Below are 130,536 nucleotides of genomic sequence, written 5' to 3'. Positions count from 1 at the left end.
CTGCTGCATGAAAACGTAAATGTATATATAACAAACTTCTGTCAATATGTAGCTAGTCCAGCCTCCCATGCTTTAGCAGGTCTCCTCTGTGTATAGTGTAGGTAGGGACCAGATTCTCAGCTGGTGTAAATAGGTGTAACTTCCTTGATGTCCATAGAACTACAGGGATTTATACCTGCTGAGGATCTGGCCCTAAATGTACAGGCTAGACTTACTACAATTTTATTCTTTTTAAAGTAGACACCCCCCCCATTTGTATGTAACATGGACATTTAAGATTGTAATATTGTTTGTGCTATTTAATAACTTCCTATTTTGAGGATTACTGAATAATGTATATAATTTTATTCCTTTTTTTAAAGAAACATCTTCTAGATATAACTTTGCCAAATGTAAAGATAAGTTCTCTGTCAAGAACTCCATAAGTACTTTTTTTTTTCTGTTTTTATTTTGTGTAGTTTGTAAAGTTTGCTGAAATCCTGATTTAACAATGTGTTCTTTGAATCCTCAGTACTGTACATAAATGTGTTTCATTCAGAAAACCCTCTTTTTAAAAAGTGTAGGTATGTGTATAGTTCCTAGCATGATGAAACTGTCATTACAGTGAATATTCGTTATATCCTGTGAAAGAAAGAACAAAATGTAGTTTAACACAGTGCTATTTAATTAGAATTATTATTTGCCTAACAAAATAAAGTGTGTTGAAACCACTTCAGAATTTGTTTTGCTTTTCCCTCTGTAGGTATTTGCTAACAACCAAAAACTTTCTTACTCATCAGAAGAACAGCTGTCCCATACATCTTTGCAACAAAACCATGCAAAACATGCTGGTTTAAAGATTTGTAATGAGTCTTTTTTTGCCCTCCCTTGCTCACACTTAGTTTAGTATTATTGGTTTCTTAGAAAAGTCTGGAACTTATCTAAGGGCAAGATTGAAGCTCTAGGAATGAGCATCATGAAGGATCTCTGTACCCCATCATGACATGAAGGAAGATCAGGCTGAAATTTTTCATAGACTGTAATTTGGCAGCAAATTGGTTTTTGACAGAAAATATAATTTAGCAGGAAATTTCTGTTTTGAAATTTTCAAAATTTCCAATTTTTTTAACTAAAAGGATTTAGAATGGGGGTGAAATTGGGGAGATAGTTTTTCCCCCCTCCATTTTTGTTTCATTGAAAAAAACTGAAAAAATTCAGTGGAAAATTTCAAATGAAACATTCTTGTTTGGAATTTTTGCACCAATGATATAACATTTTTCAAGCAGCTCTAAACGAGGGACACAAGGCCAGAACGACAACTCGGAGTCACAATTCCTTCGTATCTCCTGCCTTGTTGCTGGGTGAAGTAAATTGCCCCTCCCCATACCACACAACTTTCTCCTCCATGGCACCACGTGCTATCTCAGCTGTGATGGCCAGACACCTCTGCCAAGCCTTTGCTGCTTTGATGTGGGAGCAGTAGAGGACCTACAGAGCCTACTTTCCCGCTTGGGAGCTGCCAAGGAAGCAAGGGAAGGGGTTTTACTCCACATTACTTGGCTGCAAAGAGCTGGGACACCATCTAAGAGACTATTTATGTCAGGGAGGTACTACTGAACTTGAGCGACAGTGGCAGAATGAGAGCACAATCACCAACCTATGTTGGTTGAAAGGCACAATAAATGGTGAGTAAACTTCAACCAAGTTTTGAGGGAAGGTGAGTTCAGGTTTGAGGGAATGTGAACCTCGGTGTGATGCTTTCTCAGGGTGCCCAGGACGGTGAGTCTCCTTGCTACCCCCTTGCCTCCAACTAGAAGGAGCACGGCTGGTGCTTACCTGGGTGTCAGCTCCCTGATACCACAGTCTGTCAGCCACCCAGTCTCCTCAGGGCAATGCCAGCTCTCACTATGCTCTGCAGGTTAACAGTAGGTGCCCCCCAGACTCTGAGCCTCTGTCACTGGCTACTCACAGAAACACCAGGTTTGCTGTCCCCAAGAGGACAGTGTACACACCACACTGAGGATCAGCTCCGATACGTATCACAGCACCGACATATATTTATAGTGAAAACAACCATTAGTTTATTACCAAAGATGAAGATTTAACAGCTAGTGAGTAAGGATAATGATGGAGACAGAAAGGTTACCTATAAAACAAAATCTATAGATGCCTTAGAATCATAGAATCTCAGGGTTGGAAGGGACCTCAGGAGGTCATCTAGTCCAACCCCCTGCTCAAAGCAGGACCAATCCCCAACTAAATTAGCCTTCTCGAGACTAAACTTAACTTTAACAGACTAACCATCTGTTTAAAAGCCGGCTTATCTCACATAAATGGCCTTCACAGTGCTTCCAAACAGGGCGGGTTGGATGCCATTTTCATGAATGTAATTGCATTGCACTTCCTCGGGTAAAGGATAAAGAGGTGTCTTTTTGCCATAGCCTTATATCCCCCCAAATCCACTTTGCCCACATAGTCAGGATGATACCCTTGGAGCACAGGACTTATTCCCTTACATTGTGTTGGTTTACAATTCTTAATTTCCATGTGAACCAAGGCAGGCAGGTGAGCACACAACCTTTGTTTGCCAGAAACCTGTTTGTCAACCCTGCCTTGATTTAGATTTTTTAGGATCATATTTGTAGTATACACATAACTTTTGGACATGGTATTCGTACATCCATTTCACAACAACATTAATGACCAGTATGACCCCGCCTGTCAGTGAAGACCTCACATCACATTCTTTTTGGAGAAGTACTATGGAAGCAGTGTGCTAGTTAGGGCCACGCCTGTCAGTTGTTACTGTACAGAACAGTGTCCCCATTTGCCAGTTAGCATTGAGGGGTTCTTAGGGTCACACCCTCGTATAAGGGAAAGCAACTTCAGGTTAGCGCAAAGAGGAGCCTTGGCCAGTTTATGATCTTGTATAGACAGTGTGTGAAATGCATGGATCCATGAGATTTTATGGCAAAAACTAGTAGAAAGCCAACATTTCCACTGGTTTCAGAGTAGCAGCCGTGTTAGTCTGTATTCACAAAAAGAAAAGGAGTACTTGTGGCACCTTAGAGACTAACCAATTTATCTGAGCATAAGCTTTCCACTGAGATTCCCTATTCACAGCTACACACCCTCTCCTGGTTTCTTTGAGTGCACCCCACAACTATCCCCCAGGACTCATGTCTTGAGGTATCATACCCTTTGGGATAGAATCATGTGATTCTCCCACTCTCAGACCAGGCTTTGGGCTGCAGTACCCTGGTAGTGATCATGAAAGATTATCTTAGCAGGTCTGACTTAGGTTCAGCTTCTGCAGTGCACTTCCCTCTGATAGCTATGCCCAGTGGTACCCAGTGACTAGCCTTGTTAAAGCAAAGTACTATTTCATTTAGAACCAAAGCATATCAGAGAGAAAAATTCACTCTCGCTTCTTCAGGGAATGTGTCTTTAAATCCTGCTCAGTCTTTTGAGCTCTTCACCCCAACACCTTCACAGGGCTTAAGTCGCTTTTTAGCTGTTTATTGCCCTTTGATTTGTTAGTGCCTAGACTTGCCAATGCATTGGAGGGGATCCTCGAAGTGAATAGCTTTCCCCATTGTCTCTCTTCTTACCTGAGAGCTATTGGCTTCTTGCTGGCGAAAGCCCCCATTGAATTAAAGCCATATCAACATAAAATAAAGATTCCACAAGCCCAGCGCGACTGTACAGTCTCTCTCAATGCTGAGGTCACACAGTATTCATAAAGTTATTACATCACAGCTCTACATGCCATACTCTGCATTGGGCATGCAACTGCATTGCCCTTGAGGGAGACCCCTAGAGTTGCCTGGTGCACAAGCCAACCACACAAACCACCATACCCTTTTAAGGGGTGCACCATAATCCTTTCCAGTGTGGCCAGCAAGCTGAACTCAGAGGCTACAATTCTGCCCAGTTTTTACAGGGCCAAATAAGGACCTTCCTCCATCCCCAGCCCCTCCCAGAGTGCACGCCTAGCCCTTTACTTAAACCCCAACATGAAAGTGACTCTTCGGTGTGCTATGAATCCAACTGAATAGTAGCCAACTAAAACCTTTGCACACACCCTTACCAGGCACTTTTCACAGGGGTGGAATGACAAACCATTTTCCCCTTTCAGATTTCACGGCCTAATTCATACAGGGTCTGATCCAACTTCTTATCATGTCACTGGGACTCCTTCTACTGTTTCAAAGGGAGCAGAATCAGGCCTCCAAGTCACAAACCTTCAACAGCTCTGTGGGCAGAATGCCCATTAACTTCAATGGAAGCACTGCATTTCAAACAGCCAAGTAATTGGGCTGCTAACACCCATTTCCTCCAGTCAGCTGTGTTTCTAGTTTGCCTTTTTCTATACCATGTAGAAGTTGGTGAATTTCTCAAGATGAGGAACGCTCTTCTATTATTAGCCCTTCCAGTGCAATGCAAGATATCAAAACTGTGCTATAATTTAATATGTCTTATCTAAAGACTGAGATTTAAGAATGCTTTGGAGCTGTGAATATTCCAAGAAGCAAATTCAACCCAGCTGGTTCAGAAGTCACTAAGTAATTGCATTACAGTGATAAGACTGTTCTGTAGCCCAGGATTCACCACTGGATTCAATATATAGCTCTGCAGAGCAAGCAAGATTTCACGTACTTTGAGGACACCATCATCTTCATTAGATTTTATTTGCATGCCAGGCTCAGACATGATCAAGAATGTTTGCTGAGTTTTGCATTCAAGGGTATTTTAAAACACGCTACATCTTAAAGTACCCTAGAATGTTTCAAAAAGAATTAAAAGACATTTACATTCAACAAATGTCCACAAGAAATGACTTACCAGAGTCAACAACAAAAAAGACTGTTTTCTGACTAAACAACTGATATAACAACTTGTAGATGGGGAGAGAGTAAATAATATGTTTATTTAATCTCAGGTTCACAATTCTCTTGGCCAGATGGGCCTCCTGAGGTTCGACTACTCAGCTATTTTGCAGTGCTTTTCTTCCTAGTATCTGTTCTTTTTCTCTCTCCCGTTCAAAGGTCCCACAGAGACACAGGGTCTCTATTTGCTTCCAAGGTCATGTTTCTGTTCTTCTCCTTCCAGGACATCATTTCGCCCTCTATATCTAATCCAGCCTTAATAGAAATAACATTACAGCAATCTAGAGTATCTGCCTAAAAGGTTACTATTTATGTGGTGTTTGGAGCAGTAATATTGCAGTACTATTTAAGGGTTTAATCAAAGTGGCAGACAGACAGGAATAGGACGATGGAAGGAGACAGAGCGAGCAGTATAATAGAATATTCCATAGCAAGAGCTCAAACACTATATAAACTGGCATTTATTACTGAATACTGTATTTGTTTTATATGGGAAGGAGTGTTGGTCTTTGAAGATTCTCTTTCTCCTCACCCTCCTCTTTGGGCCCCATTCCAAATCTCAGTGAAATAAATCAGTCTTTTCACTGCCTACAATGGAAGTTGGATCAAGCCCTTTCCCTTTCTCTGTTTCAGAAGTCCCCCTCTGTTTTTGTTGTAAATTCTTCCAGCCATCTCTTCCCCAGGCTTTTCTTCTTGTAGCCTCTTTAATCCCTTCCCCTTCTTCAGCCAGTCTCTCCAAGTCCCTGCTGTTCTAATTTGCTTTGATTATAAAAACCAGTTATAATAAAGATAATACCCAGCAAGAGTAGATCTCAAAACAGTTTACGAAGGAGGTCGGTATATATCTAACCTCTTACAGATTGGGAAACCAAAGAACAGAACAGGGTCTCAGTCCAAAGTTCTATCTATTATGCCACGCCACTCTCAGATGTACTGTCTGTTCTGATCTTGAGCAGATGCTACACTTCTGGGACAGCATTTTGTGCTTGCTGAGCTTGCTGCTTTAATGTTTGGTTAAAAAAAACAAAACAAAATAACTAAAGGAACCACTTTTAAGGATCATGGAACCATTCAATACATGCAGGTCTGTGATTAAATTTCAAGCCCTTGTTATTTACTTGACTTCATTCTCAAACCTCCCTGATTAAAAAAAAACATATTGCTCCATATTTCAGTTTTGTTTTCCTCAGAACAACAATATTGCCTGAATGTATTGTCTCATCTGACAATGGCAGCATATGTCCTATTCCATACCTCATATAAGTTTTCTGAAGAAAGCTCAAAACACAGTAATATGGATTTTGATCTTCAGGCTCTTTGATAGCACAAGATGAGGTAGTGAGCAGTGTAACTAGATGAGATTTGATTCGTTTATTTTAAAAATAAATGACATAACTCAGAATGCATCTATTAACTAGAGCAATCGCTCGATCGGTTTGGGGTTCTTCTCAGAAAAATATCAAAAAATTCAGATCTTTATATATCGGTAGCCTGATTAACTGAAACTATGGAGCCCATGCAAACTGCTGCCCCGAATACCTAGACCATGTCTGTCACCAAATGACCCAGGCAGGGGCTCTCTCTTACCTCACTTCTATACCTAGCCTATGTCAAACTACAGTTTCTGCCAGTGTAATTTATGTTGCTCAGGGATGTGAATAAACCACCCCCCCGAGCAGCGTAAGTTACACCGAAATAAGTGCTAATGTGCACCGCGCTATGTCAGCAGGAGAGCTTCTCCCGCCAGCACAGCTTCTGCCATTTGTGGAGGTGGGTTTTTTATGCCGACGGGAAAGCTCTCTCCCATTGGCATAGAGCGTCTTCACCACACGCTCTGTAGCTCCGCCACAGCAGTGCTGTGTGTATAGACAGTCACATGGCCCTAGCAATAAGGAACAGCAGCTTCCTCCACATCCTGAGTTTTCCAGGGGCAGCAAAGAAGCCTTTTTCAGGGAATCCAGACACATGAGATTTACCCATACCTGACCCATCAAGCCCTGCCTTTGGCAGCATCTGGTGCTTTAGTTCAGAATGCATCTGGCCGATTATGCAATAGTATAGATAGAGGCAATATGCCTTGACACCATTTGGTGACCTGCTGACATCATGAAGCACGATACTTGGTTCCTGCCATCAGTGCCGTTATGGTGCAGTACATATTACGGTCCAGGGGCCCTAACTGAAATGAGAGACAGTTCATTTCCCGGTGTTGCTGGAGTGCAGTGAGAGATTAACAAAGAAAAATTTGCCCAGCTAGTTTATTCTTTTCCTGTCAAGAAGGCAAGCCGTTATTTTGGAAGGAGCTTACAACATGAAGGCAAAAGCCTTATAAGCTGAACAGAAATTCCCCCCTGCATCCCTCCAGCCAATTTTGAAGTCAGCCAGCAGTAATCTTGGAAATTGTACAAGTCATTTTGCACAGAGAACATTCAGGTTTGGATGCCAAGAATAAATGTCATTCTGAGGGAACCCTCTGCAGTAACTGCTGTTGACTGAATGATTATGGCCTGGGGAAGGCACAACTGATCATGGCAGAGGGGGCCATACCAGGTCAGGTGCTGAATTCACCCACTCAGAACAGTTTCCATCTTCCTTGTTGTGGGCAAAGAGATGTTGTTACTCTGAAGCCTCAGAAATTCACTACTTGAAGGAAGGGTGAAAGTGCTGCTCCTTTCAGACAGCTACACTCAGGCTGGAGAACTTGGCCTCTTTCATGGTACACTCCAGCCATAAACAGTTTAACTGGATGGTTAAGTCAGTTTCACAGCTGCTTTTCATCAGGAGAGTGGGGCAAAGCAATCACAGTGCACCACTAAATCTGGCCTGTTATTTTAAGTTCCTTTACCAAACCAAACCACCATTTCTGCAGGGGGACAATCTCAGATCACAAGCAGCAATCTAAATCAGGATACACCTGATACTCACCGTGACAACTGGGACAGCCATGACTAACAAACAATTTTTTATTGTGACCTTCTTAGCTCTAAGATGTTTTGATGCTGCACACACATATCCTTTGCTGATGAAAGCAAATGTCCATAACAAAGGCTGCGACTTCCATCCAAAATTGAGTAACTGGAAAAAGCTGGGGGTGAGGGAAACACGAAAGGTACAGAGCTCCAGTTGAAGAGAGTTTCACTTAGAATAGCCCAGTTCTTGTGCAGATGTCATAAACTCCCTTGGGTGATGTGCGCAGTTCCAGTCTCTGCCTCTCAGGAAAGAATCAACTCTTATTTTTCTGCAGACAAATTGGAATGCAATATTGTCCAATACAGTATAACCTCAGAGTTACAGACACCTCAGGAATGGAGGTTGTCCATAACTCTGAAATGTCCATGACTTTGTACAAGACATTACGGACTTCAGCCCCGAGCCCCGGCACCCCCCACCATGGGGCTAAAGCTGGGACCAAAACCAAGAGGCTGAAACTCCGAGCCCCAGTGCTCCAGAAGGCTAGAAGCCCTAACCCCAACCCCTGCCCGGAGCCCTGACCCCACCCCCCCCACACACACACTCTGCAGCTTCAGCCCTAACCCCCACCCCTCAGCTGAAGCCCTAAGCCCCAAGGCTAAAGCCGTGCAGGAGTAAGGTTGTGTGTGTGTGTGTCCCTTTGAGGTTCTACCGTATATTCCATTTCTTAGCTCCTTGGGCACATTCTGCAGGTCTTAGTCAAGAGTCCCGCTGAAGTAAATAGATGGTGCACATAAACACTGAGCCAGGGCTGTGGGGGTTTGCCTTTTGAAAAGTGTGCGCAGTCTCAGTCTCTCTGGCTATGTCTACACTGCAGCGGGGAGTGTGCCACCCAGCTCAGGTAGACAGACATCCACTAGCTCTGCTCGAGGTAGCACACTAAAAATAGGGGTCTGGATGTTGCAGCATGAGCTAGCCACCCGAGTACAGACCTAAGGGGTCAGGTAGCTGTACTTGGGTGGCCAGCCACCCATGCTGTAACATCCACACTGTGAATGTTAGCTTGAGCAAAGCTGTCTATCCAGGCTGGGAGGCATGCTCCCAGCTGCAGTGTCAACATGCCTTCTATGTCTAGGGTCTTCTAGCTCTGAAATCCTGCAGCTCCTCCCCGCACCTGGAACTTGATGCATTTAGTGAATAGAGCACTGGGCTGGGACTCAGGTGATCTTGGGCAAGTTACTTCCCCACTATATGCCTCAGCTGCCCCCTCTGTAAAATAGAGATGATTGTACTGACCTCCTCTGTAAAGCCCTTTGAGATCTACTGATGAAATGTGGTATATAAGACCTGGGTACTGTTATTTTTGTGCCCACTCTATGCAAATTCATGTGATTGCAAATGGCTACTGAACAGCTCTCTTTAAAGAGCCTTTTTTTCAGTTTCTGCTACGTTTTTAAGATCTCAAAATAAAGAAGTAAAATTCAAATTGTTTTAGGTGACACTAATCATATGTCACAAACAAAACAACTAGAGCATGTTGCAAAATGTTACATTTTTGCACACTGAATTATCGAGTGAGGTTCAGAGGGCACAATTAGAACCAACTCTGCTAACTCCATGACATAATTACACAATTATACAACAGAATAGTAATTAAAATACATGTAATTCTGTCTTCCTCTGGCATGTTTTACTGGAGTGGTAGCCATTAGAAAGGGCTCAATCTTCTGTTCTTCACGTTCCAAAAATGCTTGAATTTCAAAATAAATGGTTTCTAGCACCCATCCTTCCCCTTATACATTAGCAAAAGTTCTGTCTTATAAAGACAGTTTTGCTAGTTTGGTGAAGAGTTCGTGTCCAGATTTTTCTCTTATGGAGCATTTTGCTCTCATTTGCTCATGAGAGTTACCCAAGAAGTTAGCTAGATAGTGCTACAGCACACTTATGTGTTGGTATGTTAATGTAACTGTGTGGCTCACACTCTCCTTAGTATTGGTCAGAGAGCAGCATTCTCAAACTTCGTTGTAACTGTACAACCCCACACTGTGCAAAAAGGCACACCGGGGCCCCAGTCAGCCCTGCCTGCTGCACGTGCTGTAGGTGTCAAGCTTGGAAGGAGGAGATAGAAGAGATGAATTCAGACAGGAGAGCAGCTCCTCTGGCTCTCATGCAGGGACAGATGCCTGAGCTGAGCTGGCTTTCTGGCAGACAGAGACTCCCTAAGGGAAGCCAGGTTTGAAGTGGAACTAGAGTATAATTTAATTTGCAGCACCTTGCCTGTTGGTCTGCAGGGAGATGGCTGCCTATCAGAGCCTCCTGGAGAAAAAGGTGGCCGAAACAGGGAGTTTGAAGCAGTTGTGAAGAGTAGCTGGGGGGAGTGAGTTCTCCACTCTGTCAGACAGACCTTCAGGGTCAGGGAGTGACCTGCAAGGGGAACTGAGCCAACTCACCTGTGGCAGAACCAGCTGGATGGCAGAAAGGTCTAGGAAGCTCTCTGCAGTGGACAGAGAGAGATGCAGATTCACAGTAAGCCTGGAAAGAGGCTGTGGGAAATGCCTAAAGATCGGCTGGGGTAGGAAGTAGTCCCAGGAGGAAGCAAGCAGTCTAAGTAGATGGACTTTGACTGCTTATGGCATGGTCCCTGGGCTGAAACCCAAAATATACAGAAGGCCTCGGTTCCCCTACAGGCCCACCAAGAAGCATGGCATAGAAACCCCTCTGTTACAAGGGATACGGATGACTGAGTTGGGCTGAAGGCTCAGTGAGAAGCTGGTGGACTATTGTTTGTTGGCCTCTTTGTCCACCACGGAAGGGGTGGGACAACATATGGCCTGGCCTGACCACAGTGGGCCCAAATGGTCCTTGGGCAGAGGCAATGGAAGGTAAGGCCCTGTGATGTTACACCTGGCCACAAGGAGGTACTCTGGCAGTGAGTCACTCTCCTACAGGACTCTGCATCATTTCTTAAGGTAGAAAAGTTAAATTGGTGAAGCACATCTGCATCCCATTTCCACACCTTCCCTGATGCTACTAATAACGCTTGGCTGCATTAAAAAGACACTGTTACGGATCAAGATGAGAAAAACCTCACTGCACTGGAATGGGTATGGCTGAGTGGCTATATATCTCGATTTTGAATCTGTGCTATTTATTTCCTCTGCTTCAGTGTAGGCCATTGCATCATTTCTTATTTGCATTAATAAGATTTGCCTTAATAATATTTGCATCATTACCTCAATCTTTACATTTCTCTGTTGTCAGCAGTCCTTGCCATTCTAATCTCTCTAGATTATTTTGCAGTTTGGTTCTCTGGTCCTCTTTGTTACCCACTTTGATTAGTAAGTCCTCCACACAATTTGACCATGACTGAGTTTACACCAAAGAAACAAGTGCAAAGAATGACATCAAGGAGCTGCAGAGTCTATTGAGAGGGGTTTGGGTTTATTGTGTAGCTGGTCAGATGATTAGGTGCAATTCAAAATAAACCAGGGTGTATATTGTCCCACATTTCACACTTTCTTACTCTGACAACTACATAGGACACCAGAGTTGTAAGAACTGAAATGAAAAAACAAGTCTCAGGGGATCTATAACCTCCAATATATCCAGCTTCTCCCCCCACCCTAAAAAGTATGCCTACTTATAATTTCACAAATGTAGAAAGACATTTGGAACAGCATGAGAAAGAGATACAATCATATAATTGTTGGGTCTGCATATATAGATGGGTCTTCATCTGAGTGCCTTTGTAGAAACACTTGTTGATACTCTATTTTGAGATTAAACCTGGTGAGCATCTTCATGGACCTTCTGCAACAAAACACACTGCCAGCAGCATGCCAACCTCCACACAATCCTTGTCAAGCAGCAGAAACGGAATCCTGGATGCAGCTCACCAAAATAACAATAGCAATCATTCTAACAGTAAAATAACAAAACAAAAATACCAGGTGTGGAATTCTAAGCAACCAAAATCATGTTCTTCCCAGATGTCAGCCCGGCAATGCTCAAGAAAAGAAGGGAACTGATGCAGATCAAACAATTTCTGTGAAGGTAAATATTGATGCAGCTGTTTATAGCCATCTAAGAAAAACAATATGTCTTTGGGGACACACACGGTTATTGCAACAAGGAAACTGTCGTGTGAAATTTAGAAATCACTACCTTATTTTTAAGACCTGCTTCTGCCACCCTTCCTGAGCAAAGGTGATGGTGAACAAGTATCCTAATCCACAGGTATGCAGTGCTTTTGGAGTAAGGGCTTGATTGAGACTCAGGTCTAATTCTGTTCCAGGGGCAGAGTATAATTCTGCTGCCTCAGGAACAACACAGTGAAGGTCAAAATTCCTTCCTTGGGTTCCCTCCCACTTCTCAGGTTTACATGAGATGTAATTTACTGGAGCCTTTTGCAGGACCTTACCTCCTTTGAGCCTTTTATTAATTATTGTTATTATTAACCAGGATCAGAACCCCTCTGATCCAGGCACTGTACAAATGCTAACAAGAGACAGTCCCAACTCCCAAGAGTTTATATTCTAAATCAACATGTCTAAGGTCACACACAGCAGCTCAGTGGCAGAGCTGGGACTAAAATCCAAATCACCTGTTTCATTGTCTAGTACCTTACCCACTGAGCCATGCTGCCTCTTTTGGCCACTAAGACAAGCTGTGATAGAGCCACCCTCCTTTACTCCTTCATCTCACTGCAACTCTCACCATCGGTCTCTCTGTCCACATCTACTCTGTACATGCAGGAAATGAGCAACCGTAGCATCATCTCTCTCACCTCACTGATTCATTTTGCCAAGACTTCTTGTTTAACCCTGGCATCCCAATTGATCCACATAGCTTTTAAGACTGTTTAATTCACTCACAGAAAACCTCCCTTGGCCTCAAGCCTCCATGTAGCAGCTTTCAGAGAGATTGTCTCATCTCCACTCATTACAGCCATATCTGGATCACACACTTCAATATGGAAATTGTTGCAGCCCCAGGGGATTGCATTAAATAATTCAGAAGGAGACCAGGTAATGTCTTTTTCTGTAACTGAATCTGCAATTCCAATCAAATAGCTGACTGTATCTGCTTGGGCAGGCAGCATTTCAGCACACCGAGCCCCATCATGAACTAGACAGCACAAAAGCAGGCTCCTTTCTCTGTGATAGAATCTCCTGGTCTAGGGCATGTTTTCATTAGTTGAAAGAATCGCACGAGCCATTCCGTTAAATCAAAACACCCAAGAAGGACAGATTTATCGTCTGCTTGGGAAAGCATGGTAAGCAAACCGAGCTGCAGTTCCAAGCCAAAGTTCACAGTCAGGCCATGTTTCACCTTTAAGACCTGAGTTTGCTAATCCTGCAGGCCAGTTCTGTTCTGACATTTTGAAAGAAATTTGCATTGCTAAGTGCTAATGCAACTGCAAATACAACTTTCTATTTTTTCCCCCTCCTTTCTACTGGCTAAAGCCCTGTGCAGCTGGTGTTTGCTTTCTCGATATTGCAGTTCTTAGGGTGAAGCGTTTGACCTGCACATGCAGAATGTGTTCATTTCTCAGGAATCAAATGACCACACCAGAGCTAAACAATATGTGAAGTGTTCAATTTGTTTTGGACTAATATCCCTCCAGATGCTGAAAGCTGGTACATTTATTAACCGCTGGCTAAACAGCAGTTCACACTGATTGCCAATAGAAAAACACACATGCAGAAGAGCAAAAAATTGCCATCTGTAGTATTATTTGGACTTTCAATGGATGCCAACAAATGACCAAGTTCACATGTGTAAGTTCCCAGCATTTACCTTCCAAACAGATAGATACAGCAGAACAGGGAACAGCCTGAAGGCCAGATCCTCTGCTGGTTTAAAGGGCCAGAGCCAAGACCTACTGAAGTCAATGGAAAGACTCCCACTGATTTTAGTGGGAGTTGGATCGGGGGCTAAAACATGCAGGAAAACTTGTCAGCCGTATGCACTGCAATAGCTCATGCACAGCTATGGGGGCAATCCAGAACTATTTACTGGCACAACAGTTCCACTGATTTAGCTGTTAGTCACACTTCTCGGTTAGTGTTTCAGGGTCTGCAAACATAGGGAGACATCACTACTCCAGTTATGCTCAGGTCAAGGCTATGAGCATCTGGAACAGCCAGAGATTTACAGCTGCTGTTAAAAATGAAAGAATGAAAGTTTAGATTCTGGGGAACAATAATGCTGCATGAAAGAGGTGCAGGTCTGCCATCCCCTGCATACTGGCTCAATCTGAGCCCTGGCTGTGACCAATGGGAGTTGGTTTCAAGGGAGCATTGCCTGGGAAAGGAGTCAAGAGTTATGTCCTTGAACATTAGTTATAATCAATGGTAGCTTTTGCCATGAGAGCTGCCTTCACTACCCATCATTCTGTTTAAATCTCTGTAAGGCCCAGTCCTGCAATGTCCTGAAGTCTCTGGGGCCTGAGGATACTCAGCCCATCACACAAAGCACGCAGAGCCCCCATAACATTGGGTCCTCACTGTGTTTTTGTTGTTCGTCTATGTACACTGGATGCTCCTGGGGCAATGAGGGTGTGGTTTGTGCTGAACTGAGCACACTGGCTGCATGTAACATTCAAAAAAAAAAATCCTCTCCATTGCACCAGTTCTTTTCAGGGGCCACCTTATTGCCAAGTTCTTTGTAGATAGACAATGTTTTTTTTCAGAGATATTGGTCTCCAATGAAAACTAGGACTGCCAAGGAAAAAATTTCAGACAGAGCCCTAAGTCAAAGGTTTCCTATTCAAAATGTTTGAAGAGAAACCAAAGACTACACAGAACATTGAAAGGGCAATACAAACCTATCCTGAATGCAATATCACACAAATTGACAATCTACTTTTAGAAAAAAAACAGGAGTTTATGCCCCATTTGTAAACCAACTTAGAATGCGACCATAAGCCAGGACTTGCTACCAAATGCATCCATGATGCATATAGATAAAAAAGAGATAGAGTATTTATATTTCTGGCCAGAATGTTGTTCCTCCTCCTATCAGACATAAGCCTGTCCAAGGAGATGCTTGCACCATGACATTCAGGCATGATTATTGTAAACAAAAACAAACAACGAATCTCCAACTGGTATAAAACTCAGCAGCCCATCTGCTTACTGACAAAGGTGGCTGTGAACATATCATGCTGGTGCCTCACTCTCTGCACACTGAATGCAGAGTCCAGATAAAATATCTGTCATATTCCTAAAAAGAAAAGGAGTACTAGTGGCACCTTAAGAGACTAATCACTAGTACTCCTTTTCTTTTTGCGAATACAGACTAACACGGCTGCTACTCTGAAACCTCTCATATTCCTCACTGTCCCTGAAAGATTGCCTCTCCTGACCATGACTTCCTCTGATTTCTATCCTCCACTAGAAAAATGAATCAATCAACCATTAAGGGGAGGCTCATGTATGTGGCAGGAAGAACATTCTCATAAACTGTGGAACTCCATCTGGCAAGAGGTAAGTAAGAAAGCCCCTAGGCCACATCTCCTTCAGACCTAAATGCAAAATTCATCTAATTGACTTTTGTACACCCACTCACCCTCACCCAAACATAACTATAAACTAATCAAGCTTTGGGAACAGAGCTGGTCAAAAAATAAAAATCTGTTTTTGCCAGACATTTGGAAGTTTAGAAATTGTTTTCAGTTCTGAAGCATTGTTTGGGTTTTTTCCCATCATTTTTGCTGTTTTGCCCCAATTGTTTCAAAATGAGTATCAGAAACCATATTGAAATGGTTTCCAAAATGGTTATCAATTTGTTTTATTTACCAAAAGCCCAGTTTGATTAAAAATTTAAACAACTATTTTGATAGTATTTTATAATATTTTCAGTCCAAAAACAATATATATAAGAAAAAAAATTGACTTTAACAATTTTTTTACAAAAAAATCAGTTTTGCGGAAAAAATTGAAAAAAACCCTACATTTTTCTTGGAAAAAAATCAAACAGTTCTGGCTGGGAAGGAAAAGAGAGAGGATTTCATAGTGACAGTTATTTTTAAATAAGTGGGAAGGACTCATAAAAGGACTCATAGACTACAAAAAAAGAGGCAGGCTGGCTGGATAGACACATAGATAGTGAGTAGAGTAACCAGCTTATGATTCTTGAATTTTTGCACCAGCCTGTGCCAGGGATAACATGAGAGCGGTCTGTATTCAAATATTTTCTCATGTATTCAGAAGCCAAAATGTAATTTTATAAAACGCAGGTGCTTAAAAATAAATACCTTTTTATTTCTTATCAAATATATATGCTAACAGGGATACACAAGTGAATTATGCAGTTATTGCAACATAACATTCATTTGTGGGGTGATGCTGCAATATTGTTTTATGTGTTAGGTTTAATGCAAAAATCAGGGTCTTAATATTCCCGACTTCAGTGGTTCTCAACCAGGCGTACATGTACTACTGGGGGTACACAGAGGTCTTCCAGGAGGTACATCAACTCATCTAGATAGTTCCCTAGTTTTGCAACAGGATACATGAAAAGCACTAGCAAAGTCAGTAAAAACTAAAATTTCATACAGGCAATGACTTGTTTATACTGCTCTATATACGATATCAGTGTTTCTCAGCCTGGGGGTTGCAATTTATTTCAGAATTATGTGGTAAAATGAGAAAGAAAGCAATTTTTCAGTAATAGTATGTGGTGACAGTTTTGAATCTTTTATGTATTTTTTGTAAGCAAGTAGTTTTTAAGTGAGGTGAATCTTGGGGTGCACAAGACAAATCACCCTTCTGAAAGGGGTACAGTAGTCTCGAAAGGTTGAGAACCACTGCAACTTGTCCATCCTAATTAAAGGGTAGAACAAGCATTTGTAAAACCCACAATAGTCAGGTTTCAGAGTGGTAGCCCTGTTCCTCTGTATCAGCAAAAAGAAAGAGGACCACAGTAGTCAGTTTGAGATATAGCATTGCCATCTAGTGGTCATTGAGGACATTACACACTAAGACAGCCACCTTATATTCAATGTAAGCTATTCAGTAATAAAATATCTACAAATATAAACAGGGTCATCAGAGTTCTTCAGAGCCTGGTTATTTCTGAAGAGACGTAAGAGAAGAAGAAGGCCCATGTAGGGAGATGACTGTGAAAATCTTGAGAATCTCAAGACTTATTTCCCAAGCACCAAGTACTAGCTCTGGCGAGGGACCTGGTGTTAACATCAGGGAGTCCTGCCTTATCCCAGCCTCGTAACTGGACACAGAGGAAGCTGTCCAGGAACAGAGTAATCTCTGAGTGAAAAGATGCAACAGGATTCCCTTTTTCCTGCTCACAAATTTCTTGCAAACAAATTGCAAATTGGATGTAAGCTTTGCAAAAGATGTATTTTCTTACTCAAAATTGTACACACGTTGCTTTAGTGACTGAGTCTGCAGATCTTTTAGAAATGTGAATAGTGGCAATCTGCACTGCATTGGCTACTTGTACAATCACGTGGTATTTATGTTTCTCCCCTTCAGCGGTGCCAGCTGGTCCTTGCTGAAGTAAAACTGAATGTATCTTTGAATAGCAGATGTGTGCACCTACTTTGTTTAGGACCTTGAAATCCTGCAGGTCTCACTCGAGTACAATTCCCATTATATTCAATGAGAATTTTCTCTAACAATGCTGGACTGGATCCTTTGGAAGCCCAAAGAAATAAGCCTATAAAAGAGTGTGGAGGGAAGCACTGAAACCCCTAGGCAATTGCTAACACGTTAATTCAGTTGCAATTCTATTCTGACTAGATAACTTCTAACTAATCAATGTACCACAAGTTACAAATGGTACATTTTACAGCTGAATATGTCATTTAAAGTTTCAGTCAATAATTGTGCCTTTCAGCTTACAAATTTTCTGGGTCTAGTAAAGCTTGAGCACTTGAATTGTCTACAAAAGTGAGTACCAAAGGCTTGGATATACAGCTGAATACAAATCTGCTTTTGAATTCAAATGAATCGCTAGCTGCATATAATTTTTGTGCCCTTAACGCAGCTCTACACAGTAAGGACTTTAGTCTTTGGCTGTTAAGAATAACAGCAATAAGAAGCGCATAAGTGAAAACCGACAGGAGTCTGATACTCCTTTTAGCCCAGTTTTACTCTGGTGAAACTTCATAGACTTCAATACTTTTACTCCTGATTTATACTGGTGAAAGTGGCAAGACCCTTAAGCCAACAGTGCTTTTGTGGAGGAGTTCAGCTAGTATGTGAAGGGAAAGGCACCTGGTAGTTCATTAGGGATCAGTAGAGATAGGGAAGGAGCTAAAGGTCATCCGATAAGTATATAAGTCCTAGTGGTGACTAACTATCCTATAAAGAAAGGATTTCAGTTCTAGTGCCAGTGCAATGATTGGTAACAAGTTTCAGGGTAGATTAAACAGACAAAGGTAGATCTCCAACTCTGTTTAAAGCAAAGAGCATATTGCTGGCTTCACATAAAACAGTATCCAAACAGCAGACACAATCACCTTGGCTTTATACATTCCATTTGTTGTTCTTTCTACAGACCCATGGGGAAGTAGTAGAGGAGGAACACCCAACATTCTTAGGTCTTCTGTTTAAAAGGGTTACTGAGCAAACCCTAGGAAAGAACAGGTTAATACGCAATGGGGTAGATTCACAATGGGTATTTAGGCATCTAACTGTTCCACTAAGAGCCTAATTCCAACACATAGGTACCACCCCCTAGCCTGTAGGCACCTCAAGCCAGTAGGGGCCAGGTTCTCAAAGCAACTCACATGTTTTGATGGCAGGATACTCAAACTAGGTGTCTCCCCAACAGGGCCCGAGCCAGTAGGTGTGCTCAGAGCATGATCGTCCCACACACCAAAAAAAAGGGGAGTGGGTGTCCCCTCATAGCCAAACACCTAAAATACTCCTTCAGGATGTTGGAGACCCAAGTTTAAATCCCTGCTCTACCTCATTCAGACCAGGGAGATGAACTCAGGTCTCCTATCACTCAGATGAGTGCCCGGCCACTGGGCTATAGGGTCAGTCTGACTTTTGGCTTTGATCCACTGACTATTTAAGCATTTCATACAAAGTGGAACCATTTCAACATTGAAACTACCCTCCTCTAGCCCACTGGTTAAGGCAATCAGCTGGGAGCCCTGAGTTCATATCCCTGCTTTGAACCACCCCCATCCTGGTGGTTGTAATTGCAACAGCACTGCAATATTGGTGCCAAAGGCCTGATCTAGCTTAGATGCTTAACTGCAGGTGAGTATCCATGGCTGTGAATCCCAAGTGAAGCTAGGCACCTAACTGTGGATCCCAATCAGAGATAAATAGTTTAGGCCACTTCCCTCTCTAGGGATTTCCTATTGGCTAGCTTAGGCGGCTCCCTGAACAGCATGCTGGCTTCTGGGAATCCCTTTTTAGGCTCCTAACTCTCCCTCTGCATTGTATAGGGAGTGTAAGTGCCTATCTCAGGGGATTTCACTGGGTGGCAGTATGCCGAACGTTAGGCATGTAATGTTTAGCCTAAGTCATTTGTGGATCTAGCCTGCGTGTGTATCCTGAGTTATTTTCAGCTGGCCAGCTTCAGTCTTATACTGTATGCCGTGTTGCTGTAGCTGTTTCGGACCCAGGATATCAGAGAGAAAAAGTGGGTGAGGTAATATCTTTTATGGGACCAACTTCTGTTTCCCAGCCCTGAAGAAGAGTTCTGGATATCAAAAGCTTGCCACTCTCACCAACAGAATTTGGTCCCATAAAGGATATTACCTCACCCACCTTTCCTCGTTAAAGTTTCAGTCTTAAATATTTGTGGACAAATGTGTGTCCACTGGGTGGCGCATAGTTCAAAGCTTTCCACTCCTTTCTCAATTGAGTAGTGATCAAGATGGCTACAATCTTATAGCAGCTTGATGACTTTTTCTTTGTAGGTCTAGGGGAAAACTACACCCCAGTTATATCCAGGGCTACTGAGAATTCTCTGCAGAAGTAGCAGAGAAATCTGGTGCTCATTTAGATTACATGAGAGAAGAGAGGGGAGAACAAACATTATACGTAATCAGAAATATGGCTTGAATTAGGTTAAATGGGTAAGTTGTTTACGTGTCTCTTGGTTACTCCATCAAAGCAATACAAAAATACATGGACTATTATTTATTGTTTATTAAATGCTGACAGTATTCTCAGCCATGTATAAAGTACAGGTCCTCTCCCCACTACAGTCTAAATGGCCAGATAAAATTATTCAAATCACCCTGGGTGTCTAAGAGCTTGCAGTTGGTTTTTAGTGGGGTGTAACAGCACATCTAATTTAGGTGAACTGACATTGGTAAGGCTGTTGGGAAAAGCTTTAAGGAAATATTTGAAAGAATAAATGCAGTTTGAAATCATGAGCTAGACTGTGACTCTGATGACACACCTGTGCTGGGAATAAGAATCTCTGGGTCACCCAGACCAGGAGTAATTAAGGAGTTAGAGCAGGTGAGCAAGAAACAGAGTGGAATGGGTGAATCTAAGGCTCCGCTCTCCAACATAGCCACTCTATGCAGTTGAGCCAGAAGAGGGATGTTGTAATTTGTTACTGGTATAGGCTAGCTACAAATTATTACTCCTCCCAATCCAGAGGGAAGCAAGAAGGGGTGTCTTTGAGGCACAATGGCTCCTGAGGCTGCTTCTGAGGGGATGCATCTTACACTCCTCCCTTGCTCGGGAGTGTACTTAAAGGCACAATCTAGCCCTTATAATCATGTATATAATAGAAACTGAATGGAACCAGTATTATGATATGGTAAGTACTGTAGACATGTGAGAGTGAAATGCACTTCTAAAACACTGTGACGTGTACAGACTAGGTAATTCCATCCATCTTGAAATGAGCCTCAACCTTATCTCCTTTCTGTATTAATTTATAACCCCAGGCATGAATTTCAGAAAGAGGGTGTTCATTACATGGTGAGCTTAATTTTCCACTTGTAAGGGTTGGAAACACTGGTCATAAATGCATATTCAGTATGTGGCTTAACAAGGAGAAATGGAGAACTTATCGGTAACTCAAGTACAAACATATATAATTAACTTATGAACATTGTTTTCAGTACATTAATTTAGAATCTCTGTAAACAGTGCCCTGACCAAAATAACTGCTAATCATACTCCAAGTGCAGGCTAGATGGTGAATATCGCCTAACAGCTCAATCTTGCATTGAGACCAATGGGATTAAAGCAATTTATGTCTATGTATGACTGGGCCCTAAGATTTTAAAACCATGGGATGGCATTCTGGACCACAGCTGCAACAGACACTAAGCTTGGAAAATTTGACTTGCTGGCAATAGACATCAAGCCAACATTTTAGAGTGAAATCCTTACCCTATTGAAGTCAACAGGAGTTTTGCCAATGACTTCAAAGGGGTTGGAATTTCACCCTTAGACTATGGCACAAAAAGACTAGTTGTTGTATGGGACTTGGGGTCAGAGCATGAGCTATGGTAGAGCTGAGCTTGGTTCAGCTCAAGAGAAGGGGTAAAAGTATCTTACTGGCTTCCAGCAACTTTTATGACCCCATGATCCTGTCCTGGTGCTTGGCCAGTCTCTACTGTAAATTAGAGCAGTTTAGGACTGTTGTAAGTTACATCCAACTGTCCAAAGGGCCAGTCTGTCACAATGAATAACCCAAAGAAATTAGTGTAGCATTCAAAGAGCGGGGAAAGGAAGTATGATAATGGAGTCCCTGGACCTCAGCAATCCTTTGCTGCCGGAACAGCTCCTTAGGGTTGTTAGCAACTAGTGCAAGTTAACTTTGTGCCTAGGTCCCGACCAATACACAGACTGCTCCAGGATCAGGAGATATGAAAGTAGTTTAAAGGCACCTTTTTCCCTGCTTCCTGATCCTGAGCTTCTGGAAACATTCCCTGGCCATAGCTCAAGATCTGGCAGGGCAGCCTCTTTCCGATAATTTTGCAGACTTAAATGAGTACACAAGGTACAAAGCAGTGGAGAACAGACTCAGCTTAAACAGTTTATGGGAGACACATGGGTTGCAATTTGCTTACAAAACCTATTGAGGAAGAACTTACACAAAGCAATATGTTAGCAGAAATCAAGATCAGGATGCAAATGTTTATCAAAGAGGTACAGAGCCAAATTGTTCAAAGAATCATTGGGACACAGCCTCCTTTGCTGTAAAGCAATTTGCCTCTCTTGACTTCAATGGACATACATCAGTTTACACCATCTGAGGATCTGGCCCACCATTAGAAGTTAATAATTCTACCAGCTCTAATTTCTTGTGGTTATGTTTATTGTAGTTACCAATGCACACTGTGTGCTTTTCTCAGTATTTCATTAGTGGGCTTGCTTTTACCTAGCCACATGGCTCTGACTCCAGGATACTGACAAAAGAAAAATCTCCAAGTGTTTGATATATTATATATCAATATTAACATACGCTAACCTCAAAGGAAAGAATAGTATTGTATGTATACAGCTCCTACTGCACTTTGGGCAAATGCTGAAGTAAAGTTAGAATTGACAGCTTATTGCACATCTGTTAAAAAGGGTCATGGTACAAAGGGTCAGATTGTACCATTCAATGTACCTGGTCAGTTCTTGCTGATTTCAGGGAGCTAAATGTTTTAATCCAAGCACAATATTCTGTAAACATACAATAGCATTTCAATCAATTTCTTTCCCTTCCCACCACCAGCTGTGAGCAATGTTTCAGCATGCCAGACCCGGGTGTTAAACATTTTAGGCTCTATTTCTGTGAATATGACCTCAGTATTTATTTTTCCTTTGCAAGTCACCTTCGAGGACAAATCAAGCAAGTCCTGAGAAGTGCAGAGCACTCACGCAGCTCTCAATGAATCCAGTGAGGGAATGAGAGTTGCAAGTGCTCAGTGCCTCTCAGGAGTTGACCTGTTGACATCACAGTGAGTTGTAGGGAGCTCAGCAGACACCTGATCCACATCCAGTGAAGTCAATCCAACAGCCTGCCTTGACTTCAGTGGCTACAGGATGAGCACCCAGGTTGAATTTTCCTGTTAAACAGCTGTTTGTGCATGTACAGCTGTAACACGTAGCCTGAAAGGGAATGGGCTTGTGGACACCTCCTTCCTTTGTGTTCTTCTACATCTGCAGAGTGGGACTGCCTGATACTCTACCAAAGCCATGGGTCATGGTGATGTTAGCGGGTCTGCCGGTCTTCTCTAGAATCTGCTCCTGCCTGTGGAGGAGATGAAGCAGCCCTGGAATCTGCTGCTTGTTTGGGGGAAATTTGAGAAGAAGCAAGAGTCCCTTTGTCCCCTAAGTGTTAAGTAGTGGCGGAGGACACTTGACAAAAGGGACTGAGAGAAGTAGAATTTATTTTGCAGGGGGAAATGCTATCGGTAGGGCCCTACCAAATTTTGGTCAATTTCCCGACCATAGGGTTTTAAACATAATAAATGTCATGATTTCAGATATTTAAATCTGAAATTTCACCATGTTGAAACGGTAGGGGTCCTGAAACAAAACGGAGGCCCAGGGGGGTCGCAAGATTATTGTAGGAGGGTCGTGGTATCGCCACCCTTACTTCTGCGCTGCGGCTGGCGGCGGCACAGCCTTCAGAGTTGAGTGCCCAGCTAGCAGCCGCCGCTCTCTGGTCACCCAGCTCTGAAGGCAGCGCAGAAGTAAGGGTGGCAATACCGGAAACTCCCTACAATGACCTTGCGACCCCCTCCCCACCCCCAACCCCCTTTTGGCTTGGGACCTCCAGTTTGAGAAACGCTGGTCTCCCCCGTGAAATCTGGTCTTTTGTGTATTTTTACCCTATACTATACAGATTTCACGGGGGAGACCAGATTTCACGGTCCGTGATGCATTTTTCACCGCCGTGAATTTGGTAGGGTCCTAGGTATTGGCCAAGGAAGTGGCAGAAAGAAAAGCAGCAGTTCCAATGAAAAGAGTGGAGGCGAGCACAGCAGACCAAGGACAGGGATGGGGCTGCTGCACAAATGTTTTGAAAGGAAGCCGTCTGTCGGTATGGATCAGCCACTGTTAGCATTCATGCATGTATTTTGTTGATGTCTGTACATGCATAGTTTAAAATAAAGCTTTTCAGAAACCCTTTATTGACATTCAGATACTATGGTTAACCACGTTACATAATAAACTTTATAGTCATTAAAATTCATATCTCTGAAGAGAGGAGAGCAGTTCTACTGCAGCAACTTCCACTGCTTGAAGGAATGGGAAAAAGAATAACTTCTAGGGCACTGCATGAGCTTGATGAGGTCACCATCCCACATACTTAGAACCAGAACATCAGCAACTGGCTTTTACTCCTATTCTCACAGTCTCAAGAGAAGCGAACTAGCAAGTTGTATAAATGGCAGAAAGTGGATTGGATTCCAAACTGGATTTCAGTTTTCACCTGCTAATATGCTATTTGTAATAGAGGTTTGTACCATGATAAGTGGTTTCAGAATATGATATTGTTGTGGCCTCTTCAATGAAGTTGTAAAAATGGGCTTTTTGAAACATCAGGTGTTGCTGGTTGAGAAGCTGGATTCTGTACATTCTTCACAGAAAGGAAAGACACGTTCATTCCATAGTGTGTTTATGCGTATAAATGATAACATAAGACCAGATTGTTTTGCCACTGAATTTTACAAACTCCTTGTGTGAAATTTGAAGTAATTATCACCTACAAGTAAACTTCTTTGTTACCTGTAATGGAAAAAGTCAAAAGTTAATGAATCATGTGGCCTACAAAATGGCTATCCCATTTGACCTGAGAGAAAGGTATATTGTGGGAACTGAAAACCTCCTGTTTTATATTATGGGATCCACTGTTCTATACTATGATATGATATTTGTACTCTGATATTATTGATAGACGTTGATGTTATACACTCCCTCGTTTCCTTCAAATCACCCAAAAAATCCCCATCTAAACTCTTATATCAAATCCACTGCCATTATTTGGATTACTCCGCTGTACCTCTTTGTGCATTATAGGACCATGTCCAGCCCTATTCTCCATGGCTACATAGGGCCAAGACCCAGAGAAACTGGTGTGGTTCTGATGTAGAATGGTGATCAGGGAGAATTGGGAACCCTATGGAAGAGATCCATGGATCCTGATCACTCTGCTTAGAGTGGGGGCCTGCACTGCAGTGCACTGGAGGTTTAGGGATTCCAGCAGGGACTTGTTGCTAGGAGATCATGTGGATCTGCAACTGTGTGGCTTCACCTGACATTCTACCAGATAGATGGACAGTGGAGCAGCCAGGGAGGCCATTCTGATCTGTGGAATAGCTCTGGACAACACATACGGTTTTTTTCAGGTCACAGAAGCCCCACTGACTCATTGAAAACAAGACATCACTCTTGGAGTCACCCAATTCCCAAAGTCTTATCTTGCATGAATTTCAATCTGTCAATAGCACCTTGGTTGAATAGGGCTAGGAGCAGAATTTGTAAATGTCAACTGAAAAATGCTGGACCTTTACAAAAGGAAAGACCAGAAGTGAAACTAAAAGGATAAGTGTTGAGGTTGATTGGAATTTAGAATAATTCTTGGGGCTGTAACCGTAGGGTTGCCAATCATCTAGGGTTGTCCTGGAGTCTCCAGGCAGGGCTTAAAGATGAACCTTTCATTAAAGATTATGCCATGTGATGAAACCTCCATCCAACCCTCAGCTGAAGTCATTACTCTAGTGAAGCTCCCATGGAGGGCTGCACAAGTTGCACCAGAAATCTACTTACTTAATTTATTCGATCGGCATATGAAATATGAGACTGTGAACGCTAGGAACATCACACAACCGACTATGATCAGCACCACCTGCAGCAAGTTCAGCAGTTTGACTGGAGAGATCACTTTTGATCTGAACATTGCTGCTTTCTCATCATCAATAGTCGCCGTCTGAAACAGTGCAAGAGCATTAACAGCTGAAGTATGCAAGTCCTTTCTCATGGAACATATGCACATTATAGACAGTGTGATTGCACATAATGTTATCATATACATGGATTTAAGGGCTAGATCCACAAAGGGACTTGGGCCTTGCAATGTTCAGCATTGCAGTGCCGAACTGTTGCCCTGCCACCCAGTGGAATCCACAGCCCTGAGTTAGGTGCCCAGGCTCCCTACACAGTGCCTATGGAGGGATATGCATCTAAGCATGGGATCTGCAAAAGTCAGCTTGAGGAGCAGGAAGGAAATAGGAAATAGCCAATAGGAAATACCGAGTAGTGGGTTTTAAGCTCCTCCCCCTAAGGGTCTTAGGCACCTAAGTCTAGGCGAGAGGGCTAAGTCTAGGAGCCTGTCACTAACTGGGATTCTCAGCTGTGTACCCTCTCCTGGAGAAAAGTGCATAAGCCTAACTTCTGACTTGCAAACAAGTTTTAGCCCAGGGATTAGAGCACTCATCAAGGATGTGGGAGACTTGGGTTCAAGTCTTCTGTCTGCCTGATGTGGAGAAAGTGTTGGTGTTGGTCCTTCTTTGAGCAGGGGATTGTACTAGATGACCTCCTGAGGTCTCTTCCAACCCTAATATTCTATGATTCTAAGGGATTTGGGGAGAAGGGTATCCCCATCTCAGGAGAGTGCCTTAACCACAACCTCCATCACCTCCTCCAGCTCTTTTGTGTAGCTGGAGGCTTGCGCTCAAAATGCCTGCTGGATCGGGCCCCACTAGCGAGACAGGTTGGTTAGCATCTACTTTGATGAACCTGCTGAGGCTCAGGTATGAGATAAGAACCTGAGGCCCTAGACTGAGGTAGCTGTGCTCATGCTCACTGGAAGAAACATAGGCAGCTAGGGAGTTTAGGTGCTTACAGTGTTAGGCAGCAGCTGAGAGGGGTTTTGAGGATGTCAGTGACCCCTCTTGTTGGATTTAGGCACCTAAAGTGGAAGTTAGGTGTCTAACTGCTTTTGTGGCTCTAGCTGTAGATGCCTAATTTCAGGCAAACAAGACTGAAAACTTTGGCTCCGGACTATCTTTTGGTAAATCTCCTAGATTATTTCTAATAAAGCTGAAATAATTAGAATGTTTTAATAGACAGAAAACATACTAACCTCATTCAGCCAAAGAATAGGAAAGATATAGGATCTTGTAAGTTTTGATAAAGCACTGCAACAAATATTGAAATAAAAAATTGAAACAGCCACAACACATTATCTGCACATTGCAGTTTCACATTTTCCATCTAGCAATTTCTCATAACCCTATACTCTACCACTTTGATGAAATTGACGGGCAGTACACTTTGTATGTGTTCAGGTGGCAAACCTCCAGTAAATTCAAACCACAGCATTCCTCTGTAAAAAGTATATAGGTAACTACAGCCATTGGCACCAACTTTTACTTTTCCACCGGGGGTGCTCCACCCCCACTCTGCCCCGAGGCCTGCCCCCACTCCAACTCTTCCCCTAGACTCTTCCTTTGCTCCACTCACCTCTGCCCCACTCCTCCCCCTCCCTGAGGCCCCACCCATCTGCTGCTTGCTGGTCTCTGCCCTCCCCCAATCCCCTCTCCAAGCCGCTAAACATCTGCTGCTGGTGGATGCTGAGCTCCCACTAGTTTTTTTTCGTGGTTGTTCCAGTCCCTGAGCACCCACGGAGTGGGCACCTATGTCTACAGCCATTATGCACACCATCCTCCGTTTAGTACTCTGGGTATGAGAAAGTAACTAGATTGATAATGTCTGTATGATCATCTATATGGTTATAACATAATTGTTTTTCTCCTACCTTGCCCTTCCCAAATCTGTTTTTCAATTCTGTCTATTGTCTTTCATCATATAGTTAGATTACAATCTCTTGTGGGGTGGAAGGTGGCTCTTTGACTGTATTCTAAATGAAATGCACGTACAGTACCTAGATTGCAATAAGGTTTTGATCCCTGATTGACGCCTGTGGCTGCCACCACATATAAATAATAATTATGATAATGTACATGTGTACATACAGTGGATAGATTTAAAAGGTTTCTTCCATTTAAAAAGACTTTACTAGCTGGAAGAATATACTTTATACTCAAAATAGGGACCATGAATGGAACCAGTAGTCTCTTTCAAAATATTAAGCACGTGTGTGTGTATTTATTAGCACTGATTGGGAACTTTTCAACAAATCATTTTTGTCAAAAAATACATATTTGTTGAAAGTGAAACTATTTGTCAAACAATGACAAGTTCAACAAAACAGCTGACTCAAAAAATTTGGTAAAAAAAGTACTGAGATTTTCAAAACATCCTATTTTGACAATATGGAACCAGAAAATTTCCATTTTGGGATTTCAAATAATTTCTTAATTTTACTAAATTTAAAATAAAGGTAAAGAAAAAGGAAAAAAGGTTGGCACTGAAATGAAATTTTTCAAAATTATTGAAGCAAACCATTTTGGATAATCCAAATGAAAACATGTTTTGGATTTTTGTTTTTCAAAAATGTTTGAGATTTCAGTTTTTCATCATATTTCAAGATAAGAAAACATTTGAAGCTTCAAATATTTTTGTCTGATGGGAAATCCATTTCTCACCTAGCCCAAACATTTGTATATATGCATGGACAATAATGGGATCATTCCAAGACTAGTGCATGCGTATATATTTTTTCCATACAGTTTTCAGTCATAATGACTTTTGTTTTAAATTAAGTTAAATAAAACAATGAAGAACAAAAGTAAAGACGCTCTTTGAGAAAGCACACTGTGTGTCTCCTGTGTAATGTGCTGCATCAACAGTTTCACAGTATGGTATCCGTTATCTTTTTCATTGGCACTAGTTTTGGAATGATTATATTATTCACAATCTGAATACACTATATAATTCTGCTTTTGCTTCTCATCTCATTTATTGTTTATAGATTCATAAAATGACTCTAAGTCCTGATACAATGCCCACTGTAGAGTCTTTCCATTGACCTCAGTGGGCATTGGATCAGGCCCCCAGTGCCTGCCAGACATTCCCAAGAAATCTGAAATTTGACTTCTATGTGCAAATGTTGGAGTTGAAGGACATTTTTTAAAAAAATGTAAATATCAGCAATTTTTTTCAATCAAAAATGGAACATTTCATGACATTCACAAATATTTGGCCTTTTTATGAGCTACAGAGCAGGTTGAAATTTTTGGCATTTTGAAATTTCACAAATTGGAAAATATTTAAGATTTTATTTACAAAATTTCACACATTTTATATTTACATTTATTTCTGATTGCAATGGACTTACAAGCTTGTTAGAAAGTGTTCTAATATTTTATTTCAAAAAGCTCCCTTTTGGGTGATAGAAAATACTGAAATGTAGGAAAATAATTAGGGACTTGATCTCGCAAGTTGCAGAGCACTCTGGCCTTAATCCAGCAAAACACTTAAGCATGTGATTCATTTTAAGTACCTGAGTAACCTCACTGAAATCAATAGGACTATTCACATGCTGAAAATTTTGCACATACATGTTTAAATGCATTTGTAGGATCAGGGCCAAAGTATGTATCATCCTGAAGGGCAGGCCCCTAGGTCTCCAGTAACATAATTAAATGATAATTATCAAAGTAAATCGTATTCACTTTGGGCTTGATCAATTATTAAGTTCAGAGCCCAGGAGGGAGGGGAAATCACCAAGTGAATCTTCTTCTGAAGTCTCGGGAAACACTGAGATTAAATATTAACTGCTGTTTTCATTAATAGTAATATTGTGGGTGCAGGTCCTCAACTATTCCTTGTCTCCCCTTACCTCCACCAATTTCCAAGGGACGTTCTAACACTCAGGGATCACTAGGGTATAAGGATACCCTCATCATGTATCCTGTGCCAATTGCTGAGATGTGAGCTGTATAGGAACTACTTCGTTCCTTTATTCTACCCAAGGATTTCCCCAATGCTGGGGCTCTTCAGTGAGTTGGTTTAGGAGTATAAACACATAGATGTCATACTGCAGAACTGAGACACACTGTCATAATACTGTCATTATGAAATGTATATTTAATATTTAGGTTATATTTATTGAAACCCTACTAAGCATTTTTGTAGAGCCAGTCACCCTAATTGCAAAAGGGCTAAAAAACAAAACATTGTACCTATGTTTTAGAAACAAAAGATAGAGAAAACACTTACTCGATTTTTGGTGCTGGCGTCACCAGTAAATTTATTTGCAGCTTTTTGGCAAATCGTAATGTAAACCCAGTGGTCTAAAGCCAGAAAGGTAGAAAAGGAGAAAACACAAAATAAAACAAAATAAACAAAACAACCACAATGAACTGAATGCTCGTGATAGTGGCCACTACAAGCTTAAGTCTGGAATAGGCACATCAGAGAAACTTGAATTAACACTGTTCATGAACTTGTTTACCATTGGGATTACCTCAAGGGGTCAAAGGGTCATTTCATTCTTCATGCCCATTCTGTTCTTGTGTCTTTATTGAGACAACTAGCAAGGTTGCAAATTTAATAGTAGAGCCATTTTCCATCTAAAAATGCTGATCTGATTAATTCAAAATGCTTCACAGGAATATATCAATTTTATCAAAATTTTTGGCAGGAAATAATGGAAATGTTTTGTTTCAATAAAGACAAAATGTTTCATTCTGATAAGGTGAAAACTAGGGCTGGCCAGAAAACAAGAATTCCATTTCATGAAAACTGAGGTTTTGAAATTTCTCTCAGTCTTCATCAAAATGAAAATGAGACCACCCAAATTTTGTAGCCAAAACCAAAAACCAACCAAACAAAACAAAAAAAGAGAGAGAGAGAGAGGCTCTTTGCGCCCAGGATAGTCCCTAGACCTGTGGCCAGGGCACTCACCCACGTTCAAGTCCCTACCTTCTCGGATTTGTATCAAGGACTTGAAACTGCATCTCCCACATCCTAGGGGAGTAAACTGACTACCATGCTATTGACTACTCTGGTCTCACATTCACTCCCCAGAAATCCCACCCTGAACCTGAGAAATGGATACATTGCCATGGAAAGTTTCAGTCCCAATCAAAAAAACATTTTGTCAGAAAATTCCCAACTAGCTCTAGTCTAAATATTTCATTTAGCCTTCAGCATTTTAATGTTTGTTATATTACATAATGTTATAATGTAAAAGCTCAAAACCAAATATTTCTAGATATTTTGTTTTGTGAAAAATTCCAGGATTTCAACTTTCCATCCCGATTCAGGTCAAAACAAATTTTGAAGTCTCAGATTTTCCATGGGGTGGAATTTCCATTTTTTGACCACCTCTAATTAATACCAATTGCAGAGATTGTTTTTGTGAACATCTGTACCTTACGAAGATGCATGAGACTCACAATTACTTTCTCAGACACAGGTTAATCTTAAACTTCATCTTAAAGGTTAAACATTTCGATATTATCTGTTCAGTTTTCCCCCACTTTAACTTGTTTTTTGAATGATTCAGCCAGGCTCCAATCCAGTATAAAAAGTGTTGAATTTGAAAAATTTGAATAGCTGGATTTAAATAATTCAATGGGACTGTTCACATGCTTAAAGTTAAGCACATGCTTTGCGGGACTAGGACCCAAGTGGAGGAAAAATTGAAGCTGATTAAAATCAGATGTTCAACAACAATGTTTATTTAGGGATTTATCACAGCTGCACAGTGTGACAATCAAATGTACTATGGAATCAGATAAACGGGAGGCTTCATTGTTACAGTCATTCACTTGGAAGGCAGAACAGGCTGTACTGCAGTTACTTAGTCAACTTAATTAAACTGTGAGTATAATTTAGATGAGATTTACTACTTAATGAAACCAACAAAATCAAAACATGTTTAAAACACAACAAAAATAGATGAGCTCTGTAAGGGATAACTTAGAGTGGAATATAAAAACTTTGGCTCAAACACAATCTTGTTTCGTGCAAAGTAGAGTAATCTCATTGACTCCAATGGAGTTACACTGATTTACATCAGCTGAAATGTGGCCCCAATAGGTTTTTCACCCACCATGGATGAAATTTTGAAATGTACGGCATACAACTATAAGACCACATGGATGCCACTTTCATCATTGTACATTCTACGTACATCGAACAGCGATCACAGAACCAGACAATGATCATATTTGACACCATAATTCATAGCAAAGATTGTGGTCACCAAACTGTCATACTATGTGGTGTTACATATGGCATATGTTTGCCTAAAAAAGGTCATCTGATCCTATGCTGCTCTACATATCTGTTTATGATGTACAATTGAGTTGGTTTCATGTAGATTGGGAAGTTGAACAGTATTGTGAAGAAACGTTTGTATTTTGTGCTGGAAGAAAGACAGTTTGGCAATTTAGAATGGCAAGTAGCAAGTGTTTAAAAACCATGATCTGTGTAACTTTAATTTATTCTGAGAGCATCTTCAAGTATCCCTTTTTCAGTGAGAGTGTGCAAAAACAGACTCTTTGAACCAACTCTCTCTGAATGTTGATGATCCGTAGAAAATGGACTCTTTGTAAACACCGAAACCTGACTGAGATTTTGCCAAACCAAACTGACCCCAATCTGTCAGCTATAGAGATGACGCAAAATTAACACTTTTATGTGAGTTGCGAAACTTTGGAGGTCAGAATAACATTTGATGGGGTTCTGCAGAACCCAAACACCGAGATATGGGCTCCTCTGATCATATCTGAAATGAATCAGTATTATAACTACACTGCAAAGCAATACTGTGCATGGTTATCAAGAAACAAATACTATAAATGTTGGCTTACAGGCTCTATATCTAAAAAGGTCTCGTGTTCATCCTTATTTGCACTCAATCCTTCAATATTCTCGGACACATCTTCACTTGCATACAGAAAATGGGGAAGTGAAATATACACAGGTTTTCCTATTACAAAAAGACAAGCAAAATGGGAAAGTCAAGTCTTAGTCTGGTTTCTCTTATTGAAGTACCTCACCTGAGGACATTTTATTTATTTATATATAAATAAATATCTATGATATGCACACAAATATACACATTCATTGTGAAGATTTACTAAACCTAAAGCAGAGAGAGATTCTGTAGTGTCTACCATCCTATTGGTATGTAGATAATTTGCAAGAGTAAAATTAATTGCTAATAAAATTACAACATATAGGCCAAATTCCCAGCTGTAAATTTACTCCAGTGGAACTACATTGAGTTAAAACAGCTGCTGCTATCATCCTATATATGCACATACAGTTATCACACCATGTATAGGAGATCTCATGAACACAGGAACTATGAGTGTCCAAAGCTCTTATGCAGTGGATGAAGCTCCTTTTATGCTTCCCCCCACAGAGAAAAGGGATAATTTAGCCCTGAATGTGTAAATGATATTGAAACTTCCATCTCTCTCGCTCTTCCTTATGCATCTCTCACATTTTTATTTTGTGCATTTGTACCATCTCCAAAGCTAGATATATAGCCCCATCACCACAGTCTCTGGGCAGCTCTGAAGCATTCATAAATTTATCTTTACAACATCTCATGAAGGTAAAGAAGTATTCAAATCCCTGTTTAAGGAATCGATGTTTCAGAGAGATTAAGTTATTTGCCCAGGATCACACAGGAAATCTGTGGCAGAGTCAGGAATTGAATCCAAGTCTCTTGAATCACAGTCTAGTACCTTAACCACAAAACCATCTTTCCCCCAGGCCAAATGGCTTGTTTGGATGAGTGACATTTTACTACTCTACCTTCTTTGCAGGTGCTAATATCCAAGACTCCAGATGTTGTGCAATTCTTTGAATGAACCTCTTCTGTGCAGAAGCATTTATTTTCTGGAGTTTCTAATGGAGATGCAAATGCTGCACGAGGAACTGTAAAACGATACAGGGGGATTTCCTTCACAATCCGCTCACTGTCAAATATGCCATAGATAGATCTGAATATAAAAGAGAAATGTTTCATTTGTCTCTAGTTTATATTGTATTTACAGGTGTTTTGGTTGCTAATACGCATTCATGTCTGATGCATTATAAAGACGCCCTACCTTTCTCGTTTTTTAAATGATAAAGTGCTCTTGGCAGCTGCTCGGATGAGTCCAGGCTCCGTTAGCCCTGGATTAGCAGTTTGTGGAACTGCCCAGACTATGAACAAGAGTGCATGACATTTCCAAAAAAGAGACACAGGCAGTGGTGACTTTATAAATCTCAAGAAAAACTTCCTAACTGTAAGAACAATAGGACAATGGAACAAATTGCTGAGGGAAGTCATGAAACCTCCTTCACCGGAGGTTTTCAAAAAGAGGCTGGATAGCCAGCTATCTTGGATGGTTTTGATACAACCCTCTAGGCAGGGTATTAGACTAGATGACCTTTGCAGTCTCTTCTAGCCCCATGGTTCTATGATTCTATTCTATACAATACAGAAACACAGACAACAATATACAGTTAAGAGTAAATGTAGAAACAACTCCTCCCCAGGCAAAGATCTACAGTGCCTGTGGTGTTGGGATGTTTTAAGTCTTTCAGAGTGGTTTCTGCCTGGCTATATACTAGAAAAGTTTTAATGTTATTACTATGTCAGAGGTGTGATTTTTTTTAATGATTTAGTGATACCAGTATGAGCCCTAGTGTGGACGTAGATCTACCAGTATAAAGGTGTCTTATACTTGTAGAACTTATTTCACTTGACAAACTGGAATAAGATATACTGGTATAAACCCTTTTATACTGATATAGCTGCATCCATGCTTGGGGTGGGGGAAGGTGTTACTGGTGTAGTTAAAGCGGCAAAACATTCTAGTGTAGACAAGCCGTTAGAAGAAAGCAGTGTTTTGAGTGTTGCCATGTCCTATATTATGTCAAGCATTGCCTTCCCTGACTGCTAAGACTAGGTCAGAATTTAGGGAGACCCTGTGTGGTACTACTAGAAAGAAACAACTATGATTACTTGATCTGAGAACTAAAGAACCAGACAAGGTCTGTCTGCATCCAACTGCCTGAATGAAGAAACAGTTTCTCTCTTCTTCACCAGGTACGTGAAAAGTCCTTTGCTGTGATTGGCATATTTCAGTTTTGGGGTTCAGACTGCTCCATGATAAGAATTTGATTTATAAACCTTGATCCTTTTTAATGCAACTTTTAAAATAAATGATGCATTTTAAAGACGAAAAAGCTCATTCCCGGCACTGAAAATCAAAGTTGAGCCTGCAAATGTATTACACTTCCGTTCCCTTGAAATCTATTGAGCAGTGTTTGTAACTATCCCACTGGAGTATTCAGGGACATTGTATGGCAACAGCAACAGAAAAGACAGACTGAAAAGAAAAACTGCAAGGAGATTTTTTAAATTTTTATTATGTATTTATTTATTTTGGGTAAAACGTATCATATTCTGAGAGAAAGCAGTTTGGTGTATTTAGCTATGAAGGGTGAAATACACACCCGTACAGATAGCCTATGCATCTGTTAAGCTCCACATAAGCCCTCAGAATAATGCTTAAATACCTCGTGCTAGCCCAACCTGTGGCAGTGAGTCTCAGAGTTGGGTCTGTAGACGGGCTTACAGGACTCATGCTATGGCACCAAAAATATCTGTGTAGACCTTTTGAGCTGACGCTTGGGCTCTGACACTGAGGGTGGTAGGTTTCTGAGCCTGAGCTCCAGCCTGAGCCTAAGTGTCTACACTGCTATTTTTAGCACTGTAGCGCAAGCCCAAGTCTGTAGACCCGGGCTCTGAGACTCACTGCCATGGCTGCTGCTTGTCATGTAAATGCACCCTTATAGGTCAAGTTCTGCAACCCTAATACTGAGTACTACTTGTATGAATAGTCAATGGGCCTGAGTCTCCACTCACATCTACCACTGTAACTCTATGATCTTCAGTGGAGGTATTCCTGAATTACACCAGTGCGAAGGATCAGAGATTCAGAGGCATTGCAACTACTCACTCTTCAGTACAACTAAGGGTGGCAGAATCAGGCTTTAAGTAGCCAATCATGAACACAGCAAATTCATATGGTTAAAACCAAAGATTTGTTTATTGAGTTGCTTCAATGACCTGAGACCAAGCAGAGCAAGTTCAGCAACTGTCTTAAATAGTTTTTCAAAGAACATGATTTTTGGCGAGCACACATAGGAATATGAGCACAATATGGATATCTCCAAGTGTCCTACCTGCAAATATCGGAGGAAAAGAAGTGCAGGATCCGGTCCTTCCTTACAAAAGGAGGAAATGATGCACCATCTGTGGATGAAATAAAATAAGAGCTTAATGCAATTCCACTTTTATGACATGAGATCGTTGATAATGCCACACTCAGCTGTGGTCTTCTCCATATATTTAGAACAAAGAAAGACAAATCTAGGGCTTGCCCACACAAAGTTTTATGCAAGGTAGTGGCCAAGTCTTGTTTTCTATTATAGGCCTAATTTTGGAACCCTCTCTAAAGTCCCTAATAAGTCCTTTAATCTTAAATTTGGCATATATAGTCTGTGGCGAGTAGGCAATATCTTTAACAAAGGTGAGGGTATGTGCCATAGAAGATATGGGGCACAGAAAAGTACTAATTTTGGCTCCCTGCTGCCCAGTAGATTCAGCTCCAGGGTTTATGTAGCTAGAAGGGTTGAGAACTGATTTTCAGAGAGGAACACCTATTGACTTAACTGGAATTATGGATGCTCAGCACTTATAAACATCATAGCCTTAGGCTTTTGAACATGGGTTTCTAACTACATATTGACTCAATATCCACCTCCACCATCCCTCTGAAGATGGCTCCTGCCCAGCAGGATGCTGTAACAAACCTCTAACCAGTTCATTCTCTGGAGCCTGTAACAGCTTCTATTTAGGTTTTATACAGCACCCATCACAGAGTTATAAATGCTTCTCTGGTATCTTAGCATCCTCAGCCTAGATGACAGGAGCAAGGAGATTCTCTTACAGACCATCACTTGACCTCTGTTATCAGCAGGGGCTTTTCTCATACAAGCCCAGATTCCATCCATCCACATGTCTGTGTGCTATTCCTAAATCCTGACAGCCTAGGAAATGGGTTGGCAAAACCTGACTGACTTTCAAATTCTTGGATGAGAATGTTGCCTGTGGTGTTTAATTTAGTTATCCAAACACTTCATTTTATCTCGTAAGGGAAAACCCCTCCACCCCATGATATGAAAGTCCACAAGAGAAGGAGGAATTCTTGCCATACAGAACTCTGATTTGCAGTTGGCCTAGCTGAACATAGTGCTTGTTGTGACAACAAACTGAATATCCACTAAACACTGAGTTGGATCACACAGTGACTACTAGTCATCTCTGGAGGCTGCTAATTTTACTGTTAAAAAGCTTGTTCTTTTGCTAGAGCACTGGGAATTTAAAAGGCAAATATAGAGTCCTTTGACACTTTAATGCAAGCAAGCCTCCTCTTTAAACCAGTTACCAAAGTTACATTTCATTCTAGGATGAGGACAGATTAATAACCATAAAAGGGAGAAAGAAAAAGAATTAGAACAGACACAATCAGTTCAGCTCCATGTCTGGCTACAAAATACTTTTCTTCATTCTCCATCCATATCCTCTCAGATACAATACCTGACTAAGAAGCAGCTCTCACAGGTGTTGACAGGATTTTAGGGTCCTGTTTAATTCTCCAAGGTCATAATCTCTCTTGAACAGCCATTATGAATGTAAATGTAAAATCCTTTTTATTCATCAAGCATGGGTTGATTAACTTCAGTTTATGCCACACCAGAGCCACTGAATCCATTTACCAGAGAATGCATATAGTCTACAGTCTGCAAGCCTGATTTCACCATCGCAAGGAAGGAAGAGCAAAAAAAAAAAGGCCGAGAATGGGGGAAAGGTTCAAGTCAAAGAGGAAAGAGATGAAGAAATGTCCCAGGAGCTAAGAATACTGCTTAACAAATAATCACTAGCACAGACTGCAATGAAGCATCAATCCCTTCTGACTCAGCCTTCATAAGAAGCTTAAGCACTAGTAAGGTGTTATTATGTCTGAATCACTTATGTGTGCTTTACTGTAAGGAGAATGCTCTATTCTAGATAGTATGGTACAGTACAAATAAACCAGCTTGTTTTCACACTCTCTGGCTTAAGACCTATTGGGAAGAGAACTGCAGGTGCACACAACATGCAAGATAAACTGTTCAAAGTTTGTTGTGTCCCCTTGTGCTATTCCTAGTATGGAGTCCCACTGGATTAATTTCTTGGCCCTCTGCTCCTTCCTATCTACCTTCCCCCTTTTGGTCATCTTGGTCTATCTTTAACTTTAGCTATTGCCTTTACAATGACAACGATAACACAACTGTACATACATTTTGACACCTCCATGTCTACCCTTGCTACTTGTTTTGACCAAATGAATTTGTGGCTTCATCTGAACTTCCCTCATCTAAGTGCGTCAAAGAGAGGAATATTGCACATATCCTCCAATGTAACGCTGTATCATCTGTCACCACTCTTTGCTCAGACCCCCTCTTTGCCGCTACTGACCATGTCTATAACACGTTTACTATTGCAAGAGCCTTCTCTATGGCTTCCACAAGCCCAGGCTCACCAGATTGCAACATCTGTAGTATAATACTTTCTCTAGTGTAGTCTTCCGTGAGTGCATTACTTAACTCTTTGTAGCATTTTGGGACTCAGATTGTATTCATATATTACACAAAAAGAAAACTCTGCTGCATTACACTGTGCACACAATTAAAAGGGAAAATACTTTCTGCGGCCCATAGTGCTTTCACTAAGATGGGAATTCTCTTATGAACAGAGAGAGAGATAGACTCACCTGTTCCATTGACCATGTCACACTGGTCAGCCCAGATGGAAAGAGTGCTTTAACGAAAAACAAAAACAGTTTCTGGTCATACCACATACCATGTATTTTTTAATGTAACCTATTTCAACCCAATTAGCTACATAGGCCCTGCTATGTAGTTGCAATCATTCACTGCTGAAGTACAGCCTGTGTAACTGAACAGGGATGCTTTCAAAAGAGAGAAGTCCCCTCCTTGATGCAGGGAGCTGTTGTTTTGGTTTTCAGTTCAGATGCAGAATGTTACAGAGTTAACCACTTCACTTGCTTTTCTCATAGAGGTTTTTGGCCTGAATCTCCTCATAAGAAGAACATAAGAATGGCCATACTGGGTCAGACCAAAGGTCCATGCAGCCCAGTATTCTGTCTACCGACCGTGGCCAATGCCAGGTGCCCCAGAGGGAGTGAACATAACAGGTAATAATCAAGTGATCTCTCTCCTGCCATCCATCTCCACCCTCTGACAAACAGAGGCTAGGGACACCATTCCTTACCTCAGTTACACCATTATAGCTCCACTGACTTTACTGTAACTATTCATGATGTAAGTGTAAGGAGAAAAGGGCTCTGAATTTGTTCTTCCTTTGCATGCTGTTTCCTTTCATCTGAAATAAATGTAATCTAAGCTGAAAAGTGCACATTTTGATCTTTGCAAATAGGGAAACATAATGAAGAAATCTGATGAGATTTCCTGGTTAAGAAGAAAAGCACAAAAGGCTCAGTGGCCACTTATGGAAATAAGAATCCCAGTTTACTGAAATGGAAGTCTTTGAAGTGTAGGTACAAACGTTTCAATAGTATTTTTATTTACATGCTATTGAATCCACCTGTTTCCTAACTCTGGTAGGATATTTGGTAGTGTATAGAGACTTGTCTTAAACAGAGTTCAGGTGAGATGGACTATATGGACTTAAACACGTGCTTCATGAGTATTCACTACCAAAAACAAATTTTCTAGATGAAAAATATAAACAATATCTAAGAAAACAAATGGAACGGAAAATCTCTAAATTTCCATACAACCCAAACAATCCTTCCACTAGTTGTTCTTCTTGTAACTCCCTGTGAGAAGGCCTGACGGATCATATTATTTTGGGGAAAAAGGAATAATAAAGATTGCTGTTAGACACAAAATCCCCATATCTTCTCAGAAATGTCTCTTGTGACAGTGCATTAGAGCAGTATTTAGATGTATGGACATGGACAGAATTCACAATAGTTATGTTAGGATATAGATATTCAGGTCTGTCTATAAAGGCCTATACTCTAAGAATTTAGGTGTATTCTTATCACTTGGCTAGTTATAGAGGTATTAAAGAAAGAATCAAAATCACTGTCTGCCGGAGTAAGGGCCTTCTCTTACTGTGACAGTCTGAGGCCCTGTTCTTAGGCTAAGGCCTTTGGCTAAGCAACAGAGGCAGCCATAAGCTGGGAAGTGAATGGTTACATCCTCACGTTCCAAACTAGTCACATTGAAATAAGGTGCTATTGGGCTGTTAGGAACACAGTCCTGTCCTGATAGTGCCTATCAACTCCAGAGAAAGGGAACTGCCTAGAAAATGTAAAAGGAAACTTAGTTTGATAGCATCCTGTCTGGCAAGAACTCGCATCAATAGCTGGGATGTGAAATCCTCACTTCTGTATTGTTTTGTCATTATAGTTCCCACTTTGCTATTGTTTGTCTGTATAATCTCTGTCTCTTTCTGTGATTGTTTCTGTCTGCTGTATAATTAATTTTGCTGGGTGTAAACTAATTAAGGTGGTGGGATATAATTGGGTTACATAATCATGTTACAATATGTTAGGATTGGTTAGTTAAATTTCAGGAAAATGATTGGTTAAGGTATAGCTAAGCAGAACTCAAGTTTTACTATATAGTCTGCAGTCAATCAGCAAGTGAGTGGGTGGGTGTGTGTGGGGAAAATGGGAACAGGGAATGGGAGGTGGGGAAATTGGAATCATGTTTTGCTAAAGAGGGAAATGGGAACAGGGAATGGGGGTAAGGAAACTGGAATCATGTTTGGCTAAGGGCAGGAATGGGAACAGGGACACAGGTGTAAGGCTCTGTGGTGTCAGAGCTGGGAAGGGGGACTCTAAGGAAGGAAACTGGAATCATGCTTGCTGGAAGTTCACCCCAATAAACATCGAATTGTTCGCACCTTTGGACTTCGGGTATTGTTGCTCTCTGTTCATACGAGAAGGACCAGGTAAGTAAGTGGGTGAAGGAATAAGCCCCCTAAGAAGTTACAATTGACTTCTCCAGTGCAGGCAATTCACAAGGATCAGCAGATTAATCTGCCCCCTCCCGCCCCCCGATTTCCTTTACCAGGTTTGATTGTAATGGATGATGATCACTGTCTAGTGTTGCTATGACTTTCTAACTTTATTGGCTCCACAATGAAGTAGTTACTTGTTCAATGCTTTGAAGAAGGTGCAAGAATAGAAAGCAGTGCCAATTTCTTTTGGTATTTTTATTTGGCCAAACTGTATTCAATCATATCCTGTGAAACCAGTGGAATAGGGAAGGGATTAATGGGATCCAATCACTTGCAAGCGAAAACAGCAGCAACTCATTAGATTACACGATCCATAACTCCCTGAAATTCAAGGCCATAACGAAGCCATGGTGGACTAAAAGAGAGAATATGGTTTTGCTGACCCTAGACCTTATCCAGCATTCACTGAAGTAAATGAGAGTCTTTCCATTGAGTACAATGGGCTCTGAATCAAGCCTGTAATGTCTTGTATAGAGTCACGCATAAAGAATATGCACATTTCTCTTATAAACAGTACTTATGGTACCTTTTGTTTTTATAGGATTGAATTATTGCAGTTTTGCTTATGTCATCTTTCCCATTAAAGACTCTGTACTGTCCATCAGATGTGCCATTATACTGCAAAAGACACAAGAACAGAGAACAACAGTTTAGTTTTACCGCTCTCAGGACTTTTAGTGAGATCATATATGTATAATCTTCCTTTATGTTCTTAACCTCTACGGACTTTATGCTTTCTTCTCTGTGCAAACATCAGGTGTGGGGTTTTGTCCTAATACATTTTGGAGTTATGGTTGGGATGGAGATTTTCATGTTTGGAATCACCGATTTGTTAATGCTAATAGCAAACAGAAACTAAGAACCTGATTCAGCAAAACACTTAAGCATGTGCTAAACTTGATATACATGAATAATTCCATGGGAACTTAACTAGCCTCAGTTTAAGCACTTGAATTAAGTGCTTTGCTAAATCGGGGCCTAAAAGGTCAGATCCTGGCCCCAGTTCATAGGTGCACTAGTGTGGAGAGACGGTATTTCTTATTATCTAAGCAGCTGGGAAAGATTCCAACCAACTAAGTGCTAGAGGAAAGACTAGGAAGGTGGATCTCTTCCCATATCTATGAGTGCCAGCCCATCTGGCTAATACAAATTTTGCTGTCTGCTGACATGCTTGCTGGGTATCTATCTTTCTCTCTGCTGCCTCATAGTAGAGAAGCAGACAAATACATAGTAATTCCCAAAGGTATTCTAGCGACAGGACATTTTCTCCAACTCTAGCCACCTACACACTTATCCTTTAAATGTTTGGATGGCTTAGACTTATGCCACTCTGCCTCGCTGTCCCTCCCCTCCCACCCATGACTGTGCCATGGTGTAACAAAACAGAAGAGAGCACATTCTGCTGATTTTATCAGGTACAAGAATGCCACTGAGAAGCTCTCTGCCCCCACTTCCAAACCATCGTCATCAGAGATTCCATTCCTGAAACAGAGTCCACACACACATGGACGCTTGCACAGAGTCCCTGTGACTCCAGTGGGACTCTGTAAAGAAGCAGGGTCCACATGTGGGGGTATTTCTGCAGGATCAGGATCATATGGAATGGTGTTGATGCTCTCCAGTCACTTCCACTGATTATGGCCATCTCTTTCCTCTTTTTGCTTCCCACGAGAGAATGTCGATATCTGTGAATAGTGGGACATATTAAGGTATGTCTACACTGCGTTTTCAAACCCCGGGCAGCGTATCTCAGAGGAAAGGCCAACTGAATTGGAATTGCACCACGGTGATGAAAACAACGGTGTAGACAGTGACACTCTGGCTGCAGCTTGGGCTCTGAAACCCAGGCCCCTTCCTGGGTGTCAGAACCTGAGCTCCGGGTCAAGCCCAAATGTCTACACATTTTAGCGCCCTAGCACAAGCCCCACAAGCTTAGATTTTATGGACCCGGTCTCTGAAACTCACAGCCGCAGGTTTTAAAAGGCAGTGCAAACTTACCCTTAGATGCTATCTCCCTAAACTGCCACTGTCAGGTTGTCCAAGTCTCTTTCCACAGGATATTCACTAAAGGTGTTTCTCCTTACAGATTTACTTACAGGGTAGAAGACACCAATTGTTCGCTCCACAGGAAATATCACTTTCTTTAAGAATGGGTCTTCGTAGCCCCAAAGAATTTCTTTCACACTTCTGGTTTGTAGCATGAACGATTTAGATGACTTGATCCATGTATTTAGCAATATCTGTACAAAAGAGTTTTGATACAGGGCAGGTGCGGCCTGCAATAATAATAACAACAACAGTTAGTATAATCTGGCAGACACATTCAGTGCCAAAGAAGATGTATTCATTATTATTATTTATATATGTGTAGTGGGGGACAGATTTGGACTGGGACTAATGAGGCTGTGAAGTGGAGTAAGGCAATATAAGGAGACATTTCCCTAGCCCTCTGCACAGCCTGTCCAGAGCTCAAGTTAAGACATGAGGCATAAGAGCAAGATGTTCGGATCACTGCTCCCACACTGCAAGAAAGCAGGTGGGACGGGTGCACAGGGGGTTCGGGACTGGGTAGAGCTTTCAAGTTAGCTATGCTTTGTGGAATTAGGGCCTTGATATGAATTTAGGTGCTTAACTTTGTGCATACAGGTTCAAAAATATTAGCCTTGATTAACATTGCTAAAGCACCTGGAAGCTCTCAATTGAAAGGAGTTATGTTTATTTAATTTGGAATTAGAGCTGGTTTTAAAAAACCCACAGATTTGTCATACACACCCAAATATTGTCTCATTTTGGTCAATAAACATTGAAATTCAAACATTTTCAAATGCAGAATATAATCATGCTGTTACTAGCATTATAATTACAGGAGCTCCTCAAGGTACCAAACAGCATGAAGGCCTCTTTTTTAAAGTGCTGTATAAAGACATAGCCAGAGAGTCCCTAGTAGCTTGCATAGGTAAGACAGACAAAGGGTGGGGGAAACAGAGTGTTGTTATCTCATTGCACAGATGGGGAACTGAAGCACAGAGAAATCAAGCGCAGGTCACATAGACAGTCTGTAGAAAAGTTGGAAATTAAACCCACATCTTGACAGTGCCAGTCCAGTGCCTTAGCTACAGGACTATCATTTGACTCCTGATTCTTCCTCTCTGAATTGCACAGCATCAAGTGTACTAGTGTTTGTAATAATAATAATAATTAATAAATGGTAGTTGTTTTAATAAGGGGCCATTTCATAGCATCAGTTTTAAAGCAGTTCTGCTTAAAATCTGGAGACAAGATAATAATGCAAAGTATCTGTCTTAACTCAAGATAATTCAGCAACAAAATCAAGAGCCAATACGAACATGCATTTATAGCTTTAGTCAAAGCTGAATGTTCTAATGATACGAAAATACACAAATAATTCAGGCAGACAAAATCAAGTAGATTACCACTTTACAGATCAGGTCCCAGGCTTCTTGGGCAATATGCTTTTTCTTAAAAGGACTGTGATCTCAACAGGACTGGATGGCTCAGGGGACATTACCACATTGGCACTAATTGTAGTAGGGAGGCCAAGTATCGAATGAGCATGGGATATGTTCCAGCCTCTCCCTCCAGAGCAGGGTTGAGGAGACCGCCAGAACACTGTGTAACACCCGCAATGCACTGCTTGCACTGTATCTTGGATAGAGCAAGAACGCCAGTCTCCAAGATAATCAGTTTAATTTCACATTAAAACTGGCCAATAAACTCCTCTTACCCTTTGTGAATAAATCCCACCTGAAAGGTTTTGCTGCTGGCTTTGTGTTTTGTTGACACTAATCAGTCCCTAGGCCTGACTTGCATTGACTCTAAGAGCACGGTACATCAAGAGTGTAAAGGAGCCTTAAATTACATGGAATACATGCCCACTATCAAGCTGCTTTTACACTGCCAGAGTGGTGCAAAGAATCGAGCCCCCTGTGTTTTAGGACAATGGAGCCCACCCTGCAGTTTTGTTATTAGCTATAACTTCTCTCCTTTTGCCCTTAATCCTTCAATACCCAAGCTGGGATATTATTGTTTCCTTTCTTTACTTACAACAACAGCGAGATTGATGCATGTAAAGGTGTCGTTTTCTGGCCCAACTGACATTTCAGGCTCGAAGCGAGCAACATTTGGCAGCATATAGGACACGGTGTAGTCAGGATGTTGAGTGATATTTTCTTTGGGTAAATATCGCATCCTTAAAATACAAAAAACAAAAACAAAACCGAAGCATAGTTTAACGTTGATTTTAGAGCCATAGGGCTTACTGGACATGACGAGAGCTGGTTTCTCTTGTTTGAAACGTTGTTGAAAAGTTTTCCTGAGGAATTTCAAAACTTCCTCAAGGAAAATTTGCACCATTTTCCAACCTGCTGTAACCGTGACAGTGAAAAGATTGTAAAGATGTTCCTTTTGGGGAACACCTGCACCACAGCCAGAGGTGTGATAGCAGCATGTATAGATATACCAATGCTGTCTTTAATCTTGGTAGCTTGGGTACCAATAGTAGGGAAGACATGTCAGCACTGGCTTCGTTGTGGACTAGAAGCCTGAGTAAGCACCCATGGTCCCAGGTGGGCTTATACACCTCTCACTGAAGCCCATGCTGTCCTAGTTTCACTGCTATTGGCATCTGTGCTAGCTAGATTTAAGCTAGCTTGGGTATACCTACACGTGCTGCACACAGACACCCCAGTTGCACTGTATATACAGGCTTAGAATTCCAGGAGTATCTGTGAAAATACTATGGCTCCTGTGAATACCATTTTTGCCTCTTCAGTAATTTCCTCAATGCATGAGTAGATAGTCCCCCGCCACACACACACTATTTGGATGGCAACAAATATTATTATGCAGCTCTTCAAGTTTTGATCTGAATTAGTTGGAATTCATCATATCATACGTTGTTCAGGTTCTCTGATTGGATAAACCTCTCTCATGTGTTCAGGGAGGTCAGTAGAAGCTATTATAATTTGTTTTCCTCAGCCATTATGTTGGAGGGAGAGAGAGTGTGTCCCCAGAAGACACTGAGGTGGAAGAGGCCTGTTGCCTGTAGTGAATTGGACATAACGATGTGACTAAAGTTTAGGGTGACCAGAGGGCAAGTGTGAAAAATCGAGACGGGGGTGGGGGGTAATAGGTGCCTATATAAGAAAAAGTCCCCAAAATCGGGACTGTCCCTATAAAATCAGGACATCTGGTTACCCTACTAAAGTTAATTATTTACTTACATACTTTGCTGAATAGGGATGAGCTGCTGAATCTGGGCCTTGGTAAACAAACTTGGGAAAAGGAATATTTTGGTGGTTTAAGTTTTGCAGACTACATTAACAGTACTTGTGAAGCTTCAGGGCCAACATTTTAGCTACAGATACAACAGCATTGCCAACTTTCTCAATTTTATTGTGAATCTCACCATAACTGATGCTTTTCTTAAAGCATTATATCCCGGAGTTATATGAAGATGTGAGAATCCCAGTGGTCTTTTTTTTTTTTTTTTTTTTTCAAAAGAAAGCTTCTAGCACTGACGGTTGCAGAGAAAAGCATGGAAATGGGACCCCTAAAGATTCACAAACCAGGAGACAAATCAAAAGAATGCAACATTAATTATTTTTTACATTTCTTATGGTTTTTAAGCCAACCTCATGATTTTAGTCGTCCTTATTCTGGATATGCTTGGTGTTAGTAATACTACAACAGGTATATCCACAAAGTGTGGATGCCCCTGTTATGCTTATAAATCCCCAAATGCTTTCAGGCCTTGATCCAGCATGCCTAATCCCAGGCTAAATCAGGGCATCAAGCAAGCTTTCCCACATGAAAATCATATTAATTTGCATTTCACCTCTTATTTATATGTGCCTTTACCTAATTTGTGCACGTGAATGTAATGTGGTTGTGTGTGCAATGGGTGTATGCAGATTTTAAGGCATACCTGTTATGTCTGTAGCTCTTTCTCATGAGCAGTGTCTCATTCAGAAGAACTTTCAGTAACTTTTACAATACTCCTAATATGACATATAGCATATTTTGAAAGCATTTGCCTACCTGTATGTGTAAGGTCCAATTTGTTTGAGTATTGGCCGTGATCCATTGTTCATCACTTCCAGAGGATTTTGCACATCATAGAACCAAAACTGCCTGTAAACAGGACTCCCTGGCACAACCCAGTTTTCGAAAGCTATTGTACCATTTTCGATGACATCTTCCTGTAAGCACAAAGTGAAACTAAAATTAACCACAGCAAAATCGTTGCTCTCAGCATTCCAGGATAGAAAGGAATGATGTTAGGGCAGTAGCCTAGGACACAGGTATTGAACCCCACTTTCCCTATTCTGCCTCAGACTTCCTTATGATCTTGGGTAAGTCACTTACCACTCTCTGTGTTTCTGGTCCCCAGCTGTAAAATGGGGAGAATAGTACTAAGTCACAGAAGCATTGTGAAGTTAAACATAAGATAATGAGGCACTCAAATATAATAATGATGAGTACCTAAGGGTATGTCTACACTGCAATTAAACACCTATGGCCAGCCCGTGTAAGCTGACTCGGGCTAAGGGACTCAGGCTAAGGGGCTGTTTAATTGCAATGTAGATGTGAGCAGTGATGAGCTGCCAAAAGCTGAAGAACCAGTTCCTTCACTCGCTCCGGGTCTTCGGCAACACTGAAGGACCCGCCGCCAAAGTGCCGCCGAAAACCCGGAGCCAGGGAAGGACCCGCTGCCGAAGTGTCACCGAAGACCCAGAGCGACGCCGGGTGAGTAAAAATTAAAAAGGGATTCTCAGGGGAGCCTCCTCAGCCGACAGCTCAGGCGGGCCGGACAGGACAGTCCTGTGGGCTGGATGTGGCCCGTGGGCCGGAGTTTGCCCACCGCTTTAACAACCGGTTCTAAACCAGCTTCAAAATTTAACAACCAGTTCGTGCGAACCAGTGTGAACCAGCTCCAGCTCACCACTGGATGTGGGGGCTTGGATTGGAGCCCAAGCTCTGGGACAGCCCCCTGCACAGTGTCCCAGAGCCCTGGCTTCAGCCCATACATGAATGTCTACTCTGCAAATAAACAGCCCCTTAGCCCAAGCCCTGCAAGCGTGAGTCAGCTGACACAGGCCAGCCATGGGATTTTAATTGCAGTGTAGACATAGCCTAAAATAGGCAGATTAGCCTTTTGTTAAACAGATGGGAAAAAAACCCAGAATCTAGCAACATGTGATAGTAAAGTATCTGCAAACGAGTAGCAAAAGCCATTTCATCATTCATATGAGGCTTGTGGCAACCATTTCTGATGAATCTTTAAAAACAGTGGTCTGGCCAGACTATGGAGTCAGATGTACATGAGGATATAATCTGGTCACTGATGTAAATCATCAAGAACCTGATAGAACTCCCAGTGAAGTCAATGGGAACCTTACCATTGACTTTAATGGGAGTTGGTTTAGGTTCCAGTACCCCATCCATTGAGTATTCTGGACAAGAAAGTTTAAAATATGACCAAACTATCCTTAGCATATTGTTTAAGAATATCTTTACCTGTGCCTATTGTTCAGTGAAGGAATCAAGCTCTAGATATTCAGTAAATTATTTTGCATATAGCGAAGACAAAACTACTTAGCAAAGAGCTGACTGAATTTTCAGCTTGGTCACTGAACCAAAAAATAAGTAACAAAAAAATTATTTTGGGTCAACCCCAAATGGATTATTTTCCTGCAATATTAATTAGTAAATTTGCAGCACCCCCACTAGCTGTAGAAACTAAAATGCTGGCATCAGTTCAGAGTGTTGTAAAAGAAAGAAGGGGCTTTTGGGTTAAACTTCTCCAGATTTTCTTTGCATCACAATTTTTTCCATTTTGAGCTTGCCCAGCACAAACCAGAACTGCGTAAAGAAAGAGTGGCAGCCATTAGGAACCACTTCATTTAGAATTTGCCTTAGAGAGTGCTACATAAAGAAGTTGCTTAAAATAACTGCTTTGTGTAAATACAGCCGGTTTGTACTCTGATACTCTGATTCCTAAATACACTGGTGATAGTTTAAAAGCCTGGGCCTGCTGTTTGAAGCTCTGCAGTAATTTATGTGCACAGATATTTGTGTGAGAGGGAACAGAAACGCAGCAGCAACAGATCTAACTTTTCAGATTGTGCTCTTGCACGGAGAGTCTGAGTCAGTGAAAAAACAAACAAACCCCAAAATAAAAGAAAACGGAGCCTTTAATATTGTGCAAGCCCCAGAAGGCCAGGGATGCTGGCACAGCAATATATTAATCCCAGGGAAAGATCGACCTTCCATTATGAGGCCATTTGCAGGAGAGGCAGGCCAGCGCATAGGCAGCTGAGGGCCCTGAGATTTCAGTAGAACACCAGTTCCCAAGGGAGGACCTTAAGGTTAATAATTGTCTTCATATTCTTGGGCAGGGGGGAAAGTGGGGAATCCTGGTTATGATGTTCACAGAGAGTTCCCCGTATGACCAGGAGAAAGGAGTTCATGTAAGCGCCGTACAACTCCCTCTGCTCAGAATCGAGCTGTTGCCTGTATTCATCGTCCTCTAGGACTGGAGGTGATCCACCTGTGGGGATTCAGTGCTGACCCCATATATACCTGCCATTCTTTTCATTTGTAGAACAGATAGAGCAATGGTTTACAAGCATTTAGTGCTGAATGGTCACACTAGCCCTCCCTGGCCCCCAGGAGCTAGGTACTCTGCCAACTTTGCAGAAGGGTAAACAATGGCAGAAAGGTTAAGTGACTTGACTAAGGCCTGGTCTATGCACAGTTTTTGTACTAGTATAACAATTTCAGAGAGGGCTGTGATCATTAAACTAGTACAACCCCTGCTGTAGTCACAGTTATACCAATATAATGGTACCTGTACCAGTATAACTAATCCACTAGGAAGGTCGTACCACTCTCATTATACCGTATAGTTAAAATAGTCTGATTTTTGTCTAAAGAGATTGTGTCAGAGCTAGGATTAGAATGCAGGAGTCCCTTGCTTTCAGCCCCATGTTTACTACACAATGCCAAGCTACTTCTCATGCTATTAGGCTGTATCCAAGAGGCCACATTGGCTTTGCCACAGCCTCCAGCTAAGAGAAAGCTGGCAGAGGTTCTAGTCCCATAAAAGGCTGGCTGTGGCTATATCATCACTGCCAAAAAAGGCATGTTTTTGACCACGGGATAACGAATGCACCTTAGCTCTCTTGCTGTAAAATCCTAGTGGAGATAAAGCACCTGTAGTTTTTGCCATGATATAGCTCAGCGAACGCAACACTGTATGTTCACCTATATGTTCAGTAGGTCTGAAAATCCATCCCTGTGTGGCTAGAGGGAAAGGGGGAGTTAACAAAGCAGAAAACGTTAATCTTTTGTTTACAATGTTTTGTTTACTGTCTACATCAGTTTGTATTTTCAAAGGAGCCTTTGCAAGAAAAGAGCTAGAGATTTCTTTTTTTAAATGAAAGCTGGGATTGTCCTTTACATTCATACCCTCTCAGAACTGGGGCTAGAGGGCATGGCTGGGGACTTTGCAGATCACAGAGACCAGCTCACCAGATTCTCCATTGTCTTGTTTTCTTGGCTGGCCTTTACAATGAAATGTCAGACAGGGACTCCAGGCTTTGGCTATAGCCTCGGTAGTTTCTTCTATCTCTCATATTTGTCAGCTCAAATTAGGATATTGGGAAATCAAGTGCAACCCACAATATGCTTTCCAGCGAGTCCTTCACTCGCTCCGGGTCTTCGGCGTCACTTTGGCGGCGGGTCCTTCAGTGTCGCCGAAGACCCGGAGTGAGTGAAGGAACTTGCTTGATTGCTATCCATGATAAATGGATGAGACTCCACAGACTGAGATAAATTCATATACTTTAAGGTCAGAAGGGACCATCATGATCATCTAGTCTGACCTCCTGCACATTGAAGGCCACAGAACCTCACCCACCCACCCCTGTAACAGACCCATAACCTCTGGCTGAGTTAGTGAAATCCCCAAATCATGATTTAAAACTTCAAGTTACAGAGAATCCACCATTTACAATAGTTTAAACCTTCAAATGACCAATGCCCCACGCTGCTGAGGAAGGAAAAAAAAAACACCCCAGGGTCTCTGCCAAGTTGACCCACGGGAAAATTCCTTCCCAACCCCAAATATGGTAATCAGTTAGACCCTGAGCATGTGGGCAAGACCCACCAGCCAGACACATGGTAAACAATTCTCTGCAGTAACTCAGAGCCCAGATAGTTTCATATAGAGGAGGTCGGGAAATGATAATTTTTTCTTGCAAAAACTTTCAATACAAATATATATATTTTTTCTTTTCGTGCACAATTTTCTTGGAAAATATTTTGGGTTTGCATCAAAAAAAACCCAGACTTTGAACATTCTTATTTAAAAACTAAAACCCAAAATTTTTTGATGAAAGCTGATTTTTTTCTGCAAATATTTCCATTTACTCAAGAAGCCATTTTCCCCCCCAAAATACATTTCAATGGAAAGTTTTTGACCATTTCTAATATCATATTTATTGATTATAGTGTGTTGAACGCAAGATTTAATGCTTCTGTAAGGTACTTGTCGGAGGATTAAATTCTCTCCATGGCCTAAATGTGAAAAACCAATGGGACCTTCACTCACTTACTCCTAGATTGAACCTACCTCTTTTATCTCCACCTTCCATAGGTTAGCTAGCAGAGGAAAATACAGGGAATTATGAGAATCAAAAGTAATAGGGATTGGCTTCATTTTGAAGCCTCACAATAATCAAATTGACATATTTGGTGATGAAAAAATTAAAACAAGGGAAGTTGCTGTTTGGCAATATCTCCGAACAGGCCGCCAAAAGATGCTGGTTTCTGGGCAGCTCAGGATGCCCACATTGTGAGCACCTCAGGCTGTAGCAAAGCTACCATTGGCCTATCTCAGCTTTGTCACACACCTGGCCATTTTATGAGTATATCGGCTGCCTTGTGCAACGGAAAATGTGCATTCAAAATTCTGTAAAACTACATAAAATATATTCCCAGGGAAAGACTAATTCTCAGGGCTATGTTTTCTACCTAAAAGTAGTTTGCCTTAATTATTTACTACTTTTAAGTGATGACGACGATGATGAGGCTTATGTAGATTAAAGTCCTTATTCAGGCTTTATCAGGACAAATTGTGCAGTCCTTTTTCAGTCTCTGCATGTGAAAAAACTTCTATTGGAGTCAATGAAGGTTTGTTATCAGTTAGGCCCTGACTACACACTGCAGGATTAGGTCCCTTATTACTACTTATTATGTATAGAGCTGTGTGTGGCTCAAAGCCAGGAGTTTAGTTAGTATCACTGATATGGACAGGTAAGCAGGGCCCAATTCTCCTTCCAAATGCACTGTTGTTAATCAGGTGCCATCTCTTCCCACCGATATAAAAGAGAGGAGATCAGGCCTATGATAGATAATAGATAGAGAGTCAAACTGCTGAGTACCGTAATCATTATCAATGATCCGTTTATTGCTTCGGATGCAGGAAATTAACCTTGGCAATGTGAGTCTTGCACAGCAAGATGTAAGTGGAACACTTCAGTACTGTGTTGTTATGAGCCTGTGGCAGGCTGGTAGCATTTACCTAAAAGATGCCAACCTTTTATCAGGGTTATCCCTATTATCAGGAGTTGGAAGGCTAAGGAACATTGGATTCTACCAACTCACTGAGGCAGGTGATTTTACCCCCCGGTGCTTAAGGTGCATTGGTTAGAAGGCTGGAATTAAAGATTTTGCTGGCCTAAGCATCCCCTTAAAACAGCTTTTGAGGTGCTGAGTAGAGCTGCTAAGAAAAACTTCCACGGAACCTTTTTTCTGTCATAAAATGCTGTTCTGCTGAAATCAAAATGCTTTGCAAAATCCTGTCATTTCACCAAACCTGTAGGGATGAGGAAGGGACAAGGGAGGGAGAAGAAGATCCAATGACATCAAAAAAGTCTTGTTTAGACATTTTCTAAATGAGACATTTTCGTGTTCTGTTTTGAACTGACTTGTTTCATTCTATATTATAATGTAACATTTCAAAAGTCAAAAGCAAACACAAAACATTTTGATTGAGCCAAACTTTTTTTAAAAAAATCAGAATTTCTTTTGTGGAGAATTTCAAAATGTTTGCGCTTTATTCCTAACTGGAACAGAGCCAGCTTCCCAAGTCTCACAATCCTTCGTAAAATGGAACTTCTGTTCACCACACAAGCTCTCATGTTTGGGGGAACTAAACCAGAGCCCTACTGAGGCAGCGGCAGGTACCTTTAAAAGGGGAAATGCCCCTCTGTGTCAGCTTCACTGGAGCTGACTTGGAGTGGCACTGGATCTCAGCTCCTGCTTGGCTGCTGCTGCTGGTGTGTCTGTGGGAGTGCACGTAAAGGCACAGATCTTCTGAGAGCTATGCTGGGGGGTGACTGGGCCCCAACTGCATTGTTGCTGTAAGGTCCTGGCTGTGGCTGCTGTTTTTGAGAGTTTCCTGGCCACAGTAGCACCAGTACAGCTCCCAGACAATGAAGGGCTGGAGCCAGGCAGCCTGGGTGGAGATGCCCGCAGTAGGCCTCTGCCTAAAAAAACCACACCAGCCCTGGATGGGAGTGCACTATACAAAGAGAGGATCCAGGGTGTAGGCTAATCAGTCGGGGCTATGTGATGTTAGTTGTGAATGTTTAGAACAGGTGTGGGGAACCTACAGCCCGCAGGCCGGATACGGCCCGCTGCTTCATTTCATGCAGCCCGCGGCAGCTGTCCATGCCACAGGCTGGAAGCCCCAAGCCTTGGCACCTTCTACCCCTCCACCCTCCATGGGGCTGGAGCCACAAGCACCAGCTCACGCTGCTGCAGGGGGAAGCTGGGATTGCCAGGCCGTTAAAAGTCTGGCCAGGTCCACACAGCTCCCAGAAGTGACCGGTAGTCCCTGCTGCCCCCAGGAGCAGGGGCAATTTGAGACGCTCCATGCACTGCCCCTGCCCCAGCGCCGGCTCCTCAGCTCCTACTGGCCAGGAATGCGCAGAGCCAGGGAAGGCAGGGACCCTGCATTAGCCCCACTGCACTGCCGACCGGGAGCCACCTGAGGTAAGTGTCGCCTGGCTGGAGCCCGCACCCCAAACCCCCTCCTGCACCCCAACCCCTGCCCCAGGTCAGAACCTCCTCCTGCACCGTAACTCCCTCCCAGACCCCACACACGCACCCCAACCCCCTGCCCCAGGTCAGAACCCCATCACACACCCCAAGACCCTCTCAGGCCCCGCACCGCCACCCACACCCCAGCCCCCTGCTCCAGCCCTGAGCCCACTCCCACACTCCTATCCCCTGTCCCAGCCTGGAGCCCCGTCCCACACCCTGAACCCCTCATTTATGGCCCCACCCCAGAGCCTAGGGAAGCTCTGAGCCTCTGCGTCCTCCCATGGGCCAGTGGCCTCTGATAGAAAAGAGGTTCCCCACCTCTGGTTTAGAACCACTATATTTAGAAACACAACCAGGGGCAGGTCTACACTGTGGTTGGGAGTGAGCCTCCCAGGATGGGCAGACAGACTTGCACTAATGTCACTCGAGCTAGCCTACTAAAACTAGCAGTGTGGACAGTGCAGCTCTGCCAGAGACCCGGGCTAGCGACCTATGCACAGAACCAGGGGGTCAGGTGGGCTCGAGAGCCTGAGCTGCTGCCCAAGCCGCAACATCACCAGAGCCATTTTTAGTGAACCAGCTTGAATGGAACTAGCATGAGTCTGTCTACCCAGGCTGGGAGGCTCTCCCAGCTGCAGTATAGGCACAGGCCAGGGGGCATATAGTAAAGAGGTAAGCGTCCATGTAAACAGGAAATAAAGACAATCCTGCATTTACCCTGATTATAGTGTCCTGGATGCCTGCCATTTCTGCAGGCTAGGGCCCCTAGAGGCAGCAAAATCTGGGGAGAACGTTTAAGCTGAAGTTTGCTATTGTCATGTTTTTGTTAAAAAAGCTGAACTGCAGGAATGGTGACTTTTTGATTCCACGTATCGTGTGGACTTTGTTTTAAAGCAGGCTATGATAAGCACCTGCCCACAGATCCTTATCTAGGAGATAATGGTGGAGTTAGAGGTCAGACTACGAAGTGCGTCTGGTTTGGTTTATTATCCTCAAAAGTATTGAAGTAAAAACAAAAACATTTGAAATGGCAATAAATATGTTTAGTGAAAGTGAAGAACTGGCATGGAGTTAAATCCTGCAGTCTACTCAGGCAAACCTCATACTGACTTCAGTAAAGGCTGCAGGGTTTGGCCCAGAGGGCAGAAACACGTGAAGCACTGGCATTAGTCAGGCTTCTGTTCATGGCTTTATCTGTGTACCCCAGTCCAGAACAGCAAGACATAATTCAGCTGTTCTTGGCAAGGCTTGTTTAATGGTGTTCATTTGTGGAGCCAAAACTTTCCCATTTTATTCATGTCAAAGTCCTATTTGCTGTAATAGGATTTGTTTGGAGTGAACTGTATAGGTTCCTAGTGATTGCATAATGTGGATAAATGTCAATAAGCAGTTAGTTTGTGACTGTTTTATTCATCGTAGTTGTGAAGTGTCAGATCTCAACCCTCAGCAGCTGAAAGGGCAAGTTAATTTGTTAAACCATTGCTTCCTTAATCCCAGCAATAAGAGTTTAAGACAAATTAATTGAACCTGGATGTATATCAAATTACATCTCCCAGAGCTGCCATGAACCTCTACATGCCACAGGTATTAACACAGAGCTAGGATAGGCAGTGGTACTGCCAGTGTCTCCCCACCAGATCTGAGCCCAGTGTGAAAAACTTTCAAATAGGGATCTATAATTCTATTCTCAAAAGCAACGTTGTAAAAATAGCATTTTCACTCTCAGCAGTAAAGCTGGACAGAAAGTGACAATTCCATTTTCTGAAAAAAGTGTTGGTTTCAAAATTTGTTTTTGTTCCATTTCTAGAATTAAGCAGAGACATACATTTTTCATTTAACCCCCTCCCGATACCCCAAAACAGCAGAGATAACTAAAGACCCCCACAATAATGCAGTGGGTACGCCTGGGGTGTACAAGACCTAGGGTCACATTCCTACTCTGAATCATAAAGAGTAGGGATTTGACCCTAGATCTCTCACATCCCAACTGAATGCTCTAAACCACCAGATTGTTAGTTATTCTGCATTCCCTCTATTTTCCAAATATTCTGTCCTGAACCTGAGAAACTTTCCTGAAGAAATTTTCATCAAAACTGGTTTGACTGGTGATGATGATGCACAAGGAAGAAGGAATCCATCTTGAGTCAGGCTTAATATGAGTTTGCAGGACTAGCAGTATCTTTTCAATTTTCAACTGTGCATATTAGATGTAGAGTAATAATGAAAATGGAACCCTACAGTAGCATTTAATAGAGTAATTTTTCAGTTAGCCCCTGTAATTCAGTGTGGTGCTCTCTCTTAATCAGAGAAGCTGAATAGTGAAAAATTCAAGCATCTGAAACAAATTATCACAAAGAAATAATTCAGAAAGACGCTAACAATTATCTCATTTAAAATTCACAAGTTACGAATTTTAACATAAAGAAATGGAGTACTTGTGGCACCTTAGAGACTAACCAATTTATTTGAGCATGAGCTTTCGTGAGCTACAGCTCACTTCATCAGATGCATACTGTGGAAACTGCAGCAGACTTTATATATACACAGAGAATATGAAACAATACCTCCTCCCACCCCACTGTCCTGCTGGTAATAGCTTATCTAAAGTAATCGTCAGGTTAGGCCATTTCCAGCACAAATCCAGGTTTTCTCACCCTCCACCCCCCCACACAAATTCACTCTCCTGCTGGTGATAGCCCATCCAAAGTGACAACTCTTTACACAATGTGCATGATAATGAAGTTAGGCCATTTCCTGCACAAATCCAGGTTCTCTCACTCCCTCACCCCCCTCCAAAAACCCACCCCCATACACACACAGACTCACTCTCCTGCTGGTAATAGCTCGTCCAAACTGACCACTCTCCAAGTTTAAATCCAAGTTAAACCAGAACATCTGGGGGGGGGGTAGGAAAAAACAAGAGGAAATAGGCTACCTTGCATAATGACTTAGCCACTCCCAGTCTCTATTTAAGCCTAAATTAATAGTATCCAATTTGCAAATGAATTCCAATTCAGCAGTTTCTCGCTGGAGTAAATACTCACCAACGACCACATACCACACAACAGAACCACTAACCCAGGAACTTATCCTTGCAACAAAGCCCGTTGCCAATTGTGCCCACATATCTATTCAGGGGACACCATCACAGGGCCTAATAACATCAGCCACACTATCAGAGGCTCGTTCACCTGCACATCCACCAATGTGATTTATGCCATCATGTGCCAGCAATGCCCCTCTGCCATGTACATTGGTCAAACTGGACAGTCTCTACGTAAAAGAATAAATGGACACAAATCAGATGTCAAGAATTATAACATTCATAAACCAGTCGGAGAACACTTCAATCTCTCTGGTCACGCAATCACAGACATGAAGATCGCTATCTTAAAACAAAAAAACTTCAAATCCAGACTCCAGCGAGAAACTGCTGAATTGGAATTCATTTGCAAATTGGATACTATTAATTTAGGCTTAAATAGAGACTGGGAGTGGCTAAGTCATTATGCAAGGTAGCCTATTTCCTCTTGTTTTTTCCTACCCCCCCCCCCCAGATGTTCTGGTTTAACTTGGATTTAAACTTGGAGAGTGGTCAGTTTGGACGAGCTATTACCAGCAGGAGAGTGAGTCTGTGTGTGTATGGGGGTGGGTTTTTGGAGGGGGGTGAGGGAGTGAGAGAACCTGGATTTGTGCAGGAAATGGCCTAACTTCATTATCATGCACATTGTGTAAAGAGTTGTCACTTTGGATGGGCTATCACCAGCAGGAGAGTGAATTTGTGTGGGGGGGTGGAGGGTGAGAAAACCTGGATTTGTGCTGGAAATGGCCTAACCTGACGATTACTTTAGATAAGCTATTACCAGCAGGACAGTGGGGTGGGAGGAGGTATTGTTTCATATTCTCTGTGTATATATAAAGTCTGCTGCAGTTTCCACAGTATGCATCTGATGAAGTGAGCTGTAGCTCACGAAAGCTCATGCTCAAATAAATTGGTTAGTCTCTAAGGTGCCACAAGTACTCCATTTCTTTTTGCGAATACAGACTAACACGGCTGTTACTCTGAATTTTAACATATGCATCATTGCCACAAGTGTTGAAAAAACTGAAGGAGATTAAAAGAATGTTCTGGTCTAATCCAAAGTAAATACTTAATGTCCAGAAATCTGAGTATAGCTCAAGATTATATCAGTGATATATAGTTTATAATTACATGTTCCTCCAAGTTTCAATCAATTATAAAATGTTTGTGAAAATGTTTGTTGCATGATTTCTATCTCCTAAAATGTTGATAGATACATATGGTTAATTACCTAGAGAGATACACCAGTGTTTTTAGCTATTGTGTGGCTTCTTTTGTTCTCTGCATCTGAACAAAACTAGGTAATAGAACTAGTTGTAAAAATTCCAGGTTTTTTGTTGGAATTTGCTGATTCATCAAAATCAAAACATATTGTGGAGAAGGTTTGATTTTGATGAAATTCCTCTGGAAGTCAACCAGGGGTCCAATGGAAATGTGTCTTTCTTCCTGCCAGCTCACTCACCTGGTTCCTTGGAAGCTGCTTGGTGGGCTGCTAGGGAAGTTGATCTTCCAGGGCGTGCGGCTCTGGGACAGTCCACTATGTAAACCATCCCAAAGCCAGGGACCCTAGAGCTTCATCCCCTTCCAGGGAGAATTTTGAAATTTTTATTTTTTGTTCCAAACTGGAATGAAACCAAAGTTTCAAAATAGCAAAATCCTCCACAAAATGGAATATGTTTCTCCACCCAGCACTATTAGGCACCACTTCCCTTGTTCTGCACACTGTCCTGCTAGTATGTAAGGACCTGATCATGTAAGGAGGTGGGCACAGTTGGACTCCTGTAGACTTTGAAGGGGCTCTTTGCAGGCACAGGGGTCAACCAGAAGGCATTTCATTGCAGGATCAGAACTGAACGTCACTGGGAATACTCCTACTAGCTAAAGCTAAGTGCATGGCTACATTGTCGCCGAATTGGGGCATATGTGAAAAAAAGATTCAGAGATTAGTAAGCAATTGAGCATTAAAAAACACAGGAAATAAAGTAACAGTAAAAAAATACTAGCTTCCAAAACTGCCTGGGCCAGATCCTCACTCTTGCAAAGACTTATGCTCATGCTAAACCTTAGCCACTGGGATAAAGTCCCATTGACTACAGTGGGATTGGGGCAATTCTATTACAGTCAGTGGAGCTATGCAGATTTATGCCAACTGACCATATCACTCACTTCCAATGAAGATTCAAATGTGGGAGAGCACAAGAACTTGAACCAAGGTCCCCACATTCCTTATGAATACTTTAACCATCAAAGTATAGAGTCTCTCTCTCAATTTCTCCTGTTCAAGATGTTCCACAGTAACTAAATATTCATGAAGCCAGAGATAGGTGCAGAAAGAAAGACGGTGAAAGCTCACTATTTTTTGCAAACTGGAATTTTTGTTTTCTGACCAGTGCTACCTACAATATATGTTGCCAGATTCTGTGTTAGCTATTCACAGAGCAGCTTAACTATAAATTATTTGATCAGAAAACTCAGCTTTAATATAACATTTGACGAATTGGAGAACTGGTCTGAAATCAAGATGAAATTCAATAAAGACAAGAGCAAAGTACTACATTTAGGAAGGAAAAAATCAAATGCACAAATACAAAATGGGGAATAACTGGTAAGGCAGTACTGAGAAGGATATGGGGGTTATAGTAAATCACCAGTTGAATTTGTGATACAGTTGTGAAAAAGTCTAATATTCTTGGGTGTACTAACAGTATTGTCGTATGTAAAACATGGGAGGTAATTGTCCTCTCTACTCAACACTGGTAAGGCCAGAGCTGCTGTTCTGTGTCCATTTTTTGGGTGCAACACTTGAAGAAAGGTGTGGGCAAACTAGAGACAGTCCAGAGAAGAGCAACAAAAATAAGAAAAAATTTAGAAAATCTGACCTATGTGGAAAAGTTAAAAAAACTGGCCATGCTAGTTTAAGAAAAGAAGACTAAGGGGGGACCTGATAAAAGTCTTCAGATATGTTAAGGGCTGTTATAAAGAGGATGGTGATCAATTGTTCTCCTTGTCCTACCTTCAGTGAACATGGAGTAACTGGCCTAATCTCCAACTAGGGAGATTCAGTTAGCTATTAGGCAAAGTTTCTCATTATATGGATAGTTAAGATCTGGAATAGACTTCCAAGGGAAGTTGTGGAGTCCCCATCACTGGAGGTTTTGAAGAACAGGTTGAACAAACACCTGTCAGGGATTGTTTAGGTATACTTGGTCCTGCCTCAAAGCAGGGGCTGGACTAGATGACCTCTCAAGGTCCATTCCAGCCCTACATTTCTGATTTTATTTCTTACCACTTTCCCCTCATGCTAAACATGCAATAGAGGGAGAAGAGAAGAAAAACAAACTAATTTATGTCGAAATACTAAAAGCAATTTTTGGCATGTGCAATATTCTAAAAGCTTGGATCACCCTGATTTCATATTCACAATCAAGAAAAGACCTCAGGTCTAATTCCAGTATTGTGCAAATTTTCTCAAAACTGGAAAAAAATATTCCCAACCAAAGTTATGAGACTTAAAATACCCCAAATCATATGAGATTTAAAGGAGACTATAACTTGTACCTTTCTTATTGTCCTGTTAACAAGGTAATCTCCAAGTGGTATGAGGGCACCTCCAAATACAGCCAGCACTGCACCAATGATAGCCCCCGTGAGTAGCCCACAGTTTCTGCTACAGCCCATCCTGCTTCTTTTTCAGCTTGTGCGTTGGCAGCTTTTTTCTAGGCTTCAGGTCCTTGTATACCTGTGTGGTCCCGATGCATCAACCGATCTTACCAACAGAAACTGCTAATACAACAGGACAGAGAAAAAATCATTATCAAGAGCTCAAAGTCCAAAGTACATAAGAGGAAACAAATAGGAAGAAGTTTTAGCATGATAAAACTAACCCCCTCTATCTATGAGGGGTGGGGAAAAGTTATTTCTAGACTCCTTTGCACTTTATCTATTGGTTGCATGAAGTTATCTTGACAGTCCTACTGCTGTGCAACACTGGGAACTTTTTTTCATTTTTATTTTCATTTCATTCAACCAAATCCTTCCATCATTATTCAGTCAAAACTCCTACCATAGTGTTGAGACTGCAATGAGGGACTAAAGAATTAGCCACACTGGATCAGACCACTGAGGCATCTGCTCTAGAATCCTGCCTCTGTCAGTGGCCAGTACCAGGTACTGAAAAAGAAAGGTGATGTTTTAAAGTGCTTAATAATGCCTCTAGCAAATTGTGCATGATTGAAAATACCATATCTTTGTGACTCCAACAAGCTGTAAGTTTATGCCCTGATAAGCTACATCTTGACTGAATCCTTTACTTTTCATGCAGAAAATATTTACTATGCATAAAACAACCTAAAAAAAAAGGGGGTATATACTTCAGCTTTTACAATGGGCATTCTTTCTGCTCTGCTGATTAGTTGTTCACCCCAGTTCCTTCTCTCATAGTCTCTTCACTTCAATCTGCCCTTCTGGCTCTTCCCTCGCACCTGTTCTCCTTTCATCTCTCCCTCTTATCCCCTGCCCACTCTTCACACATCTTTCTGTTTCTCTAATTTCCTGCTACTGAAAACCTTCTGAATCATAGAACTGACATGACATATGTCACCATCCCATTGTTCATTCTGCTTTTATATTATGTCCTGTCCCCCACAACCATTGTCTGTCTTGTCTATTTAGACTGTAAGCTGTTCAGGGCAGGGGATGGCTGTTACTATGTACTGTTTGTACAGTACTTAGAACAATGGGGCCCTGATATCAGTTTATGTTACCCCTCGGGGAAACAATATGATAAACAATATTATTAATAATAATAATTAAATCATATGCTATTACTGTGCCTTTGAAGAATACTCCCAGATGCTGATTCAGGGAAGAACTTAAGCACATGCTTCCATCCATCCATATTTATGACAGAATTTAAGCACATGCTTAATTTGACCACTGACTTCAGTGGCATTTAGCAGGAGCTTGAAGTTAAGCAAATGCATGTGCGGTGCTCTGAATAGGCATGCCAGGGCATTGGAGATGTCAGCAGGAGTTCTACCTGCAGAATGATACCATATGACGGGTGCTCATATACCACCAGGAAGGGTGTGTTCTAAATACCTGGACAGATCAAATAGGATGAGATTAGATACCACAAATGCTGTGATAAGGTGGTAAAGAGCAGAGCCATGTGATATATTTACTTCGTGATGAAGCTCCTCTGCACTCGCCCACTAATCCATCCATGCCATGGTTAATTTTAACATTCCAAACTTCCAAGCAGCTTCGTACAGCTGCCATTTTAGAAAATCTGCCTGCTAGAAAAATGTTTCCCTCATCTCTCCCTGACCTCCAACCCTCTCTTTATAGTGCCTTGGTAGGCAGTGAATGAAGTGCCGTCTGCAGTCTTCAATCCATGGCAGGTTTAATATATGATTACATGCATTAAACTATCACCATTCAGTGCTAGAAACAGGAAGGTCCCCAATGTTCAAATGGGACCTGATCCTGGCTTTTAGCAGGTGCTAGCACAGGTTAGGGTCTGGCCAATCTTGACAAGTATGTGTACAAAAATATGGCTCTACAAGGTGTGGTGAGCCCTCAGCTCCCATTGACACAACGCAGGATTGGGCCCTATGACTGCATTTGGTGCCAGATACAGCAGAACTCAGGAGAAAGAAAGTGGGTTAGTTCCTAATTTATACTAGTTTCAGAGCTCACCACTGTCACAGAACTTGCCAAATTTTATTCACCTGAGACCTCAGGGTAAGAGCAATGCTGTTCTTTCCTGCATGTTGCAAGTTGCTGCCTGTGCTACTTTGTATTCTGAACGGTTTCTGTTAATATGACGTTAATTATCTAGGCTATATTAATTGTAAAGCGGTTGCTTTCTTTTAGGGTTAAGTAAACATACGTGATCAAACATCTAGGAACAAAGAATGCTTGCCATACCCACCGAATGGGGGACTATATCCTGGAAAGCAGAGACTATCAAAAGGATTTTAGGGGCCATAGCGGATGTACATTAGCTCCCAGTGCAACACAATGGCTTAAAGGCCTAATAGAATCCTTAGATGTATGAACTATGGAGTAGCAAGCAGGAGTAAGGCAGCAATTTTATCTCTGTATATGGCATCGGCAAGACTGATATGAGAGCACTGTGTCCAGTTCTGGTGTCCTTTTCAGAAGGATGTTTACACATTGGTGATGGTGCAGAGAAGAGCCACAATAATGATTTGTGGGTTGGAAAAAAAAACCTTACATTAAGAGTGTGACACATGGCTAGAAAGGGTTAAACATCCTACAAAATAAATAACCCACTGAAGACATGTGGGGAGACATTTGTGTTTTTGTATGTTTACCTATGTATGAGTAGGGTGGACAATGTAATCAACAGTCCCTGTCTATGCTATATTCTGATAATTCAGAGGTCAAAAGAACATCCTATCATGTAAATGAAATGTAAACACGGGATAGCTCAGTATTCATCTCTCTTTGAAATGTACTGTGAATGGTGGAGGAACAAGCAAATGGCCTTATGTTAATTTGTATAGCTAAGTATCGGTGATGGACCTTCTTCAAAGTCATGCTAATTACCTTTTGTTCCCCGTGGAAATCCCAACTTGTCAAAGAGGACATGAAATTATATAAAAGATCCTTGGGTCCTGATTCTGTCATCTCAGATCTGCTTAAGCTTCATTGGGGAAGTTTGAGTCACAGGACTGAGGTCCCAGTTATGCTGGTACCCCTGAATATGATATTTGGACATTGGACTATGACTTATGCACTGAATTCTAAAAAGGAACTCTGCAACTACAAAGCTCACCATCTCCGCTATGAATCTGAACCTCAATGAACTGAACTCATGTCTGTATGTATATTGATCTTTCAACCATACTCTCTCTCTGTTTTTAAATAAATTTTAGTTTAGTTAATAAGAATTGGCTGTAGCGTATATTTGGGTAAGATCTGAAACAGTCATTAACCTGGGCGGTAATGTGTCCAATCCTTTGGGATTGGTAGAACCTTTTCTTCTATATGATGAAATAAGATTTACAGAAATTTTCATCATATTTGACATGGGTACCTGGATGGAGGCCTGAGGTTGGATCACTTTAAGGAAACTGTGTTGTTCGGACTTCTGAGTAACCAGTAAGGTAATAAAGAAGCTGTTTTAGGCTGGCTTGGTGAATCTAAGTATTGGAATATCGACGAGCTTTTGGGGGTTTGGCTGCCCCATTCTTTGCCATTCACCCTAACTGAGTGACCACAACTGGCTTCCCACTAGGACCCTGGTAACAAAGACATTTAAGGAGCTTTGTTTAGTTTATCGAAAAGGAGAGTGAGAGTTTACTTGCTAATAGCGTATAAATGCACTATACAGGGAGAAAATACCAAGTTACTAAAAGAGTCTTTAGTTTAACAGAGAAAGGCATAACAAGAACCAATGGCTGGGAGCTAAACTCAAGTTAATAATAAGGCACAAAGTTTTAACAGTGAGGGTGATTAACCGCTGGAACAAACTACCAAGGGAAGCAGAGGATTCTCCATCTCTTGATATCTTCAAATCAAGATTGGATGCTTTTCTGGAAGATATGATTTAGTCAAACACAAGCCACTGGCCTCAGAACAGGGGAAACTGGGTTAATTTGGAGCTCTGCAGAGGACAAAAAGTCCATATTGCAAAGGATGTCAAAATTTTGACATTTGGCTTTGTTCTCAATCTGAATTAAATCCTAATATTTCAAAATTGTGAAGAAAAATTCTAAAATATATATCATCTTGTTTCAAGTTTGACTTTTTTATTTGCATTATAGCATAATCTATAATGTGTTTTTCCAAAACTGTTGAAACAGGACATTGTAACGTTGTCTGAGCTTCTTTTTATTCCAATTGGTATTTCACTTTCAAGAGAACTGCATATCCAAACAGAATATTGTTCCATCAAAGCTTTTCTGACCAGTTCTAGTGAAATTCTTTGGCCTGCGTTATACAGGAGGTCAGACTAGGTGATCTAAAATTACTTTCTGGCCTTAAAAATCTATGCATTTATGAAAGTAGCAAACTCGATTTGCCAATTGTTAGTAATAACTTTTGTCATAATTCCCTACTTTTGTAACTCTAAAGCATTCACCACTTTCCTACCAAACACAATGCAATAACTGTCTAGATGCATCCCAAGTTATGCAATCTAGAAATCTTGTGTAATGGCTAATTACTTTCAGATAACAAGGTTACAGACAACCTTCAACTGCAGATAGAAATAAGTATGTAACCCTTAGCTATCATCATTTTACAGCTAAATAACATGAAGATAAAAATATGACATAACAATTGATAAAACAAGTTCCAGTTCAGAGCACACCCACTCCATCATTATGTTATATGTATTGTGCAAAAAAGAATATTATATATAATGCCATGAAACAATTTTATTTTAGTATTAACAAATTGATTTTAGCATTAGCAACACTATTCAACAGTGATCCCCTTCTACAATGCTGGGCATGAAGATCATTTAAGGCTTTTTACTTTTTGCTGTCTATGAAGTTGATCTTTGAAATCCTCTTTATTTTATGAGAACAGCTTAAATATATTTTCAAACCTCTGTGAATAGTGGGGGAAACAAAAAAATGTCCTTACAACTTTGTTCATTGGCTTCATTTAATAGGGCTATTTATGTGTTATGAATGCCTGTCTAAAGGGACACTGCCTAATCAAGTTTAGCCCAAAATTTAGATTGTGTAAAAAAAAGCCTTTACAAAAACCTAAGAACTGTGTCAGCCTTTTCCTAGGGTGTTCTTTGCATTCTCTCAGACAGTTGTTTTTAAACAAATAAGCACTGCCTTACAATTTTTAGCAACCCAGACACTGGAGCCCTATGTTCCTGAAAGCAAAACTGACATCCTTTATGTCACAGGGGGACATGGAGAAACAATCAGGAGGCATGGCTGGGGCCCAGACCAGCCCCTATGGGGGGGCAGGGAGGGAACATCACCAAGTTCCACTCCTGGCCCCGGCCCCGCACGCACTGGGCCCCCGGCCACAGCCGAGGCTCCGCTCCCGCCCCCACCCCCAGCTGTGGCCGCAGCCTTGGCCCTCTTGCCCCGTCCACATCCCCCCCTCCTGGAACTGCGGTCCCACTCCCGGTCCCGGTGGGCGTGGGGGAGCGGTCAGGGGTAAGGAGGAGCGTGAGTTAAAAGGTTTGGGGACCACTGCTGTATGGTCATTGTCCCAGCAGAGGGAAATACAAATGGGAAACAAATAGCATAAATAGTGAAAAGTGAAATGGATTCTGAAACATCTCAGTGTTAATAGTAAACAGTTCTGACAACCTCATGTATTCAAAAATTATGAGTTATGTCTTAAAAATCATGATGGTTAAAAAATTTACTTTAGAAGCTATTTTCATTTGCCTTCTGTTTTTTGATCCTTTGGTGTGCATTAAAGTCATGTTTTCAAGCTTTTTCCACAACTGAGGGCTATAATGTTACTTTTAGTTAAAAAAATGAAAGCTGTGATTCCTACATATTCACTTGACAAGGAACCGGAGCTTTAATAAAATCACCAAATATCACAACACTTGCAATAAAATGAGGAAAGTTGGCAACCTTGAATATATGTTACTAGTAATGGGGAAGAAATTTTTTTGTTTTAATAGACGATTAATTGGACAATGTGATTTAAATAAGTAGAACTTTTCAAAATCTGCTCTTCCCCCTCCCCCCCCAAGTTACAAGTAAATATCCTGGGGATCTCTTCTCTCACTAAACCAAGGACTGTATAGGTGGAGATTCCTCTCATTATTACATTTCCATCATATGACTTACCTTGAAAGAGAGTGAGTTGATTTTCAGCTAAATACACCAGGATTCAGCATATGACTTTCAGTGTTACCAGGACATAAGCATCTAAATCCCCGCACTGAAAACACAAACTTGTGGGAGGGTTTATATATTCCAGAATATGTCACCTCCCTGAATATTATCATTTGCTAGCAGGAAAAGTGATGTAGTATTGCTGTATGGGATCTATTTTTACAGTCTGACTGAAACCCATTACCTATATCTGGTGGTAAAATACTCAGCAGCTGTATTTTTTGTCAAGTTCTGATCCAAGTAAGGCAGGGGTCAGGGAGATAAAGGGGAACTCACTTATTTAGTTGCCTGTAATCTGTTCTGCATCCTGTCCCATTTGCTAGATTAAAAGAATGGAGTTGAGTAATAAGAATAATAAATTCCATACTTCTTATAATAAATACATAATAATAAATAAAGTATATGCATACTCATCATTTTTTAAAACACTCTTAGGATGTCATTGTTTTGTTATACAAACACTGTATTTTTATTACAGGCATTGGGCTGTCATAATGCCAGACAAGTTATAACCCAAATTTAATCACACGTGTTACTGTCACGGGTGGAATTAGAATAATAGAACCATAGGGTTAGAAGGAACCACAAGGGTCATCTAGTCTAACCCCCTGCCAAGATGCAGGATTTGTTGTGTCTAAATCATCCAAGACAGATGGCTATCCAGCCTCTTTTTGAAAGCCTTCATTGAAGGAGCTTCCACAACCTCCCTAGGCAGTCTGTTCCATTGTCCTACTCTTCTTATGGTTAGGAAGTTTTCTTTCCTGAGATTCAATCTAAATCTGCTCTGCTGTAATTTGAATCCATTGCTTCTTGTCCTGCACTCTGTGGCAAAAGAGAACAACTTTTCTCCATCTTTTTTATGGCAGCCTTTCCAGTATCTGAAGACTACTATCACAAACACTCTTAATCGCCTCTTTTCCAAATTAAACATAGCCTATTCCTTCAGCCTTTGCTCATATGGCTTGCATTACACCCCTTTGATCATTTTGTCGCTCGCCTCTGGATCCTTTCCAGTTTCTCTATATCCTCTCTATACACTGGTGACCAAATTGGACACACTACTCCAGCTGAGACCTAACCAGCACCAAATAGAGCGGTACTCTCACCTCCCGTGACTTGCATGCTGTGCCTTTCTTAATGCAATCTAAAATTGCATTTGCTTTTTTTTTGCAACAGCATCTCACTTTGCTGACTCATGTTAAGACTGTGACCCACCACAACTCCCAGATCCTTGTTAGCAGTGCTGCTGCTAAGCCAGTTGTCAAGGTTCCTTCCCCACTCTGAACTCTAGGGTACAGATGTGGGGACCTGCATAAAAACCTCCTAAGCTTACTTTTACAGCTTAGGTTAAAACTTCCCCAAGGTACAAACTATTTTACCTTTTGCCCTTGGACTTCCACTGCCACCACCAAACATCTAACCGGGTTTATTTTTGAGAAAGCGTTGTTTGGAAAGGTCTTTCCCCCCAAAATCCTCACCAAAACCTTACACCCTCTTCCTGGGGAAGGTTTGATAAAAATCCTCACCAATTTGCATAGGTCACCACAGATCCAAACCCTTGGATCTTAAGAACAATGAAAAAAAGCATTCAGTTCTTACAAGAAGAATTTTAATAGAAGAAACAGTAAAAAGAATCACCTCTGTAAAATCAGGATGGTAAATACCTTACAGGATAATTAGATTCAAAACATAGAGAATCCCTCTAGGCAAAACCTTAAGTTACAAAAAGACACACAGACAGGAATATCCATTCTATTCAGCACAGCTTATTTTCTCAGCCATTTAAAGAAATCATAACCTAACACATATCTAGCTAGATTACTTACTAAATTCTAAGACTCCATTCCTGTTCTGTCCCCAGCAAAAGCATCACACAGACAGACTCTTTGTTTCTCCCTCCCTCCAGCTTTTGAAAGTATCTTGTCTCCTCATTGGTCATTTTGGTCAGGTGCCAGCGAGGTTATCCTAGCTTCTTAACCCTTTACAGGTGAGAGGATTTTTCCTCTGGCCAGGAAGGATTTAAAGGTGTTTACCCTGCCCTTTATATTTATGACACCAGTTTTCCCCCATTCTGTACTGGTGCATTTTCTTCCCTACATGTAGCACCTTATATTTGTCTTTGTTGAATTTCATTTTGTTGCCTACAGCCCAATTCTCCAATTTATTATGATCACTCTGAATTTTAGCTCCATCTGCCAAAGTGTTGGCAACCCCACTAGCTTTGTGCCATCTGCAAACTTAATCAGTCTGCTCTCTATGCCAACATACAGGCCATTCATAAGAATGTGAAACACTGGTCCCTGAACAGATTCCTGTGGAACCCCACTTGAGACTGTGTCAAAAACCTTGCTGAAGTCCAGGTATAGTATGTCCACCTCACTCCCACCAAACCAGTTACCCTGTCAAAAAAGGAAACCAAGTGGTTTGGCAGGATTTTTTCTTGCTAAATCCATGCTGGCTTCTAGTGATCACCCCTTAACCCTCCAGGTATTTGCAAATTGCAAGTTTTATACACTCCTCTAGTAGCTTCCCAGGTATCGAAGTCAGGCTCACTGGTCTATAGTTCCCTGGCTGCTCCTCCCCTCACCCCCTCTCCAGTACACTAGCCATTCTCCAGTCTTCCAGAACCTCTCCCATCATGCATGAGATTGTAAATATTATTGACAGTGAATCTGAGATTTCATCAGCAAATTCCTTCAGTTCCTTCGGGTGAACAGCATCCGGCCCCATTGATTTGAGTTCAAATTAGTCAGAAGAGCTCTGATGTGTTCTTTACTTATCTTTATCTGTATCCTTTCCCCTTATTATATTGAAATAATAGGAACAGGAGGCAGGCTGTTATTTCTATGGACAGTTTTGTGTCAGAGTTCAACAAGTTGGGTGCTTTCTTTCCCACTGTAGGCTGCAGCCTCTTTCTTGTGCACTGCAACATAAGCAAAGTAGTATCACAAACTTTCTTTAGCTACTGCCCTTAAAAAAATCAGTTTTCAGAGTAGCAGCCATGTTAGTCTGTATCCGCAAAAAGAAAAGGAGGATTTGTGGCACCTTAGAGACTAACAAATTAATTTTTTTAAAATCAGTGTTAGTCTCAAAAAGCCCTACAGGACCCTACACAGGGCCAGGAAACTACATGACTTTAAATGTTTTCCTCAGGGGCCATGGTTGGACTCCTTTCCCCATGGAATAACAGGGATCTGCCCTCCTCTCCCCACAACAGATCCTGCAGGCTGTGTCAGAGGTCAGCAGTGTGTCCAGATATGGACATAAGTGTCAGTGGGAAAAATGTTGAGGTCCATGATAATTTTTCAAAAAATATAATGACTGAATGACAAACCCCACCCCCCACCCCGTCCCAATGTCCATCACTAAGTACGGTACTTTTATCAAGTGGCCATCACGCATCAGAGTGGTGCCAACCCCTGGGTTGTGTGTGGAGCTGGAGAAATGAATAGACTAGGCCGTCCACTGGGGGTGGGGAAGCCTGTTCCTCTACACTGGTTCCTTGGCTCTTTCTATCACCATGTCAGTGCAATTCCTGTTAATAACTGACAACTATAACTATAAAATCTCTGTTTCAAGATGTTTTCTCTGTGGCGAAGTCTCTGTACGGCACAAAGGTAGAGTGTAGGGTATGCGTATCTGTAAGCCTCAGTGAAAAGCAAACCGCAGCACACATCAGTGAACAGCTCTGCCGGGGGGAGACAGCAGAAGAAGGCTCTGGCAGCAAGGAGCCTTTCACCTCTGCCCACCCTGCCCCCCCATGCCACAGCTGTTCCCTGAGTAAGGGAAAGGCTCCAGTAGGGGGGCACTATACTGCTAAAAATAGCAGTGTAGAAGGGGGGGACATGTCTCGGGCACATAGTGAGCCATGCAGGGTATGTCTTGCCTAAGCAGTGCCTTACAGTCTACATTCCTAGGGTGATGTGCAGCATATATATATATGTTGCAATAAGGAGTGTGCAGTGTAGATTTACCTTGTCTGTGAGTCAAACCAACCAGTTGTTTAAAAAAAAACCCTGGTGACTGGTGCACATGTTGGAATGCCTAAAATCTGGTTTATTTGCACAGAGAGAAAACATCTGGAACAACAAGTGTCATAGTTCAAGATCATCATAATCTGCCAATTACAGCACAACATGCAACAAAACCCAAGTGTTTCGACCACTTGCCATGTGTCCAGCTGTTTCTGTCACATAGTGGCAGGTTTTAAGGTTGAGAGATATGAAAAGGGACACTATTTTGTGATCTGTATTTGCTAAGGATTTTTTCCCTGGGTTGGGGGTTAAAAGAGCAGAGGGCTAGAGCTGGGCCTGTATAAGACTTGTTTTCAGTGGGTCATCACCAGCTGTTGACTCCCACAATGTTGCTCAGTTTCACATCCTGCGTGAGTGCACCAAATACCTTTCCATCTGCCCCCAAGTATAGAGCCAAATCCAACTGGAGGTATTTTGCCGTGTTGAGAGAAGTGAGATAAATGATGCTGCCAAGGCAACATTCCCTTTTCCACACAGTATTATTATTAATTATTATTATTAATAAGTATTTCTATTGCTGCATCTCTCCATGTGTCCTTCAGGTCTCCTCCTCTGGAGGCACAGTCATCTCCCCAGTCATGCTGTGCTGGGTTCCTCACTGCAACTGCCCATTGCTAACTCTTCTGCAGAGAATTAATGGCTGGGTTCCCTCCCTCTCCCCAGGGAACTATTCTCTGGCAAGCCACCATGCCCACTAGCATAGCTTCTAATTTGTACTATTCAAGAGGAGAAAGAAGTCCAGTCTGCCTTTGCTGGCTCAGAAAAATGTAAGAAGCAAATAGCGGTCTAGATAAGCTACATAGCCCCCAGCACAGAAAAAAGAAATATGTGAAAGTGATCTAGTGACTAGAGAAGTGGTGACAGACAGGATAGCCAAGCACATCATTTGGGTATAAGCCTTATAGAAAGCCATGGGGAGAGTTAATATAGCCCAAGACCCCTCCATGCTAAGTTCATTTGTGGGGAATCCCAGAGAAGACAGGAGCTGGAGGGAAGTCATGGCAACAGTGAAGCCACACTGTTAGAAAGCCTGTGGGAAGCCAGGGGTTCTCCAGGGTAGCTTGGGGTTCCAGGCCTCCTGTAGATTTCCTGGGATCTGATCGCTCTGAAATGCTACCCATATGACTCCAAAAAAAGTCTGTGACAGGATTGCTATGGAGTTTTTCCCCTTCCATGTCCTCTTCCCATGGATATTTCAGAGCCCAAGTCACCATGTACTTGAAGAGGAGACAGTGTCCTACAGCTTAATGCCTTTTATTATGCAAAGGAGGATTTTTCCCATCTCCACCTTGCACAAGGCAATAACATCTTCTTCCTTACACACACTGAAAAATGAAAAAGGAAAGCTTCCTGTTTGTTTTGCTTTCCCATTGAGAAAATGCTTTGCTTTTGCAAACAAAACAAGGTACAAGAACCCAAATCACAAGAGAAAAGAAGACTAGAATAAATAAAATTAACCCTTGCCCTGTGAAACACCGTCTTGGCATCAGATGAAGTCCCAAAGGGCATAGAACAGATTAAGAGCAATATGTGAAGAATTACTGTAGATAAAGAGACATTTCAAACTATGTAGGACAGACCACAAGGAAATATACTGTCAGGGACAGCCCTGCACCATAAAGGGATGGAGCAGCTGACCTAATAGGTGTGTAATAACTCTGACTTCTATGATCTTTGTGAAAGACATGGGCTAGATACTTAGCTGGATACTTACTTAGTTTATCAGAGTAGCTTTCTTATGGTCATTGGAATTACAGTGATTTACATAAACTGAGGAACTGTCCCTATCTCTTTACATCAAACCATTGACATATTTCTGTATCATAACTATCAGTTATGCCTTGAGTTGTTCCAAAACATAATAATAGAATAGAGAAAAACCTACACCACTGTCTATATTCCTAGCACTAAAAATGATGACAGGGTGCTGTAAGTCATGTTTAAACAATGTAACAAAATAACTGGAGATAGTTATTTTACATTGTTTACTACAATTCACTGCTGTTATAAGATTTTTACAGGCACAAAATCATTATCTTAATTAATACTGGGTTGTTAAAAGGAATCAGATGATGAAAACATCCCAAGTTATTATGAATTTGATGTTTTTCTGGTAGTGTGATCTATTAGCAATCTTGATGAATTAGGGAGACAAAAGAAGAAAACCATTATCTAGCTATCTGTCCACAGTTTAAGGTACCTATTGTGCTAACTGTAATGATACTTTTGGTTGTAAAAAGAAAAGGAGTACTTGTGGCACCTTAGACTAACAAATTTATTTGAGCATAAGCTTTCTTGAGCAACAGCTTACTTCATCGGATTCATGTAGTGGAAAATACAATAGGGGGATTTTATATACACAGAGAACATGAAACAATGGGTGTTACCATACACACTATAATGAGAGTGATCAGTTAAGGTGAGCTATTACCAACAGGAGAGAAAAAAAACCTTTGGCAGTGATAATCAAGGTGGGCCATTTCCAGCAGTTGACAAGAATGTGTGAGGAACAGTAGGGGGGTGGGAAATAAACATAGGGAAATAGTTTTACTTTGTGTAATGACACATCCACTCCCAATCTTTATTCAAGCCTAATTTAATGTTGTCCAGTTTGCAAATTAATTCCAATTCAGCAGTCTCTCTAGGTTGAACCTGGGACCTGTACATCAAAAAAAACAACCCACTAATTGTTTACATCAGCATATTTATCAAATATACTAATAAACTTAAATATAATAATGTATGTAACATACAACCCAGTATTTATACTATTTGGCAGTAGATCATAATTACTTAAGTTTTGCACACACACACACACTATATGTAATGTACACCCATATATGAATACATATAGGTGTAGCTATAGTATACACTACAGTTAGGGTTGCCAATGCTGTATTCTTTTAGCACCTCTGCTTAGCACTTAATGATTAGTACTCATCTACATTCGCCAAAGGTATTTCTTGATGCTTTTGCAGCACTCAGCACCTCCTGATCTTGTTGTACAGAGATGAAGAAATCTTTGCACGATAGACTGAGGAGCGGGTTCTGTGTGGCAGGGGAAGTGGACAGGGCTCTGTGCAGGTGGTCTCGGCTGCCAAGACCAGACTCCCTGCCCTTCTTGCTCCCCACTGCTGCAGCTTCCACCAACCAGCATTTATGCCCCTCTGCTGGGGATGTTGGCAGAGAATCTGTGAGCAAGGAGGCTACACCCTAGGAGTACTGACTCCCCTGCCAGACAGAGCTCTGACCCTGGCCCTTCAGCACAGTCCAGGGCATACAGCCTTGTCCACTTGTCCTACCAGACAGAGCCTGCACAGGGAAAGCAGACAGGGCTTCACTCAAGGGCTGGAGTCAGCAGAGGGCCCTGTCCAGTCAGGAGACAGTACTCGCAGGTACATCTTTCCATTCCCCTCCTGACATTGGCCCTTCAGTGCTGCGCAGGGAAAGCAGATGGGACCACACTCATGGGCCAGGGTTAGGAGGGGAGTGGAAAGATGTACCAGTAAGTACTGGCCCCCTACTGTTGAAATACAGGGTAAAGGTGTCCCATACTAACTCAGTATGGGACAGGCAATTTTCCATTTAAATAAGGGACGTCCTTTGTAATATGGGACCATTGGCAATCCTGACTACACTATACATGCACACACACCTATGATATGCAGCAAAATAATTTATGTACTCTGGGGTGTATATATAGTATATTATATATACATACACAAAACTTTAGTAATTGTAATATTAGCAAAATATGATTCATTAACACATATGGTAACTCATTTAAGTAGCACTACATACAAATGTGTTTTATTATTTCCTAAACTTTGCCTTAGAAAATGTGCAGTTCATAGAGAGCTAAACAGACAAGAAACGTGATGTGAATAACTTTTGCTGAAGATGCCATTAAATATAGAAATGCATTTTCTGGCAACACGGTTCACTGACAGCTATTCCCAAAGGAACTGACACACTGACAATTGGCATGCTCTGAAACTGTACTTAATTTATTAAGGTACAGACATACCTGTATAGTGAGACAGCTACTCTCAATACCCCCATGAGCAGAAAGGGATCGTTGCAGAAGAGCTTGCAAAGTTAGCTCCTTATTCACAGAGAAATCTGTTACTGTAGCAACCACACAGCAACCCAGGCTGGCCAGTCCACTAATAGTCTGTTGATCTTTCATCAGCCACAAAGAAAGAAAAGCAAGTTGCAGAGAACTTTTAAACCCCCTTGTGATGAAGCTGTCTCATGAGAGATGGAAACATAAGAGCCCTTGTGGCCAAAGACAACCCCTTTTTCCACTTCCCCTTCACATAAAACACCAGCCTAGAGAAACCCTTTCCACACCAGCCCCTGCATCTGATCTCTTCCCCCAGTACAATAACTGAGCTCAGAAGCAATGTATCAGGTATATATTGGACTATCCAGGAGAACAGGTTTAACTGAAAAAAAAAAAACCTTGGTAATGATACTTAACACTTATGTGGTGCTTCATCTCCAAAGCTCTTTGCAAACAAAAACTAATCCTAACTAATCCTCACAACACTCACTGGAGCGAGGGGGGGAGATATCACTACTAAATCTCTACAGCTCCACAGGAATTCTTATAGCTATGTATAAAATACATTGATAGGCCAAGGGTCCGCTAGGAGAATGTGGGCTCATGCATGTGGACCTAGAGGAGGGTTATACTTAGGGGCTGATCCAAAACCCACTCAGGCTAATGGAAGTCTTCAGTGGGCTTTGGATTGGGACCTTATTGGCTAGAAAAAGAAAATGTAGGCCAATATATCAGTGCTATCCATTCTGTCTGTCTCTTTTGGCCCAACTCACTGGCTAGGCCTCTCCACCACAAGCACTGAGCTTCTCCAACGTTCTGCCAGTCTCAGACTGGCACTCCAGGTCTAGGGCACCTGCCTCACTCCACTCCCCCAGGACCGTGATGGCGAGCAGACTGCGCAGCCCCTAAACTACAAGCCTTTTGGCATTAGGATAAAACTTGCTCAGAGAGATAATCAAGCCCCAAGGCAGGGAGAGAACAGGGGAAATAAAACTGCTTCCCAGCTATACTAGGAAACTTCTCCTTCCCCAGGAGGTTCCCAGGAGCATGATGAGTTCCTCATCCCACTTCCTATGAGCTTTCCCCCTCATCGCTGACTTTTAGAGCTAGTCAGAAGATAAGGGCAAGGAAAGAGACAAAAAATATTCACGGAATTTGAGTTCCATTTGCCTAGAGATTTTCACTGGTGTTGAAATTCTCCGACCAGCTCTACTTACTTTGACGCTGTTCATTGTCTGGCCTCCTTGGGATCCTGTTGGTCAGCTCCCTGCCTGAGCCTCACCTGGCCTCCCAGTAGCTTCCTTCAGCTTCTTGCCAGGCCTCTCTCTTCCTTCCCTGAAGCACGCCCGTTCACTCTCTTCCCACCCAACAGAGTCCTCCTGATTCCCAGCCTCCAGTCCCCCCAGTTCCCCTTCCCACGCTGAAATCCTCCTAGTCACTCCTTCATCCAATGTCTCCCCTTCCTACTGTTCCCCTCCCTCACCACCATATCCTGTAGCCTGTCCTCTCCTCCCCCCAGACCCGCAGCCTCATAGCTCTCCCCTCATTCACTCTGCTCCCTGTCCCAGTCACTGCCCTTCCCCCAAACATACATGCATATCTTCCTTCTTGCTCCACCCAGCCTTAACTCCCTTCCCTACTCCTTCTCCCTGTCTCTCAAACCCGGCTGTCTAACTCTTTCCCATTTCTAATATTCCTCCCCAACCCTGGTCTTACCTCCCTAACGAGAGGAGAGGCTGCTGCTGCTCCCCTATCCACTGATTTTGTTTTCTGCCCCGATGGTAGTTCAGCACCGTCCTTGCAGTCAGCCTCACTGGAAAGACTGGGTTCGACTGTGAGAAAGATCTGCCCAGACAAGGAAGTCTGGATAGGCAAGGCAGAGAGTCAGTCACTTCCTGAAAAGAAAAGGAGTACTTGTGGCACCTTAGAGACTAACCAATTTATTTGAGCATAAGCAATAGCTTATTGCCAGCAGGAGAGCGGGGTGGGGGGAGGTATTTTTTCATGCTTTGTGTGTATAAAAGATCTTCTACACTTTCCACAGTATGCATCCGATGAAGTGAGCTGTAGCTCACGAAAGCTTATGCTCAAATAAATTGGTTAGTCTCTAAGGTGCCACAAGTACTCCTTTTCTTTTTGCGAATACAGACTAACACGGCTGTTACTCTGAAACCAGTCACTTCCTGGCCACTCACCTGCCAAGCTGCCAGGAGAGGTCAGACTTTATTGGTTTATGGGATGGGGCACGGTGGGGGAAGGGGGGAAGGAAGTGTGAAGTAGCTCAAGCTTCAGCAGATGTGGGAATAGCAATGAGGCAGAGATAAACACACAGGGGTCTTTTGCAGCCTTTGGAATGACCAAGACACTTCTATCCCCTCTGCCCTTGGCATAGCTGGAAGCATGACACCACCATCACCACCACCACCCCCCACCCCACCCCCTGTGTTTTCAATAGAAAAATTAACAAGGGTTTCTTTTAAGTTTAGCATTTAAAAATAATAAAGTGTATAGGGAAGAGCTCGCAGAATTATAAACAGCCCATTCCAGACATGGACCGTGTGTGTCCTGCTTGTGATGCTGCATTCATCACTCCCTGTAATTACGCCCATGCAACCAACACACGCCTCTCCTTTCTGTACAAATAAGCACTTAGGCTTTCAAGTGGATATTGGAAAAGCTGCAGCAGGACAATCCCAAGCCACCTTGGGCAGGGACAACAGCAAGATCACATAGCACAGGGCAGCAACTGTACAAAAGCCAGTTCCCTACAGCTTCTGGCAACAGCTTCTTGTGCTGTGCATTCCAGTCTGATGTTGCCAGCTATATGCCAGTTTTTCTTTCACTGTAGTTCCCTTCAGCTGCCACATGCTAACACAAATTTCCTCGCCACTCTCTGCAGCACTGCAGCCAGACTGTCTGCCTTCTCCCACAGGATGCCTGAGCATCAGGTTTGAAATATCTGGAATTGAAGGTTCAGATTGTCAACTCAGCCCTTCACCTCACAGAGAGACATTGCATGCCATTCAATAGGGACAAATTTAAAATACTCCACAGGAGTAAACAATCAATTGCACACATACAAAATGGGAAATGACTGCCCTGGAACGAGTACTGCAGAAAGGAATGTGCAGCTTGTGGTGGATCACAAGCTAAATAAGAGTCAGAGTAACGCTGTTGCAAAATAAGTGAACATCATTCTGGGATGTATTAGCAGGAGTGTTGTAAGCAAGACATGAGAAGTCATTCTTCTGCTCTACTCCAGCTGAGGCCTTATAAGTATTGTGTCCTGTTCTGTGAGGCACATTTTAGGAAAGATGTGGACACATTGGAGAAAGTCCAGAAGAGAGCAACAAAAATGATTAAAGGTCTAGAAAACATGATGTATGAGGGAAGATTGAAAAAATTGGGTTTGTTTAGTCTCCAGGAGAGAAGAATGAGGGAGGGACATGATAGCAGTTTTCAAGTACATACAAATTTGTTACAAGGAGGAGGGTGAAAAATTGTTCTCCTTAACTTCCAAGGATAGGACAAGAAGCAATGGGCTTCAATTGCATTAAAGGAGGTTTAGGTTGGACATTAGGAGAAACTTCCTAACTGTCAGGGTAGTTAAGCACTGGAATAAATTGCCTAGAGAGGCTGTGGAATCTCCATCACTGGAGGTTTTTAAGAACAAGGTTAGACCAACACCTGCCAGGAACAGTCTAGTTATTACGCAGTCCTGCCTAGAGTACAGGTGGCTGGACTAGATGATCTATTGAGGTCCATTCCAGTCCTACACTTCTGTGATTCTGTGGTTGTACTTTAAGTGCATACGGTTTGTCTGATGAGTTCTTGAAAACACAAGTGTGCACAGACATGTGCAAAAGTGCATGTGCCCATCTGAGGATGCAAAAGTCTCATTTGCTCTGCATGGACATCTATATCTATTTATCCCTGGCCTGCCAGAATTTCATGTCTCAAGATATATATACACACACCTAAAAGTCTTCTTAGAACTAGATGGGTACAAACGTGCTGGAGATGATTTAATTGAGGATTGGTCCTCCTTTGAGCAGGGGGTTGGACTAGATGACCTCCTGAGGTCCCTTCCAACCCTGATATTCTATGATTCTATGATTCTTAGGAACATCCTTTTAAAGTTCTGCCACTTAATGGATGGAAGAGTTTGAGTGATATCCCTATCCCTGATGGAGACTAGTAAATGACTCCTGGAAGAGAGGCCTCCTCCATGAGGGTCATGAAATTACTACTAAAGAGCAAGTTGTTTGCCTCTGGAACGCTCCTTAAGATAGCACTAAGTGACAGATCATGGCTGATAGGAGGTTCAGACTTTTATCACCACCCACCTTCTGGTTACATATGTGGGTAGAGCTGAGAAAAATTTTTCAAGCAAGCTCTTTTCAGCAAGCAAAAATGTAGATTCTGGGACACCGAAGCATTTTGTGAATTTGTGTCAGTTTCACCAAGTTGTTTGGTTAAAACAAACAAGCCAAAATTCCAGAAGTGTCAAATTGGTTCGACATTTTCAAAATAAAAATGTTTTGATCTTTCAGTTCAGAATTATTTTTGTTTTTAAATTTCCTTTAAAAATAGCAGTATATTAAAATGGTCAAAATTGGAGTGAAACATTTCATTCTAGATAAAACAAAATGTTTAGTTCAACCAAAAATGAAGTTATTTTGACTTGACTTTTTTGATTTGCCAAAAATTTAAAACAAAACAAATTGTTAGGTTTACCCCAAACCACAATGTTTTAATTGCCAGAGAACCAAAAAATCCATTAGTTGCACAGGTCTACATATAGGCACCATGCTACAGTATATTTATGATTAATGAGCATGTTATAAACATTCCCAGTTAAGGGCACTTAATCTAAATGCATTGCCAAGTGATGCTGCCTCATGTATTGGTCCCGTTTATGATGAAGATTTGTGTTTAAGGTAAAATAAACAGATGTTTTTGTGTATATTTTACTTTCCTGTGCCCAAGTCAAGAACAAAATAAAGTTTAGGGCTGTATTCTGCAAAGTACTGACACTCTGGCTTTAATCCAACCAAGCAAATAAGCAAATATGCAGATTCATGGATAGTCACAGACTGCCTGTTCTAAAGGCATTTGAAGTCTCCTATGGCCATGCTCATAAGCCAGCCATTTGTATCATTTTCATCTTCCATTGCACAAACACCCTGAGCATGCACAGCCACCCCCTTTAGAAACTCCTCCCTCCCTCTCTTGCATCCTGAAATACACACACACAGGGATTTGTGCCCACACAAGCTTTTGAAAATGTAGTCATGACTAGTGAGTCATAGGAAAGTCCTTAGCCTTTAGGTCTCATTTTCCTCCCTGTAAAATAGGGGGATTAGTATTTATCTATTTTTCCAGTTGTGATAGTGGTGAGAGACTTAATTTATGCTTTCATAGTACTTGGTAAATGTAAACAGCTAGATAAGTGATGACTATGGTATTTCTACTTAACCCTGCCCTTCTCAGGGTGAAAAAAGCCACTACCAGGCCTCTGTACCATTTAGATACTATTTTGATATCTTATGTGGGACTCTAGTTATGCATTGGCCATGTGATAGTCTTCTGCACAGGGGACAATTCCACCCTCCAGTGTGCAGACCCCATGCAGTGTCATCTGCACCACTAAACTCCAGCTGGTTCAAACAAATGTGGGGTCATTTGAGAAAGTATTTGGTTGGATTCCACAGCCGTAAGACTCAAAAACCATTATATGGCTTGCCCCAAACTCCTATGCCAAATCAGAGTTTGAGAGAGGGCTAGGTTAGTGTGTCCAGAGTTCTCTGTTTTGTAGAGGGAGTTGGTGAAGAGACACTTCCTTATTAAACAGAGAGAGTTAATCTCTGAAGAACCCCAGAAGGATCATGCTGTAGGGAAAGAAATCCAGTTTCTCCAGGGCACCTCAATTATCAGCACAGAACCCTCCATCAGCAAGAAACAGATTGTACTCCACACCAGAGACACTGGAGTATGATCAGCAAACAGGGCACTGATAGTGGTAGAACACAGCTGTGACAGGTTTGGCACCATTGCCTCACCTGGCCCTGGCTTAACACTCTGTAGTAAGGATTTATATAGGACCTGGCCCTTTGCATTGCAGAGAATTTCACCCTGAGAAGGTGTGAAGCCAGTTATAAGACTCAATGTTGACACTAAATAATCTCATTCAAATCTGCTGTTCAAAGAAGTGTGCTGCTTGCCTGGAGCTAGAATCCAGTATGTGACTGAGTGTTTGCTGAGATTGATCAAGACCTCAGACCACTACCCCGTCCTACTTCTCCACGTGGGCACCAATTATACTGCCAAGAATGATCTTGAGCGGATCACTGCAGACTACAGTGGCTCTGGGAAGAAGGATAAAGGAGTTTGACGCGCAAGTCGTGTTCTCATCCATCCTCCCTGTTGAAGGAAAAAGTGATCGTCGAATTGTGGAGGTGAATACGTGGTTATGCAGGTGGTGTCAGAGAGAGGGCTTTGGAGGTCAGCTCCCAGACTGCTACGCTGGGCATCACAAAATGGGGAAGAGATGGCCAGCCCTCTGTGGAGATAGAGGTGGTTAGGGACTATTTAGAAAAGCTGGACGTGCACAAGTCCCTGGGGCCGGACGAGTTGCATCCGAGGGTGCTGAAGGAATTGGCGGCTGTGATTGCAGAGCCATTGGCCATTATCTTTGAAAACTCGTGGCGAACGGGGGAAGTCCCGGATGACTGGAAAAAGGCTAATGTAGTGCCAATCTTTAAAAAAGGGAAGAAGGAGGATCCTGGGAACTACAGGCCAGTCAGCCTCACCTCAGTCCCTGGAAAAATCATGGAGCAGGTCCTCAAAGAATCAATCCTGAAGCACTTGCATGAGAGGAAAGTGATCAGGAACAGCCAGCATGGATTCACCAAGGGAAGGTCATGCCTGACTAATCTAATCACCTTTTATGATGAGATTACTGGTTCTGTGGATGAAGGGAAAGCAGTGGATGTATTGTTTCTTGACTTTAGCAAAGCTTTTGACACGGTCTCCCACAGTATTCTTGTCAGCAAGTTAAGGAAGTATGGGCTGGATGAATGCACTATAAGGTGGGTAGAAAGTTGGCTAGATTGTCGGGCTCAACGGGTAGTGATCAATGGCTCCATGTCTAGTTGGCAGCCGGTGTCAAGTGGAGTGCCCCAGGGGTCGGTCCTGGGGCCGGTTTTGTTCAATATCTTCATAAATGATCTGGAGGATGGTGTAGATTGCACTCTCAGCAAATTTGCGGATGATACTAAACTGGGAGGAGTGGTAGATACACTGGAGGGGAGGGATAGGATACAGAAGGACCTAGACAAATTGGAGGATTGGGCCAAAAGAAATCTGATGAGGTTCAATAAGGATAAGTGCAGGGTCCTGCACTTAGGACGGAAGAATCCAATGCACCGCTACAGACTAGGGGCCGAATGGCTAGGCAGCAGTTCTGCGGAAAAGGACCTAGGGGTGACAGTGGATGAGAAGCTGGATATGAGTCAGCAGTGTGCCCTTGTTGCCAAGAAGGCCAATGGCATTTTGGGATGTATAAGTAGGGGCATAGCGAGCAGATCGAGGGACGTGATCGTTCCCCTCTATTCGACATTGGTGAGGCCTCATCTGGAGTACTGTGTCCAGTTTTGGGCCCCACACTACAAGAAGGATGTGGATAAATTGGAGAGAGTCCAGCGAAGGACAACAAAAATGATTAGGGGTCTAGAACACATGACTTATGAGGAGAGGCTGAGGGAGCTGGGATTGTTTAGTCTGCAGAAGAGAAGAATGAGGGGGGATTTGATAGCTGCTTTCAACTACCTGAAAGGGGGTTCCAAAGAGGATGGCTCTAGACTGTTCTCAATGGTAGCAGATGACAGAACGAGGAGTAATGGTCTCAAGTTGCAGTGGGGGAGGTTTAGATTGGATATTAGGAAAAACTTTTTCACTAAGAGGGTGGTGAAACACTGGAATGCGTTACCTAGGGAGGTGGTAGAATCTCCTTCCTTAGAGGTTTTTAAGGTCAGGCTTGACAAAGGCCTGGCTGGGATGATTTAACTGGGAATTGGTCCTGCTTCGAGCAGGGGGTTGGACTAGATGACCTTCTGGGGTCCCTTCCAACCCTGATATTTTATGATTCTATGATTTTTTGACCATACGATGTTGTTCCAGGAAGAAGGATTGCTAGGAAGAGATGAGATCCACCTAACTAAAAGAGGGAAGAGCATTTTTGCAGGCAGGCTTCCTAACCTAGTGAGGAGAGCTTTAAACTAGGTTCACCAGGGGATGGTCACCTAAGCCCAGAGGTAAGTGTGGGAGTGGGTACCTGGAGGAAACACAAGGTGGAGGGTACAAGACAGGAAGCCTCCTGATTCATACTGAGAAAGTAGAGCAATTGGCTAGTTTTCTTAGGTGCATGTACTTGAACGCAAGAAACCTGGGAAACAAGAAGGAAGAATTGGAAGTCCTGGCACAATCAAGGAACTATGATGTGATGGGAACAACAGAAACTTGGTGGGGCAGTTCACATGACTGGAGCACTGTCATGGATGGGTATAAACATTCAGGAAGAACAGGACGAAAGGTGGAGAAGTTGCATTGTATGTAAGAGAGCGGTATGATTGCTCAGAGCTCCAGTTTGAAACTGGAGAAAAGCCTGTTGAGAGTCTTTGGGTTAAGTTTAGAAGCGAGAGCAACAAGGGTGATGTCGTGGTGGGCATGTGCTACAGACCACCGGATCAGAAGGATGAGGTAGAAGAGGCTTTCTTCGGCCAATTAACAGAATTCTCCAGAACACAGACCCTGGTTCTAATGGGGGACTTCAATCACGCTGACATCTGCTGGGAGAGCAATACAGCAGTGCACAGACAATCCAGGAAATTTTTGGAGAGTGTTGGGGGCCACTTCCTGGTACAAGTGATGGAGGAACTGAATAGGGGCCGTGCTTCTCTTAACCTGCTGCTTACAAACAGGGAAGACTTGGTAGGGGAAGTAGAAGTGGCTGGCAACTTAAGCAGCAGTCACCATGAGATGGTTGAGTTCAGGATCCTGAAAAAAGGAAGAAAGGAGAGTAGCAAAATACAGACCCTGGACTTCAGAAAAGCAGACTTTTAGACTCCCTTAGGGAACTGATGGGCAGGCTCCCCTGCAAAGCTAATATGAGGGGACAAGGAGTCCAGGAGAGCTGGCTGTATTTTAAAGAAGCCTTATTGATGGCACAGGAACAAACCATCCCAAAGTGCAGAGAGAATAGCAAACTCGATAAGTTTATGGAGGAGATGGTATGATGGGGTAACATGATTTTGATAATTAATTGATCTTTAAATATTCATGGTAACTAGGCCCAATGGCCTGTGATGGGATGTTAGATGGGGTGGGATCTGAGTTACTACAGAAAATTCTTTCCTGGGTATCTGGCTGGTGAATCTTGCCCATATGTTCAGGGTTCAGCTGATCGCCATATTTGGGGTTGGGAAGGAATTTTCCTCCACGGCAGATTGGAAGAGGCCCTGGAGGTTTTTCTCCTTCCTCTGTAGCATGAGGCACGGGTCACTTGCTGGAGGATTCTCTGCTCCTTGAAGTCTTTAAACCATGGTTTCAGGACTTCAGTAAGTTCAGACATAGGTGAAAAATTTATTGCAGAAGTGGGTGGGTGAGATTCTGTGGCCTGCATTGTGCAGGAGGTCAGACTAGATGATCATAATGATCCCTTCTGACCTTAATATCTATGTATCTAAAAATATGGTGGACAACAAGCTTGGCTTAACAGTGAAATCTTCGGTGAGCTTACACTCAAAAAGGAAGCATACAAGAAGTGGAAATTTGGACAGATGACTAGGGAGGAGTATAAAAATATTGCTAGCACATGGAGGGGTGTAATCAGAAAGGCCAACGCATGACTGGAGTTGCAGCTAGCAAGGGATATGAAGGGTATCAAGAAGGGTTTCTACAGGTATGTTAGCAACAAGAATGTAGTCAAGGAAAGTGTGGGACCCTTACTGAATGGGGGAAGCAACGTAGTGACAGATGATGTGGAAAAAGCTGAAGAACTCAATGCTTTTTTTTGCCTCTGTCTTCACAGGCAAGGGGTAGCTCCCAGACTGCTGCACAGGGCAACACAGCATGGGGAGTAGGTGAGCAGCCCTCAGTGGTGAAAGAACACGCTAAGGACTATTTAGAAAAGCTTGACATGTAGAAGTCCATGGGTCCAGATCTAATGCATCCAAGGGTGCTGAGGATTGGCTGATGTGATTGCAGAGCCATTGGCCATTATCTTTGAAAATTTGTGGTGATCGGGGGAGGTCCCGGAAATTGGAAAAAGGCAAATATATTTTAAAAAGGGAAGAAAGAGAACCTGGGGAACTACAGACCGGTCAGCTTCACTTCAGTCCCCGGCAAAATCATGGAGCAGGTCCTCAAGGAATCCATTTTGAAGCACTTGGAGGAGAGGAAGGTGATCAGGAACAGTCAACATGGATTCACGAAGGGCAAATCATGCCTGACCAAACTGATTGCCTTCTATGTTGAGAAAACTGGCTCTGTTGATACGGGGAAAGCGGTGGATGGGATATATCTTGACTTTAGCAAAGCTTTTGATGTGGTCTCCCACAGTATTCTTCCCAGTAAGTTAAAAAAGTATGGATTGGATGAATGGACTATAAAGTGGATAGAAATCTGGCTAGATTGTTAGGCTCAATGGGTAGTGATCAATGGCTCAATGTCTAGTTGGCAGCCGGTATCAAGCAGAGTGCCCCAGGGGTCGGTCCTGGGGCCAGTTTGGTTCAACATCTTTATTGATGATCTGGATGATGGGATTAATTGCACCCTCAGCAAGTTTGCAGATGACACTAAGCTAGGGGGAGAGGTAGATATGATGGAGCTGAGGGATAGGGTCCAGAGTGACCTAAACAAATTGGAGGATTGGGACAACAGAAATCTGATGAGGTTCAACAAGGACAAGTGCAAAGTTCTGCATTTAGGAAGGAAGAATTCCATGCACCGCTACAGGCTGCGGACAGACTGGCTAAACAGCCGTTCTGCAGAAAAGGACCTGGGGATTACAGTGGATGAGAAGATGGATATGAGTCAGCAGTGTGCCCTTGTTTCCAAGAAGGCCGATGGCATATTGGGCTGTATTAGAAGGAGCATTGCCAGCAGATCAAGTGAAGTGATTATTCCCCTCTATTCGGCACATCTGGAGTATTGTGTCCAGTTTTGGTTCCCCCAGTATAGAAGGGAAGTGGACAAATTGGAGAGAGTCCAGCGGAGGGCAACGAAAATGATTAGGGGCCTGGGGCACATGACTTACGAGGAGAGGCTGAGGGAACTAGGGTTACTTAGTCTGCAGAAGAGAAGAGTGAGGGGGGATTTGATAGCAGCCTTCAATTATCTGAAGGGGGGTTCCAAAGAGGATGGAGCTAGGCTGTTCTCAGTGGTGGCAGATGACAGAACAAGAAGCAATGGTCTCAAGTTGCAGTGCCGGAGGTCTAGGTTGGATATTAGGAAACACTATTTCACTAGGAGGGTGGTGAAGCACTGGAATGGGTTACCTAGTGAGGTGGTGGAATCTCCATCATTAGAGGTTTTTAAGATGACTTCCTGAGGTCTCTTCCAGCCCTAATAATCTATTCTATGATTTATTAAGGATAAAGATAGATTTTAAGTGATTATAAGTCAAAGCATAACAAGTCAGATTCGGTCAAATGAAATAAAAGCAAAACACATTCTAAGCTGATCTTAACACTTTCAGTGCCCTTACAAACTTAGATGCTTCCCACCACAGGCTGGCTGGTTGCCCTTCAGCCAGACTCTCCAATTTGATCAGTGCTTCAGTTGCTTGGTGATGATGTCTGTAGATGGAGGTAGAAGACAAAGAGCATGGCAAACGTCTCTCCCTTTTATCATGTTCTTTCTTCCCCCTTGGCTTCCCCCCGCCTTCAGAGGCAGGTGAGCGTTACCTCATCGCAGTCCTAAACTGACCAAAGGAAGAGGGGTGACTCACTGAGTCCAACGGATCCTTTGTTGTTGCCTAGGCCAGTGTCCTTTGTTCCTATGAGGATGGGCTGGATTTGTCCCATATGTGCCCTGGTGAGGTGTGAACTGCCCCTCTGCTCTTGGGGAGTTTTTGCCTGGGATTGCTTTAAGGCATGAGGACACATTTTCAGCCTCATAACTATATACATGAAATTACAACCTATAACATTACTATAACAACGATTACTATAACATTACCATAACATCAATGCTCAGTACATCATGAGCCTTCTGAACACAGCTGATATGACAAACTATGCATTAGATACCACACAATCATATTATTAGGATGAACATGGGGGTGTAGGGTGTTCCCATGAGGTACAGAATGTCACACCCTATCAAATTATGAAGTAGGCATAAACCAAACTAAACAGCTTGGATCAATAGCTCTAAAAGGTGTAAACAATATGATATTAAGTCTAAAGCCTAAGGAGAATGATTAAAATATCAATACAGGTATTGTTAAATGATCAAAGCACCCAAGAAAGAAGAGAGATGAAAAGCTGCTTTTGTCACTGCATGCACAGCATACAAAAAAGAAAAGGAATGATCCTACAAAGAGCTGCACAATCTGCTGTGAATGATACCTTATGTTGGTGTCTTGTTTAGGTGTCTCACACAGGTGGAGTATGGCACAGTACAGTGTCTGCAAAGGCGGATGGTCAATGAGAGACACTTTTGAGTACATGGCAAGATGGGTGGGAAAAAGAGCATAGGGCCTGATTTTTCTTTTTCTCATTACAGTGCACATAAAGAATTACTCGTTCAGGTAATTAGTTATACCAGCAGCAGGAAGAGGAGAAATGGATTCAGGGAGTCTTGTTCTTTTACTCAATTTTTCCAAGTCATAGCAAGACCCATTGTTGTTCAGAGAATTGATCCTGCAGAGAATTGATGCTGCCCCAAATGAAATGTCTCCCTGCTGAGTTTCACAACCCAAACACTGCAGCATTACACAGATATATAGAAACCAAAAAGCATAGAAGTTCAGAAGTGGCTGGTGATTCTGGGTGCCTTAATTTTTAGTGGCCCAACTTGACACCTTAAAAGGGCCTGATTTTCAAAAAAGTGCTGAACACCAACCTTTGGAAAATTGTGCCATTAGGGTGACTTTACTGGGCACACCCAAAAAATGAGACACTCAGAATTACTGGTGGTTTTAAAAAATGTTGGCCAAAAATTACTAGAAACTGACCAACAAAAGTGAAAGTGACTAATTTTTTTGCAGAGTGCAAGCTGTATGAATTCCAAAAAGCAGCTGAAATAGTGAAGAATAAAGTTGATGTGTTGAAACTGAAACAGTTTAATAACTGAGATTGTTTGGCTAAGATGGATAGAACTCTGCTGTACCCTATAGGAGAAAGGGGAAAGTCTTGTTGCTATCAAGATTAATTCACTTAACTCAAAATTTTGCTAACCCATAGTTTCCAGTAGTGTGTTGTGCTGCATTATTTGGAGTTTAGGATCTGATGTGATGAATGATACTAGTTTCTTAACATATTGGTATTAGTGAAAGGACAGATAAATTGTGTAAAATATACCCTGTAGCTCACCTTGAGTTGACGGTAGTAGTCACTGGCTGGGTAAAGAGCCCAAATACAAAGGAGTCTGAGGGGCTCTGTCTGAGGGAGCAGGGCTTCTGTTTTACCCTGGGTTTCCTACCTAGAAGGACAGAACCCTGTGTACAGACCTTGTGGGTCTGTCTTGGACCTTTGTGTCATCAGACTGGAGGCAGCAGAGCTGACTTTGAGGGACTGCACTGGGCAGGAGCTAAGCAGGAGGAGCAGTCAGTGAAATTGGACTGCGGAGCCATAGGTTGGAGCAGGCCCTGGTGGTTTTGGCTTTGCTGGACTGGAGCCAGCAGGCACAGGAGAGCTCATCTGGCCATCACTGAGTCTTTCTGGATTATTGAGTGAGGTTTTAGATGAGTGGGGATTAAATTGCAAATAATAGTTGGGCCTCAAACTGTGTGGTTTGGCTCATTTTTATTTGTAGATAGGTTTGGTTATTGCATTTTCCCCAAATAACAGGTATTTGTTATATTCATATTCCCAGTGTTGCTCAGTGCTCACAAAAGGGAAAGAAACATCTATAAAGGCAACCTGGTAGACACCAAGATTGCACACATTTTATGTATTATAGAAAGTGTCCTCTGGACACTTAAATCCAAGTTAAGCCTTGATTTGGTTCACAGTTCTTATGCTGTCTCTCTGGAAAGGGATGAATTTCCCTTTTATGGAATAAGTAAACTATCATAATTAAATCCTGAGTTCAGAATATGAATTCACCCACAAACTCTAGGTTCAAGAGTATAAACCACATCCCCTAGCTTGCAGTTGTACCAGAATCTCATCCTCTGTAGATCATACAGAAACGGAGCGGTGTATCACAAGAACACTCCTTGAATTTTGTGAAGACCTGGACCCAGATCTGAATCTGACCTTTGGAGCTAGTGTCCAACTCTGATACTAACAGCACTAGGCTTCTTTAATGTAACTGGCCATTGTTGTGCAAATAGAAAATAGCAGCTGGCCAGATTCTGCAGAGCAAGACGTATTAAAGACATTGGGCTATTTTTTGGAGTTGCACAAGCCATCCTCAGAAGAACACCAAGAAAGTGGGCCACAGTTATTTGGCTTTTGTCATCATCTTTTAACCGTCTTGTTCGGAGCATGTAGAAAGAATATTAATTGGAAAAATTGGCACTCTTTAGTATTAAATTCCAAAACAGCATGTGAAAGGATAAAAGAAAAGATTAAGGAATCAACCTTGTAAAGAAACACTATCTGAATATCATCAGTGGATTGGGCAGTCAGCAAAGGAAAAGCTCTGAAGCACCCAAGTTTCAGTGACAAATCAGAAGAAAAGTAAAGACACAAGTCCAAACAGACACTAAAAATGCCAAACAAAATTAAGAAAGGAGAAGGAGGAAAGGGAGATATTAAAGTCATCAGAGCAAATGTGGCCCAAAATTTAGACATTGTAACACATGGCATTTGCCAAACCTGGAGTAAAACCAATAAAAAAATAAAGTTAATAGAAGCATTTCTATAATAATTGTGTTGCCACTACCACCTCATGATTTTATTGCAAGCCTTGAAATATCTGGTTTGTTTCCCAAAGGCCCCAGCTCACACACTCAAGTGAGAATCTCAGCTTTCTTTTGAAAAAAAGGTAAGTTTCTAGCCATCATGGTTGTGTAGAAGAGCTTAAATAGATACCTGTGACAGGGAGGTCCACTCACCACTAGGATGGTGCCTCCTCCTGGCCACTCTGTTTCACAAGGTCAACGCTCCTTCCTATGGTTGCACGCCATCCTCCACCTCTGTCTCTGGGTCTGTGGCCCCTCTCTTGCTCCACAAGCTGCTGCTGCCTCTTTGTGACTTGACCTTCTTGCCAGCTCACCAAACAGTGAAAGTCCCTTCCCACAAACAGGCTAAGGCAGTCTTCCTATTCATTGCCCCACTGGTAGGTTGAGCAACCCGGGACCACCCCCCTACTCAGATTCCAGCTCAAGGACCCTCTAGTCAGCAGTCAAGCTCAATTCTACCCCAGAAGTTGCTGCATTTCCCACAGTCCTTTCCTAACCTTCTGTCTCTCCCTTCCTTCTCTGGATCTGCCAGCGGCACCACTCCCTCCTCCCAGGGAGCAACTGTGGGCTACATATCTCTGCAGGCACCAAACACTGCTTCTCCTGCCTCCCAGGGAGTGACTGCAGCCTTTCCCAGCAGCCACCTTTCTGCGGCGGACTTCCTGTCATTATAAGTGCAGCCCAGCTCATTCCTTCACAGCTGGGCTGTCTCCCTCAGTCCCAGGATTTCATAGCCACCTGATTCTTCTCAGCCGTGGCCTGTTGGGTTAATTAGCCCCCTTCTTAATCTTCATTAACCCTTTCAGGGCAAATGTGGGGTGAACACTCCATCACATACCTTCTCCCTCAAGACTGCAACTCTCAGGTGGGCAGGTACCTTCTCCCCTGGAGCTGTCACAGCTGGGCCTGCAGCTCATCTTGCTTGTGCTCCAGGTTTCTCACCATAAGGATCAACTTGCCATTCTCCTCCATGGTATCCCTGAATGTCACTCTCTGGAACTCTGAGTCTTCACGCAATGCTCACAAGGGCAGCTTGGTGGCTTTCAGTTTCTCCTATAGACCTGGCCCTTACTCTGGAGGCTCTTCTCCCAGAGTCTGAGTTCCCAGCTCGCCTCAATTAATCTCCATTAGTTCCCATAACCTTCAACTGGACCTATGAAGGACTCTTCCTTCTCTCCAATCTCTCTTTTCTCTTCTCCCTTTTGGCCCCTTCACCTACTCCACCATCTTAGTGCACCCCCTCTGGCTATCTGGCACTTCCTCTTGGTCCTTTCTGGACCCCTTGCCCTTCTCCGGGCTTGTCTCTTTTTTTCTCATCTCCCATTGGGACTCTGCTCTTCCCTGGGCTACTGTTCTGTTGTGACTGCTTCCTCACATGTCCTGGATCCCCACAGGTGAAACAAGTGTTTTTGTATTTTTGTGGATACAGACTAACACGGCTACCCCTCTGATACTTGGTACCATGCAAGGCACTGAATTTAGCTATATGAAGTGGAAATCTATCAACTTCATGAAAAAACTTGCACAGATACAGACAGACACCATCTTCCTCTCCAAGTGCAAACAGATGGACATCATACCAAATGGACTGAAGGTAAAAAAATCCATTGCAATCGACATACTACGCTCACTATGGTGAGAGATTGTGCCACACACTCTCAAAGAAACTGAGGAACCACCTGATCAACATCCTGTACAGCAAACAGGAGAAAATCAAGAATGAGCTCTCAAAACTGGAGACTCTCATACAAAACCAACCTTCCACACAAACTTCCACTTGGCTGGACTTTACAAAAACAAGATATGCCATTTACAATGCATACTTTACTTCTCTACAGAGGAAAAAGGACAGTAAACTATCTAAACTCCTACATGCTACAGGAGGCTACAACAGTGGTACTCTTAACTCACCCAACAATATCGTTAATCTAGCCAACAACACACTTAGCCCGGCAGAAGAGTCTGTCCTATCTTGGGGACTCTCTTTCTTCCCCACCACCCTCACGCACATGATACAGTTCTGCAATGATCTGGAAGTCTACTTTCACCGTCTCTGACTCAAGGAATATTTTCAACACACCACTGAACAGAGCACTGACCCACAGGAGCCCTCATACCAACACTACAAGAAGAAAAATTCTGCGTGGACTCCTCCTGATGGTCGAAAAGACAGACTGGACTTCTACAGAAAGTGCTTTCGCAGACGTGCACAGGCTGAAATTGTGAACAAACAGCATCACTTGCCCCATAACCTCCGCTGTACAGAACACAGTGCCATCCACAGCCTCAGAAACAACTCTGACATTATAATCAAAGGGGCTGACAAAGGAGGTGCTGTAGTTATCATGAACAAGTCAGATTATGAACAGGAGGCTGCCAGGCAATTCTCCAACACCACATGCTACAGGCCACTATTCTCTGATCCCACTGAGGAGTACCAAAAGAAACTACACCATCTGCTCAAGAAACTCCCTGCTACAGCATGGGAACAAATCTACAGAGACACACCCCTAAAGCCCTGACCAGTGGTATTCTATCTGTTACCCAATATTCATAAACCTGGAAATCCTGGACACCCCATCATCTCAGGCATTGGCACTCTTACAGCAAGATTATCTGGCTATTTGGACTCTCTCCTCAGACCCTACGCTACCAGCACTCCTAGCTATCTTCGAGACACTACCAACTTCCTGAGGAAACTACAATGCTTTGGTGATCTTCCTGAAAACACCATCCTGGTCACCATGGATGTAGAAGCTCTTTACACCAATATTCCACACAAGGATGGACTACAAGCTGTCCGGAACAGTATCCCTGATGAGGCCACGGCACAGCTGGTGACTGAGCTTTGTGACTTTGTCCTCACCCACAACCATTTCAGATTTGGGGACAACTTATACCCTCAAGTCTGCGGCACTGCTATGGGTACTCACATGGCTCCACAGTATGCCAACATTTTTATGGCTGACTTAGAACAACGCTTCCCAGCTCTTGTCCCCTAGTGCCCCTCCTCTACTTGTGCTACATTGATGACATCTTCATCATATGGACCCACGGGAAGGAGGCCCTTGAAGATTTCCACCATGATTTCAACAATTTCCACACCACCATCAACCTCAGCCTGGATCAGTCCACACAAGAGATCCATTTCCTGGATACTACACTGCAAATAAGTGATGGTCACATAAACACCACCCTATATCGGAAACCTACTGACCACTATACTTACCTATATGCCTCCAGCTTCCATCCAGGACACATCACATGATCCATTGTCTATGGCCAATCCCTAAGATACAACCGCATTTTCTCCAATCTCTCAGACAGAGACAAACACCTATGAGATCTCTATCAAGCATTCTTAAAACTACAATGCCCACCTGGGGAAGTGAGGAAACAGATTAACAGAGCGAGATGGGTACCCAGAAGTCATCTACAACAGGACAGGTCCAACAAGTAAAATAACAGAATGCCACTAGCCATCACATACAGACCTCAGCTAAAACCTCTCCAGCGCATCAACAATCTACAACCTATCCTGGAAAACAGGGTGGATAAAAATCAATGATTTAAAAAAAAAATTTAAAATCAGATTTTTTTTTATTTAAATCGGATTTTTTTGATAAAATGCTTTTTGAGGAAAAAAACCTATCTAAAGATAGTTTTAATTAAGATACATTATAGCTCAAAGGTAACTCATCATGGAATAGGGATTATATATTCTAATTCTATAGTATGAGACAATATATTCATGTAATGTTTAAGAAAAGTTTTGTAAATGAGTTCCAATAGTTTATGGATTAGGGACCCAATTTTATGGGGTTCCAGGGGCTTCTGTAAAAATGAAACCTACATCTATCACTGAGTTGTGAAGAATATCTATTAAGGTTATAACAACCAACAAGAATGCACTTTTATGTAGAAATCCATGATTAAATCAAATCTTCCTGACTAGTGATTTAAATCAAATCCACCCTGCTGGAAAACGATCCCCCACTCTCACAGACCTTGGGAGGCAGGCCAATCCTCACTTACAGACAGCCCCCCAACCTGAAGCAAATACTCACCAGCAACTACACACCACACCACACCACAGAAACACTAACCCAAGAACCAATCCCTGTAACAAACCCCGTTGCCTTCTCTGTCCACATATCTACTCTAGCGACACCATCAGAGGACCCAACCACATCAGCCACACCATCAGGGGCTCATTCACCTGCACATCTACTAACGTGATATATGTCATCTTGTGCCAGCAATGCCCCTCTGCCATGTACGTTGGCCAAACTGGACAGTCTCTACGTAAAAGGATAAATGGACACAAATCAGACATCAGGAATGGTAATACACAAAAGCCAGTAGGAGAACATTTCAATCCCCCTGGACATTCAATAACAGATTTAAAAGTAGCCATTCTTCAGTAAAAAAACCTTCAAAAACAAACTTCAAAGAGAAACTGCAGAGCTACAATTCATTTGCAAACTTAACACCATTAATTTGGGCTTGAATAGGGACTGGGAGGGGCTGGCTCATTACAAAAGCAATTTTCCCTCTCTTGGTATTGACGCCTCCTCATCAATTATTGGGAGTGGACCACATCCACCCTGACTGAATTGGCCTTCAACACTGGTTCTCCACTTCTCTTCACGTGCCAATACCTATTTATGCCTGTATCTGCAATTTTCACTCCATGCATCTGAAGAAGTGGTTTTTACCCACAAAAGCTTATGCCCAAATAAATCCGTTAGTCTTTAAGGTGCCACCAGACTCCTCATTGCTTTTAAAGTCAAATAAACAATCTCACTTGAGAGGAAAGTGTCCTGTTCACAGAACTGTAGTGTGGTGTTCTACTCCTAGTTTCTTGATATGGTACCAGATTTCTTTGACATGGAGACATTAGTCATCACCTGAGAAGCAAGCACTTGACTACCAAAGCAGACAGCCAAGATGAGGTCAAATGGAGATAGGAATTTTCCACTTTTTCATCCCTCATCTGTGGTATCTTCTCACTTAGGCACCATCAGCAATCAGAGGATTCCAGCACTTGCAATCCCAGCCTAAGGCACGGTAAGTAACTGAAAAAAGAGTACAAGCAATTTCTTCTTCTTCTTCCCCTTATCCCATCAATCTTCATCCCATGTGACAATAGCTTTATCCCTCAATAGTTTCCATATTCCTGGATACTTCCCTTTTTATGTATTGAGACCAGGATAGACTTGCACCAGTCTTCAGGAATTCTTATTTTGCCATAAGCTTTAACCACTCTGCTCACCCATTTTATGTCTCTCTCACCCAAGCCTTTCACCAGGTCCAACATCACTTTATCAGGTCCCGCTGCCTACCATTCTTCATTTCCTGGACTGCATTTCTCACCTCCTCCTCTGTTATGTCAGGCTCAGGCACCACATTGGTATCACATGTTGGCAACTCCACTTTTGCTTCATTTAAGAAACTCTCAAAATATTTTTCCACCTCTCCTTCACTTGTTTGGGCATTACTAGCCATCTCCCCTGATCATCTGTCATAAATATAAAGGGAAGGGTAATCACCTTTAAAATCCCTCCTGGCCAGAGGAAAAATCCTTTCACCTGTAAAGGGTTAAGAAGCTAAAGGTCACCTCGCTGGCACCTGACCAAAATGACCAATGAGGAGACAAGATACTTTCAAAAGCTGGAGGGAGGGAGAAACAAAGATGTCTGTGTGATGCTTTTGCCGGGGACAGAACAGGAATGGAGTCTTAGAACTTAGTAAGTAATCTAGCTAGAGATGCGTTAGATTATGATTTCTTTAAATGGCTGAGAAAATAAGATGTGCTGAATAGAATGAATATTCCTGTCTGTGTGTCTTTTTTGTAACTTAAGGTTTTGCCTAGAGGGATTCTCTATGTTTTGAATCTAATTACCCTGTAAGGTATTTACCATCCTGACTTTACAGAAGTGATTCTCTTTTACTTCTATTAAAAGTCTTCTTGTAAGAAAACTGAATGCTTTTTCATTGTTCTAAGATCCAAGGGTTTGGGTCTGTGGTCACTTATGCAAATTGGTGAGGATTTTTACCAAACCTTCCCCAGGAAGTGGGGTGCAAGGGTTGGGAGGATTTTGGGGGGAAAGACGTTTCCAAACAATGTTTTCTCAGGAACCCAGATAAAGTTTGATGGTGGAAGTCCAAAGGCAAAGGGTAAAATAGTTTGTACCTCGGGGAAGTTTTAACCTAAGCTGGTAAAAGTAAGCTTAGGAGGTTTTCATGCAGGTCCCCACATCTGTACTCTAGAGTTCAGAGTGGGGAAGGAACCTTGACATCATCATTTACAAATAATGTTATAATACCATCCCCCTTTTCTTTGGGTCTTATTTTTGCAATGTTACAGATCTTTTTTGCCATCCAGATTTGAGTCATTTACAGGCTTGGTGTACAAACCATCTAGGGCACTGTCTTTGGCCTTCCTCACTGCCTGCTTGGCAGCTAACTTGGTTTCTTTGTATTCCTTTTCATTTCCATTCAATGGATTCATTTCCTTTTTCTTTACACAGAATTTTCTTAGTTTGGATCACTATTTATATTCCATCAGACCACCTCCACTCCTCTCTTTCCTTTATTTTTTCCCATCTACATCATCCACAAACCTCTTCCATCACTGCAAACCATGTTCTTTTGAGGTGGTTCCACTTGTCTTCAGCTCATGCCAAATCTGTTTCCAGACATCTATTGGTACTGATTGCAAAAACATCTTTGCCACACTTCCCTCTAACTTTCTGTACTTTGATCTTGTTTCTTTTCAGCTGAGTTACCTCTTTGCTCAACACTCTGCAGCAATCTTTGCTGCAAGGCCTTTGTGTTACAGTACTACCAATTCTCTAGGTATCATTTTGCAGTCCATAATTTGGCACCACTGAGATTTTATCACCCATATCATATCAATCTGGTTTTCTACCATTAATGTGCATAACTAAATGACTCTCCCTCTTTTGGAACTGTGTATTGGCTGTCATCTATTGGTTGGCAATACACAGGTTTAGAAGCACTTTCCCTTCCTAATTCATAGAGCCTAAACCTATTTCACACACCCTTCTGTTTTTGCCTTTGTGTGCAGTCAAGTCGCCCAGCACCAACAGCACCTCCTCAGGGGCTGTTGTGTCCATTAGTGCCTTCAGGTCTCGACGGAAACTCTCCTTCTCTGTTGACATGCATACACTGATATCAGAAACATGATACACTCTTTAACTTGCAGTCATACAGCCATCAGTCTGTCATTTACTCTCATAACTTCAAACACCGTCTTCCTCAGCTCTCCTCTCCGACTCCATCGTGACCCCTTTTGTCATCCATGTAGAAGAGTTTCCAATCTAAGCCCAACTCCTTTGCTGCATTCCCTGTCTATCATGTTTTCTGTAGACACAGAACATCAATACCTCTTGTTATTATCTTACCCGCTACTTCCATACATTTACCTGTCAAATTGGATATATTTAGTGTTGCTACTTTTCTGATAAACAATTTAACTTGGTTAATCCAACTGAGAATAGCTTAAAAAAAAAAAGGTTGAATCCTACAGTTGAAGAGAAACTTCTAAGCACACTAGCTGAAAAATGATCCAACTCGGTATTGTTTGCTGCTGCATGAGAAAAGCAAACTTAAATAGCTATATAACTGATTGTTGAAAGTGTTTCCTAACTTTTAAGTTCAGCACATTTCTACACATGGATACAATTTACATTTACTTGATTATTCAACTGGCCATGGCTGTCTGGGAAGGATAGTTTTGCATCCATGATGATGAAGCCATGTATGCATATTTGTACTGCAGGTACTGCTGGCACTCCAGCAGGGACTGGAGGGGGGCCTGGAGGGTTGGTAGCAAATAGGGCTTTTGGTTTCTGTTTAGATTTTCTGACATTTTGTTTACTCCTTTAATAAAAACCACCACGCAGCCAGAGCTTTCAGAGGTTTGTTTCTTCATGGAGAGCAGAAGCAATCCGAGTTGCCATAAAGCTCTGTTTTCCGATACTTTGTTAAATATTTATTTAGTGCAAATCATGCTTATCTTAACCAAAGTGTTCAGACATTTGTTACTGGATTCTAGCGTTGCCATTTATCCTCTTTCCAATGGCATCTAAAGAACCTGGATCGTCACCAAGTTATAAACTCTAACAGATGAATTCAACTAACAGTATAGCTCCTGTGCTGACCACAGCTCTCACTTGGGTTCCTTTCCTTCCTCTCTTCTCCTCCTTCCAGACAACCACCAACTCAATCCTTCCCCAAACCTACTATATTGGAGAGCTGTTCTTGCTTACCCTGTTAAAGAAACAAGGCAAGAACTTAGTAATAATGCAATTGATGAAATTATAAAATAGAACCCTTGAGTTTGTTGGTTCTTTTGTTCTCTGTCTCTCTATAATAACTAGCTGAAAGACCACTTTCCTCCTTTTTTTCTTATGCTCAGTCATAACATTTAAGATCATCAGGGCTACTTTTGTTAATGGACCTTCAGTCTGAACGTATAGAGGCAGAGTGTTCTTACTGATGTGCTACTCAGCTCTGGAATTCATTGCCCTAGACGGAGCAAGAAAACAAATGCTGAGGTTGCTGATTTGGGTCCTGCAAAGTCATAGCTATGAGTCCCTTTGAATTAGGGGAACTGGGAGTGCAAAGGAGAACTGCTGATTTTTAGTTTTGTTTTTTAAAGTAAGGCCAATAGTTTCACATTAGGTTGCCTTATGTTGAATACCAGGGTTTATACTCCAGCAACTAAGCAAGTGAGGTTATTTTCAGAGGTGCTGAATAGCTGAAGTTTCTACGGACGATGGTGAAAGTTCTGAATGCTCCCTGAAAGTCAAGCCCTTATTTAGGTGTCTAAACATGGATTTAGGTGCCTAACCATAGAAAATCCAGTTTGAAAACTTAACCCACAAGCCCCTTTTTATTATAAAGCAAAACCAAGAAGTCCTGAAATCCAATCTCCTTTGGAGAAAGGTGGCTGGTACCTTTGGCCTCCACTCAGTCACCTGCACAGGATGTTTTCTTTTTCCTCCCCCCTCCCTAGCATAGGAAGGGTGTGTGAAAGAAAGAGAGAGAGAGAGAGAGAGAGAGAGAGAGAAAATGAGGGATGACAAAGGAGAATAGCCCCAGAGTTTGGAGGGGTGAAGAGGAGGTAATCCAAGCAGGAAGGGAGAACAGAGAGGGGGAACAGTCCCAGCAAGCAGAGGAGAGACGAGAAAGTGAGTGTGAAGAGTGGAACCCCAGCATGAGAGGGCAAACTGCTCCAAGCAGGTTGTGGCTGAGAGCAGAGGGAAAAAACACTGAGGGTGAACAGTGGGACACATTGCAGGAAGGATGGCAGGTGTACAGCACTGGGGTTAGGGGAACAGTGGGAAACACGGCATGAAGGATAGCAGGGAGGGCTGCACACTTCGGGATAAGGAGGCGGGAACGGAAGTGGGTGAGAGCAAGGGAAAGAACATGTTCTCTTACCCAGCTTCAGGCATTTCACTGGTGAATCTGAGCAGTGGATCTCAGAGCCCTCTGGGTATCCATAGGTTCCATATAGATTTTAGTTTAAAAAGCTTCCTTTGGAGATCTGGGCTCTCCAGAGAGCCATGCACGGTACTTACAAACATGCCCAGGAAAAGCCTTATCAGGCTTCCTTCCTGATTCTCTCCAGCCCTGCAGTCTGACCCTGTGCTGTATCTCGGTGCTGCTCCCCCAATGGGTGTGTTGTTTACCGTCTAAGCAGGCAGTCAGCATTTACAATCTTTGGGATCCATAAAAGGAGGAGAGGCAGCTCAGTTTCTCTCTCTCATTGACAAGGGACAGGAAGACAGGGCCTATAGGAAGCACGGGGGGGAAGGAGGACAGTTCCCCCCTTGCCTGACCTAAATGGTGCCCCTGGTCTAGGCTCTACTGCAATATAACAGTGTTTAATAATGAACAACTGAATCCTCTTCGTAAGAGTCCACAAGGACATTGTAGGGCAAAGTCAATCCTTACTCAATGGGAGTTTCTCTGAGAAAGGACATCAGAAAAGCGGAGCAAGGACTTCAGGAATTGGAACACAGTATGTAAACAATTGTGTCTCAGTTTCCCATCTGTAAACAAGGGAAAGTAGTAATCTCTTTCTTCCACCCTTTGTCTACGTTGTATGACTGGTAGCTTTCTGGGGCAGGGATTAGCTTTCACCCATTTGTACAATGCCTAGTGCAATGGGGCTGTGATGTCAGCAGGGGCTGCTAGGCATTAATGCAATGCAAATAGTAGAATAAAAATTCACTGAGTACACAGACATTTGCTAACTGTGAGTGCTACTGAAACAATTCCATACATGGACAACGAAGTGAACTGATAACTACTGAGTGTTACCTTTATGCAAGGGTTGCAGAGAAATACAGCCTGGCGTAGGCCACCCTCTGCCAGATTTCAGTGTTAAGCAAAGGACAGGAAGCCACAGTCTCTGAAGTTTAGGTCTAGCTGTTCTGCAACCAAGGAAGGTGGCCGATGACAGCTCACAACTGACTCTGAAGCACAGAGACTCCATCATGACAACTCAGAGGAGGAGGAAACACTAGTGATGATTAAAATGAGAAACCACAACAATGCAAAACTAGGTAATAGCCAAACAAGGCTCCCTAAACTGCTAGAAACAGCATATGGCATGAGCAGGCAGCATGCGGATACCATGGTGATGAGAATGAGAAAGCAAGAGAGAGGGAGGGTTGGTCAAGGGATTGAGCTCACATCTGATAAACAGAGAGAGGAACTCAATTTATGTGTTTGTAGCTGTAGTCTAACAGAGACCTTTTTAACATCATGGTCATGCAGCAAAACCCACTTCATTTCCTGGCTGTTTGGGGAAGGGTTTGGCTGAAGGAGAGTGTGATGACATACAAGGATTTGGTAGGGTTGGCTTCATGGATCGATGTTATTGTCAGTCCAGTATGTAATTATTTATTTGTATTGGGGTGATTATTCTTATGGGGAAAACCCCTGGAGATAGGATTAGATATATTTAAACTAACTGAAAGGAAGGCTTCACAGTGAGTCTGGTAGTCAACTTTGCTGAAACTTAAGATGCTTCCAACTAGTGACACATTTATCTAGATTTCTAGGTTTGGAGAACAAGCTCACGTAGGCCACTTTAATGAAGTCTTTGTACATTCCATTGTTGCCAAGATTGTAAATATATGCCCCCAATAGCTTCCCTGTTTGCCAGCTTCACTGTACCAAACAACTTGCCCTTCTCTACCCCAAGATCTCCTCCTCTTCTTCCCCAAATAACTTATTTTGCCACCTTCTCTATTAGCTCCTTCTCTGCCCCCAAGAACTATTCCTCTCTCTGCTTTCAACTTTCTCTACCCACCGCCCCAGTCATTCCCTTGTTCTGAATATGTAAAGGGTTAAGTTAAAGGGGAAGGACCAAGCTTCACCCTCATGGCTGCTACCCCGACCACCTCCTGGGACCCTGGGATTCAGCATGACACAATTGTGCCTTCGTCATCCTGATCCTGAGAGATGTTCTGACTGAACCAGGGCAAAGTGAGGGATGCAGATGATGTCACCACCTCCAGTGGCTCAGGCTGACTCCTGAACACCACCGGGCATGTAAGACCCTGGCACATCTTCTCCCCCGCTCCCAGTGTGTCCTTTCTCTTCCCCATCTTATTTCTATTCTTTCCTATCCCTTTCTTTTTGCCTTCTGTCTAATAAAAATCTGGCTTAGCCAGCCAAGACTATATTTTGCAATCCTGCTGTAAGCCTATGACCAGAGAGGCAGCTAAAAGCAATAGCCCAAACAGCCTTGGTATAAATTTGCCAGGTCTTGGTGTGGCTGACAAGACGATATGCTGTGCTTGTGATTTTTCCAACAGTGAGGCTGCAAGTGAAAGTCAACACCAGAGACTTAAGCTTCATTTTCTATCTTTGCTATTCTTATCTTTCCCCTTTTGTGTGTGCTTGTCTTCTTTTGCTTTCTAGGACACAGGACTGAACTAAGCTCCATTTATTTTCAAGACCCAAGCAAGGCATAAGCTTTGTAGTGAGGGGGTGAATTTCACCCAAAATGTGGTGGATCCAAACTAATGAAGGCTATAACTGAGTTAAAAAAAGAACTAGATAAGTTCATGGAGGATAGGTCCATCAATGGCTATTAGCCACTAGGGGCAGGGATGGTGTCCCTAGCCTCTGTTCGCCAGAAGCTGGAAATAGGCAACAGGGGATGGATCACTCAACGATAACCTGTTCTGTTCATTCCCTCTGAAGCACCTGGCACTGACCACTATTGGAAGACAGGATACTAGGATAGATGGATATTGGTCTTATCCAATATGGCCGTTCTTATGTTATGTTCTTAACCTTATGATATCACCAAGAGAAGTCCATATATATGAGAGGCAGACTGTGGGTACAGCATTACGGGGAGTTAGTGGTCTCGATAGGCAAACTTTGAGCACAGCCCTTAGAGGGCCATTGTTACAGGGCTGCTGAAGAGAAAAGGAGAGGCCACATTCTGATATCGCAGGACCTGATCAGAAAGTACAAAGAGGGTATATTTGGGCAATTGGGGTCAGGCTGCCAGGGGCTTTCCCTGCACAAGCGGCGGAACAAGTTTGGGAACCACTGCTCTAATTCAATGATTATGTGAGAGTCTGGCCAGCACAAGTTTATTTATCAGCACACTTTCAATATAAATAACAATCAAGTGATATTTTGGTGGAGGGAATCTGTGTGTGTCTCCAAGTCTGTGTGTACCTTTCCGAAGAACCATGGTCTAGTGACTAAGAGCTTGTTCCTATACCATTAACATAAGAATGGCCATATTGGGTCAAGCCAATGGTCCATCTAGCCCAGTATCCTGTGGTCCAACAGTGGCCAGTGACAGATGCTTCAGAGGGAATGAACAGAATAGAACAATTATCAAGTGATCCATCCCCTGTCATCCAGTCCCAGCTTCTGGCAGTCAGAGGTTTAGGGACACCCGGAGGATGGGGTTGCATTCTTGACCATCTTGGTTAATAGGCATTGATGGACCTGTCCTCCATGAATTTATCTAATTATTGATTACTATTTAATGTATACTATAAAATTGATTAAATTAATCAACATCAGTAGGAATTTTTCCATTGACTTGAATAGAAGTAGGAACAAACTTAAGGCACAAGTCAAGGAGCTGGGAAATCTAGTTTCAGCCATTGACTTTGCCACAGACCTGCTGCTTGACCTTGGGCAAATGACCTACCTATGATGATATGTCTACACAGGAAATGAAGGTGTCATTTTTAGCACGGGGATTTCTTCTGATGCACTGATGCAGATATCATGACTGGTAAACAGTGGGAAGTGGAGCCAAGATTTCTCCCATCTGCACAAAAGGGGAAGTAGCAGCTCCGGATGTTTTGAATTTCAACAAAAAACCCCCTTAAGATACGATTTATAGGGCAGTCATGACCAAAACCTCAGTGGGTCAGAAACTATTCCTCTTACAGGTTTCTAGTATTAATTTTATAGATCACATGCTATTAGTACTGTAGGTCACATGAGCAGTGCTTGGGAGAACTGGCCTGTTTGCCCAAAAAGTAGAAGGGAGAATAGCAAAGAAAGCAGCAAGTGGTAGAACAAAGGGGAAAGGAGGAACAAGGAGAAATAAGGAGGAATGTGGCAAAGAGGAGCAACAAAGTGCTGACCAGGGTATGCACTGGGTTGTCACTAAGGATGAAATGCACCCTGGTTAGGAGGAACAACACCAGGGTCTCTCTTAACACCACTGAGGCCTCACAGCAGATGGGGGTCCATAGCAGAGCAGTCAACAAGGCTGCCTGCACGCCCCTTTGTGCTACAAAAGGGTCTCTGAGTCTGCGTAGTCCGGCATGGAAAGCCACAGTAGGGCAGGCCTGAGGAGGGGCTGCACATTCACATCTATATGGATTCAGTGGCCTCATACTCCGGGCACAGAGGGGAATAGCAAATGCTATTCCAGCCCATAGAATTGAACAGTAGCTATGAAGGGGCATACGCAGCCTCTCACTCTGGCTGAGAGTCTGGATTTCATCACCTGAGATACTCTGCATTCCACCTGCACAGAGCCTGAATCCTCAGCTTCCATGCAGGGGGAGTGGATTTCATCTTTGCTGGAAGGGATCTGCCAGATGTTCCCCTGTCCCAGGAGGGGCAGCATCAGCAGCTCAGGCACCTGTGGGACAGAACGCAGATAGCCGGAGCTGCATTTTCAAACTTTAAAAATAAATTTTAATTAAAGGAAAATTCAAAAATGTTTAGAAATTCCTTTTCTTTTTTCAAAAGAAACGAATTTAGGATACTTCAACAAAAAAACGTCAAAAACAGACTCCCACGAGAGACTGCTGAATTGGAATTAATTTGCAAACTGGATACAATTAACTTAGGCTTGAATAGAGACTGGGAGCGGATGGGTCATTACACAAAGTAAAACTATTTCCCCATGTTTATCCCCCCACCCCTCCCGCCCCACTGTTCCTTTGACGTTCTTGTCAACTGCTGGAAATGGCCCACCTTGATGATCACTACAAAAGGTTTCCCCCCACCACCTCCCGCTCTCCTGCTGGTAATAGCTCACCTTACCTGATCACTCTGGTTACAGTGTGTATGGTAACACCCATTGTTTCATGTTCTCTGTGTATATAACTCTCCCCACTATATTTTCCACTGAATGCATCCGATGAAGTGAGCTGTAGCTCACGAAAACTTATGCTCAAATAAATTTGTTGGTCTCTAAGGTGCCACAAGTACTCCTTTTCTTTTTGCAAATACAGACTAACACAGTTGATACTCTGAAACCTGTATTTAGGATGGTTTATTACTAATAAGCATAGGACCTAAATCAGCTTAGCTGCAGGGGCTGAGGAATGCAAGTTCAAGCACAAAAATAAGGGTCACAAAAACCATTTAATAAAAAGCTAATCAAAATATGCATGCGTCTGCATCGTGCCTCAATGGACTTCTAAGGGGAGCATATTCTAAAAGCACGGCCCTCAGCAGAGGAAGCCATACTTCCAGGCAGAGCCTGGGTGTATCAGCTAAATTCTTAGTTATATGTGCTGATAGTGACACATTGGAATGTGGGCATAACATGCTGTAATTTTCACATCGAAGGGGTAGAAAGGTAGAATTGTAGTAAATAAAGGAACCAGGGGGTGGGGGGTAAAAAAGGTGTAGAATAAAGTAACCAACAGGAGGGCTTAAGAAAGCATAGGATAGTAGGGTGTAGGTAGGGCTGTCACAGGTAGGGCTGTTCCATAGCACCTCCTGCAGGGCCAAGTGTGGTGTTGCAGGCACTTCCTGCATTAGTCATGGGTTGAGGCTGCCTGCTTGAAGCAGGGCAGTCAGTGCCAAAAGCTTAGCATCAGTCTCTGAACGGTTAACAAAACTCAGAATCTGGCTGTCTGCCTTTAAGCAAACAAAAACACCCCCAAGGCAAGTTCTGACCTGGCCCTGGGGTTCGGGGCTAGTAATGAAAAAAACCTCCTCTGAACCTCCTCCTCACTCCACACTGCCCATGACAAACAGCAGGCAAGCCTTTTTAACTGGCCTGTTGGCTCCCAGTTGGCCAGTGTCTCCTCCTAGCTCTTCTGGGCCTCTGGAGCACTAAAGTCATGTGGTAGCCTGATGAGAGTGGGTTTTCCTTGATCAGAGGGTGGGGAAGGTCAGGGCACTGATGCCTCCAGCGGGAGCCAGAGAAGGACACACCCTGATCATTTCTAAATTGGGACTGGAGTGTTTAAGCTTAAGTTCTGCTAGCAAACACTCCCGGACTGATCTTAACTGCAGTGGTAGGGTATATGGTTAGAGGTAGTATCTCACATAGCTGAGCCCCACACCATTCACAGCTTTGGAGAGAGCAACAGGCGCCTGGAATTGCACCAGGAGCCAGCAGACTGCCAGTGCAGAAACCTGAGCAATGGGTGTTTCGTATTCATGTCTGACTACATCGCTGGTAGTGAACAGGTTGGCTTTAGTTGCATTTGCTGGCAATAATTACAAGAGTTGAATCACACTGTATGTGGTCAGAATGCAGCTTTCATCCAAGCATGAGGTACTTAGAAATGCATGAAGCTGAACCAGATCATTGCTAAAGCTTCATACTGTGATTGTTTGATGGGTGCAGTTGCCTCAGGGGTTGTCCTGACAAACACACTACCCTCCTAACATTTGCTGTCTCTTGTGTTTGAATGTAAGGTGTCATTATGGAGTATTCTCAGACCATACTCCAAATGTATAACTTGGTGGTGAGCAGAAATCAAATATGAGGAAACAGTGCAATCGAGGCTGGCTCCCACCCCACCTAAATCCTTACCTTCTCCACCTCCTTCTCCAGCAGTGGGACCCTCTGGTAGAGCTGAGGAGCTAAACTCTCTTCAACTTTAGGACCCCATACAGCAAGGACTTGGGTCAACAGAAAAAATGAATCTGCACTTCATTTGCCACTGCTTTGCCAGGTCTTGGGAGTACTACAAGCCTTAAGTGCCCCTGGAGAATTTCCCTGTAGGTCTGTCCAATCCTGATAGATCACCTAGGGAGACGACAAACAAGAGGCCTATTTAAAAATATAACACCGGACAAGGAGGTATTAATTGGTCAGCCCAAAAGCAGAGCTTCAAATCAAAAATGTATCATGATTTGCTATAAATGCATTAACATGTACATACTATGGACTTCTGTTTTTTCAATCAAGCAATACACATATTGGAATTCATCTCTTTATATTTTAATAAGGTCAGCACCAATCACCCTCCCTTATTCTTACTGAGGTACACACGTCAGATAAGATATAGTTTGCACTTTTTAGTTGCATCTCATCTCTACCTTGGAGCTCAACTTTGGCTGGTGCACAGCACTCATTTACACCAGAGATGGGCATAAACAAAGCCCTGGCTCCAAATGCTACTGAACTTTGGAGAAGCCTGGGTACAGATCTAGTCCAATAACTTGTGTTTGAAGATATGCTTTTGTCAAACGCTAGTTACTGGATGATTTAATACAGTAACTTAATACAAAATGACTCAATACAGTAACTGGCTGTAATTTTGCATCTTGTCTTATGCAGGAAATCAGACTAGAAGCCCATCTTTTATTTTCATTGTGGCTGCTCTAATGAAGTATTTCTTAAATAAATAGATATTTAAAGAACACACTTTGAAATATACAGTGGACACCTTAACCCTCCCTAAGATTCACCTAATTTAGGTCAGATAGCATAACCTAGCTAAAAGAATTTCAAAGAAATGTTTCCAATATTTAACCAGTCTTCCTGAGAATAATGACGTTGGGAAGGATTCAGGTGGGCTCAGAATATTGCTGGCTATTTTTATTGGATACTTATTATTTGATCACAAATATTTACATATTCCCAAATATTTGCCTGTTAGCCCTGAACTGCGTCAGGTTCTCTCCTTTTCTTCCCCCTCCAGTCCTGACGATGGCTGCAGGTAGAGCGGGGCAGGGCTAGCTGGACCCACAGGCTCTCTTTAACCCTTTCTCTGCGGGTGTGGGGTTTCTCTGCTCTGTCACAGCATGTTGCATGTCTGTTGAATCAACATTTTCCAATGAAAAACTGTTTTCTAGGAAAATTTTCAACCCATTCTAAACATTCCATTCTGTCAATTATTTCTTCCAGGGCACCATCAGATCTACTAAGCACTAGGTTTAGAATAGATGAAATACCATTAAAAGGTATTTTATTGGTTGAATGTTATCATTATTCCCAAAGTATGTGTCTAGTATGCCTGGCTCCAGAACTGTTCTCAAGATAGTTGTACATGCCTGATAATATTCTCCTTGTATTGCTGTGTCGGTAATTAGCAAAAACTGTCCAAGGGCACAGAGACTGGCCCTTGAGTTTGCTGTTGTCCGTAGAAGAACCTGGCTTTCAAGTACTGTTTGCATCAGAAAGGGAAGAGTTGATTCTGAGCTGAGATTTAGTGCTGAGTCAGAGGTTTTGGAAATGAGTGATTTCAGGACTACAGAAGAGTTGCATTTGTACTGAAATGAGACCTTTTGAAGGTGGAACTCTCAAAACTGCGCTATGAAAATGTAACTCTTCTAATTAAGCCTAAAAAAATAAAGAGTGTCATGCGTGCCTGTTGTAGCCCTTAAAATGGGTGTTCTTTTCTGCAATGCTCCCTGGGCGCAGGCTGTCCTCAGCAAGGGCTCCCCTCCTCCTCTGTGCTTCCTACAGCCCTGTGACTCTGCTACCCCCACAGCTGCATCCCAGGTTGAAAAACAGGGACATTTCTCGCAAACATTTTTGCAAATAATTTGTCCCTGTGTTTTATTTCAAAATTCCGTATTTTTCATCCCCTCCAATTCTGAGTCTTCCTGCAGCTCGATGAATATTCACTTTTTTGTGCATGTCAGAAGGAGGCACAGAAGTGGGAAATGAACATGGGCTAACTAACTGAAAGAACTAGCTCAGTGGTTTGAGCATTAGCCTGCTAAACCCAGGATTGTGAGTTCGATCCTTGAGGGGGCCATTTAGGGATCTGGGGCAAAAATTGAGAATTGGTCCTGCTTTGAGCAGGGGGTTGGACTAGATGACTTCCTGAGGTCCCTTCCAACCTGATATTCTATGATTCTATTCTATGAACTGCTCTGTGGCCAAATGCTAGAGTTTTGCTGAGACATCACTGCAGGAGAAGCAGGGAAATCAGACCAGCTGGAAGGACATGTGATAATGAGAACACTTACCACAAAGAATTGTTTGCTTAAGCCCTGGTGCTAAATCATCATCCCTCCTACTCCATACACTTTGTAATTAGATTAAAGATTTACTTTGGGGTGTAGCCAATTGTTGTCTTTTGTTCTTTAAAAACTACAAACAATCTGAAGAAACCACATGGGCACAGTGTGGTCCCAAATAAATATGTTTATTATATAAACACAGAGATGTGTACTACATACCTACTGCTACTCTGACAAGTCTGTGGTGGCTCTGCAACATAGACCATAGTAAGCCCCACTAGAGGTCTCACAAACTATTTAAAGAGACCTGTACTCTTTTCCTATGAAATACATTGGCACCTCGCTGTTATTCTTCAGAGTACTACAAAGACTTCATCCCACCTGCTTTTAAGTCCATGAACAGAAATTCTACTCTTTCGTACACCAGTGTAGATCTGAAATAACTCCATTGGACTCAGTGGAGTAACACCAGTCTAAAACTAGTGTGAAAGTCAGAATCAGCACCCCAGTTCTGTAACTATAACAAAAGTGGTCCAGGTGCAGCTCCTGAAGTCCCTGCTTTGGTTTCAGTTAATTGTTTCATACACTGGGTTTAACCCAACCCTATTATATGACATTGTGTCCTTCCTCTTTACAAAACATTACAAATATGGGAATAACCACACAGGCACAGTTGGAGTCCAATTGGAGTCTAACTAGGCACAAATACAGAAGACCTAGCTACATATCTACACTGCAGCTTTGGCAGGGCATAGCTACTCAAACAGGAGACAGAGGTGTCCACTAGAGGGCTCCCAACTATTTACACTTGTTGACTTGAAGTGAACCAAAGGCTTGAACAACGAGGAGACCTTGTGGCACCTTAGAGACTAACAAATTTATTTGGGCATAAGCTTTCGTGGGCTAAAACCCACTTTATCAGATGCATGGAGGGGAACATACAGTAGGGAGGTATAAATAAACAGCATATGAAAAAATGGGAGTTGCCTTACCAAGTGGAGGGTCACTGGCTTGAGTACACCCACAATTTGTTCTTAAAAAGAAGAGACCAAATAACTGAACTTAGCTACACGGTTTGTCTAAAGACAAAACAGTACTATATGAAAAGGAGATAACATGTACCCTCCATCCAGGAAGCAAATTTTCACATCTTGTTCCTCTTACACTGAAGGTGTGCTTCAAAGATACACATTTCAGCTAGTAATATTTATAGATGATTTTACAAGTTACAAAACTTTTTATGCTTCGTTAAAGTCCAACTCACCAGTTTGTACAAGTTCCTTAACTTGTTGTTCTGGACCTTCCTTATCTTGGTTTTGGATACTAGCATTTCAGCTACTGGTCTGCGAAGGTACATCCCTACACTTTTACATATCTTATTCTGAATACTACATCCCACTTCAAAGTACTCCCCAACTGTATTCGGTACAAAGTATTTATGCATCTTTGTTTTAACAAGGTTCCTATTTTCCAAAGTGTTGAAGGATGCTTCACATGGGTAAACAGAGTTGTGAAGAAAGCATAAAACATTCATTTAATATAACTTCCCGACCCATATATAGAATGTATATTATATTAATACCATGCAAGTAATACCTATTAATGTTGTGTATACTACACCTAACATATATGTACTGGCTAATACACTTAATGTATTGAAAAGTCCACACCAACCGCTTTAAAGTTTCATCATGACTTTAAAGTTTGCAGACTTTTTTTGTATATATATTCAGTTTAATTTGAATTTTGTTGCAAATTTTAAAAAAGTTAATATTAAGAGAGCCCCCTTTCCCCCTCCCCAAGCTGCCTTTTCAACATTTCAGCATGTCCCACTAAGTTTAATTGGTACTGTGATTTTAGATCAAACGTGTTTAATTTGCTATTTAACCCTCCAGCTGCAAGCACATTAACTGAGACACAGCAACTTGCCCTTGAAACATACAGAGCCTCATTAAAGGCTTGATCTTGAGCACCTGGAAACTCCCATTGGTGTCCTAGGATTAGGAAGTGCTATACTGGATCAGTCCATCTACTCCCGCATCCTATCGCCCAGAAACCAATACAAGATGCTCCAGAAGAAGATGCAAGAAATTCCATAATAGAGCATGATGGTATGACCTGCCCACAGGGAAACTTTATTCCTGACTCCCATCTGTTATTGGATGGGTTACGTCTTGAAGCATAATTGCATATGTCCCTTGTGTTTTTTAAAAAATCAAATGTTATGTAACACTGGATGTTCTCAAAGGGTGAAATTCCCTGCTGCACACGGGGCCTGCACAAGTGCTTAAGTGATGAATAACTCTTGTGCTTGTCATATGCACAGAGGTGATTGTCACCCATTGGGAGTTCCACATGCTAAGTTCCTCTTGGCACCAGGCCATAAGTAAGGGCCATCTACAGTGCTGTGGCTGGTTGTGCTGCTGTTCATGCTGTGAGAACACTTTTCTTGAATCCTTTCAGCTATAGCTTTGGAGACCTCTGGTGGAATGTATGCTACACAGCAACAGCCTCTGCTTGCCCTGCGTTCGCCTAGGTTATAAGAATGAGTTCTGGTTAAATTAGCAGGTGAGTGCAGCACACACACAACTGAGGGCAAATTTATTTTGATTCCTCTTTTTTCTGAGTGGGTTGTGTCCTGATTCCCCAGCAACAGAACCACCACTGGCATGAAATCATTTTATATCTAGAACACATAATGCTTATTTTCTTTTTTAAGAAGCAGAAAGGTGGAGTAGAAGAATGTATGAAGAGAGGCAATATGTAAAAGAACCAAAGGTGATATGTGCATTGTACAACTTCTGCACAAACTCAAGGTGCACTCTTAAAATATTGCTTTAAGGATCTGATTCTCTCTCATCCTTACTCCGGTCTTACTGATTGTAATGGGAGTGTTGCCTTTCTCGGAATAATAAACTGGAGTATATGATATTTCCAATGTCTAGCAAAGAAATAATTATTAATAATTATTATGAGTCCCTGTGAGAGCTGACATCAGACCCACATCTCATGGAGCTGGGATGAGCTCGAGGATGGTTCAGGAATCTTTGTTTGACCAGAGGTCTCTGCTGGGTTTCTATGATGTTGATCAATTAGGAGGTTTTGAATGTGAACCATTATGACCCAGCAGGTCAATGTGTTGGTCTGTATTCTATCCCAGGTGAGTGAAGAATGAGTGGTCTACAGAAGATATGGGCAGGTTGAAGTTAGGGCAATGGAGCTGAGAGAAACACATCATTCCCCCACAGCCCTCGAAGGGGAAATGTATTACCTCTTCCATAAAGCCCTCTTCAGGACAAGGAATCTCCTTTAAGGGGGATCCCACGAGGAGCTGTGGCTTCTTTCCTCCCATCAAGACTTGTGCCAAGCAATGTTTGGCCAGTTTAGAGAGTCTGGCCCATCAAGAGAAAGGGACAAGAATGTGGCCTCGTGGTCTGAGATCAGGGCTGAGAGTCAGGAACTCCAATCTCTAATCCTGGCCTGTCAGAGTGCTTGGGCCTTATTGGGCCTTGGGCCTCTGGAGTAACTCCAGTGAAGTCAATGGTGTAAAATTGGTGTGAGGGAATGGACAATCCACTCCTCATCTGTAAAATGGGAATACAAACTCTTACCTGTCTACCTCAGAGGTACTGTCATTAATTATTTTTTATAAACTCTCTTACAGATGAAATGCTAAGTACACATGCACATACATACTGCTATTACTTTCATGAATGGTGAGAGTGGCTACTGACTTTTAAAAGTTCTGTGCATTGCTAGGGATTCTGCCATTAATTATTAGGTTTTACTTATGTGTAGTGGAGTAGCACCTAGAGGCACCAGTGCTTTATTATGCCAAACGCTGAACAGACATGCAGTAAAAAGTTCCTGGCCCAGAGAGCTCACGGTTCAGATTATGACAAGATGCAAAGTGTTAATGAATCAACAACTGGGAGATGGGGCAGAAAGGTGGACAAGGAGCAGTAAAATAAGCAAGTTGCCATATAATAAGCAGAGACCACAGCTTATCACCTGCCTTTTATGTCACTGCCTTGTCAATGTTCCAATTCTTTGATTAGACACACACCATTAAGACGGAAACAAACTCAGAATGGCCAAACAATTACCTCATATTAATGGCTGGAGGGAAGTCTCTGAGGTCAAACATGTCCCATTCCCATAAATCCTGAGGGAAAGCATTTGTGGAGAAAAGTTCAAATCAGCACTAATGTGAATCACAGTTGCTATAGACTTTTTGTTTTTTCACAATACAAAAAAAATATATTGATCTCAAATTCACTGCAGTAACTAGACAAACCATTATGAATTGTTCTGAATGAATGTCATGTCCTGCTGTTGTTACAATTCTTCTCCTCAGCACTCTTGCCACTCATAGGCTTCAGTCCTGAAGTCCAAATAAAGACAATGGATTACCCACATGATTAAAGGTTGCAGGATAAGTCCCCTACTGGAAAAAAATGTCTCTGAAATCCCTGTAATTTTCTGTAAAGTACCTAAATGGCTTTGCTGTAATCTGGCACACACTACCAGGCACTGTGGTGCACCATTTCACTGTAATTTCAGGAAGCAGAGAGAAACTGTTTTTAGGAGCTTTGGGAGTAGCCGAAAGGACTATTTTGGTGGATGGGCTAAATATGTGGAGTGGTATAGTGGTATACCATTCCACAGACAAGCCTGTGTGTGAGGGAGAGAAACCATGCAATGCAAAAGGAAAATCCTAGAATTTCTAAGGGATTTGGCCTTTGTTACTGAATTCTATAAGGAGGCCTCTAATTTTGGGTGTTCAGCTTGACATGTTAACTTTTAATATGATAATGATACACTCTGTGTATGCTAATTCTTTTCTAATGCTTAGACCACCTCGTCTTTATTTGATTACTATAAGTACAGACAGAACAGTTTTTTATACACAGTAACCTTCCTCCCCTTCTCTCGCCTGTTTTTTTTTAATGTTTAAAAAACAAAACACATACTAATATGAGTACTAACATACAGGGATTTATTTAGCAATAATCACATTATTGTGCTAGGCAGATACATTGCAATAATTTTGCAGCATCAAATTAATTTCTTGTAATAACCTTAATATGTCACTTTAGTTAATTCATATATTAACAGGTTGAATCTACATGCCTTAGCTTTATTGCGGAGGTCTGTTCTTCAGTGGACTCATCTGACACCTTGTTTCTTCTGGAAGTGCGTATTTCCCAAGTGGTAGTTTTGTGCACATTTCATGTTTCTTGACATTCTTAATTAAATGCACTTTGGGAACTGCTAACACTGTCATCTGAGAAGCATTTAACATGCAGAGGAAGAGTCATAGGGTATGTGTAATCCTTCAATAAAAGACCCGTGGCACTGTCTCTCAAAACCCAGATCAATTGACTCCGGCTCAAGCTGCAGGGCTACAAATAGCAGTGTAGACATTCCAGCTTGGGCTGGAGCCCAGGTTCTGAAACCTGTCAAGGGGGGAAGGTCTCAGAGTCTGGGTGCCAGCTCACAGCTGAACAAATTCATGACAATTTTTAGCCCTGCAGCCTGACCATGCAACTCCAAGTCAATCGACCTGGGCTCTGAGACTTGATGCCATGGGTTTTTCTTTGCAGTGTAAACATACTCTAAATGACAGGTTTCAGAGTAGCAGCCATGTTAGTCCGTATTTGCAAAAAGAAAAGGAGTACTTGTGGCACCTTAGAGACTAACAAATTTATTTGAGCATAAGCTTTCGTGAGCTACAGCTCACTTCATCAGATGCATTCAGTGGAAAACACAGTAGGGAGATTTATACACACAGAGAACATGAAACAATGGGTGTTACCATACACACTGTAACGAGAGTGATCAGGTAAGGTGAGCTATTACCAGCAGGAGAGTGGGGGAGGGGAGGGGGAACCTTTTGTAGTGATAATCAAGGTGGGCCATTTCCAGCAGTTGACAAGAACGTCTGAGGAACAGTAGGGGAGGGGGGTGGGGAAGAGGGAATAAACATGGGGAAATAGTTTTACTTTGTGTAATGACCCATCCACTCCCAGTCTTTATTCAAGCCTAAGTGGTGTATGTCCTCCTATTACATCTGTCCCAGTCTTTAGGATGCTTATTGAGGCCCAAATGTGGAAGTGCTTTGAGCATTCATTCATATGACGTTCACTGAACCATGCTGGGATTGCCATTGTTCTTCCCATCACCCAGAGTACATTCTCCAATATCTGCCACTTTTCCAGATGAGGTTAGACCATGAGCAGGTTTCCACACTGGCACAAGGCAGACATTTCTACACATTTTCATAGCCATGAACGTGGCCATGCTCTGGGCAATATCAGAAGGTCATTAACAAAGCAGAAAACAAGAAGCCGCAGAAAAAGTATTAGGTCACAATATATGTAGAAAGTAAACTTGGTATATTACGAGTGAAGAGGAGTTTGCAGCATGTGCCTGAATGCAGTATGAATTTTTTTAATGTATAGTGTAACTGAAGCTTAACTCTTTATTTCCAGGTATCCTGGTTATTTACTTTATATGTTACACAAATTCTGTTTCGCATCTGGGAAAAATAAAGACTCAAAAAAGTGGGGCCATGTACCAGTTAACTTTACAACTCCAGTACCGCAAACCATTTCCACTGGCAGCATGACTCACAGACAAGATAACGTGGTAGTTGGAATTAACTGCTATGCATCTAACTCATATCACTGCTTTAGCTGGAGGAGACAGTGGTTTTGTTTTAGTTTCCATTTTCATCTGAAAATCATGCTTTCTGACCAAGAGATTTTACTTCAGTGTTTCCCATAGGCCTTTAAAATAAACAGACATTATTAATTAAAAAGAGGGGGATTTTTCTATTAATCAAAAAATTGATGTAATTCTGAAAGGGAAATGTCTTTTCCTCTAGAATATAGGATCTTTCCCTTTCCCTATTACATTACTTTAAAAAACATCTGTTTAATATATGCTGTAATACAACCTTCTACAATCAAAGTAAAGTGTTATTTTGTATCTGCACTAGGAAAAGTAAAGTTTAGGTCGGGTTTAGTTAGCCCATTTTGAACTCAACCTCTTGCCTAGTCTAGATAATTCCTATGAGTAACAAATCCTTATAGACATGACTAGGCTTTTCATCTTAAATGCTCTTTCCCTGAGCCACACTTCAGTTGGTTGGCATTATCTCACTAGGACAAAGTGGACCTTAGCCCAGTAGATCTGGTGTCCAGCAGATCTTGTCTGCATACAGTGATCCTTGGGAGACTTAGAGATGTAGCAGCTTTTAAGGAACTACTTTCCCCCTTGTTAGCACAGAGGATGTAGACAGGGAAAAGGCAGTCATGACTTCGGGCGCCCTCCTCCTGAGGAGGCAGCTGTAACAGCTCTTTGAGGACATTGGCTATTGGCACAGATTAGAGCAGACTTCAGACTGCTATAACCTGTTCTGAGGGACTAGCCCAGCGCATACTAGCCACAGGATTAAGGAGCACTAATAGCAACTTGCAACCCCCACTTCAGTAGTGGGTAATGTTCCTTATTTTTACAGCTCCCAGGGGAGTACAAGGTGTTTACAGCACAAACAAGAACACTTGGTCCCTGCCCCGAAGACCTTGCAGCCTCGCTGTTTAATTAGAGATGAATTCACAGAGCAAATTACATGCTCAGGCCACTACTGGTGATGAACATAGTTTAAATGGACAGACAGACATGAAATCAAATGGAGTTGCACTGACATAAAGCCAACATAAATGAAAGGAGGGTCAGCCTGTTCGTGTCTGCAGAATAAGCAAGCATTTGACTCAAAGTTATAGCCCTGTGCAATCATGTAATAACTGGTTACATTAAAGAACATTTGTTCAAGTAATTACACTGTCATGCTTCTGCGTATAAGATAGCTGCTAGCTGCCAGGAATTAGGAAGATGCTTGGATGGATAGGCTATTTCATAATTGTTTGATATGGGGTGTCTTGCACCTTCTTCTGAAGCATCTAGAACTGGCCACTCTCCAAGACAGGATCTGAACTAGATGGACCAGTTGTGACCTGCTATGGAAATTCTTATGTTCATCATTATTTTCAAAGCAAACATAACTATTTTAATGAACTAATGTACTGCAGGAGATCTCATTGATGGAGGCATAAAACAACCAGTTATCGGGAACTGCCCAATTTTGTATGATACCAACATCCTCTAAAATGAAAGTACCAAAAGAATTAGAAATAAAAATGGAAGGACAAGAAAAAGATCATCACAAAGATCCCAGTAAGAAAACTTTTGAGTTGTGTTGAGGGGATTGAAGATGGGATTTTAGCCATATTTACAACTAACATCTGTAGTTCTGTAAATAGACATTATGCTCTACAGAATACATAAGAAGTCAGTGGGTCACTTACCTGCCCACACACATATCTCACCTCCAACCCTCCACAAAAGCTCAGAGGAACCAGGCCAGGTATGAAAAGAGGCAGTGCTCTTATTGCTGGGGCTCTGCTGGATTTAAAGAGGCTTGGCAAGTACAGGTGCGAGTATAAGGAGGCACATAGTTGAGAGTGTGAGAATGTAGCCCAAGGCACAGTTAGAAGAGAAACAGGTAAGGAGGGAGGTAACATGAAATGGAACCACAAATGTGGAGTAAGGTAAAGTTGTGTGAGGCCTTGAATATGTGGCTGAGGAGCCTGAATTTAATGCAGAAGGAGAGAAAGATGAAACTATTCTACTACCATCCAGATTGATAGGGACTCAGATTGGTTACCCGCTCATGGCTGTTTGTTCGGTGCAATCAGTTGGAGGTGCTAGTCCAGGTTCTATTAGAGATGTGTCCATGTCTCGAAACCACTGCCACAAGTGGCACTAATTGTCACCCTTAATGGTAGGACACATACTGATGGGCATGGAAACAACAATCTCCTCATCCATAAATGTGATTCATGTTTGAACCTATTCACTATCTTCACCAATTGTGCAGGACAAGTGTATTTGAAATTTCCTGGAGAGAGGACGTGAGGAGGATGAAGAGCTTTTTTCCCATCTATTTTTGTTAATCTGTGGGTGATGCTTCCTGAACATGTGGACAGGAAATCCCTTCCCTTTTCCTAAGGATCTAGGGAGCCTCAGAGCTACACTAACTACATTCAGAAGAGACGTTCGTTTTTTTTTTTCTTTCCCTTTCTGATGCTGGAAAAAGAACATTTGAGGGCAACGGTCCCATTCAAGTGGAAATACTTAGCTCTTAAAGTTCCTCCTTTGAGTATGGGGGAAGGAGAGAGGAGATAATCCTGCATTTCTCCCAGAGTCCTTTGCAGGAGAATACTTTCCTTTCTATGGAAAGTGTCAGGAAGATCTATGGACAGCTAGCAGGATGCTGCAGCACAAGCGATATGGGTATTAATATGATATCAGTACCATTGTATTCTTATTCTCAAAATCACCAAACAGTGACAGGCTTTACTAATGCCCCTGTGTGCTGCATCTGTGTGGATGGGGCCTATCCAGCTTGTAGCTATGAATAGTTCAGGATCACACAGACATTGATCAGAATGTCCTGATTCAGGGTGGCAATACATAATGTGGAACTCTGTGTTGTCTATGCAGAATAGCTGGACTGAGCAAACATGGGTTTGGTGCAAGATGAGCAGGGGGCATGTAAAGGCAGCTTTAGTCACACTTTCAGCCCACAAATCTTGGGAATGGCCAGGAACTAGACTGCTCCCTGGTATAAGATCACCCATTCTTACAGCTGTCTGCCTATTTCCTCAAGGGACTGTAATGACAGTGGGGTATCACCAGGATGTAGGGACATTTCGGCTTTTCCTCAAGCTACATTCTCTCCCTGCACTGGGCTCCGGGAAGGAGGGTGGCATAGAAATCATTCAGTCAGCTGAATGGTACCTGAGGATTCTCTTAGTCAGGGATTGTCATAAATATACAGGGAAGGGTAACCACCTTTCTGTATACAGAACTATAAAATCCCTCCTAGCCAGAGGCAAAACCCTTTCACCTGTAAAGGGTTAAGAAGCTAAGATAACCTTGCTGGCCCCTGACAAAAATGACCAATGAGGAGACAAGTTACTTTCCAAGCTGATGTGGGGGGAACAAAGGGTCTGCCTGTCTGTGTGATGCTTTTGCTGGAAACAGAAAAGGAATGGAGTCTTAGAACTTAGTAAGTAATCTAGTTAGATATGCATTAGATTCTGTTTTGTTTAAATGGCTGATAAAATAAGTTGTGCTGAATGGAATCTATATTCCTGTTTTTGTGTCTTTTTGTAACTTAAGGTTTTGCCTAGAGGGATTCTCTATGTTTTGAATCTGATTAGCCTGTAAGGTATCTACCATCCTGATTTTACAGAGGTGATTCTTTTACCTTTTATTTAATTAAAATTCTTCTTTTAAGAACCTGATTGCTTTTTCATTGTTCTTAAGATCCAAGGGTTTGGGTCTGTGTTCACCGATGCAAATTGGTGAGGATTTTTATCAAGCCTTCCCCAGGAAAGGGGGTGTAGGACTTGGGGGGATATTTTCGGGGGAAGACGTCTCCAAGTGGGCTCTTTCCCTGCTCTTTGTTTAACAGGCTTGGTGGTGACAGCTTCAGGTCCAAGGACAAAAGTTTGTACCTTGGGGAAGTTTTAACCTAAGCTGGTAAGAATAAGCTTAGGGGGTCTTTCATGCAGGTCCCCACATCTGTACCCTGGAGTTGAGAGTGGGGAAGGAACCTTGACTCAAATAAATTGGTTAGTCTCTAAGGTGCCACAAGTCCTCCTTTTCTTTTTGAGAAAAGACTTAGACTACCACCACTGGTAGTGCTTCTACTCAGGGTAGTAGTAAAGATCCCTACAGCACAGGACACCCAGGGCAGTTCATTGTCTCTGAAGAACATGCAGTCCCTTGGGTGGGGATTACAGTCAACATCTCAACAGCTCCTCCAGAGAAAAAAGGCAAAGAAGGACCCACTCTTAATGCAGCAAGTTGTCACCCAGTCCATAACTTTTTAAGCCACAGACTTCTCCCTCTGATTACATAGCACAAGACTACATTGCACATACATGTGACCTGAAAATCTGGCAGTAAAATGTTTTTCAGTAACTCTTTAGAAACAATTATGCTGAACAGAGCTGCTTTTTCAGGGATATTTTTTATTTGACTCATCCATCCCATGAGGAAGTGGGCCCATCAGGCGTATTTGTCCTCTGAGGACTCTTGCATACAAGTGCTTTCCATCTGTAAGTCCTAACCCTTGCTTGTCACTTAAATGCTGCTTAAATGCTGTTCAAAGGTCAGCCTGCTAGAACATGCTCACTGAATTGGAAGGAAGGAGCTTGCTGCCTCATGAGCATCATGGAAAAATGTGTGCTTTAATCTGTTGTTTATTTGCTCTTGTGTTAATTGGGTCTAGGAGGGAAAGGTTAAAATGGGGGGCTCTACTCAACACATGACAATTGTGTGTTTTCACTGTTGCTTCAGTTCCTGTGCTGTTAGGCGTTGTGGAAGCTGGCAGGTTCTAAAGATTTGCTCCCACGGGAATTGAAATAAGCCAGAATGGGATGTTTACAGAAAGATGTTCTCATTGTTTTAAGCTGTTCCTTCATGTACTATGTCCACCCTGTACTTGGCAAATGAACTTTTCAACTTAGACATCAAGGATCATCACTTTTCCTTCTGAAAGTCTACATCCTATTTTTTCTAAATGCAAGCTGTATCCACAGCAGTAGTGAACTTGGGGAAATGTCAAACAGCCTTATAAGGAATGGAGCAGCATCAACCCATAGTCATAATAGTAAACCTGCAAATGGCTCAGGAGCTGCAGGGTTCTCCCACTGTTCATCACACTGCATTATGTTTTGGCTGGTGTGTGGCTTAACTTTCCTAACAGACTCAGTGAGCTAACATTGATGAGGACTGGAACCTGTTATAAGGGAACCCTCCAGGCAGAAGAGCAGCCACTCACAGTCTGTCAGAGCCCATAGCATGGGCAATCTGACCTAGTGCTTGGAGCCCAGAGCAGGGTCATGGTCAGGGGTCAAAGCCAGAGTCACAAGCCACACAAAAAGAGAAACTCCGGTACGAAACTGCAGAAAAGCTCCGGTACGAAACTGCAGAAAAACCTGAGTGTCTCTGGATTAAGTTTAGAAGTGTGAGCAACAAGAGTGATGTAGTGGTGGGAGTCTGCTATAGACCACCGGACCAGGGGGATGAGGTGGATGAGGCTTTCTTCCGGCAGCTCGCAGAAGCTACTAGATCGCACGCCCTGGTTCTCATGGGTGACTTTAATTTTCCTGATATCTGCTGGGAGAGCAATACAGCGGTGCATAGACAATCCAGGAAGTTTTTGGAAAGCGTAGGGGACAATTTCCTGGTGTAAGTGCTAGAGGAGCCAACTGGGGGGGAGCTTTTCTTGACCTGCTGCTCACAAACCGGGAACAATTAGTAGGGGAAGCAAAAGTGGATGGGAATCTGGGAGGCAGTGACCATGAGTTGGTTGAGTTCAGGATCCTGACACAGGGAAGAAAGGTAAGCAGCAGGATACGGACCCTGGACTTCAGGAAAGCAGACTTCGACTCCCTCAGGGAACGGATGGGTAGGATCCCCTGGGGGACTAACATGAAGGGGAAAGGAGTCCAGGAAAGCTGGCTGTATTTCAAGGAATCCCTGTTGAGGTTACAGGGACAAACCATCCCAATGTGTCAAAAGAATAGTAAATATGGCAGGCGACCAGCTTGGCTTAATGGTGAAATCCTAGCGGATCTTAAACATAAAAAAGAAGCTGACAAGAAGTGGAAGGTTGGACATATGACCAGGGAAGAGTATAAAAATATTGCTCGGGCATGTAGGAATGAAATCAGGAGGGCCAAATCGCACCTGGAGCTGCAGCTAGCAAGAGATGTCAAGAGTAACAAGAAGGGTTTCTTCAGGTATGTTGGCAACAAGAAGAAAGCCAAGGAAAGTGTGGGCCCCTCAATGAATGAGGGAGGCAACCTAGTGACAGAGGATGTGGAAAAAGCTAATGTACTCAATGCTTTTTTTGCCTCTGTCTTCACTAACAAGGTCAGCTCCCAGACTGCTGCACTGGGCATCACAACATGGGGAATAGATGGCCAGCCCTCTGTGGAGAAAGAGATGGTTAGGGACTATTTTGAAAAACTGGACATGCACAAGTCCATGGGGCCGGACGAGTTGCATCTGAGAGTGCTAAAGGAATTGGCGGCTGTGATTGCAGAGCCATTGGCCATTATCTTTGAAAACTCATGGCGAACGGGGGAAGTCCCGGATGACTGGAAAAAGGCTAATGTAGTGCCAATCTTTAAAAAAGGGAAGAAGAAGGATCCTGGGAAGTACAGGCCAGTCAGCTTCACCTCAGTCCCCGGAAAAATCATGGAGCAGGTCCTCAAAGAATCAATCCTGAAGCACTTACATGAGAGGAAAGTGATCAGGAACAGTCAGCATGGATTCACCAAGGGAAGGTCATGCCTGACTAATCTAATCTCCTTCTATGATGAGATTACTGGTTCTGTGGATGAAGGGAAAGCAGTGGATGTATTGTTTCTTGACTTTAGCAAAGCTTTTGACACAGTCTCCCACAGTATTCTTGTCAGCAAGTTAAAGAAGTATGGGCTGGATGAATGCACTATAAGGTGGGTAGAAAGTTGGCTAGATTGTCGGGCTCAACGGGTAGTAATCAACAGCTCCATGTCTAGTTGGCAGCCGGTGTCAAGTGGAGTGCCCCAGGGGTCGGTCCTGGGGCCGGTTTTGTTCAATATCTTCATAAATGATCTGGAGGATGGTGTGGATTGCACTCTCAGCAAATTTGCGAATGATACTAAACTGGGAGGAGAGGTAGATACGCTGGAGGGTAGGGATAGGATACAGAGGGACCTAGACAAATTGGAGGATTGGGCCAAAAGAAATCTGATGAGGTTCAATAAGGATAAGTGCAGGGTCCTGCACTTAGGACGGAAGAACCCAATGCACAGCTACAGACTAGGGACCGAATGGCTAGGCAGCAGTTCTGCGGAAAAGGACCTAGGGGTGACAGTGGACGAGAAGCTGGATATGAGTCAGCAGTGTGCCCTCTTTGCCAAGAAGGCCAATGGCATTTTGGGATGTATAAGTAGGGGCATAGCGAGCAGATCGAGGGACGTGATCATCCCCCTCTATTCGACATTGGTGAGGCCTCATCTGGAGTACTGTGTCCAGTTTTGGGCCCCACACTACAAAAAGGATGTGGATAAATTGGAGAGAGCCCAGCAAAGGGCAACAAAAATGATTGGGGTCTGGAACACATGACTTATGAGGAGAGGCTGAGGGAACTGGGATTGTTTAGTCTGCAGAAGAGAAGAATGAGAGGGGATTTGATAGCTGCTTTCAACTACCTGAGAGGTGGTTCCAGAGAGGATGGTTCTAGACTATTCTCAGCGGTAGAAGAGGACAGGACAAGGAGTAATGGTCTCAAGTTGCAGTGGGGGAGGTTTAGGTTGGATATTAGGAAAAACTTTTTCACTAGGAGGGTGGTGAAACACTGGAATGCATTACCTAGGGAGGTGGTAGAATCTCCTTCCTTAGAAGTTTTTAAGGTCAGGCTTGACAAAGCCCTGGCTGGGATGATTTAATTGGGGATTGGTCCTGCTTTGAGCAGGGGTTTGGACTAGATGACCTCCTGAGGTCCCTTCCAACCCTGATATTCTATGATTCTATGATTCTATGAAAAGGTCAAACTGGAGTCAGTAGCTGGTGTTAGGGCGAGGAAGCGGGAGCAAGGTGTGGTAACAGGAAAAGGGTGTGGGTACCTGCAAGGTACCAACAGTTAAAAAGGAGCTGGAACGTCAAAAGTGCTTTTATCAAACCATTGCAGCACGTAGAGAGAGAAGGCAAAGTTGTGCAGGATCAGGATGCAAATAAACTAAACTTTTCCAATTAGTCTCAATAACATCCACTTTTGTTTACTTAGTTAAAACTATAGCTGGTTGGAGATTCTCCAACTGAATGTGTTTTTTTTTTCAGAATACTGATTCATTTAAAGCAAAATGTTTCATTGAGATGGTTCCAGTTTGACAAAGTTGTGATGGAACACAGGCAGGATTCCATCTGAAACCTAATCGGTTTCCCACCAGTTTGCCTATCTGATTCCTCAGCAGCTTGCCTGGTGAACTGACAGGGAGCTGAGAGCCTGAAGCCCTGGGGCTTTGGCATCCAAGCTCTCCTGGTGGGAAGCCAGGAGTGTGGAAACTGTGGCTCCCAAGCTCCAAGGCTCCAGACTCTGCTGGTGCTTATAGGCTCCTGGCTCCCCTTCAGGCCCCCAGCTGAGTTGCGAGGGAGCTGGAAGCCTGGGACCTGTGGCTCCAACACTCCTTGGCTTTGCCAGGGCTCCTCCAAAGCTTGCAGGGAAGGCTGCCAAGGTGCCAGGACTAGAAGCTCTGGGAACAATGGAGCCTAAACTTCAAGGTCCTGTCTTCTGAGCAGCCTAGGTTCTCATAGCATGCAGGATCTGCTCTGGATCTGGACTCCATTCCCTTTCATGCCAAATTTTGGGTTTTCATTCTACAACAAACCAAATTTCACAATTTTTGCAATACTCTGTGAAACAGGATTCCGTTCCTTTGCCCAGCTCTAGAGACGCAGTGCAAGGATATTCTTCTTCTCCACTTTGTTCTAGTTATTTTGGCAGTGGTGTCATACCATGGAGTGTGAAGGTGACAGCCCTTCACTGCATGGATGGGTTGAAATCTAATTATATATTGCATTCAATTCTGGACTAGTACACCTACAACTGTATTGAAAAAGCTATGTTAGAGAAATACTCAAGCTAATCTCTGCAGAGTCAAGAGCTGAATGCAGTAGATTTGTTGTCCCGATAGCAGCCGCAGGATGAAAGCAGGCTTAATCAGTAGACAAAAGCTAATCTAGACCCCAGCGATTAAAGCCAGAAGGTCCAGAAGAGGCTGACATGTTAGATAACATAGTTCTTAAGCTTCATTGGAAACATGTAGCACAAGGAAGAGATGTCACAACAAGAGGAATAATGTAAGGAGGGTATTAATAGTTGTAGTAACTGACCTGTTCCTACTTGAAAGCTGGATCATTTTTACAGGGATATCTTTTTATTTATGTGTTTTTATTTTATTGATTCCCCCCCCCAAAATGAGGGGAGAACAGAAAAAAGAACCCTCAAAAAACAGAAAAGTAAAGGAATGGGAAGGGAGGGGCAGAGAAGGGAAAGAAGAATGACATCACAGTTTCCATCTACCAAGAATTAATCAAATATAAAAAGTAAGACCTAATCATTTCAAATTTGTCTGAGGGCCCTTGATTCTGAAATGTTTTTGCTTGGGAAATCCATGAAACTTGGCAAACTTTTCTGTGGAAAAAGGTGTCAGTATCAGAAAACTTTCAATTTCAAGTAGGTCTGCAATTTATTGTGGATATCTCACCCAACATTAGTGGTGAGTGCCTAGTATGGGCCACTGTTTCTCCATCCCATGAAATGTCTCTGGGGAACTGTATGTTTATGACACTCACCTGACAGCTGAAACAGTGGTGAAGATACCAAGATGCAGAGAAACACTATAAATGCTAGCATGGATTTCCTTATAACTACATGCCACAAAAGTGAAGTCCCATATCACTACTTGAGCCCAATCTATAGATTATATCTATATCTATTTAGATAGATAGATAGATAGATAGATAGATAGATAGATAGATAGATTTAAGAATCCCCAGTTATTACTTTGAGGGTTGATAGGTTCTTGTCCCAAGATCAGGCCCAGTATAATACAAACTATTATATAGTTGGGAACCCTGATGTGCACCGTTGTAACACTCAGACTACAGGAACTCCTCTATGTTTACCAACAGTTTATTAATACGTTTAGCACAGTCACAAACACCCCATCTCAGTAAGGTAGATAGAGATACTACAGAACGTACATCTGTGCATTCGTATAATCACACCATCCCTCGCGGAACAACCTGAAATGTTAGCCATCATTTTCCTCATCACCATCACCTTCCTCCTCATCACCGCTGGTCCTCATTTTGGCACCTTCCAATGATTATATCTCCTCTGACTGCCCCTAGGCTGGGATGTGACTTTTGAATGTTATGCTGACGCCACTATGTTTGATGCACATTCAGTAGGATTATTTCCCCTTTTCCTTATTCTTCACCTTACTAATGTTGGAGTGTCTTTACTATAGGTTAGTATATCAATTATCTCAACTTATTATCATATAATTCAATTCCATACCATAGCCCTCTTGTGGCTAGGTATCTGCGGATGTAGCTCATGTACCTGTTATATACATCAATGCGTTACCACAATGCTCTTGTGGTTGGATCATGTTCCTGTGGTCAGAACTTCCCCTTAAACACCCTATTTTCAGTTCCCCAAAACTTGGGGTTTCTGTTGCTCATTTATCTGTTCAAAGTTTATCTGTTTAAAGTTCATAGGCCTTAAGCCTTATGCTAACTGCTGAAGCAAATGTCTTACAGGATATAGGCCTGTAGGTTCCTTGCATTACTGCTGAATATAATAAAAGCAGAATATAATGCAAAGCAGTGAATATTTAAGAATCCCCTGTGGGCAAGCTAGCCCACTGGGCTACAATACTGCATGTTTACTAGGGGTTAGAAAGTGCTATCAGACTGTTCCAAAAGGAGCAGAAGTGTTTCCAATCTCCCCCTTCTCGTTGCTGGCATTTGAGTGCTCGTTAAGGGAGAGGAGAGTGTGAGGAAGAGAAGAGTGGGGAGCTCAGCACTTCATCTTGATATAGAACCAAACCTGCATTCAGTGTTTTAAATTTTAAAATACAAAGGATGGAAGCAATTAAATCCAATTAAAGACAATCAATATGAAAAACCATATATTTCCTAAATGCTTAAATACTAGAAAAAGAACACAATTGCCGGTAGGTTCATAAAGCTGTGGTATCCTTCAGCAGGATGATAGAAAACTTTCACCATCCTCATGATCCAAATAACTTTGGAGTTGTTCCATTTTCTCATGTACATGGTTCCTGGGACAATCATATAGGTCACAATCCAATGTGCATTAACATGATTTATAACACTTCCATTAGTCCAATGTGCATTGAATCAGGTCCATAAAACTTACAGATCCTAGACTTACTCAATTGTTTTGCTTGATTAAGTTTCCTTCTCTTCTCACTGATATTCATTGAAATGGTTGGGAAAAACATTAGTGATAGCGGAAATTATGAGCAGACTCCAGTCTATAAAATGTCATTCTTTACTGTAAAAATATGAAGAAAGAAAGAAAGAAAGAAAGAAAGAAAGAAAGAAAGAAAGAAAGAAAGAAAGAAAGAAAGAAAGAAAGAAATCATGCGGGGGCAGATTTCCTCACCTGTCTCTCTCTCTCTCTCTGATTAGGAAGAAAAGAATGCTGAAGAACTTTGAAATTCAAAACTGGATCCACTGCAAAAGTTTGCAGACTCTCTTATTATTTGCCAAATCAGAACCCTGGATCTGAACAGCCCTTTATTTTGGGATGTTCAGAATCCAGATACAAATCCAAATTTTCAAACTGATCCTATTCCTTAAAAAAATAATGTAAAAAGTCTCTTCTCTATCATTTCCCTTATTGGCAAAATAATACCATTACCACACACTGCTTTGAATACTAGCACCATCTACTGTGCATTCCTAGCATAAATCCAGTAACATAAATTGAATTACTTATCCTTTTAATGAGCAGTTATAGTCCAAAAGCTTATTGTTTCCCAGTAAATTTGATATCAAATGTAGTTAGTTTAGAGATCAAGCCAGAATAAACCCATTTTATTCTCCCATAGCTGTACTGGCTAATATGAATAAAAAGTAGTAAGACTGTTTTTAATGAAATATTTTCATACGATTTGGGAGACAGGCAGTACGCAGGTCTAATGTTACTTTTATAGTTATAATATACCAAATAACACCTAATTAATACCAATATTTGTTTTTATCTTTACTGACTTTCATTACAGCTCCCCTAAGCTAGCAATTTAATTGAAGTGAGTTGTTGTAAATAATCATACTAACAACTAGAGTTAGTGGGAAATTTGTATTTTAAATGTTGTGGAAATTATAGACCTGATTTTTGATTGCCTTGCTCCTGTGCCAAGTGAGTGCAAAGAGGATGTAACACTCTCATTCTGACCTATTTACACTCACCTTGTGCTGGTATACATGACAACAGAAGGTGCAAGGAACTGAAGAACCATTATAGGGTCCAGTTCACCATTTCCCTATTCCAGTTTTATGCATGTGTATCATCAGTATAAAGCTGGAGTAACACAGTGATGAATTAGGCCCATAGTTTTGAGACAATGTTATTCTTCCCTCTAGGCTTGTGACTTTATCATTTAAATTGTAAGTCACTTTATATATATATATAGATGTACTGCTCTAAAAATCTAATGCTCTGAAGTTAATCGGAGCTCAAATTCTGATAAACAAATGCCTGGCACAAATCTTTCAGTGATGTGACTCAGTGATTTCATCTCTTAAAAACATACTGGAAAGATTTGGTTATGCACAGAGATCTTATTACCTGCTATTTTAAAGAATAAATATAGCAGGAATATTGACTTAACACAGCAGAGTGTTTTTTGGCTGTGCAAATAAATATGCAAAACTCAATTGTTGGCACTTAGCAACTGGTTCCACGCCTATAGAAGAGCAATGCAGAGAGTCATTAAATATGTTGTTTTCTGGTAGAGTTACACCAGTGAGTAACAAGGATGTAATGAAGGAGCCAAATCTGCAGACCTCTGCACCGGGTTATATTGTCTTGTTGATGTGTGGGGATAATGCCTATTACCTAATGGGACCTGCACAGAGGAAAGGATCTATTCCTCAATTAAGACATTTCCCCATTTTGTTCCAAGAGGAATGTAGCCAGTTAATACCATGCTTGCTTTCTCTTTATTCCTTTCTCTGCACATTCACCTCATCCAGCACTGGCCTCCTTCCTCTGACTGCTGACAGTCTGGCCACTACTGGTGCCAGAAACTTCTCCTCTGCTGCTCCTGACCTCAGGCCTCTGTTCGTCTCTCTGCCCCCTCAGCACTCATTCTCATTTCACATCTTGTCTGAAAATATAGCGAACCTCACCTGCTTCTATCTGGTCACTGGTATTTCTCTTGGCTATTATTTACAGGGCAAATCCTGAAATACTTGATTTATTTGTGCTACCATAGCTCCTAGGAACCCTATTTGTGGAACTGGATGCAAGTGCATTAGGTGCTGTACAAATGCAGAAGAAAAAGATGGTCCCTGCACCAGAGAGCTTCCAGTCTAGCTATGAGACAAGAGACAACCAGTGAGTTCAGACAGACAGACAGAGGGGAACAAGGAAATAAGGGGATAATGTTGGTCAGCATGATCGGCAGTGATCTCTGCACAGGTAGCTTAACTGCTGTCAAGTTTTTGGTAAACATCACAGAGAAGACTAATTTTGAAGGGGGATAATAAGTTAGTTGACGATGTTTGCAGGGAACTCCTCCCAAACATGAGGGGCAGCATAGGAGAAAGCATGAAGATGTTTGTTTACAAATGTAACATGGTGATGGAGGCTTTCGTCACACGCTGATCAGAGGCGAGAGTCAACCTTTCCATGCTGAGTGAGATGATAGGTCTGGTGGGGGTGGATCATGAAGGGCCTTGAAAATGAAGGCAAGTAGCTTAAGTCTAACACAGTAGAGAAAGGGGAGCAAATGAAGAGATGCAGAGAGATGAATGACCTAGGCAAAGCAACTTACATAACCCTCATCACTATGGAATCTGAGCACCTACTGGCTCATACAGTCTGGCAAAACTTTTGTTGTGTGTAACCCTGGCATCATTAAAGTCAATGGCAAAACTCCCATTCAGGGCCAGGATTTTACCCGTTGAGTTTTAAGGGAGTTTAAAGTAAGGAATGACTAAGAACTGGACATCATTTGAATTAAATTCTCATCTGCCTCCAGCGTGCACTGCATGCGCTTGGACGGAGGGGACAGGAAAGGAGTTGTTTCCAGCCCTCCAGTCCTTAGGGGCTTTGTCCCATCCTTTAGCCATGTATTGATTATAGCCGCCACTCCCAGGGCACTGGTGACTTCCCCATGCCAGGGGAAATTTCCACCTGGTTGGCTCCACTGGTTTTGGGAGCCCTTTGCACTGGCCGACTGGCACAGAGAGACCATTGCAAGGGAGAGAATTTGGCCCTTTAGAAAAGCCTGTTCTTCCACCCAAAAAAAGAGGGAGAGTGATATTTCTAACTAAACCCCCAACTGCAATGTGTTCCATAACAGTTAATGGGGTGATAGGAATTGGCAAAGACACCATCGCTTTTACCAAAAGGTAGCCACACAAAAGTATACTCCAGCAGTTACATATTGTTACAAAGTCTGAACAGGAGTCAATGCATATTCTCATAATAGTGTGAAATTAGAGAACATTTAGACATCCCAGTATGTTAATAATTGATTTATTCTTAATGACGTGACGTCATCAATAACTACCCCTAACCTAGACTTCTCAATGTGGATAACAAGAACATTAGTAAGGATTAAAAAAGTTTAAAAATGCACCCAATTGTTAGGGATATAATAAATCCTTATGCTTAAAGGCATAACCCAGCCACTGACTCATGAGGTGAGAAATTTACATTCCCTAGAGCCAGGTTATTCTGTAATTGCCCACTTCAGGTTTTTTGCACTTTCCTCTGAATCATATGCTACCAATCATTGTCAGAGACTGGATACTGGACTAGATGGGCTGCTGCTCTGATCCAGT

General features: G+C 42.4%; 1 protein-coding gene across 1 annotated transcript; it reads right to left on the bottom strand.

Annotated features, from left to right (window-relative positions):
- Nucleotides 1–24,332: 24,332 nt before the first annotated feature.
- Nucleotides 24,333–99,623, bottom strand: CD36 (CD36 molecule (CD36 blood group)). Its single transcript, XM_077807871.1, has 14 exons — nt 99,562–99,623; nt 60,553–60,777; nt 46,839–46,999; nt 44,844–44,988; nt 42,875–43,054; nt 41,305–41,396; nt 38,476–38,522; nt 35,843–35,912; nt 33,419–33,606; nt 32,464–32,582; nt 29,861–29,934; nt 26,820–26,874; nt 25,505–25,664; nt 24,333–24,463 (listed from the first exon to the last, which is right to left on the bottom strand). The coding sequence occupies exons 2-14, from the start codon at nt 60,670–60,672 to the stop codon at nt 24,441–24,443; spliced, it is 1,434 nt and encodes a 477-aa protein (XP_077663997.1). The 5' UTR covers nt 60,673–60,777; nt 99,562–99,623; the 3' UTR covers nt 24,333–24,440.
- Nucleotides 99,624–130,536: the final 30,913 nt, after the last annotated feature.

Source organism: Eretmochelys imbricata, chromosome 1 (assembly GCF_965152235.1).
Source record: "Eretmochelys imbricata isolate rEreImb1 chromosome 1, rEreImb1.hap1, whole genome shotgun sequence".
NCBI classification, from domain to species: Eukaryota; Metazoa; Chordata; order Testudines; family Cheloniidae; genus Eretmochelys; species Eretmochelys imbricata.
This window is presented reverse-complemented; position numbering and strand designations above follow the sequence as displayed.

Coding starts and splice junctions, on each gene's coding strand:
- CD36 (XM_077807871.1), bottom strand. CDS start 60,672: ATGGGCTGTAGCAGAAACTGTGGGCTACTCACGGGGGCTATCATTGGT. Junction 44,989..46,838: donor ATTGGACCTTACACATACAG/GTAGGCAAATGC, acceptor TTGTATTTTAAG/GATGCGATATTTACCCAAAG. Junction 29,935..32,463: donor CCTTTTTAGATATAGAGCCT/GTAAGCCAACAT, acceptor TTCTGGCTTTAG/ACCACTGGGTTTACATTACG.